Here is a 120,828-nt window from a genome sequence, read left to right as displayed (position 1 = left end):
TGGTAACTGGACTCGGTTTTTTTTTAATTGGTAAAGTCACATGGTAGTCACATCAAATTTGGAAAAACTTTAATCTGATTTTAAGCGGTGTGGTGCCTATATCAGTTGAGGGAGCTGATAGTATTGCTGCATTTGAGGCGCTGTTGTGTGCCTGCCCACCCTGCCTTCACACTGTCCACTCACCCCTGCTGCCATGGTGAGAGAGCGCGCAAGAAGGAGGGTCTGCTGGCAAAGTCACTCATCCCCTTAGAAAGCTTGGCTGCTTCTGTCCCCTTAAGAATGCTCCAGCTGTTTGGGGATGACCCTGCATTAAAATTATGTGCTTTCATGAAGAGTTAAGTCCATATATTTTTTCCCCATTGCAAAGACAGCTCTTCACTCCTCACTTAGGCTATGCATTTCACTTGCCTCTGACTCTGCACCACAGGCTTTCCCATTTGCCCCCCCCCCCAAAAAAGCAATTTCACAAACGTGTTAAATTAGAACACCCTCTTACTGTTCAGTAAAATATCTCAATTTCCAATGAAAAAAGCAGTTACTGTCCAAGCGTCCATGTGCATCATGTAGTCACCTTTTTAAAAAAATCAATTTAATATATGCTAGACCTGGTTCAAATACATGTTGTTGTTAAAAAACACAAGGCAGTCAAAATTATAAAAACATTGACTGGTATTATATAGCAGATACAAGTTTTAACCAAATGTAACCAAGTATCTGTTAAATATTGGCACAGTATTACACTGTTTTTTCCAGTTTCTAGTAGCTCTGATGATGTGCTTTCTGAGATTTGCAACTGCTTACAGTGCTGTGTGAAATTTCTTGATATTGTTCCCAAGACCCCAATGTCTATGGGAACCACTGAGGTGTGTTTCTTTCAAAGACGAGATGTTTCGATTGCCAGGTCTCTGTACTTTGTTAGTTTTCCCATTTCTTTATTTTCAGCTCTGGCATCCCCTGGAATAGCTCTCAACCTCACTGAAGTATGCAAGCTCCTCTGCCTCAACAAAGGCCTGTGCCCATGGAGGGGATGATGATGATGATGATTAATGGGGGTGAAGAGGGAAAATCAACACCTGGACTCTACTTAGAACAGCAAAATGCCTTGGCTCTGCATTCACTGAGAAAAGCCTCATGGTCAAGTTTATGTCACATTCTTGTTCTTGCCTTTATCAGCCATGTTTGGTCAACCCTTAACCTGCCTCGTATATGAGGACAGAATTTCAAACATCTATATCATAACAAGTCTGTTGTAAGTGAATTGGGTGTTTCAGTTTGCCAGACCTGTCATGATAAATTAATTACAGGATGTTGCAGAAATGGCTGAGTTCCAGAAGCATCTTGCACAGTTTAATATAGCCCTGTTTCCCCATTTCATTGTATTTGTGGTTAGATAAATCCTCTGAAAATTTACAGCAGCTGCAGCTAGTTTTCTTTACTCACAGCCTGTGCAACAAGAGAAATATAGCAATACACTGATGTATTTTTTTGCATGCATTCATGTATGTCTTTACTGGTAAGAGTCATTGTTCCATCACAGACACATGCAAGCTTAAAACACAATGATTCACATCAAGGCTATTAAAAGAGAATAAGTCAACCAACTAGACCAGGTGTATGCAGATGTTATTAATTGTATCTCCCAGAATTCCTCACCACTGGCTATGCTGGCTGGGGATTACTGGAATTGTAATCCAGTAGCATCTGGAGGATGCCTTAGATATATAGGCCATTAAACTAAAATGCTATTTACTATCTGTTATTTTAAACATATTTGTAGTCCAAGAGGGGTCCCAGAAACAGTTACCTCCCTTTTACAACAGATCATGAAAAAGAATATTCACAGCCTTCTGGGCCAGAAAAATCTGTTAGTAAATTTGCCGGTTTCTTCAGTCCTTCATGGCTGAATCTGTAAGTCAGAAAATTAGAGATTAAGAGGCTGCTGACTTGATACTACACAGGACACACTCATCCTTTAGACCTGGGGTTAATATATGTAATATATATAGTAAAAGCAGAGCCCTACATTGCTGGGGAGGGAAAACATGTTAAATATTTTAAACTTTAAATATTTTAGTCCAGACGGAGTGTGTGTTGGTATATGTATGTGATGTCATGTGAAAGAACCAGTGGCTGTGGATTGAGAAAGATTTAAAAGAGATGTGTAGACTCAGCCCTTGATGAGACAGATCCTAGCTCAATAATCTATTCACTATACACAAAAACTCAAAAGACTTGGGAGATCAAGGTCTTCTGAGGCTCAAAATGGCAACCAGTGATGGGCAATGAGTATCCTACTTTACAACTCAGAATGCTGACAGGGAATCCAGGTAATAATAATAATAATTAAAAAGGGTAACTTTTCCAAACTCTGGTCAAATATGACCAGTGGAGGGCTTACTTGACAGTGCTAGTATCCAGCACCATTAGCCAACAACAACAGTACTCTGAGCAATACTAGGAGGAACAGTTTTTCAGTTTCCCACACTTCCCCAGAAGGCATTGTGGAAAAATAATATGGCAGTTAAACTTACCAGGTTCTGCTTCATAGTCTGGGTGACAATCTTTTTAAAGGGGGTCCAGTCAGTTAGCAGCCATGCCAGGGCACGGGGACCCTAGCAACTCTCTAAGGATGCCAGGTCTGGTCTTGGACCTGTTTAAAAGAATCCATGAAGGCACCAAATGTAGTGTTGTGTTGCTCACCATCTAGGATTAACCAAACACAAGGTTGAATAACCTCTTTCAATATGAAAATATAATTTCAGAATTCTCTGGGGCTGGAGTTAGGGAAGGCTGAAGGTTGAAAAAAAAGTCATATGCATTTGGCTTAAAGCTCTTACTGCTGGGGTGATTTAAACCTTAAAGAGGCATTTTAACCTTTTAGAATGGAAAAAGGAAGGAAAGGGTGGGAGATCAACAAAGGATGGGGTCATGAGAAAGAGGGTGTGGTCCTCTGGGGAACTTCAGAAAGTTACCGTATGTGGCTATTCACTAACATCCTCGGTATTTTGGCTCATTTCACTGATTCTTCACAATGAACAACCATTGGTGTGCCAAACAACTTTGCCTTTGTTGTTATCATTTTAGCGGTTATTAAGATCAATAAAAACAGAAAAAGGCATATGGAGTTTACAATTTAATCCTGAAATAATCAAGAGCTGTTTGGCCTTTCAAAGCATGGTGCCATGAATTTTGCTCTTCCTCTTCAGAAATGGATCTGCTTTTAACTTATACCTGAAAATGTTATCTACAGTGGTGGTGAGAAATTGTTGCCCCCCCCCCGCTGCTTGAGACTCCCAAGGCTATTTTTGCAGTCCTATACCTCCCAGCTGCCCCCACTTCAAAAAAAATACATAGAGAAAGTCTCTATGTATTTTTGAAATACAAAGTCTCTAAGAGCACCAATCTTCCTCAAATACAAAGCACTGCCTCTCCCCATAACCTGTCCACCTCCAGTCTACATGTTCATGGACATAATTCAGAAGTCTATGTTGCCTAAAATTTGATAGGATGTCAGCTGTCATTATATGATTTTGTTTACTTAGTTTATAAACCACCTTTCTTGTGTGGAACATAAGCACTGTATACACAGTAGAGTATTCCATTCCTGTCTCCTTTTCTAGTGCTGACCAGCTTCATGGAATATTCTCAGAAAACCAAACTTATGGCTGAAGAACACCTCCCAAAATAAGGCAATTTGGATTACAGATCAGCCACTTCTACCCAGTCAAAATATGGGCTCATTGATGCACTCTTCCTGTTTCTTAACCTTCATTTGAAGTAAATGTAAGAGATGACCTTCATCTTTCCCTTCACACAAGCATTCCCTTTTAGTGTTGTTTTTCTAATGATGTAAGCCACCTTTGGTGCTTTTAAGGAGAAAGACATGGTAAAATATTTTAAATAAAATAAATAAAATAAAATATTAGATTCTCCAAACTCTATCCACTTAGGACTAAGTGCATTAAACACAATTATGCATCCTGTTCCCAAGTATGGATCAACTTGACTGGACAAATAAAAGTGAAGTACTTATGAACATGATTATACTGCGGATCTGCTAGTGCAGATGGTAGTCCTATCAAAACCTGTTTTCCATTAGAGCTCTTTCAATCACTACTCATGTGCTACATAGGGAATGGAAATGCTAGTGAGATTATGCTATAGTGTTTCCTTTGGGTAAGTAAGGCCAGAATAAGGTGAGGTAAGGGTGTATCAACAACATGCCCATACTTCCTTTTTCTTGGGGGGTATGGCTATAATGTTAACTGTTTGCTTTAAACTGAAGGGGTTTGTCTTGCATATCAGGCAAAAACAAAACAAAAATAAAAGGAGACAAAAACATTGCAGCACCTTAAAAACTAACTTCTATATTTTAATGTGAGCTTTTCGTGGACAAGTCCACTTCTTCAGACCTTGTGGTATATTTTGGTACAAGGCAAAAGTCAGGACTTCAAGTTTTTAGAATGTGTCAGAATTGAAAGGCAGATCTGTAGGATCAGGGAGTAAAACTTTATAATAACTCCATTATTCTATAATTCTCTGAAGGCTGGTAGAAAGAAAAGGAGAAGGAGGAGCAGCAAGATTTGCACTATTAGTTTCCATGAAGCAGTTAACAGTCCCATGAATTGATGAAACTTACATTAGTGCTGGTTCATTCAATGAGTCTACTAACTAATCATGACAAACAACTGTATTTAGCTTTGAATTTTATAGAGATGTACCAAACAAGGTGAGTGGCAATAAATGCAGTCTATTGACCTCAGAATTGAAAGAGTTTTACCTCAGAAGACAAAAATAAAACTTCCCAGCCATGCAAAAGAGACTTGTCCCACTAAGTACTCTCTTATTACTTGCTGTGGTATTCCATCACCCCCCCCAAACCTGCAGGTTTCATTTTTATTTTATTTTACTGCAGACGTTTTCTTTGCTCTCTTCAGTTCATTTGTAAATACTTTAATATGTGGAACTTGGAGAACTAGAACTTATGTGCCACATTCTTGAGTTCTTTTCTTTATTTCTTGCAAATTAAATAATTGAACTTGAAAATTAATGTTTCTTTATCTTTTAATAACCCATTAGAGCTTTCCTTCAGATATACTTTTACATCAATTTATGTTGTGTAGCTGTGGTCAATGTACTTTCAGACAGTTTAAATATTTAGAAACCAATTCTTCACCTTGGCTTCACTGGCAAGCCAGTTTTTAAACAGGTCACCTACGATTCATGTTAGGATTTAAGAATTGTATCTGATTATTTAAGAGCTACGGCATGCTAAACAGTTGCCAACTCTGCAATTTGTCTACTGAACATTACAACAAAACTGCATTTGCTTGTTGCCTTGCAAATGTTTCATAAATTGCACCTGATAATGCAGTGTCGGTTACAACAATTCCATATATATCAGAAAAGGTTTCTCTAAAGAATATTCCCCTATTTGTGTTTACAAAACAAGCTTTGGGTCTTGTTTTTTGGGGTGTTTTTTTTTTTTTTTTGCTTTATCCTCTTCCCGCCTTAGATTAAGTATTTCCTATTCACCTTAGTAATTAGAGCAGAAGGATATGGTGAATGCAGTGCCTCATTATCAAGTTTGTATCCCTGCTCTCTACAGAATGGCTACCATGCCGGCTATTTTTCATAGCTGTCTGCTTTTGCTTGTATTGGACCATTGTTAACCCTAAATGATCCTGACATTCAATTCTTCTGCAGACAATTGGGTCCAGCCGGCGGACTTAGTTCGCTACTCAACGGAGACTCTCAATTGTCATGTCCCTCTGTGTTCTCATTAGCCCTTGTTTGATTGTGATCCATCCCCTTTTGCCTTTTGAATTAAGTGATGCTACAAGTACCCTGCTTCTGATTCGTGATGTCTGCTCCTTAAAAGGCATTCAAACAAGACTCAAATGCAACATGATGGTTGTGGAAGATGGCAAGGGCAAAGGTGTCATCTCCTCCTCTACACTGTAATGGTTTGTCTGTACCCTGTTCACTGTCCCTTTGCTTAAAATATTCATACATTAGGAGGGAGAGCAACACTTAAGGATGGAAACAAGAAAAAATTATGAAAAATTTAGGGTGGGGGTGGGGGATATAACCAACATTGAAATAAACCCAGAAAAGAGCAAAGCAGCTATGTCTGCTACGGCGTTAACATACAGCTTCTAAACCTATACATTTATATACAGCTTATTATGATTACTTCCTTTTATAATTTCGTTTCAAGAGCTTTAGAACTTCCCTGTCCATCGTGCCAATGCAATTTAGCCTACTTTGTTCTGGACATAGTCCCTATAATTAACTCTGATGTTTTCAGAAAACATCCACAGACATTAGTACTTCAAGGCAGAAGAGGATTATTCAATAACAACAAAATATTACACATGTTATTTAAATTTAAGCCCAGCTGCAAATGGCTTTATATCCAGGTAACTATGCTCAGGACTGCAACCTCAAACATGCAGTCTGATCTAGCATACCTCTTCTTATGCATAGGTAACTTAATATCTGTCAAATGATTTTTGCAGTGTCTTTGAAAGGACACACAAAGTTTTGCTTTTAAATAATCCAACAACTTTCTCAGATTAGATTTATGAAAAGATCAATTTTACTTATGTTAACATGCAATAAATAGAGCAATTTTATTTTATATGTGTCATCTAGAACATACAGCAGAAACAAGCAAAGTGTCAGATAACTGGGATAATACCCACACTGTAACAGGTATTCATACACTGTAATGAGTCTCATTCTGTGAGCGGAAAGACTGTAAATGCCAGCCATGAAATAATATATGCTTGTGGAATTGCAAGTTGTGTTGAGAAGGCTAAAGACAGTTTTGATTAAACATAAACTTCACAAACGGAACAACCACATCAAGACCACATGTACTTCAAGACAGCAGTCAGAATAATTTACAACAAAGGAATATTTAATCAGATTCATTTCTACATATTACATATATCTCCTCCTCCCCAACCTTAAATACAATCTGCTGACATACTGACATGTCGGAAAATTTACTTCTGTGCTGAAAAAGAATGTAGATATAAAAGGAACAAGTATTAATTCACACTTTCCCTCCCCCCTAACTCGGTTAACTCTGAATATATGTTTTCTCTCTGAAAAGGTAAAGGAATCTTTTATTTAGTCTGTTCAAATTTCTGAGAAGACCAGGAAAAAATGATATAGGATTTTTTTAGGGATGTACTAACTTTTACTCATTTTTGCATTAAAAAACTATATTAATGGGATATTAATGCCCATGTTTGGCATTGAATATTATTTACATGCTGTTTTGTTCAAAACATCTCGGTGCACTTGATGTAACAAAGAAAGGCAGATAGCTATTAATTTTGTACCTAACGAATGCAAAGCAGTAAAAAAAAGAGTCTAACTCCCATGAGCTGGGAGGAAAGATGAATGCAAATAAAATCTACTTTTGTCATAATGACAATAGCAACAACACCATTTTTGACAGTATGTTTTCAACTCCATAAATCTTCATGTTGGGTCTTTTATCTGATTTCTCCCCTTAATTATTATTTGGAACAGTGCCTTAGAAGAGACTGCCGCTGCCTCTCCTCTCTCAATTTGGAAAGTGTGGCAAGGCAACTCTATTCAGCTTCAGAGCAGTGGACATAATTGGAGCCCCAGTTTGCAAGCATAAAAAGGAGGCACTGTGCCTTTGATTACAGCTACCACATCTCTATGGTGTTTATATGAAGTGTTATTTCTATCTTCCGTGTCCACAATGTCAAATTAACAGTTAACAATGCCTTCCAAACGAGCATCAAAACTCTGGCTACTTCTCAGCTCTCCCCAATAACGTAGTATGATGTCATGTTTGACTTGTTACTTTCAAAGGATAAAGATTTAGCTTAAAGATGCAGTACGAACAGTATAAATGCAGTACAGACACAAATAGTAAAATCCAGATAGCATACCAGAAAGCCACGAGGCTAGTACATTAACAGAAGAACTGGAAATGTTAATCTGTTATTATATAGTGAGAGAATTTAAATCCTCTAAATTTTATGTTTACCCAGTGTGGGGTAGTGGACAGAATGAGAGACTAGGACTCAGGAGGCCTTGGTTCAAATCCCCATTTAGCCATGGACATTCATGGCCGGGTATGTGTGTGTGTGTGGAAGTGGTAAAATCACTCCTTAAATACCTCACTCACCTTGAAAACCCTACTCTGGTCACAGTTCCGACTTGATGGTACATAGCAACAAAGTTTTATGTGAACAAATATTAGCTCCCATTGTTTCAGATTCATCTGGTAATCTAAAGAACATAAGTAAAATGTGAAAAGTGTAATTATTTATTTATATCACTGGTTCTCAGACCTGAGTCTTCAGATGTTGCCAAACTTCAAACAGCGGAATCCGTAGCTAACATGGCCAGTAGTGAAGAAGCCAAGGTGTCAAATAGCACCTGGAGACCTGTTAGTCATCCTTCAGTCTCGAAAGACTATGGTAACGTGCTCTGTATGGAGGACTTGGAACAACGTCTAGTGTGGCTGAGAAGGCCAATTCGAGAGTGAGAATCCCTTCCACACTGAGGACAAATCCAATCTGTCCCCTGTCCAGCTCCCTGATTTTGCTGCTTTTGTGATTTCCTCTTTGCCTCGGCCTGCTGGACAAGGGTCTCTTCAAAAGCACCTGGAGACCTAAAGCTGGGAATCAGGGCTCTTGTCTTGGAACTGAAATGGCTTTGGTAGATGCCCGACATTGCAAGATGGATGAGAGAAGTACGACACTGCTGAGTCCCCTGAACTTTTCAGTCCTTTTTGACAGCATCAACAGTGATAACCAAAAGTGACAGGAAGTAAAACAACGTAAATGGGATTAGGAAAACTGTTCTATCATGGCTCTGAAAATGCCATATAGCAGAATTTTGCTCAAAGCAGGTGTTGCTATGGGACTATTGCTCCACCCCATGCCTTTTAATTTACAGAATCCCCCCCCCCGCAAAAAAAACCCCTCCAGCTTGCCCCGTATGTTCTTCAACATCTCCACCATGTAGCTGGGAGAGGTAATGCAGAGTTTAGCTTCTGTTGAAATATCATTGGTATTGTTGACCACATGCACCTCTGCTTCTGAATGCAGGTCGATTGTGGAAACTCTGAAATTAATGTCTGAAGACAGTTGTGGCCTTGATGAGGACAAATAAACAGAAGCTTATAGCAGCCAAGATGCAATTCCTGTTAGCTGGAGGTTTGGATAGAGATGTTCCAACTCTTTTACCAGCTTTGGCTGTTTCACCAACTATAGGATAATAGTTTTAGAATAATAACCTTAGAACTGCATGGCTGGAAGGAATCCTATGGATCACTGAGTTCAGCCCCCATCAAGGAGGCATAGCAGGGAATTGAACTCTCAGACTCTGGCTCTGCAGTACACTGGCCTGAGGAAGCAGATTTGGCTTCAAAAACTCATGGAATAGTTACATCCATCTTGGACCATCAGAAATTCATTTGCATAAGATTTTTGTAAAAGGAAAAATATTTTATTCAGAGAAATGTTTTTATATATTTGTTGAGCATGTGTGATGATTCTTTAAAGTTTGAAATATAATGGTTGTTGTGGGTTTTTCGGGCTCTTTGGCCGTGTTCTGAAGGTTGTTCTTCCTAACGTTTCGCCAGTCTCTGTGGCTGGCATCTTCAGAGGACAGCACTCTGTGCTCTGGTCAGTGCTGTCCTCTGAAGATGCCAGCCCACAGAGACTGGCGAAATGTTAGGAAGAACAACCTTCAGAACATGGCCAAAGAGCCCGAAAAATCCACAACAACCATTAGATCCCGGCCGTGAAAGCCTTCGCGAATACTTTGAAATATAGTCTTTGCATCTTGGTGCTATTTTGTACATCAGTGGTTGACATGGTTATTCTCACTTCTTTTTTTCAAATGGAATCAAATGCCAAGACTACTAAAAAAGGACTTTCTAATTTTATATTATTTATTGCTCCGGAAAGGAAGGGGGCAGAATTTCTTAACACAGCATAAATAACTTGGAGTTCCATAGTCAACATAGGTACACAAGGGGACTGTAGATAAAGCTACCGGAAATTATTCACAGCTTCATGCTTTGTAGTTTAAAAACAGTTACACCTGACCATAAACACACATCACACAAAAATATACTCCACCCACACATTGATGTTAAATAATTCTTCAAAACAAAGTGGAACATATTTGGCAATGCTACTCTGAGCACAGCAAAACCAGATTTTGCAAAACCTTTTGGAATATAAAAAGACTGCTAGAAAAATATTTGTATAATATATATATTAATATATATTTTTTTCATTTAATAAATAAATATGAAAAAGTTATTGCTTGCGTCCTTTGTGAAGGTGGTTGAAATTTATTCATATGAACTTTCATTTTTAATATAAACTTTTTTCATTTTCAAATGCAAAAAAGTGGGACTCATTTCTTAAGTATATGTGTAGCAGAACAAATAAGGAAATATTGAGCTTCTTTTTCCGGTTCTGAAATTCCTTCATTATTGTCACACAAAATACTGCGTTCCTTTATTTGTACCAAAATCAGGTTTTGTAGGACGCACATTACATCCATCTAGGCAATATTGTTTTCCTTTAATTCATAGGTTATAATTCAGCTGAAGTTCAATGCTATTGCCTTTACCCACAATTGTAGTTCAACATTGAATGAGCTATCCTCTATTGTATCTCACGGATGGAAACAGGTCTAAGAAAAAACTGGATATGCCATTAGGCTTTAGATATTTTCAGGTGCTTTCAAAAAACAAAAAACAAAAACAAAGCATAACACTGAGGTCATAATTGGTGCTTTAAATTGTCTTAAGTTTCTGTGAAATATTCAGTACATCTTCCTTGTTTCAGGTCCTTGACCTAACATTGTGATAATCTACTTACCAAGGTTAATTTATGTTTCTATGTTTCCTGTCCTCAACAATGTGAGAATATCATTCCACGACAAATAGTACTTCCATATTTTTCCATTAATCCAAGAAAAAACAGAGGCTATGCATTAGAAGAGTCTAACTGGAAAGCCTCATTTGACATTCCACTTGCATTTGTGGTCTTGACAGACCTTTTCTTTTTCTTCATCACCAAGTTTTTCTTGGGATTGTCCTCAGCAACATCAGATGGGAAGTTGTCAAGTGTAATTAAATTTGCCTTGTATTCCTTTTCCTCTGTTTGTATGCCTTTCTTCTTTGTCTTCCTCTTTGCGCCTCTATGATGAAAGTAAAGAAAAAGATGGATTAAAGATTTTAAAACTGGGCTTTCCCTCCACAGCCGGCTTTTAACTTCAATTAAGTAGGAGACTAAGGATTGATTTTATGATTCTGGAGCACATCAATACATCAGCAGGAAAACTGTGTCTGAAGTAAACATGATCCTCAAAAGCAATACTCTGGAAGTAGAGACACACTTTTGGCTAGGAACCTCTGACACTTTGCCAGCTGCTCTCAGCAGAAGCCCAGATAGGAACAGAAACAGCATCCTGATTTTCAAGGGAAGATATAAAGACTCTAAAGATGCAACACAGATTGCACGACAGAGTTCACAATGTATTGGCCAATTACAGATAGTGCAGCTGAATTTTGGCTGTGCAGTCATGGAAATCCACAGGCTCTTGGTCTCACACCATCACTAAAGTAGTAGCAAATCGGTGCTCAGGAAATAAACTCATAATTGAGTAGGATGCTGAACTCTGAGGGTTCGCGGATTACATGCCTTAATCCCCTCTCACAAAATGTTCTCCATAATCTAATGAACTAGTGGCCACATTCTCTTGCCTAAATGTACAGTTTGGACTTTTTCTTGTTGTAATGAATATCCTGCAATTGTATCTCATGTTCTATATACCTAACAGAGCAGCAGAATACTGAAATCGCATAGGAGTTCACAAAGAGCATTTCAAAGGTGAAAACCAATACCTTCATCTGAACCCAAAACAAGAACAACTGGCAACCAGTTGCAGATCTGTTAGTACTGCAGCAGTATGATCACAGTATCACATATCAGTTAGTAGCACTGCTGCTGCATTTTGCATCAATCTTCCACATGCTTTTCAAGGGCAGGCATAAGAAAGCACGTCACAGTAGTCTGCTGTGAAATACCAAAGTCATGGCTCAATTGCCACAAATACCTGGCCTAACTTTTGGACTTTTTGTTTCTTCTCACATCCCAACTGTTTGTATTATCTAGGCTGATGAAAAATTCTGGGAAACTCGAAAGTTTGCACACATCTATGCTGCCCTAATACCAAATACACTTAGCAAAGGTATTACGCAACTCTGGATTATATTGGTAGTTTGCTATTACGGAAATGTTGCACTAAGATAATAAAAAGTTTTTGCTCCTTCGAAGTAATTAAACTGAGGGAACTGGCTGTTCTGTGGTCGCTTACTGTGTGTTCAGGTAGCCTGTGTCATTCTCAGAAACAAATCTTTGGTCTTCTGACTTGCTGATGACTGCTGGCATCTGCAAAAAGGGGGGAAACTTCAATCAATAAAGGAGAAAGAAGAGGGGAAAGGGAAAGAAAATGAGGTCAACACGTGTACGATGAAAAACCCACGGGCTTCCTGAATGAGGAGAGAATATACCTCGCTTCACATAGAAGATCTGTCACCCATGAAATTCTCAACCTATGTGGTTAAAAAGGAGGAAACAGTTCCACAGCTTAAAAAAAAACCTCTTGAAATGTTCAGGTGTGTTTGGAAACACGCATGCGCATACACACAAATACACACAAAAATACACAGCACTGAATCTGTGACTGAGTCATAAACAAGATTACATTTGTTTTCAGATATTATCAACGATGAAGTAACAACACTTAAGATTTGCCAGTATAATATTTAAAAATATTAATTATACGTGATGTCAACATTTTTTAAAGAAATAAGCAAATCTGCATATAAAAATTACAGAAAATACAAACTGGTATTAATCAAACACAGTGTAATTGTTAATGAGATGAGTTATGGGGCATTATGGCCTAGTCCTACAACTCAATGTATACCCAGAACCTCCTTCATGGCCACTTTCAGTCTTTGGCATGCCTTGCCAAAAGAGGCTAGGATTGCCCATGCTCTTCTGTCCTTCTGGGAGCAGTCCAAGACTTTTTTATTCAGGTAGGCTTTTGGAAATTAATAGTTTCAGGTCATAAAATTTTAACCAATGTGCTAGGTTTTTTTTCTTCAAGTCAAACTAAGGGAGTGGCTACACGGTTGAAAAGAATCATTAGGTCAATCTACCATCAGAAGAAAGTATGACTGAGTGAATTTAGTGCTATAGTTAGAAGATCTGGGTTCAAATCACAGCAGGAAATCTTCAAACTAGGATATGTATGGAGTATACACTTTTCACATAAATTTACATTTTCTGAGCTGGGAGTGGTACAACTCTAAAATAATCTTGACTGTTGATTTTAAAGCAAAGATTCCACAACACACATACACACACATCCATATATGTGGGTTACATTGTGAGGCACATGCCTGACCATACAACAGACATATGCCTACTAACACAACAACCATTTTCTTAGTTAGCGTCACTTTGCTGCAGTGGGTTATGTAATTTGTAAGATTCTGACTAGATATCAAAATTTATCTTACTTTCTGAACAAATCATATGTATAGTTCAAAAACCAGAGAGAGAGAGAGAGAGAGAGAGAGAGAGAGAGAGAGAGAGAGAGAGAGAGAGAGAGAGCGGTTATAGGAATAACTTAAGGGGCTTTTGAATTTGTAAGTTTTCTTCAAAAAGCAGGTGCTCATGTGACCTTGCATAAGGTTCACAAACTCCTTCAGGTTTCATAAACTCCCCCAGCTTTCAAAATGCTCCTTACTTGCCATGTGATGAGGAGGTGGCGTAAACGGTTAAAGTTCCAAAAATGCTGTGGGACATGGAGAGTTCACCATGAATTTCTACACAATATACCCAAAAAGTAACATATTAATGTTTAGCGATACATAAAATACATGTAGCAAATACATGTATTTCTAAGCATACTTTTCCTTTTTCTATTTTTTGTTTTGTTTTTGATGCAGGAAACTAGTTTTGTGGAAAACCTTTAAACACATACACACCTGAATACTTTTTTTTTAAGTTGAATTAGTCTCTCTTCTTCTAACTCAAAGAAAATAAGTGAATGACTAAATGGTGGGGACAGTTCTGTGCTCCATCTCAGAAACTGGCTGGTAATGATCATGTAAAACTAATTCAGTTTGGTCCAGCATAAAATTCCCCTTCAATGTCTACTATTGTTAGGTACACTAATATAGTATGTCTGCAGTTATACAGAGGTGATTTTATTGTGATATAATTTTAACTAATATAAGCAGCTTTGAATGATACACTGGCATAATTCTCCTAATCCAGAGATCAATGTTCTGGGAAGAATACTGTATAATTCAAGTCAGAACTGCCCTTCTCAATATCACACAGCATCGGTTTCCTTCTTTACATGCTGTATTGGGCATTTGGCCTCAGGCTGTTTCAAAAGAGCCAGGCCCTCTCTGTTATATACTTCTAGGGTAACCTGGTGGTTTAAATGCAAGAGTAGGCAATACCTTTACAACCCCTTTAATGATCATCATATAATCTGTTAGCTTTTGTGGATCAGGACCATACCATCAGGCAACTAATTTAAGTCTTCTTTCTGATGAACACTGTGAACTTGTATTTTTCATGCCACTCCATGGCATGGTGCCCGCCAGAGAAGGAGGAGGGAGGACTACCTTCCTTCACTCTGAGCTCACAGTTGGCTCAGAAGCTCCAGATAGACCATGCCATCCTTCCAGACTTTGCTCTCCCCTGAGCCACTGAAAACAACCCAGCTCCCCTTTTTATGGAGGAAACATTAACTCTAATGAGTTCACAGATCCCTTGTTCATCTATGTATTCTTCCGTTTATTTGGAACAAAAGTATGTGAGGGGATAAATCTGAGGGTTCAAAGGAAAGTGCATTGGAAGCCAATCTATACTTGATATCTATTTGCAATAAATGTGCAGATGTTTTTGTTATATAAAAAGTAGTTCAAAGGAGGCCTGAGCAACTTCACAGACTAAAAGGACAGAAGCATTTAAAATTTCCCTCTAGATAGAAATTGCAACTGCTGAGGATCATGGGAGAGAAAACAGCTGGATTTCTCCTCCCCATCCCCTTGGTTCAAAGACTGGTTCAGGTTGCCTATAGCTGTTATTTACATTCTTAAAATGTACATATTAATTGCATTTAGCCTTCAGAGTAGCTTTTTTCTTGATATGGATGGAGATAATACTTTGGACAAAGGAGTTTAATCTCTAAATTGTTGATCCTCACTCAGTAGACTTCATGGGATAGGACACAAGCCTTCAAGAAGAATGCTTCATGGTTTTTATGTTACGCTTTTATTCTTATTTAGCCCCCACTTGATTGATTGGAACATAAAGACAACTGTAGGTAGACTATGATGTTCAAACTGTCAAAGTAAAACTATTGCTACATAGTGTCACAATGCTCTTTGCAGCAATTTAGCCACTTGGCTTTTTCTGTTAAGATTTTGGTTACCCACTATTATGAAGGGTATCACGAATACCTTAGTCACCTTTCTAGTACCCTTTGGAAAGTGTTTGGAAACTTCAGGCGGTCCAGAATGTTGCTGCCAGATTGCCAACCACAGCTGGTTATAGGGAACGGAGACTCCCATATTGCAACAGCTCCACTGGCTGCTGGTCTCTTCTGGTCACAATTCAAAGTACTAATTTTGACCTATAAAGCCCTAAACAACTTGGTTACAAGCAGGTTGTCCCATTATGAACCTGCCTGGGTTTTTAATTAGTCAGAGAAAGCCTTTCTCTCAGCTCTGCCATCCTCACAAGTGGTATTTGATGAGGACACGAGAGAAGGCCTTCTCTGTTACTGCTCTTAAACTCTGGAACTCCCTCACACTGGAGATCAGGTTGGCTTCCTCCTTGCTATCCTTTTGCAAACAGGGAAAGATCTTTCTCTTCAGAAATTTTTTTTCTCAATAACTGGCTGCTAGAAAGTTTCTAAAAATGAGACTGCTGGGTTTTTAAAAAAGTTTTTAATATTGTTTAATATTGTAAGCTGCCTTGCGTCATATCTTGAGGAGAAAGATGGGGTATAAATATTTTAAATACATACACACAACAGGATTCTTCTAGACAGGTTAAAGCATCCCTTAGATTGTAACCAACAGACCTAAATTAATAAAATTCATTAATTTTATTTTATTCTGTATATGCATGTATGTATATTTCTCTTCATTAGGCTAATATTCCTTTCTAGCCCAATAGCTGAGCTGGGTTAGAACAGCTTTTGAAAACACAAACATTTCTGTGCATAAACAGGTAGTGTGAACATGGTATTTCTCAGGTCCCACAATATTCACAGTATTCATGGGAGTGTCTGAATAGCGAACAAATATTACTGACAGATATAACAAATGACCTGTGATCAGACGGAACAATAACCCATTTGAGTCTTCATATTATTACCATTTCTGGACATGTTTACTGAATTCTCAAATGACATAATTTGTAATAATACTGCTACAGTTAATTTTCTCCTCTTTTTCTCTAACTTATGAAATGTTTTCCCATATATTTGAAGAGCATTTCGCTGCTATAATAACTTCCAAGCTTGCATTGCTTGAGAATTGTCAAATCTAAACAAGTCCACACATTTTTGGAAGCACTTGGCAATCAACTTGTTACCACAATGGAAAATGCAATCTAATCTTGCATAAGTAAGGAGCAGTCCCTTTGTTCCAGATTGTTACCTCCGGCATTGCTGGTGATGCTACTTCTCCCAGTTCACTGGATAGAAAAGGAGCTGAATCTTCTGCTACTCCTGGGGACAACTGTTTTTCATATAGTGCTGAAAATGAATAGTAAATTATTAAACAAGGGGGCTTAAAATGGCATTCAGGACTCTTACTTAATTTGATCCAAAAATTGGGGGGGGGGGTGGACTTCTTCAACATTTATTTCATTAATCTTTAAGAAATGTTGTTCCATATATCCATTCCAGTAACTGAAGTGTATTCATTTTTGAACCAATCCAAGGTCATTTATGTAGATGAGTTTGGTGATATGTAAAGGAACAATAGGCAATTTATTCTAATATTTGAAATGGGATCTTCAAAAATTTGAGTAGATACACAACCAATTGTTTTGGCTTTCAGCCATGTGCTCACCTCATGTCTTAACATGCTACAAATGTTAAGTGAGTCCTGACATATAAGATATTTAGAGGTATATCAACAGGACTTACTGGAAATAATTCATAAATAGGCACTTCATAGATGGACATTTGTATATGGTGCCCTCTGGTGTGGAGACTAATTCTAACATCAGTGGATACTGCTCCCAGTGACTGTTAATACAAATGTTTTGGAAGAGAACAGACATTGGTAGACTGTATAGGGATTGTGCTCAAATCGTTGAGTCAATGTCAACACTGAGGCATCAGATTACAGCAGACTAATACCTTGGACAAAGACCAGAGATTATAAAATATGTGATATTAAGAAGCTTTATGTGAAGTCCACATTTCTAACTAAGGATTTAAAAATAACAACAAAGTCTCATACCATCCTTGAGATTAACATATTTATTTCACCACGTGATTTCACAGATTATAATCCACTCCTTCAGATACATAGAGTACAATATTGTATATTGTATTTCATGTGAAACATCTGTTAGGCTTAAGAGTGCTTTTCTTGTTTTACTCCCTACATAGCCTACATAAAAGCAGTCTTCTTTTGATGATCTGTTGTTTCATCCAGTAATAGTTCCACCCTCCTGTAACAATGTTTTAAACATGTTTTAAACCAGTTGTATATCTAGCAGATATAATGCCTGCATCTCTGCAGAAAAGATCAGAGAGTGCAAGTCTGAGAAATGCTCCACCTTGAAAACCTGCTGTCACCTAGAAGAGACAGGGGTAGGCTGAGGTGAAAAACATAATGCAAATATATCTGGCTCAGTGTGTGGCGTCTTTGTTCATTGGTCGATATGGTGCATTTTCATGCTATTTACACAGTTCATCCCACTTCAGTTATTTTGATATGTAACATGTGTACTGCACATATAAATACATTTAAGCACCAAATGGTAAATCTTTGGCAATCAGTTAAGCTTTCATAACATACCAGGCAGAAGCTTTATACGTACTTTCACCAACCACACAACTGGCTGGAAAATAGCCTTGCTGTCCATTCGCCAAGCTGCCAAACCACCATTTATCATTATCTTTGTATAACACTTGGATAATGTCACTAGAATGGAAGGTTAGCTCATCTGATCGATGCGCTGTGTAGTCATAAAGAGCCACTACCTAAAAGAGAGATAAGACCACCACAGCTTTATCACTACTGTACCACAGAGACAAAAGATCAACATTCACTTCCTCTAATAGGAAAGTTGCTGTAACCAAAGCTACCCTCGAGCCTCTCTCAGGTTTGAGGGCTGGTGGGAACGCAGCAGGAGAAACAAGATAAAGAGGCTGTGGCATTCTAGAAGGGGTTAAGAGCATTCAAGGGGACCAAGATTAACTTTAAAAACAACATGAGCAGCTGTTAGTTTTATACGCGAATAAAATGGGATACATTTGCATACTCAGAATTATTAGGCCACTTTCAGAGCTCACTTTATTTGTCAGCTTGTTTTTACGGAGGCACAAAGTGGATAAACATATTGAAGGAATGTGTTACAGGATGTTTGGGCTTCTCAGTCTGGTTAATTCATCTGCATTCATTTTTTATATATATCTAAAGAAAAATAATTTTAGTCTACACCAGTGGTTTTCAAAATTTATATTTTTAAGGACATGTTTTCACACTGCTTGCTCACCCAGCTTTCCTGAATATCTGCTGTAGAATGTATGTCTAAATGCATGAGGGTGGAGAGGCCAACAAAGAACTCCTCTTTCCAATTTCTACACCCCTGAGGTGACCCAAAGGAAATAGGTATTTTTTTAAAAATACAGATTATACCTAAACAACTGAAAGGCTGTGATAAGAAGCATGGTCATGTGAAAGTGCAACAAGGGCTGAAAGGATGATATTGAATCCTGATAAGATGGAGGTTCTGTTGCTGGGAGGGACCTTGATAGACCCTGGGGAAGTCTGCCTGGTCTTGATAGGGTCACACTCCCCCTGAAGGAACAGGTGTGAAAGTTTGGTATGTTATTGGACCTGGACTTCTCAATGGAGAACCAGATCTCAGTCATGGCCAAATCTGCCTTTTACCAGCTAAGGTGGATTGCACACCTTCACTCCATCCTGACAGGCAGTCCTTTATAACGCTGGTCCATGTGCTTGTAATCTTGAAAATAGACTCTTGCAACACCTGTGAAGGCAGTTCGAAAGCTGCAACTGGTGCAGAACTCTGCTACCAGGCTGGTCTCTGGAACATCTCTTTAAGACCATATAACCCCAATCCTGGCCCATCTACACTGGCTGCTGGTTTGCTTCTGGGACAAGTTCAAGGTGCTTCTGTTAATGTTTAAAGCCCTAAACGATTTAGGATCTTGTTAACTGGCTGAGCCCCTCACCCTCAAAATATCTACCCTTCCCACCTGTACCTCTCTTATTGGGGGGCTCCAAGTGGCTACACTGAGGGAGACCTGGAAATTGGTCACTTGAAATCAGGCCTTCTCTGTGGTAGCCGTTCCACTTTTGAACTGCCTCCCACTAGAGGTGGGACTGGCACCATCCCTCCTGGGTTTTAAGAGGCAAGTGAAGACCTGGTTGTTTGCCCAAGACTTTTTACAGTTTGTCCCCAATTAAGTAATCTTATGTATCCCTCTTGACCATCTACCTGCCATTAATTTCTGTGCACTTTCCGTGGATCTTTTGGTTATGTTTTTGAACCTTTTTTCTCTTGTTGTTCTTTTTGTCCTTGCTATTATTCTCCTTATTTGTATTATAACAAACAAACAAACAAACAAACAAACAAATAAACATAGTAATCACTTTTCAGATCAACAGGATTTGCAACAAAGAATATGGGTGGATGCAGATTCAGATGTGAGCAACTAGGCTTCTAAAAGGTGATTTCCCCATCACCTACTCCTCAAAGGAGCCCACATTCCCTAAATGCTACCCAGAGTATTAAGACATCCAACTGAATGAGGTGAGCTGTGGTGTTAGGGGAAATTGGATAGTGGCACCTTCTTGTGAGCAGAGCCTGGATACAATCAAACATGTTTATGATGGGCGCATTAATGAACAATAGTGTTATTTTAGTCTCCAAAATCTAACACATCAGACAAAGTTCCCTCAAGCACACTTCCCCCCTTCACCCCAAATCCCCCATATATATCTTTGGTACTGCCAGTGCCCTATGTGTTGCAGAGTGTTTGGAACAGGATCACAAAGAAAGCTGCCCAGACTTGTTACATTTTTACACATCTAGTGATAAAAAGATCATGGGTCCTTAGGGCCAGTGAATTACTTTGCTGCCCATTTCATGAGAGACTGGCTCATGGTGAGGAAGTGGTCTTTTAGGCAAACTAGTTCACTCCACGTTAACTCATGTTTTTTTATTGGGGAGTTCCCATAACATAGAAACTCATGCAGTCATACTCTTTGTCCCTCTAACTCCATGACAGAGACAAAAACTGTAGCTTCTTCTTCATGGTCTCTGTGAATGCACACTAATGGGTTTTAATGCGCTTGCCTCAGAGCTTTCGCCCTTCACTTCAAGAACTCCAGGGTTCCCCAACAGCTTAAGCATAAGTGCCCCCATATATACTGCACTATTGTGCTGGGTAGCCTGCACTTTTAACAGAATTCCTTGTTTTCTTTTTCTGGGCAGAATGCTGCTGCCATGGTGAAAAGAGAAGAGCACCTTTGGCTAAGTGACAACACTCCATTTTTAAATCAACAAACAGAAAGAATACTGTTCCGTACAACACTACATGTTATCTACTTACACAGCACGATCACCTTAGTGTAAAAATGGCTATACTGTACTGTAGTTATATCATATGATCAGAGAACATTTGGTAGCACACATGGCACAATTGCCTTTAGCGGCTTCATCCATTCAAAGTACCAATCTGCAAACAACATTAAAATTTAGCTACATGTGATTAGCTGGTGCAGGGGAGAGGAATAAATTAGCCAAATGTGACACCCTCCCCTTTCTATCCCTTGTTCCCTTTCACAGTTGAAACTGTTGCTGCATGCACAGGATTTCTCTCTTTTTTTTTGGGGGGGGAACCATCTTTTGTTGCTGCTGACTTGCCTAAAACTGGCAGCAAAACCAATTTTAAGTAGTTCTCCCCCCCTCCCCCCAATTTCACAAGAATGCAGAAGATGTGTCTTTTAACATTGCTCAGAATTATTACATTATGATGTTTAAGGTCACCTACTTAAAGAAAAGGGGGGAATCCAGAATTCTGGTGACAAGAAATATTGGCTTGCTCACTTTATGAATGACTGGACAGTATCAAATTAGCTGTACTATTTCCAGTGAAATAGAAATAGAAATCTATTTCTCTTTCAGATATCAGACAATGTAACTGATCTATAAGAAATGATTCAGAATTACATCATACTTTCATAATTTGATTAGATTACATTAATGATAATCTAATATATTTTATTTTAAATACTGCTACTTAATTCAATGTTAAAAATGTTAAGCTTTTTATTTTTACTTTTTAGGCTTCACCCCCTAGCAATTTGGCTAGGTTTCAAAAGCTTCATAATATACAAAATATACATTTTTTCCCAAAACAGTTTAGAAATCTGGTTTTTCTTTGATTTTGAGAGAAAAAAATAGTAACTAGGATGACCATCCAAAAGGTGATCAGTCATAGAAAGCACTCCAAAATGCCATAACACCTTAGTTCTTAATAATTGTGGGCCATCAAATCAATTCCAACTTATGGCAACCTTTTCCAGGTTTTCTAGGTTGAGAATACTCAAAAGCAGGGTGCTATTCTCCCTCTTCTGGGGGCACCTTTGTAATAGGCAAATTATGCAGCTATTGTTCTATCCATTTAGCCTCTGGGCTGCAAGGTCGCAAGATCAGCAGTTCGAATCCACATGACGGAGTGAGTTCCCGTCGCTTGTCCCACTCCTGCCAACCTAGCCGTTCGAAAGCATGTAAAAATGTGAGTAGATAAACAGGTACCACCTCGATGGGAAGGTAACGGAGTTCCGTGTCTAGTCACGCTGGCCACGTGACCACGGAAACTGTCTGCAGACAAGCACTGGCTCTATGGCTTGGAAACGTGGATGAGCACAGAGTCGGACACAACTGGACAATTTGTCAAAGGGAACCTTTATCTAACCTCCTTGTATTTTTCAATGCTTCCTATTCAACGAATAAGGTCACACAGAAACAAATGACACTCTTGTTGTTTGAAGAACTAGCTTCTCAGTGCAATTTATGACCTTGTTTTGTCTGCTCTAGTGGGAAGTTATTATTGCCCAATAAAAATATTTCAGAAATACAGGAATATAGTGTAGCTGTGCTTGAGCAGTTCTGTCTCTAAATACAAGATGAGCAGTTTGCAACATTTCTAACTCAAGTATTATTTCAATATTTTATTTCCCCACTTTCACATTTGGAGATGAAAACCTACCATTATTACACCTAAATTGTAGGAGATAGGGTAGTGGCTGGAAGACTGGTGGGTCACATCAACAGTGCAAAGCAGCCTGGGGTTTATTATACTCAATTTGGAGAGTTGGTATGAGCTATAGAATGGTCCAGTGTTGATTTCTAGTTTTCTGGCATGTTGGGCTTTTGTAGGGAAGTGTGGTAGAAAGGGAGCTATGAACCTAATAGTTGCAGCAATGCAATTTATTAAGGATAAGAGGAGGTTGAGACGAATGTATACATGTATTTTGAAGAGAGGCTGCAAATTTTAATTTTTCTTTCTTTCCTCCTGCAAATCTGGGCCGGATTTCTTCCTTTTTTCTCAGTAGACACCATAGAGCTCAGACAGTGTGCTACGTGGCTTCTCAGAAGTCAGTGTATTCTCCAATACTGCAGTAATACAGAAACTTCAACCCGGTTTGGCTTCTATCAGTTTTTCAAAAAACTACTACGAGATCTAAAATTATATCTAGCTTTTACTCACATAAGAACTATCTAGATTCTTTGTTGTTCTGTTTTCCATCTAGCAAGGAGCCTGAGTGCTATACCATGTGAATTTCATATTTTCAAAGTGGGATCAACTTTTGTTTTATTTCATTGTAAGAGCAGTCCTGATGCAGTATGAAATCATCACATTGTCTGGTAAAGCAGATGTGGGAGGTATGCAGCCTGGAGGCTACGTCACCTGGTAGTACCTTCTATGCTGCACCTGGAGCTCTTCAGCTCTGCAGCAAAATAAATAAATAAATAAATAAATAAATAAATAAATAAATAAATAAATCAATCAATCAATCAATCAATCAATCAATCAATCAATCAATCAATCAATCAATCAATCAATCAATCAATCAAATAAAAAAATCTAATAAAAGAATCTAATAAAAAAAATGAAGGAATGACGGTGTATGATTCTCCATTTAACAGGCATGGGGAGCCCACATTAAAAACTTCCAAAGTGTTTTCCCCTAAAACAAACAATCAAACATATCCATACGTGCATCTGATGGTGGTGGAAAACACAGTGGGTGCAGTCCATTGATCCTCTGCAGCCATCACCCCGTGGTCCAACCTATTTTGAATGTCTACAACTTTTACCTATCCCGTTTCATCTTACCATGAAGACTTCTTGACTTTATCATCAATTAAATCTTTCTCTGCTTTTTTCCTGTCATAACCTGTCTATTTTGTAGCATATTCTCTCATGAAGTGAACTGGTGATTTAAACCTGTTGTGCATTTTTTTAAAAATGATTGAGTTGATCTAATAAGAGTATTGCTCCAATATGGCTTATGGAATTTTAAAAAATGTCAGTAATGACATGGCATGAAATCACATGATGTAACATTTTTTCTTCTTCTAGCTACCTTCATATAAATCATCTGTGTAATGCTTGGATAGCAAGCATATCATGGGAACTTGGGCTGCAAAAAGAGCAGAGGAGCAGGAAAAAAAACCCTTCCCTGTTACTTTATTAACCATACCAAGAAGGAACCAGATGCTGGTCTGTAATGTCCAGTAGGTCTTGGCATATCAAGAAAGGCAATGCAAATTTGTGTGGGTTTTCAAAACTCTAAATGTAATAAGCAAGGAACTATGATTGTAGAGTTCATGGTGTTATGGCCTTATTGCAGTGGTTGTAGCTATAAGACTGAGTAATTTTTGCAGTTTAGTACTGCCAAAAAAGGAGACGTGGTGGCACTGTGGGTTAAACTGCAGAAGCCTCTGTGCTGCAAGGTCAGAAGACCAGCAACCGTAAGATCGAATTCACGCGACTGAGTGAGCTCCTGTCGCTTGGCCCAGCTCCTACCAACTTAGCAGTTTGAAAGCATGTAAATGCGAGTAGCTAAATAGGTACCATCTCAGTGGGAAGGTAACGGTGTTCCGTGTCTAGTCACACTGGCCACGTGACCACAGAAACTGTCTATGGACAAATGCTGGCTCTATGGCTTAGAGACGTGGATGAGCACTGCGCCCTAGAGTTGGACACGACTGGACTAAATGTCAAGGGGAACTTTTACCTTTTACTGCCAAAACAATAACTACTTAAGCCTAAACCATATGCAAGAAGAAGCATCCTACTGCTGAACAAAGCAGTACGTACAATGTTGAGTCAAACGTATTTTATCCTCTGTCATATCTGAAGGTGTGACTTTTCGACATACACTTGATGAGCACTAGAGGTGCCACTGTCAAACCAAATGGAAGCACGTTAAACTGAAAATTACTTTGTTCAAGTGCAATATGTAGGATGATGATGATGACATGGCCATATTAAAATATGAAATGAATCTCTGAATGAACCAGTATTCAATTTCAGCAGTAGAGGATAAATGCTACTTTACAATTCAGACTTTTCCACCTTGATATACTTGTTTATTTCCCTAAGATCTGCCACTTTTGCAAGGAGTGGGTGGGATTGTGAAGTAATGGAATAATAACTGAGAAGTACAGTCATGGCCAAAAAATATTGGCACCCTTGCAATTCTGTCAGAAAATGCAACCCTTCTCTCAGAAAATTGTCCAATGAAAGAAATGAACACGTGAGTACCAAAACATTTGCAACTGCAACAATTTTCTGAGAGAAGGGTTGCATTTTCTGACAGAATTGCAAAGGTGCCAATATTTTTGGCCATGGCTGTATCTGTAGAAGGCTGTATTTCTAGTGTGTCTTTCTGCAATAATGTAGATCTTTCATCACAGACAACCTGAATTAGTAGCATTGAACAAAATCCTCTGGGCACTAGGAGAATGTCAAACTCTATGGCACACACATGGGCAATGATGGTTAGTACCCGCTGTGTTCCTGACAACAACAACACTAATTATACTAATAATACTAATACTAATACAGTGGTGCCCCACTTTACGATTACCCTGCATCACGACGAATCCGCTTCACGACGACGTTTTTACGATCGCAAAAGCGATTGCAAAATGATGGTATAGATAGGCTTTTTTCGCTTTGCGATGATCAGTTCCCTGCTTCGGGAACCGATTCTTTGCAAAACGATGTTTTTTAACAGCTGATTGGCGGTTTCAAAAATGGCCACTGGGTAATTAAAATGGCTCCCCGCTGTGTTTAGGGATGAATTCCTCGATATACAGGCACCGAAAATGGCTGCCGTATGGAGGATCTTTGCTGGACGGTGAGTTTTTAGCCCATTGGAACGCATTGAACGGTTTTCAATGCGTTTCAATGGGCTTTTTATTTTCGCTTTACGATCTTTTCGCTTAACAGCGATTTTCCTGGAACGGATTATTGCCGTTAAGTGAGGCACCACCACCACCACCACCACCACCACCACCACCACCACTACTACTACTACTACTACTACTACTACTACTACTACTACTACTACTAATAATAATAATAATAATAATAATAATAATAATAATAATAATAATAATAATAATAATAATAATAATAATAATAATAATAATAATAATAATAATAATAATAATAGAGAAAGGCTGTTGAAGGACTTGCTAAATGCAGAAGTGTTTGGTATATCATGTCCTGCCATAAAGACCTTCACCTCTAATACAGTCAACTCTTTAGAGGTATGGAATGCTCTTTTGGAACTGAAGAATAGTGAGTGACATTTAGCTTGGTCTTAATCCTTTTTCTTGGTCTGAATCCTTTTTCACCAATGCCAATTTTTGAGATACTGTGTGAGTCAAATAATTGATCCATAACCTCATCTGTACAGTGGTGCCTCACTTTATGATTGCCCTGCATTATGACGAAACCACATTACGATCGCAAAATGATGGTCTGAATTGGGTTTTTTCGCTTTGCAATGATCGGTTCCCTCCTTTGGGAACCGATTCTTCACAAAATGACGATTTTCCTCCAGCTGATCGGCAGTTTCAAAATGGCCACCAGGTAAATAAAATGGCTCCCCGCTGTTTTCTGTGACAGATTCCTCGCTGCACAGGCACCGAAAATGGCCGCGCTATGGAGGATCTTCGCTGGACGGTGAGTTTCCAGCCCACTGGAACGCATTGAAGGGGTTTCAATGCATTTCAATGGGCTTTTTATTTTCGCATTACGATGTTTTCGTTCTACAGCGATTTAGTTGGAACGAATTAACATCGTAATGCGAAGCACCACTGTACATAATTTGAAAAAGGAACGAGCCAACAAACCACAAATATAAGATCTAAGTAAGTGTGTTTCCTGGATGCACAGTAAGTCATATTCCTTGAGGGACTCTATGCTGGTTCTCATTAGAGAGTAACAAACCCGTACTTTTGCCCTTAGAACAACATCCTTCACAGGCAATATTTGGATATTGGACTGCGAAGGTCTACAAGTGAAATTGAACTGAATCTTTGAATCATTTGTAATCTGGTCCTGCAACATATGCTGTCCCAACACCTGCGGCATGGATTTCTTTGAAATCAAAGGACATGACAAAAGTGATGACAAAGCAGACAATTATTCAGCAGTGATCTTAATATTCTCTTTTTCCATTCTATTTTCATTTTTAAGATTCTTGTGTAGCGGCAGACCTTTTATAGTACATTTTTAGTAGTGGTACTGTAACCTTTGATAAGGAAAGTAGGTGAGAATGCATGGACAATATCAACTCCACTCCTGGTACTGCACACAATATCCTTACTATTACTACTGATGTCAAAGCCCCTGTGACAGAGGTGGAGCTGAAATGGTTGTAGTTAGCAATGCTATTAATGACTTTAACTGTGCCTTTCAAACCAAAACCGAGGCAGTGTATAACAAGAATATTCACAGCCACTAACTCAGTCACTTGCATTGATTTTCCACACACACGTCATTTTAATTTCAGTTTCCAGTTACATTGTAGCCTCTTGGTGAACCCTCAACAAACTGAACACTATTGTGTTAAACATGACTAAATAAACATTTAGAGTGTCTGTCTCAATGTGTAATTTTTGCCCCATAGATAACACACTGCTTGAAAAAGGCTACTCGGGGCATAAACAAACAAACAAACAAACAAACAAAATAAAGATGTGTAGACACAAATCTTTTTTAAAAACCTAAGTAAGTCTAATACTATGAACTATTTATTTGAAAAATTAACACTACAAGAGTCAGCTACTCAAAAAGGTAAATCAGAGAAGGCTCCTCTTATTCTTGCAGTGGATAAAAAGAAACAGAGGAGAGACCACTGGTGTATGCCTAACTAAGTTATCAGTGTTGTCACACTCTCAGGATTTTTCTGCTACACCATTTAAGCTATTAATTGCTATGGAATGTAATGCTGAACAAGAAAACATGTGCGCACACAACAAAGGAAAACATTCTATTCGTATGACTTATAATCATATGATAATGTGCAGCAGTTCCTCCACTCTTGTCCTGTGGACAAGTATGAAAATCTGGATCTTGCCTCTGAATTACCTGAGAAATGTTCGAAGCTAATCATTTCCAACAATCACTAAAGAAGAACTTAAGCCCATTTCAGAATGAATGATAATCTTTAAACTAAACAAATAAAATCAGCACACATGAAAACAAAGAGATAAAAATGTGCATAGCACTTACTGTTTCCTGGACAGGAATGGAACTTGTATCTCCTTTGACACAGGCTGCAGCTGTCAATTCAGCATTCTAAAAGAAATTGTTTAACATTAATAGATATACTAATTAGCCATCATAAGACAATCTATGCTCACATACAGTGGCACCTCGCTTAGCGATGTTAATCCGTTCCGGAAAAATGTTGCCAAGCGATTTCATCGCTAAGCGATATTAAAAAGCCCATAGAAACGCATTAAAACACGATTAATGCGTTCCTATGGGCTAAAAACTAACCTTTAAGCAAAGATCCTCCATAGGGGCGGCCATTTTCAGTGCCTCTAAAGCGAGGAAACACAGCGGGCGGCCATTTTGTTTTCCCGGTGGCCATTTTGAAACCACCGATCAGCTGTTAAAAAAGGGTCGCTTTGCCATGATCGCTTCGCAAAGCGAAAAAAACCCATAGGGACCATCGCAAAGCGATCGCTTTTGCGATCGCAAAAACTCTGTCGCTAAGCGATTTTGTCGCTCAACGGAGCGATCGCTAAGCGAGGCACCACTGTAATCATATTTTACTGTGACATATGCTTGTTGTATACAATAAAATCTGCCATTAAAAATATCAGGATTATAAACACAATTTCTACTGAATGACACTACAAGCCAAAGCATGTCCCGCATATAGGAAGCGTGTCAGGCAAAACAAAAGAGAAAAAAAATTAAAGAAGACAAAAACGTTGTGGCACCTTAAAGACTAACTGCTATGCTTTAATGTGAGCTTTTATAGATAAGTACTTTTCCACAAGACTTAGTTAAGGCAAGTAACAGGTAAGTGGGAGAACTATACGTGCATCATGCATGGACCCCTTCTGCTGTTAAAATCTTCCTTTCCCATTTTTTAAATAGCTGAAGCTCTTCCATGCTCAAATACAGAAGTTTACCCTCCTATACTTAGTTTGCCCCTAAAGCAAGAAATAGTGGATTTAGCTTGCAGTGACTTTTCAATACATGCAAGAGAGGCATGTTTGAGCCTATTTTCTCAGCTCTTTTTTCCCTGATGTGAGGGAAAGAGTAGAGCAGCAACACTGTGTAAGCAGTGAGTTTTACCCAAAGGGAAGGAGTGGCTGTTGTTACTCAGTGATGAGTCATCATGATGATTACTATTGCTATTCTCATTATGATTCTTTTAAAAAGGATGATATTTATGAGCTCTCCAAAAAGCCCCATCAAACTTCCTTAAACTGAGGTAAGCTCTAGGAAATAATAGATTAAAAACTTCAAGATGCCCTGGGATATTTTGAATGCTCACAGATGTTGCATTAAAGTTTTATTAAAATGTGGATCCAACGTGCTTCCTCCCAAAGGGAAATGCACATTATTTTTCAAGTGTCATATTATATGTACTCCATTTAAAGGTTTAAAGAAAGTTACTGCATTTTTTATATATATATATATATATATATATATATATATATATATATATATATATATATATATATATATATAATGGAACCAGATTGCTAAAATGTTACTTAACAATAATTTGGTGGAGCTATGCACAGAAAGACACAATTAGATTCAGGTCGCACTTTAGATAATGAACCTCTTTGCCTTTGTGGCGTTTGGACCTCGTGGCCCCTGCCTGACTCCCCAAACACAGAGCACACGAATGCAAACCAATACTTTTCACATGCTGCCACCAGTTGATAACTAAATCAACATACTTTACTTATGGAAGGATGAGGATGAAGGTCCAAACCTCACTGTCTTTTAAATAAAACAAGTTTATTGATTACAGGTGTTTTGATTATCATTCATAAGTATCTTCTTCAGGTTTCTCAATCATCAAAAACAATCTTCTATTTGATCTTACTATTCACTCTTCTAACTAATCACACCTCAGATCTCCCAAATACCACACTCTATCTCCCTCTCCAATCTCATCTCCCTCTTGACTCTCACTCTGACTCACTCTCTGACTCCACCTCTTTTTACATATCTCTCCGCTCCGCCTCTCAGCAACATTAGCCTGCAACATGAATATGCATGACTACTTAACATAATAAGGGTGAATACTATAGCCTTATATTGTTTTTGATAGGATCCCCTTCACTTTGAATCCAATGTAGAACCTCACAGTAGAAACCAATGCCAAAAACTCTTGAATCTTGATGTCACTGAAATTCTCTAAATCTTAACTGCAAACCTGCCTGCAAATATCTACGTATGGAGATTTTTCCACATGGAAATTTGCATGCATTTTCCCACATATATTTCCTATCACATATATGTTTATTTATATGCTTTCCTAACATATGCAGTTTTTGCACATTTTCCCAACTGAACAGATAATTGTGCATGTTTTTCGCATGTTTCAACAGTATACATTTTAGCCATTCATTTTAAAAAGTGTATGTGTGATACTAAATTTTCAACAATCCTCAAATATTTAAATTTCCAAGGTTTTGAGTTTCAACAAGTTTTGCAGAAGGTGAAATGGGCAATTTTGGCAAGAATCTCAAAATCACTAAAATTATTTTCCACCCATAAATCTGAAGGTTCATATATTGAGCCACTGACTATAATGGAAAATGGATGAATGACATTATTGTCATTATTTACTATCACACTTTCTCAGTGTTGCTGTTTTAGAAGGCACCCCAAAGGGCCAAGCCTAAAAACCAGGAATCCTAAAAATCTGAAAGTGAGGAGATATGTTTGCAAAATCACTGATTTTTGGATTTCAGGAAGCAAATTAGCAAATTAGACAACTGTTTTGTAATGGTAGCCAAAAGCTTTGGAACGATTCCAGTTGCTGAAATTAGTATGGGGAGAATAACATGACCTTGCTTCCACACCCCATTAACTTCTTGTCTTAATGTTGGGTATGTTGTTTATACTTTCTGTAGTTTTGAGATTGGTTGTTGATGGAATTCCAACTTGTTTTTTTCTTTGTTCCTTACTTAGTGTAATGTTTATTACGTTTTATCCACGATAAAGGGCTTGTTCCAGTATAGTACTGCAGTTTCATTTTCCAAACATGGAGCTGCCTGGAATTTATAATATGGAGGAAAATATGTGAATAAATCGTAAGATTTAGCCAACTGGTCTTTGTAACTTGGTTATGCCTGCAGATACAGTCTGTTGAGCTTGAGGCCTTCAAATATGATATTAATTTTTTTTCTTTGGATTCAGGACAGGTCCTACATTTATCACTTAAACTTTGCTTCATAACTATTTTCTGATAGTACCTAATGGAGTTAATTTGGTCTCAGATTGTACAGATGAATCCCTCAGTTTCAGCCTGAAGAGGAACCAATTTAAACCACATATTCTATTGTTGTTTATCAATGTTATCACTGAGGTGGTAACCTGAGTGCTGTCCATGTAGCAGTTTCTAAGCCATGCATCCCAGCACTGTGAAACTTTCATCAGTGCAGCCTGGTTCTCCCTTGCAAGTTGCAATACCATTAATCTTTTACATACCTCTTCTATCATCTAATGCAGTGGTTCTTAACCTTTGTTACTCGGATGCTTTTGAACTGCAACTCCCAGAAACCCCAGTCAGGACAGCTGGTGGTGAAGGCTTCTGGGAGTTGCAGTCCAAAACTCCTGAGTAACCCAAGGTTAAGAACCAGTGATCTAATGAATGAACTGAAACTGTGTTCCCAAGGAAGCAGTTTCGAAATTTGACTATTTGACCCATATAGAGATGCCTGAAGTTGACAAGCCTGTGCCCACCCATTGTCCATGGCAAATAAAGGAGCTATGTACATGCCTTTTGATGATGGCACTGGTGCTTTGAGAGGAGGGATTAAGTTATCCTACTTAAATAATTTAGATCACTGTACTTCCAATTCATGATTCCAAAAATACAGATTAATATTGTGTTACCTAGCTATTAAAATCAGTACTTTTTCCTTTTGCATTGAGTTCTGTTCTGACTACCAATTTCACTCTATCAAAGTAACAGTCCCTGAACAATGATTTAGGTTCCTTGTGGTTTATAGAGATGTTTTTGTAGGTGACTAGATATTTATAGGTTTTCTGCTTCTGGAAGCATTGAAAAAACTATAAGATGGTGAGCTCACAAATGCAGCCCTCTGAGAATCTGCTTCTTTTTGTGTGGATAACACATTATAATAAGAACTGTGTGTCATCAAGTCAATGCTGACTTATGGTGACCCTTTCCAGTGTTTTCTTGGTAGATAGCACTCAGAAGTAGTTTAGCATTCCTTTCTTCTAGGGGTGTATTGTAGACCAAGGCTATACTGGCTAGCTATTCTCCAAGGAGACACAATTGGGAATCAAATTCCCAGTGCCTTACTCTGCAACCAGATACTTAACTTACTGAGCTACTATCCACCAATGGCACATTTATCAACTCCAAAATTCCTTGCTATTATGACTCAACAATGCACTCTACATGAAATTGCCTTGGAAGAGTGTTCAGAAACTTCAGCAGGTTCAAAATGCTGCATTCAGACTGCTGACTGGCACTGGTTATAGGGAGCACATAACTCCTTCATTACAAAACTTCACTGGCTGCCAGTCTGTTTCCAGGCCCAATTCGAAGTGCTGGTTATTACCTATAAATCCCTATATGACTTGGGTTCAAGCTATCTGGAGGATCATACCATTCTATATGAGCCTTCTCAGCTTTTAAGATCTTCTGAGGAGCCCTTGTCTTGGTTCCAACACCTTCCCAAGCTTGTTTGGCAAGGACACAAGAGGGCCCTCCCAGTGGTTGCTCCCAGGCTTTGGAATGAACTGCCCTGAGAATCCAGGTTGTCCCCCTCCCTCTTGTCCTTTCATTGTGAGGAAAAGACCTCCCTCTTCAGGCAGGCTTTTAAGCAGTAAGTTGTATCAGGAATGCTGATTTTTAATTTATAGATTTTTAAATGCTTTCAATTTGTTTTTACTATTGGCTTTTATTCTCAATATAGGTTAATTGTTTTTAATGTTGTATTTATGAAGTATTTTTAAATGGTGTTTGTTTTGTTGGTATACAAATAATACAAATAAAGCTTAAGAGAATATTCACTTTATCAGGAAAGCTTGCAGATAATATCATCCATGTATATTAACTATGAGACATTAAGACAGTTTCTCTTGTAATTAGGCTTTTAGCACTATCACTCAATTGTCTTCAAAGGGACTTACAGCCATTCATAAACACAGAAATCACCCTGAACACCTCTTCTAATAAGGATATCATTAGAGAGGAGGTCCCTGAACTTTAGTTTTGTCCTCCATTTTGTTATGAGTTCAGATAGTCAATTCTACAAGCAATTTTGCAGATCCTCAAAATTTCAAGAAGCCATGAGTGGGGCACAGAATCAAAAGCCTTTCAGTAATCAATAGAAGCAGCTGATGAAATTCCAGGGTTCCTTGAAATCTGACTCACTATGAAGAAATCAACAGTGAGAAATTCCTTACAAATTGTAAGACTTCTTAACACAACCTCTTTGTTGACCTGTTGGAATGTGGCTGCATTTGAAAAAACTAGAAATATTTTGGTAAATAACTGATGTAAACAATCTGTAAACTGTGGGTAAACAGGTCAGGAATTTTTAGCATCAGAACAACAGCCAACCTTATAAATATGATAGGTATTCTTTGTATAAATAAAGCATTCTGGAATAAAATCAGAGTTGCCAAGGCCTTTGTTAAAAAATTTAGACAGGTAAAAGTGAGAAGTTACATTTTTAAAACCAAAAGTTATTGATCCCATCTACTCTAAGCACTTTCCAATCTTCTTCTTCACAGAATTAGATGAAATCTATATGACAATATTCCCTTCTGAGTGATTTATTTGGCCAATCTGAGACAAATGGATCCAGAGGTTTCTGTGCTATGCAGGTTTACTGTTGACCTGTAACACTTTATTTTACGTCCTGAGAGATGAAACCTGCCAAATTAGAAACAAGCTGTGAATTCAAATTTGAAAATATTCAAAATTCACAGGGTAGTGCCATTTTGATAGTTTCAAATATATCTGAATCTGAATTCAATGGTTCTGAAAATCTGTAATAATAATTTCTAATATTTGGAATTCCATTTACTTCAGGGAACAATAGGCTAGGTTTCCTCTTGCTAGAGGATGAAGAGAAAGTGATTTCTCTACTAGTTATCAGGTATCCTGGAATTATTTGAAAATCCAAACTTAAAGATCCTCTGGCACCAAGGGTAGTGGTACAGCAGCAGCTGGCCAGGGCACAAGTTATACACCTTACAGGTGATAACCAGAGAGGAGACAGGGTGCAAAATATATCTTTCTCTCCCTGACAGGACACTGGTGGTAGCTGGAGGCATCAGGCATAGGGCAACACACAATGGCAGGATACAGGTGGGCCCTGTTGAATATGGCTGTGATGGAGGGCAGTCACACAACTCACAAAATTCAAGAGGCTTTGAGGGACATGCTGTGGCAGTGGAGTCTAGCTACAGAAAGGTAAGATCTGTTTGTCACAGAAAATGGGGCAAATGTGGTGCCAGAATAGTAGCATGGGAAAATGAAAGGAGTGTGGTGTATGGCCCACACTCTCTATCTAACAGTTTGAGGTGCTTTGCAGGTATGGAAGACACAGGTATACCTCATACGGTGGAGTAGACTAGAAAGGTGGCAGGGCAGAGCACTTTCACCATATTATTGAGGGCCAAAAGCTGTTGCACCAAACATTATCCTCATACCAAAGGTGAGATGCCAGTTTGCTAATCTAAACCAACTAGGCTCATGCTGACAGGACATCCAGCTTTCATACTCCATTTTTTCAGTGGAAAAAATCCAAATGGTAAGCAACAGATTGAATCCAGCTTCTTTTCTGCTACTGGGACTATTTTTTAATGAAGAATTGTGCTCAAAATGTTATCATTGGATGAAGGAGACAGGGAGGAGCTTGGATTGATTCCCACCCACCCCAGTTCTCTTCCTGTGCATCCTCCAGTGTCACCACTGTTCTGGAAAGTTTCAGGCCCTTTCATAGTAGCAGACGATCTATATGGAATGGGCTGCAATATAGGATGGCAAGGCAAGTTAAAAAAAATCAACAGTTTGATCCCTATCCACAAGTTCACCAGTGGGACCCTAGTTCAGAAGCCTAATAGGCAGAACACTGATGCTCAATTCAAACCAACTGGGAAGGGAAAAGAACTAAAGTGGCAGTAGTTAAAATCCTATCAATGGAAGAAGTTTTTTTTAAAAAAAGAAGTACTGTCATACATTGGTCTTTAAGCAGCCTGAATCATTTAATTACTGCTGGTGGTACCACAGTTGCTTTCTTGAGCTTTCAGATGGCTATGATCCTTATTTGATTATAGTCCTTCAAGCATTTAATGAGCATGGGAATTGATAATGTGCCTGGAGGAAAAGCTGTGCCAGGCTCCACTTTACTGAGTCCTGCAATGTACAAACACACACACACAAAGAAACACAAACACAGCTGCTGCAACGAAGCTCACAGGGATTTTTTTTAAAAGGATGAAATGAAAAGTAGGTGAAATAATTCAACTTGTAAGATTTATTCAGACACTATTTTGATCCATTCTCCTTTAATCAGAAACAGTTCACTTTTAACTGTAAAGGATGCCAATTTACATACTTTTAGGAGAACTCTTCTGCCACTACAATATCACAAAAGAGAGGGAAAGAATGCTTAATGAATACCATAATGTATTTCCCACCCCACTTTTCCTCTTTGGTGTACATTATATTGGCAGGAATAATTCTGAGCCACTATATTCCCTTTCCTCATTTCCAGGACATGTTGCAATACTAGCTGATAAAAATGTAAGCATAAAACAGTTTGTAACATAACATTTTTTGAACAATACCAATACCTCCAACCCAGATCTTCTGCTCAGACTAATGGGAATTGTATTGCACACTAAAAGCTCTTAGGTGAGATTCCTAACTGCACCACACAAAATTATATACATTTAATAACCAGGAGCAAATGGAGTTCTGAAGCCGCTTGAGTGTCTTTAATATAGAAGAATGCAAGTACTGAATTTCACCAAATAAGACCACAAAAAAGTATCTTTTTATTTTTTGAAGGAAAAAATAATTTGGGGAAAAAAGAGGAAAATATGATGAAGAAAGAGAAGGAGAGAACAAATAACAATGTATGCTGAGGAGAAATAAAGATGTATGATAGATTTCCTTTGGGACCCCCAAATGGTAAAGTAGTTTCTTAAGGCAATGTTTATAATCTTCAGACATTGAAAACAAGGTAGATAATACCACAGAAACACCACCTACTTCTGCTTGCAAAATTTGCAACATTCGTACAACAATCCAAAGTGTAAATCTTTTAATTTGAATAGATGAAAGGAAATATACAGGAAATACTTGAGAGATGTATCCATTTCAGGTGAAATTTTTAATGCTGAAAACTACAATCACTTTATTATTTTGTAAAGTAAATAAAATCTGAAAGCTATTAAAATGATTACAGTGCACTTATTATGAAATCAATAACTCTGCTTAACGTCAGGTAAACTAACAACTGTTAAATGGATTTCAGTCTCTCTCAATTGAAAGTAAATTGAAAGTAGAATCAGTCAACGTCTGAGCTGAGCTCCAGATATGTCATATTTGTTTTAGAACCATAAAAATGAATCTAAAAATACTAAAAGTAAAGTGTTACAATCTAATTCTAATGAATAACAAGCATGCTGTGCTAAGATAATATTGATTCTTTTTATTCTTTGGTTTTCAGATAGCAGCTATGGGAGACACAAATCCTACACAGAGGATTTTTTCTTTTTGCAAGACAGTCCTTTTATGACTAAAGGGAAATATAAGAAAGCTCGTATACAATGGTCACTTTTGAAGAAAGGTTTTTTTAAACTTTAAATTCTTTTTTATATGCAAAAAGGGGAAAAAATAGAACTCCTTACCATGCGCAGTCCAGCTGATGGTGTTCGGCTAAAAGGATTTCCCACTGGGACAAAGCTTCCTGTGAAAAGACAAAGCTGTGAAATTTTTGATTGTTATCTCTTTTCAGTTTAATAAATCGTTTTATTTTTAAAAACATGACGATGGTAGGATGCTTCACGAAACCTTGAATGAAAAGACAGCAGCTGCTTTTAGTCCTAGCTATGCACCCTTCCGTCAGTAACAGTTGGAGGGTTTATAACTAACAGACCTGACACAGGGTTAGCTAATCCAATATTTCCATTCAAGTGATCTGGAAAAATAACACCAGCAACGCCGCATACCACCTAGCACTCGGAATTGACACCATTATTGAAAAGCAGCACTGCCTGTCCTTGTAATAGAATCTTTGACTCATGCATACAAGGTCCCCCCCCATCAGAAGTGGTCACAACACTTTTGCATTGAATTACTCATTTTATTTGAAAGAATAGGTATAGGCTATTCAGTGCATTTTCTTTGATCATATGACTTCCTAACATTACACATCTTGCTGTTTATTTTATTCCAACTAAGTACAATGTATATTTTAAAAGGATGTATTTGTCATTTTTGGTCCTTTTGCATTTATTATTATTCTGACTACTAAGCTCCCAGAAATCTTTTCAATATGTATAGATTCTTTTTCCCCTTTTCCGTTTATAATTGACAAGCCTTCCTCTAAGGAAGAAAAGATGCACTGCCTTTAATGGATAATCCTTTGACTCTAGGTAAATTACAAATGCCATTCAGAGAGTAACTGAGAAAACCATGGTGATGTAGCAGTTGGAGTGGTAGGTGAGGACAACTGAGATAGTGCAACAGCCTACATGGGGGGGGGGCTTGTCATTTAGGAGACACCAAGTGACATTTTTTTCCCACACGCAAATGCTGCTCAGTAGCATATGCCAAGGGATACGGTGGTCTGTGGTTGGATCTACACCTGTGGAAAAAATTTGCCACTTCTACTTCACTGCATTCACTCTGCATGACACAGATGCAAATCTGTTGCAGCCCTGGAGCAAACCACGCCTTAATCCATAGTTTTTCTCCGCATAGCCACCACACAGTCACCTCTGACACTGCAGGTTCACTTTTATGACCATGGCAATGTGGTGGTTTTGGGTGTCTACATTATTGAAGATGCTACCTTTCCCTTCTGCCATTATGTTGTGGACAATTGCTATACAATTGCTCCCATAACTTCAGCTGGAAATTCACTCCCTTTACCCCATTTTCCTCCTACTGTCATGCTGCCACAAAACAGCATTCTGTCACTGTATTGACAGAAATCAGCTGTGTGCTGCTCATTCTGTCCTTTTCAATGTCTTCCATTGAAACACTGCCAATCTGCTTGCCTCACATCCCCCTTCCGAGTCCTGCACAGCCAAACTGGGATGCCACATCTCTAAAATCCCATTTCCACTCTAAACTCCTCTCTCTTGCTGAAAAACTATTCCCACCACTCGCTGCTACGTACACTTATTCTAGTATCGTCTTCAGCCCGACTACCTCATTCCTATACTCTGCTGTGCTAGTTCAAAAGGAGTCAAAAATCCTCAACTTCTCTCTAGTATGGTTCCATCAACAATTCAAGCCGAAATGGGTCAAATAAATTGCTAAAGCAACAGCTCCAGTTCTATTTACATCCCTAATTGGGAGACAGCTCCACACACAACCCATTTGGATAATAAACGTCCACAGGATCAAGCTGCCCTTCACTTTACCAAAGCACCTGCTGCTCCCAATGAAACTCTTTCCTCAATATTTTGGCATCCAGCCAGCTGAGAGGAAAATCACCTCAGCACCTTCTAGTGCTGCCCACTGCGGTATCTCGCCCCAAGTGAATGGAGCTTGTCATGTGAAAAAACACTGTAATTTTGTTCCTGCAACAGCACCTATTAACACTATAGTGACAATCACACTGACTTGATGTAGGGTCGACAAATGTTGGGCTGGAAACAAGGTATATCTCAGTGTAGATTCAAACTACATGCCTTGTTTACAACACCAGCGCTGTGTGGCAATGTGTTAAGTTGTGCAATAGCCAAGACTCTGAAAAATGTTGACATTCCCACATGCATGGCTATCTTACTTTGCAAAGAAAGACTGTATCACAAGTAACATTAGAATGTCTAATTTGGTAAATGGGAAGGCATGAGGGGCAATTTTTAAAAAATGCCTGCTTAACTGTGTTGTAGCTGATATTTTTCTTTAGAAATGCTGCAAGATAAAGGTAGTACAATTATGTCGGACTGTGCTGTTGTTTATGATGATCAATATGAAGTTAGGCAGAATCTCCATCAACTGTGAAGATAGCTAAAAAGCAAGCTGACAAGATTCTACCAAACAAAACTTCTCGATTAGTGTAGCTTACAGCAAAAATTATTTAGTAATACAGTGGTGCCCCGCATAGCGACGATAATCCGTGCAGCAAAAATCGTCACTATACGGATTCGTCGCTATGCAGATTTAAAAAGCCCATAGGAATGCATTGAAACCCCTTCAATGCGTTCCTATGGGCTTAAAACTTACCTTTTAAGCGAAAATCCTCCATACGGCGGCCATTTTGGGCACCCGAGGAATCCGTCCCTGTTTTACCCAGTGACCATTTTGGAACCGCCGATCAGCTGGGGAAAAACATTGTTATGCGAAAATTGGTAAGCGAAACAGCTTACCGATCATCGCAAAGTGATTTCCCCCATAGAAATCATCATTTTGCGATCGCAAAAACATCGTCGCTATGCGGATTCATTGTTAAATGGGGCGCCCGTTATGCGAGGCACCACTGTATTGAGATAGTTTTCCCCCTCTGTACATGTGGCTAGTTTTTTAAATCATGTGAGAATATTCTATACAGATGTGCAGCAACTATGGCTTTAAAGTAGAATTAAAAACCAGAATTAATTAAACCAAAATTATTCTTATTAAATATGTTACCAGAGAGTTTAGATAAGAGAGAAAGAACCATTTGGTGATACATATACAGTGGTCCCTCAACTTATGAATACCCCTACCTACGAACATTTCGACTTACGAACAGCTCCGCTCGCAAAATTTTGCTTCAACTTAACAGTGGAGCTTCGACCAAAGAACAGAAAAAGGCAGGGAGAAAAGGCAGGACATTCAAACCGTTGATGGCGAAGAGGCTGCTTCTTTGTAGCTCTTTCGCCCCAACAGTGAGAGTAGGGGGTCAGGGAACTTTTTTACTCCTGTGGTGCAGGAGGAGGAAGGAGAGGCAGGGGCAGCTCTGGATCGCCGCCGGTCATGGGAAGCCGGTGTGCTCCCTGCCCATCCCTGGTGCAGGCCTACTCATGAGTAAGGCCCACCAAAGGCACATGTCTACTCATACGTAAGGGCTGCCGAAGGGCCTGGGCTGGGCTGGGGTGTGCCGGTCAGAGAGGCTCCTCCATGGACGGGGCGTGTGGCAGCGGCACAGGAGGAGGAAGAAGTGGGGCAGCTCTGGTTTGCCACTGGGCGGGGAAGCCGGTGTGTTCCCTGCCCATCCCTGGTGTGGGTCTACTCATGAGTAAGACCCACCAAAGGTATGGGTCTACGCATGAGTAAGACCCCCTGCCGCCTTGGCTGCCCTATATCGCCATCCACCATCCACCAGGGAGTGAGTGCCATTGGAGGAGGCTTCTGTCTGCCTGGTAAGGTGCTGCTTTTTGCTTTTTAGAAACTTCTGGGTGGGTTTTGCAGGATGGGTTTTGGCTGAGGGGGGTTATATTTCTGTGCTGTGTTGTTAGTTTTTGGTGAAATTTTTTTTTGCAGTCCCAGCGTGGGGATTGCTGGATGTTTATTTTTGGGGTTTTTTTCGGGGTTTTTTGGAGCCTTCGGGACTTGCTCTGTTTATTTTTGGTTGTTTTTTTAAAGCCCCAGTGCCTTCTGATGGGGCTTTCTCTGTGCTTCATTCATTCATTCATTCATTCATTCATTCATTCATTCAGGTTTTTTTTTTTGAAATGCTGGGATGGATTAATCCCGTTCCCATGCATTTCAATGGGAAATGGTGCTTCTACTTACGAGCATTTTGCCCTACGAACACCATTCTGGAACGGATTAAGTTCGTAAGTCGAGGCACCACTGTAATAACTGCAGCCAGAATACTATATGCAGGAAAATGGAAGAAAACTGAAATACCAAATTGTGAAGAACTAGAGGAAAAGATTATGGAAGTGGCGGAGATGGACATATTAACAGAAGCTTTGAAAGACAATTCAATCCAAGAAGCATCTGAAAAATGGGACCCTATACAGTGGTACCTCGCTAAATGACGACCCCGCCAAATGACAAATCCACATAATGATGACTTTTTGCGATTGCTATACCGATTTGCAAAAGTCATTCCTATGGGGGATTTTCACTGGACGTCGATTAGCTCTGTGCTTCACGAACCTTTTGTTCATAATACGACGATTTTCCGCAAAATGGCTGCCCTGTGTTTTCCAGACCCATGCTTCGCAGGGCAGCTATTTTTACAGCTGATCGGCGATCGCAAAATGGCTTCCCTATGGGTGATCTTTGCTTGGCGACGGGGTATTTTCCCCATTGGAAAGCATTAAACTGGGTTTCAGTGCATTCCAATGGGGAAAGGGTTTTCGCATGATGACAATTTCGCTAAACAGCAATTTTCACGGGGCGGATTATTGTCATCATGTGGGGCACCACTGTATATATAACTGGATCTGTTCTATAACTTGAAAGCCAAATGTGATAATTTTAATACAAAATAGTTAAATAACTCTAATTGGAATTATATAGGCAACTAGCAGACACAAAAGTCTTTTACGTAATGATACATTTAAGTACAGATAATATGTGATAATGTATAGTATGATATATTCCCTATTTTCCCAAGTTATTTCCTTTTACCCTTGAAATAAAAAAAAATAATTTAAAATGTAGAATTAAAAACTATGGTTATTGTACATTTATGTAGTTATTTATAATTTTATTTATGGAGGATGATTTGACCAACTACTCCTATCAAGTGTGAGGAAACAGAACAAACAAATATTCCTACAACTCTCCCTTCATTCACTTTCCTGTCAGCTCACCAATCAGTGATGGAGAGCACCAATCATTCTCAGCTGGCTCATTTCTTTTCAGTATTTTCATCAGTAGCATGTCTACCCATGATCTTATTAATTAGGTGGATACTATCAAAATAGTGCTCTTGTCATTCTCCATCCCCACCTGCAACTTGTAACAACGCTGTTTGAATCTAGGGCACTCAGGGTGCAATCAGACTAGGATTTGTCCCATAGGTTGGTCCCTACTGGGGCCAGGCAGGTTCTCTCCTTTTTCCGGCAATCGCATGCTGTATGGGCAATCACAACTAGCCCATCCCTTACTGTTGCTGACTCACATCTTTTTTGGGTCCCTATCAGGGATTTGGTGTTGTTTTTTGTGTGCGGGTAGGACTGCTCTGTTTGGTTCCGTTCCAGCATATGGAATCATCAGGAACAAATCAAAGTGGACAGCCTAAGCTGTCACTTTGCTTAACTCACTTCAGGATCCAAGAATCATTAGGAAATAGAAAGCTTCTTCATGCTCCACAGTTGTTTGATAATAGTACTGAAAACACAATTGTTTTTCTTTTAAATTGTTCAATGTGTTATACCTAACAATGTCTGCTTTATAAAATGTGGTGGTGATTTAAAGATTTATTGGTATCTACTCTCTCTTTTTGCAAGAAATTCTGCAGATTTTTATTTTATTTTTACAAATGTTTTGCCTCACCTTGAAATTCTCTGGATGTTTTATTCAAGCTGTTTCCTCCAGACTTGCTTTTCACTTTTGTTTTGGGTCAAAATTCTGTGCAAATCTACTTGTACCTGTTGGTCAGAGAAATCTGTGGGCTACTTTTCTCTTGAATTCCTCCAGTGCCGGAGTGCTCATCACCTCCCAAAGTAATTGGTTCCACTGCCATACTCTTTGAACAGTTAACAACCTTTTTGCAATATTCAACTTGAATCTGGCTTCCCATAACATGAGCTCATTATTATGTGTCCTGCATTCTGAGATGATTGTCATGCAGAGATGGGACAGTGTATGTTCTCAATTTTCGAAGTATTTGAACAGTAGTATCAAATCTCCCCTCACTCTTTTTTTCTCAAGGTTAAATGTGCCTAATTATTTCAAAAGTATTTCCTCATAGGGATTGGTTTCCAGTCCCCTGATCATCCTTGATTCCCTCTCCTTAACTTGTTCTAGTTTGTATGTATCCTTTTTAAAGTGTGGTTTCCAGAACTGAACACAGTACTCAAGATGAGGCCTAATCAGCGCTGAACAGACAGAAACTAGTATTTCACAGGATTTGGAGACTATACTTCTGTTAATGCAGCCTAAAATAGCAGTTGCCTTTTCTGCAGCTGCATTGCACTGTTGGCTCATATTCATTTTGTGATCTACAACAATTTCAGGACCTTCTCACGTGTAATATTACTGAACCAAATATCCCTCGTATTATAACTGTGTATTTGGTATCTTTTTCCTAGGTGTAGCAAGCACTTTGCACTTACTCTTGTTAAATTTCTGGAATCTTATAGAAAAGCTTTGGCCACCTCTCAGCCAAAGTCTTCCAGCCTGGGCACTACAAATGTATTCAATTTGAATTCCCATTGTTCACACTTCAGAAAGCAGGACCATCTCTCAAGATGCAGTAAAGTGGAAAGATCATGCAAGAGGAGGTGGTCCTTTAAATACAGTAATTGGTCTCAAACTATTTAGGGCTTTCCCATCTATGTACTCTCTTTACAACAATCCTTTCCCCCACGCAATAGACAGACAGATAAAAATCATACTATCACTCCATATCCTTCTTCCAACATACGAAGGTATTTTTCATAATCCCTCCCCCCCAAAATTAGGCATGTTTAGCAGTTGCAACAGCAAAAGAAAAAATGTTTGGATTCTCATCAATTACTTTCATGGTTTGTGAATATTATGAAACATTATGAATATTTTAGGGTTCAGAAAAAAGTCACACTGGATTCAAGAACAAGAGAAGAGAGGAAGCTAAAACCAACTTTTCTATAAGCAATAGATCCCAGGGTCCTATCAGGATTATAGCTAACACAATGCCCTATCTGTTCTCAGTCACTAAAGAGTTCATACTGGGAATAACATTCACAAGCACACCATTCAGTTAACTATTCTAGATAATACTTATTCATTAGTTGCCTAGATTCACAATTAATGAGAGTTTTCAAGTTGAAATTACTCAGGTGCATTGGCAGCTATCCATGGGAAAACTTGCACAATCTCCACCTGTACTCTGCTTACCTTAAGCCAGTGGTATTAGTCATACTCATAAGAAATTTCCTCACAAATATTTGAACACTGGAAGATATTTATATATGTAATTAGATGGCACCACCTCAAAGAGCTAGCTTACCCATAATGTTGCAAACACTTGAGTTTGAATATTGTCTTGCCCATGGGTAGTTTCAATGATAACAGGTTTATCAGTACTCTAATAAGCACATTTTCTACCTTGCTGCATCTTTGTCAGGTATAAGGCTAAAAAAATGAAGCATACAGTGGTGCCCCGCATAGCGACGATAATCCGTGCAGCCAAAATCGTCGCTATACGGATTTGTCGCTATGCGAAATAAAAAAGCCCATAGGAATGCATTAAAACCTGTTTAACGCATTCCTATGGGCAAAAAACTCACCTTTATGCGAAAATCCTCCATACGGCCACCATTTTCGCTGCCCGGTAAGCGAGGAATCCATGCGAAAACACAGTGGGCGGCCATTTTTTTAACCCGGCGGCCATTTTGGAACTGCCGATCAGCTGTTGGGAAATCATCGTTATGTGAAAATCAGTAAGGGAAACAGCTTACCGATCGTCGCAAAGCAATTTTTCCCATTAGAAACATTGCAATGCGATCGAAAAAACTATCACAAAATTTTGTCGCTATGCAGATTTGTTGTTAAATGGGGCGCCCGTTAAGCAAGGCACCACTGTATATCATTCAGGAAGAACAGAGTATAATTTATCAAAAAATGCTGCTAAATGTTCATCTTACTGGGGCATAACATCTTGTGGCATGCAATGTTAATTTTTAGATGGCTACCAGTGAGTTACATAAACCAGTCATAGTTTCACAGCTATTGATATAATTTGTGCAGAACCCAGTAAAAGTGAACAATGATCTTTGTCGAATTCTGCACTCATCTATATTGCCACACTATATCCTAAAGTATTTCATTGGCTATTTTAGTAACTCATTATTTTATTCATTGACATAGTCACTACCACTTCACTCACAAGTGATTGTGAGTCAAGTTTCATTTCTGAGAATGCCTAGTAACGAGAAAAGATTATTGGGAATCTGGGAGCATTATTCCATCCAAAATAAACTGGATTAATAGATAATTCACAAAGAATGGGCTACAATGTTATTAAATCTTGCTTCAGTATTGGGGGACGACTGGGCAACAAGCAAAAATTGCAATTAAACTTAGTGACAATAAATGGATCTCATTAATGCTGCTATATGGGGGTAGGGGTGGGGAATGGCCCCTCTCCCTCAACTAGTGAAGCTGTCAGTTTCCGTCTTCAAGATTCAGTGATTAAAACTTTTTCCTTCAGCTTATAACCTATGCTAAGTGAAAAAAATGACACAGCTATTCCAGATGTAACAACAAAGTGTGTCCTTAGTCCAGCCAGCATTGTGCAAGCCAGTACACTGATCTGCCAGCAGTCAGCTGGCAAAAGTTGAACAATTCAATATATTGTCCATTATCTAATATACTGCCGACAGGTGGACAGAAAACAAACCAGGATGTACTAGTTGATTTGAGTGATCTGTAGTAGTCACTTTCCAGTTGTTCAACAACAGCAATAACAAATTGATTTTTAAAGTACTTAAATTAGGCTCCCGAAGTCAAGGAAGTTTGTAAAACTAGAAGCGAAGTTTCTATGAAAAAGTAGTTCAATTCTGGTACTATAAACTAATTCCTAGATTTAGACTGTGCTCACAGGCATCCTGTGCATTCCATTAAAAACGCATTTATGTAATGGACCACATAAGCCTAGAATCTTTCCACCAGAAACTACAACAAATGATTTTTAAAAAAATCTCTATAATAATCATTTTCCTTCTTCTTGCCTTAGTGAAACCCAATTACTGTATTTGGGTTTGTCCTGCAATCCAACCACCAAGGAACAGTTCAAAATAAAAGGGTAGAAGTAACTGTGTGGCAGTGGGTTTAAATAACATGGAATAACATAACATGTCTATGCCCAATTCCACTCAATACCCACATCAATTGCAGTGGTAGCACAAAAATTATAGGGGCAGAGTTTTGCCAAATTTCCCCTAGAACATAAGGTCTTTTAATCCTTGTCAGGAGACAAGGATTAATCCTTGTCAGGAAACAAGGATCCTGGCCCAGAAAACCATTTGGAACATGGTGAAGACAGAAGCATCTGGTCTTGCTAAGCCCTCCTAGTGTACATGAGGGTCTCTCTGTCTAGCTCACTTCCCCACTGATTTTGGGCAGTGGTAAGCAAGTTTGGAAGCTTCTAGGACCTGTTCTATTCCATTAGGAGGGTGTCAGGGCCCTGAGGCCTCCCTGTACCTTACATCCTTCCTCGTGTCATACTGGTTGTACATTTTTAAACTGCATTTTGTATATTTTAGCCACATAATATGTTTTGTGAATTGGTTGTATATTTTAAAACTGCATTTTGTATATTTTAGCCATAAATATGAGCTGGTCACCCAACCATAATGAATAAATTCTAATTCTTCTTAGTGTCATGGCATTCCCTCTGGCAAAATTTTGCATTACTTACTGAAGATCTTGTAATCAAAAACACGATATAACTCAATCCTCATTGATCTGTAACAGGTCCAAAAACTGATTCACTTTGGATGTTCAACACTGTTCCTCTTAATCAGTTTTTAATGGATCAGTGATGAGTTAGTCATGAGGTGTGGTCTGTCCAAAACTAATCCCTGCCTAGTTCAGTAATACCAAGTTTCACAAAGGAAATAAACACACACACTAACTTCCTGTTGGCTGCTCTTATACATCCATCTTTAAGATGGTGTTACAGACTTAGAAGGGTATAAACAACAGATACCTGAATGATTGATCCAAAGAAAGCTTTGGCATGGACTATGCAAGATTTTGACATCAATTTTAAGATATATCAGGAAGAACATCTGCAAAAAGCAACTAAATGTAGCTGCTTGGGAAAGACTGCTATTTTGGTAGCTGTCCTCATCTCCTAAGTATTTACCACACTGCTGTGCTGGGTATTACAAAAGCACAGGGGATGTATGTACATCCTTGGTCATGAAATCAATGCAAATTGATGAATGAACCTACAAATCCCCTTGTCTAGTACACTGGTATCGGTACAACAAAGGGTATGTGAGTGATCAGTACTGCTGCCCTCCTTCCTCACATATAATATGTCCACAGGGGTGGGGATTGGAAGTGAAAATAGCATACACTGAACATTTGGAATTTGGAAGCATGGAACATGTACTTCCCTTCTGAAGGTTAGGATCAGTGCATAATCAGTTTGTGTGAGACTGTGTGTATATATACATATATACACACATTGCAATCATATATAGCAATCATAGGGACACTGGGAAAAGCTGCAGTCTTAATTAGGTTCTGGATCAGAGCTAAAGTGCTCAAATCATTTGGCAATATTACTAGGAACCAAGAAAACTACAATTCCCAGGGTTCCTGGCATTTAGAAGTACAACAATTATATGCTGCCAAGTCAATTCTAACTTATGATGATTCATTTCAGGGCCTTCTATGTATGAAGTACTGAGAAGTAGTTTACTGTTTCCTTTGTTCTGGAGGTATTCTGCAATTGTGAAGCTTGTACAGGCCGGCTCTCTTCCCAGGAGGGACACTGGAGAATTGAACTCCACACTCCTAGTTTGGCAGCCAGGTACCCAACACACGGAGCTGTCCAGCCAGTATTTGGAAGTATGCTCAGTGTTATTTCAATTGAGCCCATTCCACACTGAGTTCAAGGGAACTTGCCAATCACTAGAGGAACCTAAAGGTAATGCTTTGTGGGTGGGGATTTCTTAGAACTAAAAAATAAATTTGTCCCAAATATGTTCTGAGAACCAGCCATCATTCCCAAGTCCCACCCCACCCCAAAAAATTAGTGGGGATATGTGTGGTGGGGGGATTGTATTCCCCTGGCCTGCCAAATAAGTACAATAAGTTTTAGAATAAACATATATGTGTCAGACATAGAAGCTATATCTTTGGGTTGCTGAATTACAGATTTTTTTTTTTAAAAAAACAGAATGTAGAGCTCCTAGCTATAATGAAGTAAGGCCTATTACATCAAACAGAAGAGCAATAAAAGCCAACATTTTAATTAGAGATTAGAATCAAATATATTTAGCATCTGGCACACCTATCTACAGATTTTTTAGTAATCTCATGGAAGGGAAGTTGTTAGTTTTTGCACAAATATTAAAATCCCTATGGGACCATGAAGAGTGCAAGAATAGTCTGAGAGAGATATTTCAGCCCCTATCCTCAGACAAGTCTCATTGTCCCACGTACCTCTCTCCAGGGCTTAATAAGATTCTTTGAGCATACACCCATGCTAGAGTTCTTTGCTCAGTCCTTAAATTAGAAACTGAAATGAAACCCTGAAAATTAGCGAGGAAATATAAAAATTAGACTCCAGGTACTTGCAGACAGAGTCTATCCAGAATCACAGTGTGGATTTTGAGCTAATAGATCCACCACTGACATGGTATTCTCCCTCAGACAGTTGCAGGAGAAATGTAGGGAACGACAGCCACTCTTTGTGGCCTTCATAGATCTTACAAAGGCCTTTGATTTGGTTAGCAGGGATGGCTTTTTAAAATACCTCCCAAGATTGGATGTACACTTCGACTCCTTAACATCATCGGGTCCTTTCATGAGGAAATGAAGGACACTGTAGTTTTTGATGGCTCAACATCAGATCCCTTTGACATCTGAAGCAGAGTGAAACAGGGCTGTCCCCTCACGCCGACCCTGTTTGGGATCTTTTTTGCTGTCATGCTGAAGCACGCTTTTGGAACCGCAACAGAAGGTGTCTATCTCAGGACTAGATCAGATGGAAAGCTCTTTAATCTCTCTAGATTGAGAGCAAAGACCAAAGTCCAGCTGAAATGCATGCAGGACTTCCTCTTCGCTGATGATGCAGCCATTGTTGCCCACTCTGCTGAAGACCTCCAACAACTCATGAATCATTTTAGCAAGGCCTGCCAAGACTTTGGACTAACTATCAGCCTGAAGAAAAAAGTCATGGGCCAGGGCATGGACTCACCACCCTCTATTACCATCTCCATGCAAGAATTGGAGATTGTCCATGAATTTGTGTACCTTGGCTCAATGATCTCTGGCACTCTTTCCCTAGATGTCAAGCTGGATAAACACATTGGCAAAGCAGCTACCATGTTCTCTAGACTCACAAAGAGAGTATGGCTCACTAAGAAGCTGACGGCATATACCAAGATCCAGGTCTATAGAGCCTGTGTCCTGAGCATACTCTTATACTGCACTGAGTCCAGGACCCTTTGTGCATGGCAGGAGAGGAAGATGAACACATTCCATATGCGTTGTCTCCGATGGATTTTTGGTATCACCTGGCAGGACAAAGTTCCAAATAGAGTAGTTCTAGAACGAGCTGGAATTTTTAGCATGCATATATTACTGAAACAGTGACGTCTACGTTGGCTTGGGCATGTCGTGAGAATGGCTGATGGTCGGATTCCAAAAGATCTCCTGTATGCAGGATTAGTGCAGGGAAAGTGCTCCAGAGGGAGACCACTGCTGCGATACAAGGACATCTGCAAGTGGGATCTGAAGGCCATAGGAATGGACCTCAACAGATGGGAAACCTTGACATCTGAGCGTTCAGCCTGGAGGCAGGCAGTGCATCACGGCCTCTTCCAATTTGAAGAGATCCTTGTCCAGCAGGCCGAGGCAAAGAGGCAGTCCTGAAACCAGCAAAATCAGGGAGCTGGACAGGGAACAGACTGTATTTGTCTTGAGCGTGGACGGGACTGTCACTCTCGAATTGGCCTCCTCAGCCACACTAGACGCTGTTCCAAGACCTCCATTCAGAGCTCGTTACCATAGTCTCTCGAGACTGAAGGATGCCTAATCTGATAAAAATTAGTCTGCTATGTTTTCTTATATAATAAAACAAACAAACAACCCCTCAAACTTTATAATAATTAAACTTTCAACTCCCCCCAAACCTTTTTCCAGTGTTGCATAAGATTGATCCTGCACTGATGTTAACATAACAGTATATTAGAATGAATGGTGAACCCCTGCTTTGTTTCTTATTCAGATGCTCAATAGTCACCATTCTTTTCGACGTTATGACTTTAATGAAAAGGTTTATAGGAAATATATTGGTTAATTTCACAGTCAGTTAAATTTTTATTTCAGCATGATGTTTAATATAATGTTTTCACTGTAATGACTTTTAGAGGTTTTTAAATTGTTTAATTTTTGTGCAAAACTCCAAGATAGCTATAAGAAACGGAAATAAATGTATATGTAATTATAGGTAATATAATACAGTACTGTATATTATGCATGATTGTCAATTGACAATTTAGAAGAATTTGACCATGTTGCTTAATCTGTAATTGCATGAGGCCAGTCAAGCCTTTTAACCCACTTATCAATACTATCTCTTTCCCTTCCACTGGATCCACAAATACTGCCCCTGTTAGTTACTGCTGGGCTGGTGAAAGAAGATTTGCTAGGTGTCAGAGTGCTACCGTGTTTTGCTGAAAATAAGACAGGGTCTTATATTAATTTCTGCTCCAAAAACGCGTTAGGGCTTATTTTCAGGGGATTTTTTTTTCATGTACAACAATCTGCATTCATTCAAATACAGTTATGTCATCTTCTTCTGGTTGCTGCACAATGGTGGAAGGTGGGGTTTCACAACCGGGGCTTATTTTGGGGCTTATTTTTAGGGTAGGATTTATATTAAGAACATCCTGAAAAATCATATTAGGGCTTATTTTCAGGTTAGGTCTTATTTTCAGGGAAACAGGGTATCTGAAATCTCAAAGAACTGCTGTGCTTCCTTCGGTCTCCAGGTGGAGAGACAAATCTGAGGTTAAGCTGCACTGAAGGAAGAAAGTATCTCAGTTTATTGTGGGAATTTATTGCTTGGAGCAGCCTTCCAAAAGGAGGGTGGCCAAAATGGTTTTTTAGCTTTTTAATTTTACAATTAAAAAAAATAAATTACAGTATTTAGGCACTTTTAATTGAATGTAAGTATTGCTACAATGTAAGTATAAATTTGTAAAAACATGCCTTTTTATTTCACTGAATATTATGCCTGCAATAAAATTACTGAAACAGCAGCAGCAGCGTGTCAGTGGTACTCTAATGCCTAAACAACACTCAACCACTGACTCATGGAATACAAAATATGACAACTTCTAATAAATAAGGGAGGAACTCAGATTCTAGGAGGAACAGTTACATCAACTGAAGACTTAATACAACCAAGACATTAAGGTATATGTCTCTAATTTTAACAAAGGAGTAAAGAGTGTTTATTCATGAAATGAGTTGCAAATGATGGCCATAAAGCCATGAAAATGCCAGGAATCTGCCAGCAAGTTTTAAAAAAACCAATATTGGGGAGGAGGCATGTGGCCCATGCTTTGCAAAACCCCTACTTCAAAGCCTAGGCACTTCCAAATGGCGCCATGTATCTGTCAAACACATCTTTGGGCATGCTAAAACTAGTATGTATGTATGTATGTATGTATGTATGTATGTATGTATGTATGTATGTATGTATGTATGTATGTATGTATGTATGTATGTATCTATCTATCTATCTATCTATCTATCTATCTATCTATCTATCTATCTATCTATCTATCTATCTATCTATCTATCTATCTATGAATGAATATGGTGTATGCATGTACTTTAGTTCCAATAATATTAGTCTCTATACAACTAGCCATTTATGTTTTAGAAGGTAGTGTAGGAAAGCACACTCTCTCCCACATGCATATTATTTTGCAACTGTTACATAAGGGTCCTCTTCATGACATCACAAGTCACATCATCTATGAGTCACAAGGACCCACATCCTGATCTCAAATTTTAGCCTTGAAATCGCTGGGTACAAGAAACTGATGACCTGGCAAACCTGTCTCTCAAGCTTTGCTCATGATAAAGTATCTTCTTAAAACATAAAGCTCAGGCTGGGATGCCGGTATACAGTGAACATGCAGTGCAATAGGAGACACGAGAACCCCTCAGGCAGAAGGTCAATGGGTCGACTTGCCTTTCCACAGTTTAACTGGGTAAAACTATCTTGATAGTTTTCCTTTATTCTCCTGGTTTTCTCCTACTTTGTATGTTTCATTAAAGGGGTGAAGTTATAACTCAATTTTTGCATCCTGGCTAACCTCTAGCCCTTCCTGAATAACCTAAAATGCAAAATCTTTCTAAATTAAATGTCAATATATATAATATATAGTAAATTTTCTATTCCTGCACACTACTAACTACTTTATTAAATTGACCTAAAATCAAGTCTAACAACTTCTACAACCAAAAGTGCTGCTTTCATATCACATTACCCAGAAAAGGAGGGGGGAGATATTTCCAAGCAAATATGTAATTGTGGTCACTGTAAAGATAGCAGAAGCTAAAGTGATTTATATTTTCGAGACCATACATATTTGTATGGTCTCAAAAATATAAATCATGTTGGCTTCTGCTATCTTTACAGTGACCACAGTTAGCCACCACCAGCATATTAACCCCATTTTCCTCTTGATGCAATACTTTCAAAAAGAAAAGGATATCCAGTTTTAGAGAACCATGGTAACATCCTTAATGGCATTAGAGATTGCCCTGAACTTCTGAGACTACCCATGAATTAATTATGCTTAATTATTATTTTCACATATTTTTAATCATAACATGGAATGAATGGAATTACAAATAATTTGGAACAAAGATATGGTCACAGTTTATACAAAATATTCCAAAAATTTAAACATTTAAAATGCTTCATAACCTACCAATTATATAATTTAAGGAGACAGTGAGCCTAGTTCTCTGGCACTACAAATGTGAAATCTGTATGAAAGGGCTTCACCAAACGGAATTCTACAGTGTGTGCAGATTCATGAAGTTGCCTTCTTAGGTCAAACCACAGATTTAACTGATGGTTCTAAACTGCATATGCTCTTTAAAGGATTTAGGCAAAGGCCTTTGCCACATAGATATTAGGTCTGTTTAGCTGGATAGTCTAAGGGTGGGGCTCAGAACCCTTCTGGACTCAACTCATATGCTCTATTATGGGCTCCCTCTGGAGACACTGAAGGTGCATCTCAATATTAATGCAACAATGTCTGTACCAGAGCATTCATGGAGGATGGGAATGGGAAAACATCTTCTAGCTAAGAGCTGCTTCTTTCACCCTCCAATATTTCCTGTGGAAAGTATGTGATATCTAAAGAGAAGATTATGTAAGCAGCTTTCAGGAAAATGTATTAGATACTGTGGTTTATTCTGCTTTGCTGGAGTGTGCCCATTGTATTTTGGTCACACTTTATTTATAGATTAATTTGAAAGTCTACGTTGGCTTGGGCATGTCGATTAATTTGAAAGGAGCCTCGACTAAAAAAGCCCTGCTTATGACTGAAAATAACCAAGTGTCTATAATGGACACAGCTCAAAATAGGGTTTTAGGCTGCTTCACCGGATGGCTCCGTCCTGATCTTCGGCCTTTGCCTCCCTGCATGGAGGAATCGGGTCCAGTCCCCTTGTCGCCCTAAGTTGCAGTGGCATCCCAGCGCCAGGAGGCTGAGCCTGGCCGGGGCGCTCTGGCCGAAGGAAGAAAGGAAAGAAAGAAAGAAAGAAGGGAAGAAAGAAAGACAGACAGAAAGGAAGGAAGAACGAAGGAAGGAAGGAAGGAAAGAACGAAAGAAAGAAAGAAAGGAATAAAGAAAGATAGAAAGAAAGAAAGGGCAACTGTCCCAGATGCCCCCAGCCTGCAGGGGTCTGGACTGGCAAGGGGACTCCTGCTCTAACCGTTGGGGCAAAAGAGCTACGGTACAAAGAAACAGCCTCTTTGCCACCAACGATTAGCAATTTGAATTTACCGCCCTTTTCTGATCGTAAGTGGAAGCTCCGGCCGCAAGTCAAAGCAAAATGTTGTGGACAGAGCTGGTCGTACGTCAAAATGGTCATAAGTAGGGATGTATGTAAGTCGAGGCACCACTGTATTGTTTACTTTTTTAAAATATGTTTTTCTACAATTGTTATTTTCTTTAGTTGTCTGCTTATGTTATTTAACCTATTCTTTTAAAATTCAGATAATTCAACCTCTCATTCTAAGAACAGAGATAGGAAAATAAATTTCACAAACATCCTCAAGCATGATTTGACCATGTTTATTTTCTTCCTTTATGGTCATATATTGTTGCTTAATATTGTTGCTTAGGCTAAACTCCTCTAGATGTTCAGGCTCTGGTAAAGTACTGTATTCTTTTCTTTTCCATATCTGGGCCTTGGTGACTAAGCTGTGCACTTCCCTTTTCAGAAGGAAAGCAACCCCACTAGAAACAACCACTGAACACCAATTTCTCAGAATTGGGAATTACCCAGACAAAAAGCCTTCACCTGATCAGGATTTAATTACAATTCAATATCCTTAAACTAGACAATCACTGACACTAGGCCATGGCTGAAGACATATACATATCTGGTTCGGATAGCAGAGCAAGTATCGTCAACATAGTGGCAACATTTCATTTCAACCCTCTGAAGATCTCATTCTAAAGTCTGGTATTATAACAAGCGATATCTGATGAAAATGTATGGAATTCCAGAGAAGTTTCATGGGGTAGAACAGAACTTCCCCTTCTACTTTTTCAGAAACTGATCTTGCAGATAAAAACAGAGCCATTGTAGCCACCAAGCTGAACCCACAGAGCCATGCTATGTAAGATAACGTAGCCAATGATACCAAATATCACCAAGAGGGCTTTAAATAACCCTTAAATTGGATGACTTCTGTTTCTTAACAGAGGTCATCCAATACACTGAGCAAGGCTGTTCTGGTGCCAAGCCGAGGACTACATTGAGACAGAAATGCTCCAAAATAATCCATTTTATCCAAAAACACCAGGAGTTGAACTGTCACTATCTTTTCTAATACACCACACAAGAAGTCCTACTTGCATTCACAAATAGTTATTAGAGTCCTACAGTCTACATAGCTTTAGGACTGATCAATTACTACCTTTTCAAAGACAGCTGGAAGCCCTCCCTGTCACAAGGAAGCATCTGTTATTTCCCAGAATCATTCAGCCAGTCTCCTCTGGCTCAGTGTAATTGCCTAGCAGGACAAGCAACAAGAATGTGAGGTGATTCATTGAACCCTTCCAAGCATCTTGTCCAAATATTCAAGTCATATCAACTGCAATTCATGCCATATATCTAAAATAAGTGGTATCCAGGTTGTCTCCTCCAGTATTGTACTGGCACTGGCACCATACTCACAGTACATGTGATTTTATCTTCACAATCTCTTGCAAACCTCTAAAGCTTCCTGTAGTTCACGTTCTACAATTTTATCAGAACTTTTTATTTTTTGCTTCTCAAGTTACAAACAGTTATGACCAGTAATGAAATACAGTGGTACCTCGCAAGGCGATTACCTCTCTCAAAATGACAAATCCGCAGGACGACAAGGTTTTGTGACCGCCATTTTGCTTTGCAAAACAGTGATTCCTATGGGGGAATTTCGCTGGACGACGATTTGGTCCGTGCTTCGCGGCCCGTTTTTTCTCAAGATGATGATTTTTACAGCTGATCGTCGGCTTAGCAAAATGGCTTCCCTAGGGGCAATCTTCGCAAAAATGGGTGTTTTCGGGCCCGTTTTTCACAAGACAGCAATTTAAAACAGCTGATCAGCACTTCGCAAAGCGGCTTCCCTATGGGCGATTTTCGCTGGACGACGACGATTTTTCCCCATTGGAACGCATTAAACGGGTTTCAATGCATTCCAATGGGGAAACGCTTTTCGCAAGACGATGTTTTCACAAGACAGCGATTACAATGGCATGAATTAACATCGTCTTGCAGGGCACCACTGTACAGACTTTCACTGAGACATTTTTATTATGGAACAGTATTTTGGCCAGGAACTGCAGCAACCAGAAGAAGATGACATGACTGTAAAATAAAACATCCCCTGAAAATAAGCCCTAATAGGTTTTTTGGAGCAAAAATTAATATAAGATCCTGACTTATTTTTGAGGAAACACTGTATATAAATGCATCTTTAGCATTCAATTAAGCATTTTTTTCTTAGCATCCCTGCATGTTTTACAAACACCTAACTCAGTATTGCTTCTTATCTTGTTCTAGCCTTGTGAATAAAGTGATCTTTTCCTATGTTAACTTCTGCCTGTGTCTATTTGGATTGAGGATCTATATATAGACTCCTGTCATTCTACTATAAAACTTGTCAAACATTCACAGTCATTTGTTTGGTGGTATTCTCTTCTTTCATTGGCAACCTTGTAATTCTGAAGTAGGGAAATAAGCTGGGACAGAGAAGCCTATGACTGTGAGAATTTGACACATGACAATTCTATACATGTAAATTTCTGACTGTTAAATGTGATTTAAAATCAATAATTTAATTTGATCCCTTTTAGTGATTTAAATCATCATGGAAATCCACCCTGGTTATAATTCTATTTTAAAAGACTACTCCTGTTAATACTTTACTAAAGTCTTTACTAAATTGAATTCGCTTCAGTCCTTTTCATATAGCTGAATTAAGATGGTTCTCCCCTTTTAACTTATAATTAAAAAGAAGTAGGAACATATTCTGGCAAGTTATTTTCACTGTAATACGTCATACTCAGTTTTGCAACCTACAGCAATCATTGCCAAGTAGAAAGTAATGCTTGACTTAATCCACACCCTTGTATAATTTGGCTAACAGTACTTCCTTTATCCCAAAGGCACAGCAGTAATTATCCCAACATATACCTATTTCACATAAATGTGGGTTATATTCTGTTGATAAAGCTTTTGAATCTTCAAAGTTTTGCAGCTATTATGCACAGTATTTCTATACTTTTCCAGCTATTTTAATTAATGTGCCTAGAAGTAACAGGGAGAAAAGGAAAATAGTTAATGGAGGAAACTGTGCAATCTTGATTTCAATGCAAACACACCGAGGAAGCCAACATTTAAAAAAGGCTGAATATTTTGATATTTGTATCATTACTCTTAGAATTTATCAGTCAACCAGAGTGAAACTAGAGTTGTAAATTTTTTTTTAAAAAAAAATCTTGAGTCATCTTTACTGGAGTAGCAACACTTTAAAAATTATCCAGATACTAGCATTTTTTGTGTGCGTAGTAGAGAATTCTATTTAAGAACTGTATTTTATTATTCTCGTCATGATATACACATCTCTCTGCAACATTTCAATTGCTGGGTTAATGCTATTGATCAGATTTAATGTGGGGGGGGGAGTAACTTCTCTTGTGCCTTTATAGTAAAGTAAGAAAGAATAATTTTCCTGGCATTAGCTCATACGCCCTTAGGCAGATTTAAATTATATTTAGGTGAACTGAGGCATACCAGTCTTAAGAAAGAGGAAACATTTCCAGGGGTTGGTTCTGACTGAGGAAATGATCCATATGGTTCATTTACAGAGATTATGTCTAGAACTGACTTAGGAAACTGGTCAAAAGACACATTAGCTTACAAGGGTCTCAGTCTAATTGGTAATTCCAACTAAAATGGATCAATTTAATCAGTTCAATTTAATCAATTCAGCAATTGATATGAGCGATCTTCCTCATATTTCCATTTGTCTTCCTTACAGTCTTTTACAAATGACAGGAACAACAACGAAATAGCTGCTATTTTATTGACATTTACCTGGGAAATTACTGGTCACTGAATTCAGTAGAACTTATTGCCCAGTAAACATAAAAAAGAATGAAGGCCTGTATTATTTATTGTCAATATTATGACAAATTGATTGAAATGCCTATTTCAATAGAAACTTGTTACACAGCTAGACATCAATATTTTCTTCCTTCTACTATCCTCTTATGCAGGTTACCTTATCTGCAGTGAACACACTCAGCTGAACTCAGATTATGTTTTCAATTTATGCAATAAGCTGATGACTAATTTATTTTGATGATTATCTTCCATGAGAAACAGGGCACTGGTTCAAGATACATGGTGCAAATCTTGAAGTATTTTATTTCAGAAAGAAGTGCTGGTATATCTAAAGTAGATACCCTTACTAACTACACAAAATCGCCCAAGCTGTGAGATATAAATACACAAAGTTTTATTGTATGAGCCCAATTTGTTGTTTTAACTAATAACACTTATGAACAGTTGCTATTACTGTATTTGCTGGCATACAAGATGACTTTTTTGGCCCAAAAAACATGCCTCCAAGTGGGGGGGGTCATCTTGTACTCCGGGTGCACTTCATTTGGGCCAGGAAGGAGCCGCCGCCGCCGTTGAGTGAGTGATGCGAGGCCACGCTGGCCGGGGAGGAAGGCAGGTGGGCAGGCAGGCAGTTGGTCCAGATGGAGGAAGGGAAGCAGAGATGGCCATGACTGAGCAGCCAGAGCCCGCCGTCAGGCTGCCCGCCACCCCGCGCCGCTGAGCCAGCTGCGTGCTTGCTCGCCCGCCACCTGCCTGCTTCCCCTCTTCCTCCTCCTCCTCCTCCTGCCGCTGCCCGTGCAGCCTCTTCCCCTCTTCCTCGCCCTCCTCCCTGCTGGCCATGAACTTCCAGGGCGGGCCTGGGCAGAGCCCCAGGCAGCCGGCGCCGCAGCAGAGCCGTCCACTCTATATTTTGAGTGGAAATGTTGGGGGGGGTCGTCTTATACGGCCAGTTGCCTTGTACGCCGGCAAATACGGTACATAAAACATCGAGTACATTAAAGATAACTGTATTAAAGGGAAAAAATGGCAGTCAAAATAAATATAATCTTTTCACTTGAGAACCAACCTGAGGCAGTCTCGTGTTGAATATAACGATCCTCAGACAGTCTCTTAATTATAACCAACCTTGGGTAGTCTCTTAATTTTGTTTAGAAGATAACTATGATTTTCTAACTCTAATCTGCTAGATTTAGATATAATGGCAAATAGTGACAACTTTCTCCCAACACAATAAGCAAATCTTGTTTTCTTCTGGAAGATCTGCATGCTAGCACATAAGTTCTCTTCCATTGCACTTTGCTCCTCTCCGCTAGCACGTTAAACACACAAAAAAGGCGTTGCTTAGCATGTTGCCCTAACCAGGAGTCCTGTTTTCTTATCACTTTATTTATTTATTTATTTATTTATTTATTTATTTATTCATTCATTCATTCATTCATTCATTCAATCATTCATTCATTCATTCATTCCATTTATACCCTGCCTATCTGGTCATATTGATTGAGAACAAGGATGTGTCCTTAGTTTAGAGATTAACAAATCAGGAGTTTGTTTGGAAGAGGTCAAATCCATTTTGTTTTACCGGCTGAGGGGGCATCAAAGTATGAGTAAATAGGTTTGTATATTCTAGCATATAGCTTCTTCACAGTTAAGTCAGGTTTTTCTGGAATCTTCCCTTTCTTATGTGTAACCATGTCTCAATAGTCTAAGCCATGGTTTGGGTACTATTATGAAGAACTAAACTGGATGTTTGTTTACCCAGTTTGAAAAATACTGAATGAAAATAACTTCTGGTTTCCCTTTCTCTTTTTAACGTGGTAAACAAACTGAAAGATATAGTCTAATGAACTTAATATTTTAATTTGTCTTTTATTTTACCTGTATTTCATATATAATTTTAAATTGTGCAATACTCTGATATAAATAAAGATCCCCACTGATTCAGTAGGCCTACGTACTGCAGCTTACTACACTAAGCAACAGGTTTTCAGCCACTATTTCATTTCTATTCTGTGCAAACTATTAAACACCATTAAAAAAGAAACACACATTCCCAGAAATTTTTAACCCTCACCTTTTGAGTTTTGCTGTGTCTTCTGCATATATGTAGTTCAAATAAAATTACTGCATAACACAAAATGCAATCTAAAATGCATTCAAAATTACAAATGCTTTTCTTTCACATTTTATCGTACGTTAAAATAAATGCAGGTTTACATAAATATTAGAGACAGTGAATTCTTGTATGTGCAAATATGAGTCTACATTTAGTTCTGCCTTTTCTTTCTCTTTTTAATGTTGCAACAAGCAACTGTTTCTCCATTTTCTCTTACAAATAATCCCACAAGTACAGACCTTACTTCCTTGTAAAATATTTTGGTTCAATAATTAGCTCAATTGGTGAGACAGGAAGTTCCTAAACATTAGCTGGAGAGGCTACAACAGTATTTCTCAGGCAAGACTAGGTATCAAATATATTATTTCAATTTAACTTTTCATCCTGAATTCTCTACAAACCAAGACACATCTTCTTGCTCATATGAGGATACAACTGAGAAACAATAGACAAAAATATATAAGAACATTTATTTACTTTTCTCACCAGAAGGATATCAACATTTTTAAAACACAAGAGTGATGAGAATGATTTCAGTTGCACTACAGTTATATTCAAATCCATGCACAAGTTTCAAATTTAGTTCACTTACTCAGTTCATTTGACTAACTCTCTCTCCCCTTATTTCATAGACCATAAATCAATTAGTGAAACCACCACAATGTTATTATCTTCTAAATTTGAAAGAGACAAAGATATAAAGTCAAAATAAGATGATATAGACAAATCAATTTAGTGTTTCTGGCCTTGACAAAATACCAGAGGACTCTAGTCTTCTCAAGACACATCATAGGCCTCAACATTTATATCACTGGATGAATAAGAGAAGAATGTGGAATAGGACACATGTTTTCTCTCTACCTGTACATGTATAAATAATTCCCCCTACGTAGTTGTTTTTATCAAGTATTCCTTCCTTCCAATTTCAGAATATTGCTCAGCATAGTTTAGCAGTGAGGGAAGCATCCGTTTTGACAGTTCATTAGTAAAGACACTTTTTCCTTTCATCTTTATCATTAGGAGAAAAAGAAATTAACAATAATAATCATCATCTTTTGATCTATTTAATTAGTGTAATGTAAAAATGTACAGCTTCTGCCTACATGCCTCCTTTTGCATGGTACAAATAAGTGTATATGCCCAAGGCAGGTTACTGTGTTAAGTTTACTGAAGCTTGGCCACAATACAACATACCATGCATTGATGACTCATGGCCCAATGGATAGTCAGTTCATAATGATGCACTCCGTGCAATACCAGTCAGACCACAGGCTGTCCCTAACAAATGCCATAATACCATGTACTACTCTGATAGCACATAATACTAAAGGAGCACAGCTACGTGCTTCAATTTCAGTTAAGGACAACTGACAGAAAACAGTACAACAGCAAACTGCTACAAAGCCTTACAACAAAGCAAGACCGTGGGGCCACATATTGCTCCCAAGTCGACATGGGGATGAATATAAAAATGAATCAGGATATTCGTTAAATATCCCTGATTTCTCAGATATTTGTTGCTTCATATGCTTGGGGTCCAGAGACCCCAGCGAATATGAAGCAATGAATATAACCCTTTTATATTCGTCCCTTCGTTCCCTATCTGCTTATGCCCCCACAGATCAGTTGCTCCTCAGGGGCATAAGCAGAGAGGCGAAAGCCTGCCCAAAGGGAATCCCACCCCTGGGGCTGGGAGATGGCTTGGTTCCCCTTTCCTTCTCTTCCTATGCCCATGCGGCATAAGATGAGGAGGGAAGGGATCAAAGGAATTCCCCAGCTGCTGTGGGATCGCTTTGATCCCTGCTTCCCCTCTTCTTGCTAAGCCCCATGGGAAATAGATAGAGGAGGAAATGCAGGGATAAACAATAAAGCTTTAAGAGTAATTATGAAGTTTTAATCTTAGCTTAATTATCAGTCTTATACCTCTAACTGTTTATTATGCAAGCTTACCTCAAACTATTACTACTATTTAGCTATTCCTCCGTAGCTAACTTGAAATATTTCCAGCCTTATATTAATACTTCCCTAGTCTAATTTCTTTCCCTTCCCCCTCCTTACTTAAAAGGACCTCTTTTTATGTGGTAGACCAGTGGCTCCTAACCTTGGGTTTCCTAACTGTTCTTGAACTTCAACTCCCAGAAATTCTGGGCAGCGCAGCTAGTGGTAAAGACTTCTGGGAGGTTTAGTCCCAAAACACCTGGGGACGAATGCTTGGGACCCACTGTGACAGACTATACATTGTGAAGAACTTTAGTTTACCAGTTCTTATCCTTTTCTCCTTCCTACCTTTCTCTTTAAAAACAAACAAATCCTGCTATTCTCCTCTCTGTAAAGAATTACTAACAATCAGTTCTTCACTCTAATAGTCCCACCACACTTATCTATTAAAATATGTTAACCAAACTCGATTATGTTCACATTAAATCTTCTTAGATCTTCCTCATAATGATATTCAAATCACCTCTTCTCAAAGTCTCAGATCTTTCTCTTTTTTCTCAGGTAGTCCCAAACTACTCAAGCATCTTTAAAGTTCAGCTGTTTCTCTCTCTGTGTTCAAAGACCCAGGAGATGTTCCTTCTTGTTTATATCTCTGTTGTGCTCCTTGTATTTTTTCATTCAACTCAGTAGATTGATTGAGCAGTTGATTCTCTAGTTAGGCTCACTCTTGTTCCTGGTGTTAATCATGCACCAAGCCTCATTTATGGAGAACATTTAAACCTCCCTCAACTGATGTTATCTTATCATTTCCCCAGCATAGAAAACTTTCAGAAAAACTGGGTACCCCAAGAAATATTTTATATTGTATTTCACAAGAATAATGGTTATGAGCTTCATACTTCTTCTCCAGACCACTATTTGAAAGCAGAGATCAGCATACACCTGGACAGGTGCTCTATTATAAAACAGCTGGCAGATTTCTGACACATTTCATGAATATCTCTTTCTTGCAAAAATTAGCAAACCAACAAGGGTAGACGTTCGTATAGCTGAACAGCTGTTTCTAAATGCTCAAAAGCAGGATGGGAAAAATATAGCCCTGATTGCAACTGGCTATATTTGAATGATTTTGCAAACTGCAATAAATATTGCCTTCTACTTAAGAAGATGAAGGTGTTTACTTTGTAGAAGAACAGAGAAGGGAACCATCAGCCCTCCAAATGTTAAACTATTACTTCCATCATGCCTCGCCACTAGACTAGTCAGAGCTGAAGGAAACTTGAATTCAACAACATATAGACAGCCATAGGTTCCCAAGCCTTGACAGAGTAGAAGTCAGAGGGAGCGAGAGCAGTGAATGTACTTAGCCCCACAGGGTGCCTTCTCCTGTCAGAGATGGGAGTAGGGTTACTACTCAATTCACATGAACAATTAAAATTTATGCAGCAGTATAACACGGGAAGTTTTCTCATGCTTTACTTTTCTTAATGCTTTCATAATAACTGCTACTAAATTTTGGACTCCATATCTGTTTTATATCTCTATTATGTACATTCATATGTGATGCAGTAGATGTAGATGCAATGTAGACATCGAGACAGAAAAGCAATGGGTGAGAAAAAAAAACTCATTTGAACACAACACCAACAAACAAATAATGCTATAGAAACAGAGTAAATTACATTACCACTTTGAGTAGGAAGAGGATACAGAGGACTCCATTGTTCACCTAGAGCACCTGCTAATCTTAACTTGGATTGTGGAGAAAGTTGAGATGGACTAGGAACCAAGGAAGTGGAGCTGGCCTATAAAACAAAACGTGAGCTTTTACTTTCTTAGCTGAAATAGAGGAAATGAAATACAAAACATTGACCAACAGCAAAATGATAGTTACATTTGTGCAGCAGTAGATACCACTTGAAAACATGAACATAAACTTTAAACAGCTTCATTTTTAACAGACATATAGGAGACACTAAAAACTACAGTACTTGAAAAGTCAATAAATTGTAAGAAATTCCCGACTTCATCTTATTTTCTAGAGGAACATAGAAAGACTTCCTTTTGGCATCCTTTTTGTTTTAATTGTTACAACAACATTGTGGAATCCAAGCTGCAAAGCAATAAATGTCTCTCTCCATTTACTGTGTTCAAAAAGGCCTTTGTGTTACTATGCACATAACATTTTTTTTTCTGACATAGTTTCACTTAGATTTAAGATGTCCCCTTAAAACTTTGGTTGTTTTCCTCTCCAAAAGGTAACATCCAATCAACAGAACTAGGAAATGGAACCACCACCACCCGGACTCTCTAGAGCACATTTTTGGAGTCAGAGGAGAAAAAAAATGTAGAGGTGCAAATAGTTTTCCTTGTGCAAAATTAAATTCGACACAGAGCCATTAATTCATTTTCTAGTAAATAGTTTTCACATGAAAATAATTTCAGTTGCATTAAAGGGATAAATAACTGACCATTGGAGATGGGCATGAATAGATGAACAGGGTCAGATGAACAGGTGTTCAGTGATTCCCAGCCCCGTGTCCTCCAACGGGCACCCTCTCAGATGCAGTGCCTCAGCTTCCCTGCCCTGCCTCCTCCAGGCGCTGCCTCTGAGTGGGCAACCACGGAGGAGATGGGGATGGAACTGCCATACACCTGTCTGCCTGAAAGATGAACTGTCATGAACCACCAAACCAGTGGTTTGTGCCCATCTCTACTGACCATAAAAACAGCAACAGAATGCTCATATGCACCTAACTAATAATAATAATAATAATAATAATAATAATAATAATAATAATAATAATAATAATAATAATAATAATAATAATAATAACAACAATAACAATAACAACAACAACAACAACAACAACAATAATAATAATAATAATATCATCATTATCATCATCATCATCATCATCATCATCATCATCATCATCATTATTATTATTATTATTATTATTATTATTATTATTATTATTATTATTATTGTTGTCATTGTAAGTATATACACATACAATGAAATTCACAGACACCCAGCGACCAGACACATGCACACACATAAAATTCCCAAACACTCCCCACCCACTAAAAGTCCCCCACTAAAAATACAAACATCTACACCGCAGGCCAAGTAACACAGTCCAACTAATTATTCACTACTGGTGGTCTTTAAGCTCATTATTAATTGCAATTATAGCTCTGGGATAAAAACTATTCAGAAAACGTGTGGTCCGAGACTTAATTGTTCTATATCTTCTGCCAGATGGTAACAGTTCAAAAAAGTTATAAGCAGGATGGGAAGAGTCTCTCAGGATGCTATGTGATTTCCTTAGACAGCGGGATGTGAAGATGTCATCCAGGGTTGGTAGCTGGAGCCCGATGATATTCTGGGCAATTTTAATGGTTCTCTGTAGAGCTTTTTTGTCCGCTACAGAGCTACTCCCAAACCATGACAGAATGCCATAGGTTAGGACACTCTCAACGGTGCTACGATAGTATGACAGAAGTAAATGCTGAGATAAATTTAACTTGCCAAGCATTCTCAGGAAATACAGCCTCTTCTGTGCCTTCTTCATTAGCATGTTGGCATTTATAGTCCATGAGAGGTCCTCTGAGATGTAAGTACCCAGAAATTTAAAACTACCAACTCTCTCCACTTCCTCACCGTTTATGTACAGTGGTAAATGTACATTTCTCTTCCTCCTAAAATCAATTATGAGTTCTTTAGTTTTTTTGATGTTAAGTGTGAGATGATTTTCTTTACAGCAAAGTATCAACCTTTGTACTTCCTTTCTATAAGCAGACTCATTGTTCTTATTTATGAGCCCCACCACTGTCGTATCATCTGCAAATGATACTTCTTCTGTGTTTGACCACCACTCCACTTTCTGGGGGGACGTGGTAGCGCTGCGGGTTAAATTGGAGAAGCCTTTGTGTGCTGCAGGGTCAGAAGACCAGCAGTCGTAAGATCGAATCCACGTGACGGAGTGAGCTCCCATCACTTGTCTCAGCTCCTGTCAACGTAGCAGTCTGAAAGCATGTAAATGTGAGTAGATAAATAGGTACCACCTCAGTGGGAAGGTAATGGCGTTCCCTGTCTAGTCGCGCTGGCCACATGACCACGGAAACTGACTTCAGACAAATGCTGGCTCTATGGCTTGGAAACGGGGATGAGCATCGTGTCCTCGAGTCAGAGACGATTGGACTAAATGTCAAGGGGAACCACTTTCTTAGTGGACAAAAGGTCAATCTAATTTTTATTCTTCCCAACATAGAAACATTCAAGGGCAAAAAGCGCAAATGATGAACTGTTGCACAAATTCACTGAGTTAAAGTCCCATTTCTTAGGATTGCAGAATGTCATGCAGTTTCTTTAGTTTGCAGTCTTATCAATAATTATTTAACAATTGTCAAGTACAGAAGATGAGTTTTAAATTATTCCTGTTAGATTTAACTTTAGGCTGCCAAACGTCCACAAAACAACATTCAGATGTATAGCAAACTATGATCCAACCAATACACATGGAAAGTTGTTAAGCATCTTTGTGATTGCTACATCCAGAAGAAGGGCAGTCATGGAGACTATTACTAGGCATTGTTACTGTCCCACACTAGCCTTTTCCCATTGCATTCTTTTGTTTATGCAAATTGCAGTGTGGAAGAATTCACTAGGAATCAAAACTCTGAATCTAATGTGCCATCTGTAGTTAAGATTAGATGCTGTCTGACTTGGCAAATTAAATGCTGTGATCATAACAAGTCACAGCACAGCCCACATAAATGATCTTCACTTTGGAAGATTATTTATGAGTTTATTTTTTCTAAGTAGGGCCTTTCTTATTTCCAAACCAAGCCACCAGTTTATAAGACATTAATAGACAAGGTTCTTAAGAGGATAATGATGCACAAGATCTCCCAAATTATTTTATCTGATCATAAAGAAAATAAAAGTGTATTTAAAAATGCTTTTTAAAAAAATCATCAGGGGAGGCTTTTTCTCAGTCCCTCCACCCTCGCAGGTATGCTTGGTGCAGACACAAGACAGAGCCTTCTTTGCTACTGTTCCCAGACTCTGGAACTCCCTCCCACAGGAGACCAAACTGGCTCTATCTTTGTTGCCCTTCTGCAAGTAGATGAAGACCTTTATCTTCCGGGAGGCTTTCCTTCGTTGCTGACTATCTATGAGAAAAATAAACAGGATGGATTGTGTAAGCTGCCTTGGGTCTCTTTTTTAGAGAAAGGTGGGGTAAAAAAAATTTTAAAATAAAATAATAAACAAATATCAAGGGACTTTTGTCTAAGTGCTAAGGATGTATCTGTGAAGATTCTCAATCATCCAGGTGAGTTTATTTGAAAGCTGCGTCATAGTAACTGGACTTCTTTCTTATTAGGTTGAAACATTTTGCTACTTATCCAAGTAGCTTCTTCAGTCTGAGGAGAGTTGGTAGGCGATCCCTCCACTTTGGTTTCACTTCCTCCTGGTCTGTATAGGTTTGTTAGATGGACAAAGGACGGAGGAGGGTCAGTGAATATCCCACTTCTGCAGTCCTTCTCCACCCATTGTCATGGGTCGTTAACAGAGGTCTTTTTGGTGGGTGTGGTCCTGCTCTTTCTGGGGATGGATGAAATGACAACATGATAAATAGGAGACATGGAAGAAGTGGAAAAGAAGGCACTGAACACCTTCCAGGGAATGACTCCAACCCATTGGTTCAGGTATGTGGAAGGCACCTGGGTGAAGATCAAGATTCAGGAAATACAGGCCCTCCCAGACCACATTAACTCAGTGGACCCAAATATCGAATTCACCAGGGAACACCAAAGACAACCAGCTGGCTTTCCTGGACTGGCCAGTAATCACAGGATCCAATGGCAGTTTAGGAACAGAAATCTACAGAAAACCTGCACACTGATCAATACCTGCGGTTTGACTCTCCTCACCCATTGCAACACACACTAGAGGTCATCAGGATGCTAAACCACAGAGCAAGAAACATTCCCACCTCTAGAGAAGCCAAGAAGAAGGAAGATGGGACAGCTGAAGACAGCCCTTAAGGCCTGTGGATGTCCAAAATGGGCCTTTAACAAAGCAATGTCCCAACCCAGCAGAACAATAGAACTTGAGAACCAGAGCTGACAGAAGAACCTGGTCACTCCTTACACGGTGGGTGTGTCTGAAATGCTGAAAAGGGGTTTTGTAAACACCACATACCAGTGCACTTCAAACCCACAAACACACTAAGGTAGAGACTTGTCCACCCAAAAGACCGTACACCAAAACACAAGAGGAGCAATATAGTATATGTGGTCCAATGCAAAGAAGAGTGTTTGGAACTCTCTCTACATTGGAGAAACCAAACAGCCACCAGCACAGGAGGGGCAAATGGCTCAGGACCACAATCAGCAATGGCAATGTTCCTTCATTTGAAGGACAAAGGACACTCGTCTGATGATCAAGATGTATTCATTTTGGACCAAGAAGATAAGTGGTTTGAAAGAGGGGTCAGGGAGGCCATACATGTACATATAGAAAATCCCTCACTCATCAGGGTGTAGGTCTCAGACAAATCTATCTTCTATTTCTCATTTTGCCCTTTCATCCCTCCCCCCAAAATTAGGATCACACCCACCAGAAAGACGACTGTTAATGACTATTAATGACCCATGACAATGGGTGGAAAAGGACTGCAGAAGTGGGATTTTCACTCAACACCCCCCCCGGTCCTATTCAGACTAGGGGGAAGTGAAACCAACGTGTACAATATATGGTCCACCTACCAACTCTCCTCAGACTGAAGAAGCTCCTTGGGTGAGTAGCGAAATGTTTCAACCTAATAAGAAGTCCAGTTGCCATGACTCAACTTCTGAATGTTAAGGATGTAGAATCTTTCCTCTGACCCCAGAATTTCCGGAACGTTTACCAATTTTCCCCATTTTAAAAAAATGCACACATGGGATTCAGAAAAGGCTTTAATGATCCTGGGACACAGGGGAAAAATGGAGCTCTCCTTCCAAGGTCATCTGCCAATTTTTTTATGGTAATTCTTCCCCAACCCCACAGGTTGGAACCCTGATCTCACGATCTAAGTGTATCAAGAATATGGTACAGGCAGAGGACATAGCCTCTTTCAACCCCTCACCACTCTCCAATTACACTAGAATGGCTCTGATTGGATTCCATTGTATGGTATTCAATGGAGAGCCTTAAGGACAAGGATAGGGACAATGAACAGCCCCTTACGCACTTTCACCTTTGCAAAAAGAGCTACAGAGGACAAGGATTAGAGCAGCCTCTGATTTGGATTGCTTCCCACAGAGAAGCATTGAAGGTTTGGAAGAAGAAGGCCTAGAACTGGATTTGTTTCCTAATGCTAGTCATTGATGGTATAATATTGGGTAAATTTTCTACCAGTATTCCTATTAGGCAAAAAATAAGCAAAATTAACAAAATACTTGAACACACTTTGAAGTTCAGAGGTGCAAAGCTAATTTTCAAATAACACTGAAGCGAAAAAAATGTGACAAATACAACTCTAAGATTTCTTTCACCAGCTTTCACCAATTATTATCCAACACACCTAAATAGGCTTAGACTGAAGGTTTTGCCCTTAGGTGTATTTCACTGGGACCTACTGAATAAAATTAATTAGAACTGCCCCCAAATTCTTTAATCTGCTTCTTTGCTGCCCTGCCCATGATCCTTTCCATTATTTAGTTTTACTAACCCTTGAATTATAACTCACTTTCCTACTCAAGTAAAGCATGAAACACATCAGTCTTCTTAAAAAATAAACTGTTTCAGGCTAGCTATATATCAACTTGGTTATATAGGAGGTTTCCTATTCACCTTATGTTAATACATTGGCATATTATTTTCGGTTATTAAGAGCTAGTTGCTTTGACACAGATTAGAATATACCTATATTTACTTCAGCAAATAGGTTTCCCGAAATCCATCTTCACAAATGCTGGGGAATGGCCTTTGAAAAGAACTGGTTGAAATCTTTGCATATCCCCTCCATCCATACAAATACCCCTCTCTCTGAATTATTTTCAGTCCTGGGAAATTTAAGCTGGCGTTTGACAAGAGAAAATCTGTAGGCCATGGAAGAAGTAAGCAGTGTCTGCCCTTCACTGACACTCCCCTGCAATTAGGGGACTCTAAGGCAGCTCTAAGTTCCATCCTTACATAATGAGCTGTGTTCCAGTGATTTATGCGCCCAAATCCTACCTTATCCTGCCTAGCTTCAGAGAAGGTGCAAAACTCCAATGTCATCCTGCAGTCTTCTCACTACTAAACTGGAATATAGTATCACATACCTTGTAGGGTTACTATAAAATGGGATGGGCAAAGGGTAACCAATGGGCTGCTCACTGGGGGTCCAGATGTTGCCCCAGTGCTTCACCACCCAAATACAATACAATACGATGCAATATGATTGTATTAGGCCCTCTAGGATACAGGATAGGCAATTCTGCCATGTGTTTGGTGCCTTTTGTATTCCTGGGCTTCCTCTACTTCCCTAGTTTTTCTGGATTTTTTAAGTTAAAAACCAAGTTTTTAAAGAAAAATGAGGGAAGGAAGGAAGACATGGCTGTGAATTCCCAAGGTTCATAGTAGGGTCTGTGCAACCTCCACCCCTATTCTAAGGACTACAAAAATTAAAATGTCCATGTGAACACTAGAAAACATTATTAGGAATAATGTTGTTATTCAGTAAAACAGGGATCATAGCTCTCAAGATGGTAGTCGACTGTAGTCCTCATAATTCTTCACTGCTAGCCATGGCAGGCAGAGATGACTGAGAGCTGCATGACTGAGAATCTGCCAGCAACATCTGGAGGGCCAGAGTCATTCATTCCTGCACTAAAGATTTTAGAAAAAACACATGTAGCTCTTTCCGGCCTCATAAGTGTCTATGTTTGCTTGACATTTTTTAAAAGTTTAATTTCCACTTTTTATTTGATAAAATATGCCTGAAACATGCCTAATGGTGTTATTTGACAGCAGTGGTATAACTGCTTCTACCAAGAATAGCAGATCTTAGATGTAAATCTGTGAACATGCATATGAAATGTATTACAGGTGTCTAATATTCCTTAGAACCATTCTTTTTACCAATACTGTATCAGTTTACAAGACAAATTACAGGCACTGGCTTTTATCCAAATAATCCACTGCACAAAAGGAAATCTTTCTTCATCCTTAAATGTGGGGTAACATCTAAGGTCCCCTAGATCTCGACCTCCTTTCCTCTGAAAACCATCTGAGAAGTAGTGGTGGTGGAAGGCACTGCTAGGTAGAAGAAAGGAGAGTCTCATCTCCCCACCCTCATCCCTATGAACAGCAGACATGCTTACACTCATGCAACCCAATCTCTGAAGCCAAGGTATTAACATGAGAATGTGTTACAAGAAAAGAAAAAAACACCAAAAAGTTACCAAGTGTAGATATGGACTGCAATTATTTTTAGTGGTGAGCAGATAAAAGTAAAGCATTGTGTTTTAATGCCATCTTTTTAAAAAGTAAACTTTTCCCTCTCTTTTCCTTTAACAGGCTGGCATGTAATAGCACCTATGGAACAATTATTGTGAAGCAATCATTGTTTCTGAAATGCAGGCTGTGGGAAAGGATTGCTAAACACCTTTTCAACAACAAGAAAAGGTTGGCTAAGATAGCAAACACTAATCAACTCATTTTTCACAACATACTTTGCTTGCTTAACACAAAAGCCACAGCTCTATCACAGAAGGTTTACTATAAAGCCAAAGTTGAGTAAAGTTACAAGCACAAAAATTATTGTGTGAGCATATTTTTAAAGAGATAAAGAGATGGCCACAAAGAGAAAAGCAGACCACACACTTTTTGCCAAGTTTAAATAAAGCTGTTTTGCATTCTCCTTTTTATATTATAGCAGCTCTATGTAAATTATGCAAATATTCGTTCTCAACAAACCTAGTTTTCATGTAAAAAAGTGAACTACATACAGAAATAAAGAGAATCCAAACAAGTTCAAGACCCAATAAGCTAACAACAATTTTCTCTGGGTTTTCCCTGACAATTCAGTATTGTGACCTTTACAACTAAAAGAATCAAAATTTTCATATATGCTTGCAAGTCAAATTAGGCTGGCAAAGTCAACAATGTACCATGTCATTTTGTTTTCAAGATTCCTTCTTTTTGAAGTTCTGTAACTCTTAGCCATACTATCTTAAAGGAAACTTACTTCATAAGTTATGATTTCATCAGACTATGAAGCTGAAAATAACCAACTCCCAAAATCAAATCAAATAAAAATAAAATAAACTGTAATTTCTTTTATTCTATGCTGGAGTGAAACACATATGCAAAACCATTCCAATATTAAAACAATGAAATAAACCTAACACCAGTTATTTGCACAGCAGCCCCACTGAAATCAACTGCAGCTGTGTTGGCTGTAAATAAGGCCCATTCATTTTATTGGACCTCTTATAGCTAAGCCTAATATTTGATGTCTACCGTAGTTTCACGAAAGAATCTGTGTGAACGTGAACACTGTTCGTGGGTAAAAATATTTTGCTATTTTACAGCTCACAGGACAACAAAGAGGAGAGCCAACTGGCGCAAAATATTTTATTGAAAAAGTGATTTGAAATTCTCCTAAATTCCAATGCATTTTGAACATTTTATAAATCCCCAACAAGAATCTGCATACCAATTTTTACAAAAGGTAGACATCATGGGAAAAGCTGCATGCTCCAAATTTGCCAAGCCAAATTTTACAGCTACTTTTTCTATGACATGTGCATTGTATACCTGGGGCATAAACCAGTCCCAGTATGGATGGATTGGATTTATACCCCGCACCATCTGGCAACCAGGCCACTCTGGGCGGCTAACGACAGTATAAACAGCAATATTAAAACATGATAAAAAATTAAAATAATATATGTGTGTGTGTTTAGTCGTTTAGTCGTGTCCGACTCTTCATGACCCCATGGACCAGAGCACGCCAGGCCCTCCTGTCTTCTACTGCCTCCCGGAGTTGTGTCAGGTTCATGTTGGTTGCTTCGCAGACACTGTCCAGCCATCTCATCCTCGGTCGTCCCCTTCTCCTCTTGCCATCACACTTTCCCAACATCAGGGTCTTTTCCAGGGAGTCTTTTCTTCTCATTAGATGGCCAAAGTACTGGAGCCTCAGCTTCAGGATCTGTCCTTCCAGTGAGCACTCAGGGTTGATTTCCTTTAGAACTGATAGGTTTGTTCTCCTTGCAGTCCAGGGGATTCTCAAGAGCCTCCTCCAGCACCACAATTCAAAGGCATCAATTCTTCGGCGGTCTGCTTTCTTTATGGTCCAGCTCTCACTTCCATACATCACGACAGGAAAAACCATAGCTTTGACTATTCGGACTTTTGTTGGCAAGGTGATGTCTCTGCTTTTCAAGATGCTGTCCAGATTTGTCATCGCTTTCCTCCCAAGAAGAAGGCGCCTTTTAATTTCAGGGCTGCTGTCTCCATCTCCAGTGATCATGGAGCCCAGGAAGATAAAATTTGACACTGCCTCCATATCTTCCCCTTCTATTTCCCAGGAGGTGATGGGACCAGTGGCCATGATCTTAGTTTTTTTGATGTTGAGTTTCAGACCGTTTTTTGCACTCTCCTCTTTCACTCTCATTACAAGGTTCTTTAATTCCTCCTCACTTTCTGCCATCAGAGTGGTATCATCTGCATATCGGAGGTTGTTGATATTTCTTCCGGCAATCTTAATTCCGGCTTGGGTTTCTTCCAGTCCAGCCTTCCGCATGATGTATTCTGCATATAAGTTAAATAAGCTGGGGGACAATATACAGCCTTGCCGTACTCCTTTCCCAATTTTGAACCACTCAGTTGTTCCATGACCAGTTCTAACTGTTGCTTCCTGTCCCACATATAGGTTTCTCAGGAGACAGATAAAGTGGTCAGGCACTCCCATTTCTTTAAGAACTTACCATAGTTTGCTGTGGTCCACACAGTCAAAGGCTTTCGCATAGTCAATGAAGCAGAAGTAGATATTTTTCTGGAACTCTCTGGCTTTCTCCATAATCCAGCGCAAGTTAGCAATTTGGTCTCGAGTTCCTCTGCCTCTTCGGAATCCAGCTTGTACTTCTGGGAGTTCTCGGTCCACATACTGCTGAAGCCTACCTTGTAGGATTTTGAGCATAACCTTGCTAGCGTGCGAAATGAGTGCAATTGTACGGTAGTTGGAGCATTCTTTGGCACTGCCTTTCTTTGGGATTGGGATGTAGACTGATCTTTTCCAATCCTCTGGCCACTGTTGAGTTTTCCAAACTTGCTGGCATATTGAATGTAGCACCTTAACAGCATCATCTTTCAAGATTTTAAATAGTTCAACTGGAATGCCATCACCTCCACTGGCCTTGTTGTTAGCCAGGCTTTCTAAGGCCCACTTGACTTCGCTCTCCAGGATGTCTGGCTCAAGGTCAGCAACTACATTGTCTGGGTTGTCCGGGATATCCACATCTTTCTGATATAGTTCCTCCGTGTATTCTTGCCACCTCTTCTTGACGTCTTCTGCTTCTGTTAGGTCCCTTCCATTTTTGTCTTTTATCATGTTCATCTTTGCGCAAAATGTTCCTCTAATATGTCCAATTTTCCTGAACAGATCTCTGGTCTTTCCTTTTCTGTTATCTTCCTCTATTTCTTTGCATTGTTCATTTACGAAGGCCCTCTTGTCTCTCCTTGCTATTCTTTGGAAGTCTGCATTCAAGTTTCTGTAACTTTCCCTATCTCCCTTGCATTTTGCTTCCCTTCTCCTCTCTGCTATTTCTAAGGCCTCGTTGGACAGCCACTTTGCTTTCTTGCATTTCCTTTTCTTTGGGATGGTTTTCGTTGCTGCCTCCTGGACAATGTTACGAGCCTCTATCCAAAGTTCTTCAGGCACTCTGTCCACCAAATCTAGTTCCTTAAATCTGTTCTTTACTTCCACTGTGTATTCATAAGGGATTTGGTTTAGATTATACCTGAGTGGCCCAGTGGTTTTTCCTAATCTCTTCAGTCTAAGCTTGAATTTTGCTATGAGAAGCTGATGATCAGAACCGCAGTCAGCTCCAGGTCTTGTTTTTGCTGACTGTATAGAGCTTCTCCATCTTTGGCTGCAGAGAATATAATCAATCTGATTTCGATATTGCCTATCTGGTGATTTCCATGTATAGAGTCGCCTCTTGTGTTGTTGGAAAAGAGTGTTTGTGATGACCAGCTTATTCTCTTGACGAAACTCTATTAGCCTTTGTCCTGCTTCGTTCTGAACTCCAAGGCCAAACTTCCCTGTTGTTCCTTTTATCTCTTGGCTCCCTACTTTAGCATTCCAGTCCCCTAGAATGAGAAGAACATCTTTCTTTGGTGTCAGTTCTAGAAGGTGTTGTAAATCTTCATAGAATTGTTCAATTTCAGTCTCCTCAGCAATGCTGGTTGGTGCATAAACTTGGATTATTGTGATGTTGAATGGTCTGCCTTGGATTCGTATTGACATCATTCTATCATTTTTGAGATTGTATCCCATTACAGCTTTTCCCACTCTTTTGTTGACTATGACGGCTACTCCATTCCTTCTACGGGATTCTTGTCCACAATAGTAGATATGATAATCATCTGAGCTGAATTCGCCCATTCCTGTCCATTTTAGTTCACTGATGCCCAGGATGTCGATGTTTATTCTTGCCATCTCCTGTTTGACCACCTCCAGCTTCCCAATGTTCATAGATCTTACATTCCAGGTTCCTATGCAGTATTTTTCTTTGCAGCATTGGATTTTCCTTTCACTTCCAGGCACGTCCACAGCTGAGCGTCCTTTCGGCTTTGGCCCAACCACTTCATTAGCTCTGGAGCTACTTGTACTTGTCCTCCGCTCTTCCTCAGTAGCATGTTGGACGCCTTCCGACCTGAGGGGCCCATCTTCCAGCGTCATATCTTTTAGCCTTTTGTTTCTGATCATGGGGCGTTCTTGGCAAAGATACTGGAGTGGCTTGCCATTTCCTACTCCAGGTGGATTGCGTTTAGTCGGAACTCTCCACTATGTCCTGTCCGTCTTGGGTGTCCCTGCACGGCATAGCCCATAGTTTCTCTGAGTTACTCAAGCCCCTTCGCCACGACAAGGCAGCAATCCATGAAGAAGAAAAATAATATATAGCCAACAGGATAAATTAAACAGATGGCAATGAAGGTGGTGAAAAGAGTGATGAAAAGGATGGCAAAAAGGATGGCAAAAGGGAGGTCGAGGTCTTCATGCTCAGGGAAAGCCTGGCGGAAAAGCCAAGTTTTCAATGCTCGTTTGAACCCATCCAGCAAAGGTGCCAGGCGGATCTCAATAGGCAGATTGTTCCATAGGCAGGGGGCAACCACTGAGAAGGCCCGGTTTCTTGTTCTTTCCCTCCGGGCCTTCTTCAGGGTCAAGGCCCTCAACCGCCCTGCCTGTGAAGAACGGGTATTACGGACAAAGCTGGCTGGGAGCAGGCATTCTGATAGGTACCCAGGTCCTAAACCATTTAGGGCTTTGAATGTTATCATCATAACCTTGAAGTCGATGCAGAAATGAGCCAGTGAAGGGCAGCAAGAATGGGGGAGATGTGATGGAATTTCTTCACCACAGTTATTAATCTGGCTGCCGAATTCTGGACCAATACAGACAGATGTCCTATTTAGTTGCTCTGAAAGCTGACATAGTCAATACAGATAGATAAGGGCAGCTAGTCCTGCCCTCTTCTCATCTTTTTGCTCATGCAAGCAATGACAAATCTGAAGAAGAGGAGTTCTTGCTCAAGCAAGGACCACAGAAAATCTAGACTCTTCTCTTCAGGCATACTGGTGCTCTCATAAGCTAAGAAATAAAGGAGGGGCAGGGCTAGCCTCTCCCTTGTGACCATGTTGATGATTCATACAACAATGATCAAACAACTGGGAAGGGGCACCACTAAAGTGTTTCCCTACAGATGTCCTCATTGGAGACACCCCTACTGGGCCCACCAAGAGCTTTGCCTCCTCCTTTCAGCATATAGGCATGCAACACATCATGAGCACCATGACACAGAGATTAAACTGCAGTACAGTACTGCAGTTCAGTTGCTTATTCTCTGGGATACGTCTTCCTGAACTGGCTGGCTTTAAGCACATTTCTTCTAAAGCTGTGTAAGGAAATAAACTAGACAGTGTCCCCAGACAGAGGTGCACATGCTGCCAACAAGTAAGTAATAAAGAAGACTATGTATCTACCTTGCACATTACATACTATTATTTTTCCATTGCTTTTGCCCATCATATTTCATGCATGCCCTGATTCTGTTGTTAAGCGAATAGTTTGGAAATGACAACTTGAAAACTGACAGAGGGCTTTTTGTAAGATCAGTAGGTTAAATATCTTAATCTCTGCAGCCTTACAGCCCTCTGTAAGAGGAAGAAAACAGAGGCACTAGTCAGCATTGGCACAACTGCTATTGTTATGTCCTGATTTATGGCAACTGAGTGAATAAATAACCACTAAAAATCCAATTATTAATGCAACTGGTACTACCTAAGGAGCAAAAAGCAAAGCGTGCTGCTTATATACTGCCCCATAGTGCTTCAAGCACTCTCTGGGCGGTTTACAGGATAATTATGCAGGCTACATATTCCCACCCAGCGAGCTGGGTACTCATTTTACCGACCACGGAAGGATAGAAGGCTGAGTCAACCTTGAGCTGCTACCTGGGATTGAACCCCAGGTCGTGAGCACAGTTTTGGCTGCAAATGCCACCAAACTAAGAACATAAGAAATTCTTGCAGATTTTTCTCAAAACACCAAATTAAGAATAAAAGAAATGCTTCTATAGGCATGTCTTGAGATAACACCCAACGTTTGCAAGAAAATATTGCTAAATCAATGCTGCAAAGATCCAAAAAAGATAGCCTCTTGTCCCACTATCCCATTGTAGAATGCATTTATTGTTCATTTTTAAAAACAATCTAGTAAAACAGTAACCCTGAAAAAATATGATTTTTTGTCCTGATGTATGTCTGAGAAAATGGACACAAAAGCTTATATTAAAATATAGCAATTAATCTTCAGAGTGCTACAATTTGTTTGTCTCTTGTTTTTCTATTTCTGTTTTGTTTTTTGTCTGATATGTTTGCCCTGAGATACGGCACTTTCACGCTAGTTTTTACTTTTTAAAAAAGTAGTCCCAAATCTCTGCGCAATACTTGGAGCATTCATATTTTCCCACTATAATATAATCCCACAGTTAGGTACGTGTCTATATAAAACATATTTAACAAATAAATATTAAGTAGCCACTTCAATTTTGTCACATGGCATTGATCACCCTGCACAATGGTCTTCCGAGGGAGCAAAATGTCGCTGCTGGTCCTCCTCAACTCTCAGCGGCTTTTGATACTGTCGATCACGGTATTCTCCCGGGGAGGCTCTCAGGACTGGGGATCGCCAGCCTGCCATTGTCCTGGCTCCGATCCTTCCTCAAGGATTTGCCTCAGAGAGTGTAGCTTGGGGAGATGCTCTTTGAACCACTCCTAACAGTGGAGTCCTGCAGGGGTCAATAATCTCCCCTTTGCTTTTTAACATCTACATGAGACAGCTGGGAGAGGTCATCTGGAGATCTGGAGTATTGTGTCATCAGTATGCTGATGTCTCTCTCGTTCTAACCTTTTGCAGTGGATGCTGCCCCATCCCTTGAGCACTGTCTGTAGTACTGGAGTGGATCAGGGCAAACAGGGTAAGATTGAACCCAGACAAGACGGAGGTCCTCCAGGTGGGGGCTCCTGTGGTCTGTGGATTGGGTGACTTCCTTTCTTTTGCAGGAGGCTTTCTCTCCACCAAGGATGAGCTTCGCAGTCTTCTGGCCCCAGTGCTATTGATGGAATCTCAAGAGAGCCTCTGTGGTCTGTTCAGCCTATTTCCATCTCAAGCAGATCGCTCAGCTGTGTCTCTACCTTGACTGCAGGTTTCTCATCATTTTGGTCCTTGTTTTGGTAATCTCAAGGTTTGATTACTCCAATGCGCTCTATGTAGGACTGGCTTTAAGACTGATACAGAAACTTTAGCAGGTCCAGAATGTGGCGGCCAAGTAGTTATGGATTTGTTTAAACATCAACATATCACCCCAGTACTGGTTGCCCTGCACTGGCTACCAGTTCATTTTCGTATCAGGTTCAATGCGGTGGCTTTGCCCTAGTAAGCCCTTAATGGTTTTGGATCTCAGGACATGACTGACCACCTCCTTCCAAGTGGAACTGCCTGTCCTACCCATGCTTCCCAGGCTGGACATTTGAAGTTGCCAACCCCGGAAGAAGTTGGGCCTTTTCAGTGGTTGCTCCCCAATTGTGGAATGAACTTCTGTCCAAAATTTACCTGGCCCCTTCCTTGGTAACATTTAAGCAATCTTTGAAAATGTATCTATTCAGGCAGGCGTCTCAGTCCATTCCATCTGATAGCCGCTGATTATGCATATTCAACACCTGTCTTCACTGCCAGTTTTTAATGTTTATTAATATTGAATTTTTATTCATTGATTGGTTTAATTTACTGTAGTTGTTTTTTCGATCCTTTGCTCTGTTCATTATTTTATTTTATAATGTTGTGTCAATTTGTTATGTTGGCGTTTTATGATTATTAACTGTGTTTTGTTCTCTGTTGTACACCAACCACTGTGGCCCCAGGCCACATGTCGTGGTATAAAAGTGTAGTCAGTCAGTCAGTAAATGGTTAACACTGAGGAATCTAATCAGAGAATTTTACATCCTATTCTACATGGATAAGTGAGGAGGCATAAATATTAAGTAGCTACTTCAGTTTCATCACATGGTTAACACTGAGGGATCTAATCAGAGTCTTACATCCTGTTCTACAATAATAAGTGGGGCGGCAGAGGAATCAAGAAGCATTTAACAGTAACATTAAAAATTAATTTATTTACCTGCATTTGTTTTCACCTTTCCACTAAAAATATTGCTGAAGGTGACTAGCACCAGTAAAAGCAAACAAAATAATAACACCACAGAAATCACCACTAAAAATAAATTAAAAAATAAAACTATTACAATTAATAACCCATACCCATTAAACAGTTTAAAAGGTCTTATTTTTGGATTGCAGCACGCAGAACTGAAGCTGCAGGAGTGGCTTCATCTATTTGAAAAGGATTCTGTAGCATCCAGGCACATGACAAGGTACCTTTCCAAACACTTATGCACTTCTATTCCATGCCTGGCAATCTAAACATGATGTCATAGTAGCCTTAATCTCAAGCACTTCTCCACCCATTCAACTTCTTGTTCCATCCATGTCAAACAGGAAAAACAGAGGAGCTTATAAACTAGAGAATGGGGCAAAATATGTCCTGATCAGCGTGGAAACAACATTCTATTCTACTTTCTTAAAGACTAACACATTTTGTCTGGCATAAGCTTTCATGGACATCAGAGGCAAGCTTTGTTACTTCTGTTACAACAGATTAATGATGACAGCTGCTAGAAAGTAGATCAACGTGAATTCAAAAATTGACTTGAGCCCTGTAATTTCTTTTTCTAGAAACACAGTGGGAATACATGTCTGACAAAGTTGGAGAATAGCAAGAATATTAAAGAAATTAGATAAAAACTTGTCAAGCTTGTTCTCAACCCTGCTGGTGCTAACATTGGGGGGGGGGGAGAGGCTTTTAAAAGATAGTTTGCATAAAGTAAACACAGCATATAAAACTCTTATTAAAGAATACACTAAAATATTAAAGACAAGTAGTAAGGAAAAAAGAAGCACAAAAAGTGAAGGTTATTTATTGAACATTAAGATGAATATGAAAACTGTAACAGTATTGAGAGACTCTACATGGAGAAATCCTTGACTGTTTTATAAATGCAGGGATACATCTGCATTTGAATTAGCCATGCCTAGCCACATATTCAAAAGATACTACATAAATGTAGTTCATTTCAAGATGTATAAGATAAACTGTCATTCACGAGAAAAGCCTAAAATTGTAATTGGATTTTTTTCATTGAAGATTTACACAGTTCCTCATTTAGTTCTGAAACATTTATGCAGTTCTCTTTTGGCAGATATGAAAGAATGTGTACCATGTGCATGTTTTGCACCCCAAAAATCTCAGTATACATATAGTTTTTCATATTTCACTGATCTCAGATTATAACTCCTTGTATTCTTGTATCATGTGCACACTTTTTTTTTACTGCGGTGGCTAGAATCCTATTTGCTGTGCACCATTTGCAGAACAGTCTCCTCTCTACATGGATCTACTTTTCCCATCACCTGCACAAGGGGAAATTCACTAACCCCTGGTGTAAGTGGAAACCCTGTTGTTTTCAAAGGGGCTCTCTCTGGTTTATGTAACAGCAAGTCTGAGATTACTGGAGCAAAAGCAGAGTGCTCTACCTGTGGAGCCATTATGTTCTATGTTTGCAAACAGCATTCTACCTTTTGTGTTTTACTGTGTAAGAACATTTCTTTCATATGAACCACAATGTCTTGAGATACGTCTTGACAAGTGTCATGAAAGACATAAACCCCCAGCTTCACTTTTTTAATTAGGTAAGTTTCTTGATCATTGTATTCTCACACAGCTGAATACAGATTAATTTTGCCTGTATTCTATACTCATCAAATCAAGATGGATGTGTATTCCACTCAAAGAAACATGAAGGAAAAACAGTGACTGGAGATATCAGGGTTTCTCTCATTATGATTATCTCATTTATTTGAGATACAGATACCGGTGAATCAGAAGTGAAAGATTGTCCTACTAATAGTCACTATTCAAGCTATTGCTTTTCACTCAGAAAAAAGCAACAGAACTAGGAAGAGATGGGACAGATCCAGCGTGCATGTGTGCATACACACACACACACACACACACACACACACACACACACACACACACACACACACACACACAGAGAGAGAGAGAGAGAGAGAGAGAGAGAGAGAGAGAGATTGAAAATTTGATGCAACATGTTATAAAACTAGCAAATAGTTATTTACTGGGGTCAGAAAAAAGGTACATAAATGTCCCTAAATACTTAAGTATGCTAGCTGCTTACACGTTCCTGATAAACATTATTTTACTAATGATACATCAAGACAAATAAAATGCCAAGACAGATCTCTATAAGGCATTGTCAGGAACAGGGAATAGACAAAAAATTAATCATACCGTAACGGACTCCAGCTTTTGTTTGACTTTCTGCATCCTCATAGATACTCTTGCAAAACTTGCAAACCGGTCGGCTGGAGACATCATGGAATCTTTTGGTACAGAAAGACCAGCAGAATGGTTAAGAATTTGTGGGGCTCTGGATGATCTGGATAAATGTAATCCATTAAAATCTTTTACCAGCTCAGGATCCTGCTGGGCAACTGTAGAAGAAAAACATTTGAACAACATGGAGTTAGTTCATGTATAAAAAATGAACAAATCCCACAGAACATGGGCGCAGAGAAGGCACAAAAATAGGCCAGAGACATAGCAGATGAAAAGTTTTAAAATCCTTATTTCTCATTAACTTTCTGTACACAGAGGTTAGATATAAGTAAACGACACCATGATGACACAGACTGGTCTCCAGAAACCCCTTATCCAGCCTCCACTGCCAGAACTTCAACTACGGTAGTTTCTCTCAATCAAGCAAAGAGAGGAAGGGCAGGCAACTGTGGTCCATCAAGCATTCGTGGCCTGCGGATTCCATAATTTGTCACCACTTGCTATACTGGCCAGTGTTGATTCAAGTTGTAGGAATAAAAAAAGATCTAGAGGGTATAGCCTTCCACCTTTGCGAGACAGACACAAGCTCTCGTCGGAGATAACACAGCTCAGCTTTTTGTGCACCAGTCTTGGGCTCATGCAGTCCTCCCTCCTCTCTTTTTAATCACCACAGCTGTAGGAAAACTAGTTTCTGCTTTGGGTCTTAAACTAACTACAATGCATGTAGTTAGCATGTGCAGTTAGAACCCACTTCTTGCGTTTTCATTCCATTAGGTTGTTTCTTCCACTAGGATACAACAGTCTGTTATCCCTTCTCTGTTCTTACCAGATTCTCTTCTAAATGCTCCGGTATTTTACTGGTGGTAAATTTATCAGGGTTGTCCCTATGATATTTTTAAAGCAACTGACAAAGCAACACACTACAAAAAAGAATATGCAGCTTGCAATAACTGCAGGCCTCATCTTGCAGGGAAGGTTTAAAAGCACACCAAATGAGAAGAAGCCTCAGGCAAGACCTACGTTCAGGGTCTCCTAAGTTCTCCTTCGCAAACTGCATTCATAAAGCTGATTGCCAGGTTCTACTAACTTATGGTCTACCTCACTTTAACCACAGGACTGTTCCAAGGCTGCTCATGTTCTTGAGCAGAGAACAACTGACAGTTGCCAATCAGCTAGCCCTTCTACCTTTTCTTTGCCCCAAAGCAGGAAGGAGTGGAGTTGGTCATGCCAACCTGCCTTCGTTTCAACTGCAGAGTTGGGGAGGGGGTGGGCATCGCCAAATAGCTGCGGAGATTATTTCCACTCATCTCCGAAAAACTGTAATGAAGGCTTGTAGTTATTCACCCTTCACAGTGCCAGCACCTGCCACGGCAAGCATAACTGCTGATGTCTGGATATAAATATGAACACAAAGACAAATTACCTTTATAATCATAAATGTATACAAGTATTGGCTGGTTTTGACCAAAGGCACAGAATGACACCATATGTTCATGTGGGTGGAAAGCAACACCACGAAGAGGAGATGTGAAGGAAAGATCTGAATATACAGCTACTTGATCACCTACAAAGAAAAAAGTGGTAGACAGCTTTTAATTTATCAAACACAATTTGTGGGGAAACCCACTCAAATGGATCCCGGGGCAAGGAATGGTCTTCAACTTGTCATCTGAAAATTCAAGAGAAACATCCTGAATTTAAGAGATTTACTTACACCTCTCTTTCTCTTTTTGTAGGATTATAAAAATATGTACACTATATCACAGAAGTGAGTACACCCCCTCACAGTTCATAAATATTTTACTATATCTTTTTATGTGACATCACTGAAAAAATGACACTTGGCCACAATGTAAAGCAGTGAGTCTATAGCTTGTACAACAGTGTAAATGCGCTGTCACCTCAAAATAATGTAACACACAGCCATTAATGTCTAAACCGCTGGCAACGAAAGTGAGTACACCCCTAAGTGACAATGTCCAAATTTGGCCACGAAGTGTCAATATTTTGTGTGGCCACCATTATTCTCCAGCACTGCCTTAAACCTCTTGGGCATAGAGTTCACCAGAGCTTCACAGGTTGCCACTGGAGTCCTCTTCCACTCCTCCATGATGACATCACAGAGTTAGTGGTTGTTAGAGACCTTGAGCACCTTCACCTTCTGTTCAGGATGCTCCACAGATGCTCAATAGGGTTTAGGCCTGGAGACATGCTTGACCAATCCATTACCTTTACCCTCAGCTTCTTTAGCAAGGCAGTGGCCGTTTTGGAGGTCTGTTTGGGGTAGTTCTCATGTTGGAATACTGCCCTGCAGCCCAGTTTCCGAAGGGAGGGGATCGTGCTCTGCTTCAGTATGTCACAGTACATGTTGGCATTCATGGTTCCCTCAATGAACTGTAGCTCGCCAGTGCTGGCAGCCCCAGACCACGGCACTCCCACCACCATGCTTGACAGTAGGCATGCCAGACTTGTCTTTGTACTCCTCACCTGGTTGCTACCACACACACTTGACACAGTCTGAACAAATACAGTCAGCCCTCAACTTACGAACATCCCTAGATACGAACTTTGTGATTTACAAACGGCTCCATTGGTAAAATTTGGAATCGACTTGCGAACGGAGCTTGACCTACGAACGAGGTCGAGGCTCTGTTCGCAAGTCAATGCCATTTTTTGCAAATACAGCCATTCATAAATAGTGGCGGGCAAGCCCTGGGAGACCTCCCTGGGGGTCCCCGCCGCTGCAATCGGCACCTTTGGAGCTCTCAAAGGGCTTTTTCCCCCCCAACATCGGAGGAAGCCATTTGAGGCCTCCAAAGCCAAAAAGGCAGGGAGAAAGGGTGGGAAATTGAAATTTCCAGCCCTTCCTCCCTTCCTTTTTGCCTTTTGAAATGCTGGAACGGATTAATTCCATTCCCATGCATTTCAATGGGAAATGGTACTTCGACTTGCAAACTTTTCAACGTACGAATGTTGTTCCAAAACGGATTAAGTTCGTAAGTCAAGGTACCACTGTAAGTTTATCTTGGTTTCACCAAACCACAGGACATGGTTCCGGAAATCCATGTCCTTAGTCTGCTAATCTGCAGCAAACCATATGCGGACTTTCTTGTGCATCATCTTTAGAAGAGGCTTCCTTCAGGGATGACAGCCCTGGAGACCAATTTGATGCAGTGTGTGGCGTATGGTCTGAGCACTGACAGGCTGACTCCCCCACCCCCACCCCTTCAACCTCTGCAGCAATGCTGGCAGTACTCATATGTCTATTTCCCAAAGCCAACCTCTGGATATGATGCTGAGCACGGGCACTCAACTTCTTTGGCCAACCATGACAAGGCCTGTTCTGAGTGGAACCTGTCCTGTTAAACCACTGTCTGGTCTTGGACACTGTGCTGCAGCTCAGTTTCAGGGTTTTGGCAATCTTCTTATAGTCAAAATTTTTTTTTCAGATCCTCAGATAGTTCATTACCATGAGGTGCCATGTGGAACTTCCAGTGACCAGTCTGAGAGAGTAAGAGCAATAACACCTGCTCCCCCTTCACACCTGAGACTTGTGACACTAATGGGTCTCATGATACCAGGGAGAGAAAATGGCAACTTGAGCCCAATTTGGACATTGTCACTTAGGGGTGTACTCACGTTTGTTGCCAGTGGTTTAGACATTAATGGCTGTTTGTTGCACTATTTTAAGGGGACAACACATTTACACTGTTATACAAACTATATACTCACTGCTGTACATTGTAACCAAGTGTCATTTCTTCAGTGTTGTCACATTTAGTATGAGATATACTAAAATATTTATGAAATGTGAGGGGGTGTACTCACTTCTGTGATACATTGGTAGGTACCAATGCAATGCTATATGCAAGAGCCAACACTGTTTTTACACTGGAACAAGCATAGCATGCTGTATGTGGTTTTTTGTTAACTGTTTTCAAGATGTTCTTATATGAACATAGGATTATTTTTAGCACATTTCTGATTTACTTCAATAAGCGGGGCTAGTGTATCTTGAAACAAACAGTCTCCACCTCTCCTATAATTAATTTTGGGATATTCCTTGCAAGGAACACAACCACAGGGGCCATCCCCTTAACCTCAACAAAGGGGGCAAAACTGAATTCACAGACAGAGACAAGCAGAGTTATCCTTTACCTGTTGAAGCCGGGTACAGTGGTGCCTCGCTTAACGACGTTAATTCGTTCCACCAAAATCGCTGTAGAGCAAAAACCTCATAAAGCGAAATTTAAAAACCCATTGAAATGCATTAAAACCTGGTTCATGCGTTCCAGTAGGCTAAAAACTCACCGTCCAGTGAAGATCCTCCATACGGCGGCCATTTTCGGTGCCTGTATAGCGAGGAAGCTGTCCCTAAGCACAGCGGGGAGCCATTTTGAGCACCTGGTGGCCATTTTGAAACCCCGACGATCAGCTGTTTTGATTGTCGTAATGCGAAGAATTGGTTCCCAAAGCAGGGAACCGATCTTCGCAAAGCAAAAAAAAACCCATTTAGACCATCATTTTGCGATCGCAATTGCGATAGCAAAAACATCGTCGTGAAGCGGATTCGTCGTAATGCGTGGCACGACTGTACTTGGATTTGAGACACTGCTAAACTCATAGTTCATCTTTGATTTATTGGCCTTCCCAGATCTGGACAAAATCATAGTTTTATCTTTCTCAATCTTTTCCATTCCTGTCCATTTCAAACTTTTTACAGCTGCCTTCCTGTACTCCAATTTCATGTTAATCTAAGGGACAGTTCATCTTTGTCTCTTTGGTTTCAGAATTCTATGAAGTTGGTATAAAGTTTGTGTGTATAGGAGCATGTATCTGCTCTACATTGAAGCACTGTAGATGTGGATATACGCAAATGCCAGCACATACTTTTTTCCATCTTACCACTATTTCCTCTTATCACCAAAACAATTTGGTAATACCACTCATTCTCCTGTTAAAATCCTAAGGAACACTGAACAAACTATTCAGTGTTCCTCAGAATATGCTTGTCTTTGAATTAAGTATAAGACTGATCATTTTCTTAAAAGAGAAAATGACATCAATCCAAAATCTTTGGGGAAGCAGAAATAAAGAGGAAAAATGACTGGGATCCATGTATTAAAGCGCTTTAAACCAGCAGTCCCCAACCTTTTTAACCCTGTAGACTGGTTGGAGAAGGCGGGGCACCCTCCCGTTCTCGTGCACATGTACAGAGCACATGCTCTCTCACATGGGTGCATGCGTGAAGGGCAGCGCAGCACTCGTGCACATGCGCGAAGGGTGACGCAGCGCTTGGGGGCACTCGTGTGCATGTGCGAAGGGGCAGGGGAGCGCTCACGCAGGCGCAGTCACAAAAGGGCTGGGCGGGGGAGAGCATGCGGGGGTGGAGGGTGGTCTGTCTCCACGGCCCTGTCCGGCTCAGGACACGGACCGGCACGGGGCCGCAGACCAGGGGTTGGGGACCTCTGCTTTAAACTATACAACCCCCCATGAGTTAAAGATAGATATTTTCAGGGCTTGAACATTTTTAGAATCAGTCAGTCAAAAATTTCACCAGTCAGCATGACCAGACTATAGCCTTGCAATTTATGTTTAAACTTAAATTTAAATTAGGCACTTTCTACAAAACAACGCGTACAAACCCAAAATAAATATACCCTCAGCCTTGGGTTGCTGTATTACCTGCGTGCCTGTGGGGTCACGAAGCTTGTATTTTTGAAAGCCTTTCTTTTGAATGTCTCCAGCAAAAATAAAACTGAAAGCAAAAACACACGGCCTCTTAAGGAGCCATGGTTCCCTCCCACCCCAGGATGTGTCCTCGTTCAGTTGAAATTGGGAGCAGGGAATCTCCATATTCTTCAGCATGGGACCATTCTACATTCTCCTGCAGAACTATATATCTATGTGCTACTCTTATCGCGAGAAGAGGGATGTTTTTCCTTTTGCAATGGGAAGGGGGAGGGGAGGACTGCAGGATCAGAGGGGGGACTAAGGGTAAGGAGGCAAGGAGGGAGGGAAGGAGCTGTGGCTCGTCAAACAGCATTTTTTTTTCACTCGTCACAGATGAGTGGACAAGTGGATTTTTCAAGCCCTGGATATTTTGTATCTATTTGGCATGAGGAGATCTGAAAAGTTTTAGCTAAATAGACTATAAATGCAAAACTTTACTAAATTTCCCAAAAGTTTAAAATAATGAGCGTATGTACCTGTCTCTGCATTCCAGACATATGCTTTGCCATCTTCACTTCCAGAAAAAAGGAATGTCCCACATGGTGTTAAGGTACTGCAAATTTTTTCTCGATAATTTGTTGCACCAATGTATTTCTTTGTGGCCATGCTGAAAAGTATTTTCAAAATGTTTAATGAATATAGCTATTGCTTCTATTATATTATTACATTACCATTTTTGAGAGCTGGATAACTGGAGCTATCACCTGAATGTTCACTTTGACATGAGCTTTAACTCTAGGATCTGGTAAGACAACATTCTTACACTGCTGGAACACCCCTCTCTCCCAGCTGAGACAAAGCAAATACAAAAGTATCAGTTAAGGGAGTAGGATGCTCTGACCGCTGAAATTATTTTGATCAACACAGCTTCAAGGAATCCCTAGAAGCTAGAATTAGGCTACCAAAGTAGAAAACAGAAGAATAGGCATAGCAGTAGGGCCACTCTGAGGCTCCCCTTCTCTTGAAAAAAACTTATAGATCAGAACGGGTTTGTACCAGTTCATCCTTTGGCTAAACAGGTGTTTGACACTTTCCAGCCACTCAGAGGCAGCACCCAGGCTTCCTTGCCCTGTCTCCTCCAGGTGCTGCCTCTCAGTGGACACCTGCAGGGAAGGCACGGTTAGGAACCGCCAAACACCTGTTCAGCTGAAGGATGAACTGGCACAAACCACTAGTTCCGTGGTTCTAACCCTTGTATGAAGTAATTCTACTTCATTGGCTTCTGAAGGATAAACTCCTACTACTTCTGAAAATAACATGGCAATTCAGGCAAAACATAGAAAGAAGAGGGGATATTATAGATTTGTACTTTGGAACAAGATACATGGTAAGTCACTTTGAGATACAGTACTTACATTCGAAGATCCATAATTCTCACAGTACTGTCCCTGGCATGGATCAATAAACGTCTTCCATTTGGATGAACTTCCAAGTGATTGACTGGTGTCATCACTTTAATGTCATCACTTTTTACTTCCTGTAAAACAGCACAGCAGGAAAAGCTACTGAAAACCTGGATTAAATTTAGTACACTCATGAATAGGAAGATCCCTTTCAGATCAGATCAACTGGCTGTTTGGTCAAGCATCCTACCAGATATTTATGGAAAGCCCACAAAACACACTGAGTGTGAAAAACCTGTCACAATATTATTTTCCAGAGACTGGTATTTAATAGTACTCTGCTCTGCTTATGGAGGCTAATTACCGTATTTTTCGCTCCATAAGACGCACCTTTCCATAAGACGCACCAATTTTTTAGGAGAAGAAAACAGGAAAATATAATCTGTTTTCTTAGCTCCATAAGACGCACAGACTTTTCACACCCCTGTTTTGTGGGAAAAAAGTGAGTCTTATGGTGCAAAAAATACAGTATATAGCTCTGCGGGCTAGTAGCCAGTGATAGCCTTATTTAATTATTTGAAGGGTTTAAAAATCATAAAAGCTTTTAAACTTTCTTTCATGGTACACTGGCATCACAAGGAAGTTTACAAAACTACAGAACATGTGAAAATAACTGCACATCCATATCAGGTAAAACCTAAATGTGTCTTCATAGTCATATAGCCTTATCATCCATATATTTCACTAATCTTCCAATCTGCTTATATCCCCTAATTTGTCATTAATTCATTGGCCATTATGACTTTTAGCACCAGTGAATTCCACAGGTAGCACTCAAACATCACAAAAGGTGAAATTCAAGAAAATTCCAGCTTGCATCTGTCCATGTCTGCTCTTTGGCTTGTTCCTCCTCCGACAAGACAAAGGATTCATCTGGGGTTTCTACTTTGCTTAATTATGTTGCTTGTGAGGAGGGAAACACTTGCTTAAGCCATCTGTTTAACCATGACCTGTGTGACTACGTGCATGGAAAACTTTCACCAGATGACCCGGTATTCTAAAATTATGACAGAAGAAATAACTAAAGCTGGAGGAGGAGCTTCGTCTTGGTGAAGCTAGCAGCTCTCGGGAATAGTTCCCGGGGAAAGCTAGAACCACTTCGGTCTGGGACCCTTCCAGAAATGGGGGGGGCAAGGAAGAGTCAGGAGAGACCCTTCTGCAGCAGCTGGTGAGCCACAGAAGTTAGAAGATTGGGCAGCAACTCGATTTGTCTTTCTTCTGGAAATTCACATCAGCACAGACGAAGATGGGCGCCATTTTTGGCAACTAGCCAAAGACAGCTCCGTTCGCCGAGAATAAGAAAACAGAAGCACGGCGAAAGTATACATCAAAGTAAGTGGAAGCCCTTGTTCTATGAAAAACCTCATTAAATGAAGAACAAGTGATTGTGTGCAAATTTATGACCAAATGAGATAAGGAGCGGCATTCCTAGCATTCCAGCTTTACCCAAGCTGAAGGTCGGGTTATTTCGAAAGGAACAGCCAGGCAGAAATAGCTCGTGTCTCCATTAAAGGAGGAAAAATAACTCTTGAAGAATCAACTGACGGGCCTTGAAAAAATAAATTCTGTTGCAAACTGTTCACTTTGGACCCCTTTTCCTCCGTGGTTATATATTTTTAGACTGTGTGGGACTCTGCTTTCCGTGAATAATATATTGCCGGGACTCTGCTGGATCTCCCTGTTCGGGGGAGGAGAAGGAAGTCTTTGGAAGTAAAAGGAAGAAACGGACTGTGAGCTGTGAACTGGGGGCTATGTGGTTTGAACTGAACTGGGATCTTGACAAATGACGTTCTAATAATAGAGTCTTGCCGGGTGAAGGTTAAAACAAACTTGGAGAAGAGAAAAGAAGGAAAAAAAAAAAAGAAGCAACCGGTCTGAAGATATTAGCGACTATAAAGACACTTGAGAGATTTATGTTTTAGATTCCATCTCTTACTTGAATGTACCTGCTATCTTATTGCTAATATGGTATAGTTGTAAGGTGAAATATTAGAAATATTGGATGTGTACTGGGGTAAAGGGGAGAGGGAATTTTAAGTGAAAATAGTGGAACAGAAAATGGAACCTCCCCCTGAGAAAAATACAGATCGGTGGCTAGACTGGAAAACTTCTTTTCAGATGTCACTGTTGCAAAAATTTATGCAGGTAAATTACTATATTAACCAGATGGAAGACGTGATTGGAGGCTCTAGGGGAGGGAAGGTAGCAGAGGTTAAATTACACCAAAAAGAGATCTCAGAACCGGCTGTATTGATGAAGATATCAGATAATATACAAGGGATGGAGGACTACCCAGTAAGAGATGTAGCGATTGAGGTTGAAAAGCAAACTTTGAATGATATTGTTTCCCCTTTTAAAATATGGAAGAAAAAAGAGTCGCAGAAACAAAACAAGCACAGGGAGGAAAGGGGAGGGGAGAGCAGGATTTATATTATTTTGGGTCTACTGAGTGCATTCTCAAGAAAAAAGGAGGGTGAAAGAGGGGATATATTTCACAATTGGCCTTGGTGTTCTGATGCTGTGGGAATAACATAGATTTAAGCTGTATTACACGTATAAGTTGAAAGCTAAAGAGGTTAATACATAGACAAAATAGTCAAAAGAAGAAGAAGAAAAAGAAGAAGAAAGATGAACCTTTATTGGAACATGAATAGATTAGATGTTTATATATTTGATATGTAAGATTGAATGATTATGCATTTGATGTTTTCTTATTCTCAAAACCCTTTTTCCATCCCCCCCCACTGCCCTTTGCCTTTTGTATTCCTTCCCCATTACCCAATAGTTTTGAAAATAAAATTAAAAAATTAAAAAAAGAAGAAGAAATAACTAAAGCTTTCCATATTTATTTCTTTGCTATCATTGCTGCTTATTGCCATTACCACCAATCAGGCCTTCCAGAGTCAGCAGGATCCAGAAGAATATTCAGACTCTATGCCTAATCTTCCAAGAACAGTTTGCTAAAACAATTTAATATACACAAATCCTTTAACCATATTCTGCTCATAGCAATGACTTACTGTGACATGATCTCTTCTGTCTGCTTTGACAAAATAAATTCTGAAGCCAAGAGCTCAACTGAATATAAATGCATTTATTTTTATTACTTATTTGCTGCATTTACAATCTTCCACTACAAGACAGTACTCAAGCAACTTGTTGTTACAACAGCTTACAGACTTTTTAAAAGAATAAAAACAGATAAATACATCAATAACAATATAACTCACAAATTTGTTTTCCCTAAGTTGCATTCAGTGTGATTAGCTGATTAAGGCAATAATCAATTTATTACTATCTAGAATAGATGTTTTGTTGATTTCATTTCCAATATTCTGCAAGTAATAACATCTGAAAGCAAGCATACATTCGATTCCTTATTGCTGCACCCCAGATATTCTGGCTTTAAGTCTAAACCAAATTTTCATAGCCACATAGTAAGATAAGTAAGCAAAAGATTAATCAGGAAGAGGCTGATGCACCAACATGGACTACAAATAAAACATTAAGTATCAGATATAAGTCTAACTTTGTATCAGAGCCAAGTTATATCAATAAGTATATGGAACTTGCTGGATTTATTTAGCAATAATGATTGAACTCAATGCTACTAATCACATAACTACTATTATTAAGGAATTAACTCAAAGCAGGCGTCTATATTCCTACAAACCTACTTAGTCTGAACATCTTGTTATAAAAAAGGCATGTCTTAAAACCTCTATTTCTGATATTAAAATTAAAAACATTAAGAACATATCCATATACCTTATCAATGCCCCAATGTTGGATCAGTGATTGAGAATTTTCTTTGATGTAAGTATTCCAAACAATTATTAGTCCTGTGCTATCACCAGAAAACATGTGATATCCTGGAAAATAATAATTTGTTCACATAACAGGATGAAAAAAGTCCTGACATTCAAATCACACAAACATCTCTTGAACACACAGACTTCTGGAAAAAACAGCTGATTTAAACTTCTTCCTTTTAAATCTTCTATTTCATCAAATACCTCCCCCCCCCCCACAATTTATTTGACAACTCATAATATCCCAAATTCTTTCCAACTCAATCTTGTTTCTTCTCACACTATACAGTATTCTCTCAGCCCTGACAACTACCACATTTGTGTTTGTTCTGGCTATGCTAAGTGTTTCTGTACTCTATTAACTCTCAGATACAAGTATTCCTATAGCTTTTTACAGAAGTCCTAACAAAGTTACTCACAAACTACAACCAGCAGAGCTCCTGAGAGGTGTTATTAAAAAACATCATGTTCCCAAGATATGGGAGCTCTAATTAAAAAAAATATATTTTGCAAAATATCACTATCATTGGTAAAATAGAAAAACACCATGGCGCAATGTCCATGTACAGTGTAAACATAAACCTCATGGTTTTAAGGCTAAATTACTAAAGATGTAGAACCATAAAGCTAAAAAAAGGACTTGGTCCTCTACTCCAACTCTGCACAAAGGGGAGTCTACCACATCCTATTCCATTGTTGAGTAGCTTTATCACAAAGTTTTTCCTAATGTCTAACTAAAGTTCTAATTCTACACCTGCCCTCCAGAACATCAGCAAACAAGTTTAATTCAAATTCTGAATAACAAATCTGAAATATTCGAATATTGTTTTTTCTTCCAGAATCTTTCCTTCTCCAGACATAACATACTCATATCTTCTAGCCATTCTTCATTGGATCTGGGTTCCAGACGCCTCACCATTCTGGTCACTCATCTCTAGACATGCTCTAGTTTGTCAACTTTTTTAAAACGTGGCATTCAAAGCTGCATGCATTATTCCAAATACAAGCTGACAACTACAGAATAAAGTAGAATCTTTATTTCTCATGATTCATACACCCTAAGTTTACATTACCTCTTTTAATTGTTGAATAAAGAGAGGTTAGTTACCTGTAACTCTGATTCTTCAAGTGGTCATCTGTGAATTCACAGTAATGGGTTAATCTGCGCCTGCGCAGAGCTCTCCGGAATATTCTAGAGCTCAAACATGCATTCGCCAGGGACTGACCCCTCCAGTACACGTGGTCTACCTGTCCTGGCGATTGCCTCAGTTCCTAAACAGCCCACCGCTATATAAAATAAACAGATGGGACAGACAGAGGGGAGGACGGGCGGGAGGTGTGAATTCACAGATGACCACTCAAAGAACCAGAGTTACAGGTAAGTAACCTCTCTTTCTTCTTTGTGGTCTCTGTGAATGCACACTAATGGGTGACTAACAAGCTTACCACTCAGGAGGGGGGACATCATGGAAGAACAGAAGACAAAACCACTCGACCGAAGGCAGTATCCAATTTGGTCCGCACATCCAATTGATAGTGGGATGCAAGGTTGATGGAGTGGACCAAGTAGCAGCCTTACAAGTATCAGAGACAGGTATGCCTTTAAGAAAGACCGTAGAAGTAGCCACTGCTCTAGTGGAGTGTGCCTTAATCTCAGTAGGCAACAGTTTCTTTGCAAGTTCATAAACAAGTCGTATGGTGTGGACAATCCAACACGAGATAGTTTGGGGGGGGAGATATGAGTTCCCCTATGTGGGGGATGAGTGGAAAGAAAGAGTCTCTTAGACTTGCATACTCAAGAGGCGTTGGTGGCTGCGAGAAGAAAGTAGGTAAGATGATGGGCTGGCGGATGTGGAAACCAGAAACAACCTTAGGCAGAAAGGAAATATAGAGTGTGACTTTGTCTGGATAAAATTGAAGAAATGGTGGATCCATTCAAAGAGCTGCAAGTTCGGATGCTCTATGGGCCAATGTGATAGCTACTAGAAACAAAACTTTAAACGAGAGCAGCCGCTCAGATGAGGTTGCGAGAGGTTCGAAAGGTGGCAGCATAAGGCGTTGTAGAACAGTATGCAAAGACCACCATGGTGGGGGAACAGTTCTAGTTGGTCATAAATCAGCGACACCTCGTAGAAATTGTTTCAAAGTAGGGTGTTTGAATAACAAGGCAGCATCAGAGTCCCTGGTTTGGTGTGCTATAATTGCTGATAGGTAAACCTTAAGCGTAGATAATGAAAGGTGACAGTGAAAAAGATGAGAAAGGAAAGTCAGTACTGTAGAAAGAGTAGTTGGGTTCGTAGGAAGGTTCTTCTGATGTGCAAATTTAACAAATACAGACCATTTATACTCATAAAGCTGTTGAGTAGAGCAGTGGTTCTTAACCTTTGTTACTCAGGTGTTTTTGAACTGCAACTCCCAGAAACCTCAGCCAGCAGAGCTGATGGTGAAGGCTTCTGGGAGTTGCAGTCCAAAAACATCTGAGTAACAAAGGTTAAGAACCAGTGGAGTAGAGGATTCCTCGCATGAGCCAGAATAGTATTTAGGGAGCGTAGATGCTTCAGGCTGTAAGGTGGTCGTCGGGATGGTAAGTCTGTCCCTGGTGCTGAGTGAGAAGGACGGGTATGAGCGGGAGACGAATGGTGTCGGACGCCATCGACTGAAGCATGGTGAACCATGGCTATCTTGGCCACCATGAGGTTATGAGCATGGCATTGGCGCGATTCTGCCGCAGCTTGATGATGGTTCGTAAGAGAAGAGGAACTGGAGGGAAGAGGTAAAGGAGGTGTGAGGTCCACCTTCCCATGAGAGCATCGCCAAGGGAGTCCAGTCCTATGCCTGCCCTGGACAAATATCAAGCACATTTGGTGTTGTGTGCAGTGGCAAAGACATCTATTTCAGGAAGAGCCCATCCGTCACCGAGCCGGAGGAATATGGAATTGTCGATAGACCATTCGTGCATCTGTGAGTGACGTCTGCTGACAGTTGGGAGGGAATGTGGATCACTGTGGGGAAAACATGGCGGTCTAGGCACCATTCCCAAAACTGAACAGCAAGGTACAGGAACTGTAGTGAGTTTGTTCCACCCTGCTTGTTGATATAGTAAAGCGCTGTGGTATTGTCTAACGTCACCTGTACGGTGTTGCCAGTAATGAGAGGCTCGAAGGCGTGGAATGCTTTGTAGATCGCCAATAATTCCAGATTGTTGATATGAAGAGTCTTCTCGTAAGGAGACCAAGTGGTATGGCCTCTGCAATGTGCACCCCAGGTGATAGGACTGGCATTGGTGGTAATTTGAGTTGTCAGTTGGAGGGGTGCAAAGGATCTGCCGAGAAAGAGGTTGGTTGGAGTAATCCACCATATCAATTAAGCTGCAAGTTCGAGAGTGACCTGTAGGATCTTGGTAGGCAGGTCGGAGAGAGGGTTGAAAAGGGAGAGATACCGTGCCTGTAAGGAGCACATCTTTAATTGGGTGTGCTGTATGACTGTGATGGAGGCAATGAGGTCTAGAAGGTGTTGAGCCTGAAGAGCAGTTACGAATGCATAAGGCTGAAAATATTGGATGAGACAGTGTATCTTGAGTGCTCTTTCTTGAGGGAGGAACACCCATGGGACCCGAGACTCTAGGATGGCACCTATATAGGTGACACTCTGTGAGGGAGTTAGGACGGATTTGTGCATGTTGACCCTGAGGCCCAGATCCACTAGGAGACAAAGAGTGAAAGTGATGTCGCGCTGAGCTTGAGAGCCTGACAAGGATACTAACAGCCAATTGTCGATGTATGGGAACACCAAGATCCCTAGAGTGCGGAGATGGGCTGCCACAGGGGACATGCACTTTGCAAATACCCGCGGTGCAGTGGAGAGGCCGAATGGTAGGCTTTGAATTCGTAAGTGGTGTGGCTGAGAGAATCGTAGGAATTTGCGATGGTCCTGTCTGATTGAGATGTGGAAATAAGCGTTGCTCAAGTCTATGACAGTGAACCAGTCTCCTCCTTGAAGAAGAGGAAGAATATGTTCTAACGTCACCATGTGAAAACGTCTCTGGAGAATAAAGTAGTTCAGGTCCTGAAGGTCGAGGATGGACCGGACACTTCCATCTCTTTTGGGGACAAGGAAATAACAGGAGAAGAAGCCTGGGCCGTTGTCCTATGGGATGACTACCGAAATACCATCCTTTGAGAGGAGTGATTGAATCTCTTGTTCTAGGGTGTTTGATGATGTAGTCAGGACTATCCTGGGAGGTGAGAGGGACAGAAAGTCTATTGCATAACCAATGGATATTATAGTCAGGACCCACGAATCGGTGGTGATGGACACCCAAGATGGAAAATGGACTGCTAGACAGATAGTGGTGAATAGTGAGATATGAAGAGAGCAGATCTGGGTGATAGGGGAGTCAAAGATTGTGGAACAGAAGGCTGAGACTCGATGGAAGATTTCTTTGATTTTTTTGGTTTGGAAGCGACTGGTTTTGGAACGGCTTTTGGTGTCGGGGTGGATTGGGATGTCAATCTCAAGGACTTCGACTGCGGTAATTTTGATTTTGTTTTGGTGGTTGTCAGTAACAGAGAGTTAACAGTAGAAGGTGCCGGGGTGGTTGTGAGGCTTGTACCTCATCCATAGTCGCTGGTGGACGTAGGGATCGCTCCCATAAAAAAGACTTAAATCGCTGCTGACAAAGTTTGATGGCTTGTTTAGTGAATTTTTTACAAAAAGAGCAAGTAATTGGTTGGTGAGATTCCCCGAAGCAAAACAAACAAAAATCGTGGCCATCCATGAGAACCAGTTTGTTAGGGCAAGAAATGCACCTCTTAAACGGTCCTGCATGGGCCATAGAGCGCAGGAAAGGGGGAAAGGGTGGTAGGAAAAAATGGGATCAAGTCTCTTTCAAATCTGACGGATTAAAAGTCTATTCTTCTATAGAATCAATTTGTTTTAATGTTTATTTCACTAGAGAAAAGAACCAAGAAGCGTGAACAGAGAGCTCGTCAACAGATGAGACCTCAGCAGCGGCAAAAAGGAACTGAGGCAATCACCAGGACCACATGTGTTGGGGGGCGGTCCTGGAGAACGGGTGTTTGAGCTCTAGGATATTCCGGAGATTTCTGCACAGGCACAGATTAACCCATTAGTGTGCATTCACAGAGACCATGAAGAAGAACACATGGCTCACATTCAGTACGGGATTAATTATGACATAGGCACTTTTTCATAAGTACTTTTACTTGAAATATGGGGAACCAGATCTCAGAACTGAAATGTAATTTGGACCTGACAAATGCTAAAAATGCTTTTCTGCCCATAACATTATCTGTTCTGACCAATCCCACAGAATTCCATTCATTCAAATTGGAATAAGTTCAGAGGAGGCCAACAAGGATGATCAGAGGGCTGGAAACCAAGCCTTATGAGGAAAGGCTGAAAGAACTGGGCATATTTAGCCTTGAGAAAAGAAGATTAAGGGGTGATATGATAACTCTTTTCAAATATTTGAAAGGCTGTCATACAGAGGAGGAGGCAAGATCTGTTTTCAGTCATCCCAGAGTGCAAGACAGTTAAAGGAAGCCAAATTTTGGTTGAATATCATAAAAAAAAACATCCTAACTGTTAGAGCAGTATGACAGTGCAACCAGTTACCTTGGGAGTTGGTAAGTGCTCCAGCACTGGAGGCATTCAAGAAAAACTTAGACAACCACCCGACAGATATCCTGTGATTTATATTCCTGCATTGAGCAGGGGACTGGACTGATGGCCTTGTAGGCCCCTTCCAACTTCACTTTTCTATGATTCTGATTCATTTTCCCAGGGCATTCAATGTGGGTTTTTCTCCCGATGCTTTTGATGTATATACAAACTCTGTCCCTCTTGAAATTCCAGGGAGCTACAGACAATTCCTTTCTCCATGCTCAATCAATCACATATCACATAGTTAGTGGAAGAATAAGGGGGGAAATGGTTACATACAGGGCTTTCACAGTGAAATGATTTGCAGCAACTTACCTTCTGCATCAAAACATAATGTATTGATAAAACCTCTGTGGCCGTCAAACTCTTGCAGAAGCTGCCCATGTATTTCCTTCACTTTTGCATTCCATACCCTCATCACAGAGTCATAACACCCTGTTACTACAATATATTCAACCACTGGATGGTACTTAGCAGTATAGACGAACGAAGGATGTGGAAAAACTTTCATGGCTGATGTCATTTGAGCCTCAATCTTCCACATTCTAGAAAGAAGCAAGATAGGAATATGTTACCATATTCCAGAATATATGCAATTTCAATAACTATTCATTTATGAGTACACAGAGAAAGGGAGAGAGAGAGGGAGGGAGCGAGAACCGTACCACTCTGAATATACCAGATTTTGACTTCTGTTTGGAACAACAGTTGCCCACACCTGTCTGTATTTGAGGGTATCAGATGTAATCTAGCTTAGCCTGTTAACCATATCTGAAGGATCGCATCATCCCACATGAGCCTTCTTGGCTCTTAAGATCTCCTTGGAAGGCCATTCTCTCAGTTCCACCACCCTCCCCATCTCATTTGATAAGGACATGAGAGTGGGCCTTCTAAGTGGCTGCCCCTGGGCTTTGAAATGTAATGCCCCAAGAAGCCAGATTGCCACCCTCCCTCCTGTCCTTCCATTATCAGTTAAAGACTTTTATTTTCAGGCAAGCTTTTAAGCAGTAAGTGGGGTTCTAGGGGATTCTCTATTTATAAAATTCAGTTTAAAAAAAAACACTCCAGTTTATGAATGTGAGATGTTGTGCTTTTGTACCCATGATTCAAAAAGCCACAAAATGGCCCTATATTGCTGCAAAATATCATGCCCACGTTGCCCGCAGGAAAAAGGATGCAAAGCTTTACATAGCAAAGGGCAGCCTGAACGCTGAAAACACCAATGGCAGTAGTCAAGAGAGTCTATAGCAGTGATTCCCAATCTTGCGTCCCCAGGTGTTCTTGGACTAAATCTCCCAGAAGCTTTCACCACCAGCTGTGCTGGCCAGGATTTCTGGGACCTGTAGTCAAAGAACTTCTAGAGACTCAAGGTTAGGAACCACTGTACCCACTTGTACTCACTACCATTCACAAAGTGATGCTAAAGCAGGAGAAAACCCCAGATGTTGACTACTTGTTTCATCAATTAGCCCCATGTCACCCAACCGCAATCCAAATTTCCTCATTTCTGGAGGACTGTCGCTCCATTACTTTCTTTAAGGCAGGCCTGTTTTGTTGTTTCTTTTTTACTCTTCAGAGAAAATCTGTTATTTTACTATTTCTGTGACCTTTCATTGCCTTCCAAACATGTTCAAAAACATGACTGTATTTGAATAAATGTAGATTGTTGTACATGAAAAAAATAAAACATCCCCTGAAAATAAATCCTACTGCGTTTTTGGAGCAAAAATTAATATAAGTCCATGTCTTATTTTTTGGGAAAGATGGTAATTTGGAATGTCTTGGGGGTAAGCCTGTTCCACACATTCCTCAGTTTATAAGGCCTTTTTAAAGGATCAATGTTTCAGCTCTGTCACCTGTAGTCCTTCCCAATTTAAAAATAAGGTATGGGGCCAATCATTCTCTTTCAAAATAAGCAAGATTGGCATTTTTAATTATTTGATATGTTTTAAATCTGGGGATGTCTAAGGTTGCTTGTTTCTACATGGGAGGCAGTTTTACTTAAAAAAATCATAACAGGAAAACCATTCACTCAAATGTCTCCAAATCTCGTACAGAGCAAAAGCAAACTGTCTGTTATATTTGTGCCAAATTTTGTGTAGATCTGATGTCTAGATAAATTATAAAATAAATATAAATCAAAAGAAAACATATTCAGCACACTCAACCATAGACCTTTAAGAGAGGTGCTGCCCCAAAACTCCCACAAATCCTTTCTACTTTCAGTGGAATTATGGGGATTAGGGCTGCGGATTTTGGTGGAAGCAAAAATTCTTCCATTTGTTCGTGTGAAGAACTAGATGCAAGTACATGATATCTGAATCGATAAGCTCAGCTATACTGACCTTGCAGTGCCATCTGAGGATGCAGTAAGAAGATGCTGATTATCCTTTGACCAGCAAAGATCATACACAATGTTAAGATGTCCATAAAATTCTCGTAAGAATTCCCCAGAAGGAATCTCATATACTGACAAAAACATAAAAGGATATTTTAGATGTTTAGCGACACATAAAGTTAAACAGTCATTAAAGTTAAACTTGGATGCCCAGATTTCAGCTGTCAACAGGAGTGCCTTTGTACAGTTGAAACTAATGTGCCAGCTGCATCCATTCCTAGAGCAGTCTAATTTGGCCACAGCGACACATGCCTTTGTTACATTCAGGATGGATTAATGCAATACATTCTATGTGGGGCTGCCTATGGGAAGGGTCAGGAAACTTCAGCGGGTCCAAAACTCATCAGCCAGATTGTTAACTGGGGCACAACACAGGGATCACACAACCCGTTACAGCAGCTCCACTGGCTGTCAATCCATTTCCAGGCTGAATTCAAAGTATTGGTTCTAACCTATAAAGCCCTGAATGGCTTGGGTCCAAGCTACCTCAAGGACCTCAACTCGAGCCTGCTCGAGTGTTAAGATCATCAGGAGAGGCCTTCCTCTCGGTCCCACCACCTTCACAGGTGCACTTGGTGGGGACACGGGAGAGGGCCTTCTCTGTTGCTACTCCCAGACTCTGGAACTCCCTGCCACAGGAGACTAGGCTGGCCCCATCTTAACTACCTTTCCGCAAGAAGGAAAAGACCTTTCTCTTCAGGCAAGCTTTCCCTGAAAAAATGAATGCCAACTGGGGTTCTTAAAATGGATGGTGCTGCTGCATTGGATGTGTTTTGGTGTTGCCTGTGTTTTTTGGTATTGTATTCATTGATCATTTTAGTATTGTATACTCATTTCTGATCTAAAATATTGTCTTTTTATTGCTGTAGGCTGCCTTGGGTTCTTTTTTAAGGAGAAAGACAGGTTAAAAATATATTAAATAAATAAACTAATATTCCACAAGCATCAAAATAAAATCTAAAGGTAAAGGTAAAGGTTCCCCTTGACAATTTTTTGTCCAGTCGTGTCCGACTCTGGGGGGCGGCGCTCATCCCGCTCTTCAAGCCATAGAGCCAGCATTTTGTCCGAAGACAATCTTTCCGTGGTCACATGGCCAGTGTGATTTAGACACGGAACGCTGTTACCTTCCCACCGAGGTGGTCTCTATTTATCTACTCGCATTTGCATGCTTTCGAACCGCTAGGTTGGCGGGAAAATCATTTAAAATCATTTTACTTTGACAACACACATCATATAACTGGTATTAATAATAATGAGTAGTGGCAAGGCCACTAGATATTGGGGTCTGTATAAATAAATAAATAAATAAATAAATAAATAAATAAATAAATAAATAAATAAATAAATAAGTAAGTAAGTAAGTAAGTAAGTAAGTAAGTAAATAAATAAATAAATAAATAAATAAATAAATAAATAAATAAATAAATAACCACCACACAGTCAGACATTTTCCAAGGGAAATTCATTATCTTTGAACATTAACTATTCAATTCTATCAACACAAAGCTTAGTCTATATATGCGAATGTATCTTCTGCCATCTAGTGGCAGGATGATTATGATATACAACATGCCTAAGTAATTTAAAAAGATATAATCATGTGCTGTCAAGTTAATGCTGACTTATGACTCTTTTCAGGGCTTTCCAGGTAGAGAGTACTCATAAGTGGTGCACCACTCCGTTCTTCTGGGGGCGCCCTGGGACTCTGCAGCTTGCCCAAGGCCACCCAGGCTGGCTCTTCTCCCAGAAAGCTCCAGGGGGAATTGAACTCCCAACCTTTGGCTCCGCAGCCAGATACCTAAACCACTGAGCCATCCATCCAGCTCAAAAGGACTTAAATCAGGCCTAAATCAAGGACAGAATTATGTTTCAAGTACTGTATAGCTCTATTATTTGATAACTGTTCACCAACAAGCAATGCCGAGGTGCCACAAATACTGCAACAGCCACTAATGCTCATAGTACAGTACCATTTTCTATACAGCTCCATTCATTTCCTTTTCACATTACAACACCCAGGGTTCTTTCCATGCCATTCCCTTGTCCATTACACTTCATGAATCATCCTAGCCTGTATACATCTGGTTACATCTGCTCTGTCTTCCTTTATGCATTCATATCCCTTCATCCAACCTTTTTGTCTTTCTGTCCATCTTGCAGGATGAAAACAAAGCCATTTTTAAAAAGATTGGTAAGATCTGACTAGTCTCCTGAGCATCTGGTACCCAGGGAGATCATGGCTTTGTTTCCAATCTTCCAGTTTGCTGGCTTCTGCTCTGTTGAAACAGTTTTAATCCTTTTTAAAGTGTTTTAGATTATTTTAAAAGTTTGGATGTTTTACTTTACCATAAGGTAATTTTACCCAGATCTATTGACATCGTATGGTCAGAAATACTTCACTATAATAGATAAATAAGTTTGAAGCAGACCACATTGCTTTTTTATTGGAGAAAGTACCACACATACATTTATTTTAAAACCAACACATCACTTTATTTTGTTTAAAAATAAGCACAGAGGGGATGAGTTGACTTGGAGATGTCACAGACACCAGTTATATCTAACACCTCTCATCTAAACATGTTAGAGGAAAGGCACAATACGTTTGTTTTAACATTACATCTGATCAAAACCTATGTTATAGTTGCCTAGACCCTAAATACTCTGACTTGTGAATAAATGATGTTAGGGCTATGCAACATCTATATCACAAACAGTGATAAAGAAACATTAACAGGAGATAGTAGTGGTGGGAAGGTAAAATGAATCTACTGACTGAATGCTGTTTTTATTTAACTTAAAGAAAAAGGGCTGGTCAGATTTTTACCAGATCTGTGTTCTTCAAAAGACAAAGAAACATTTTTCCATTCTAATCCCCTATGAACAAACTTGCAACAAGTATATTATTCACCTGCCTTTCTTCTACTCTTACAACATTATTATTATGTTTTCCAATTTTAAGTGGGTCCCAATCACTAATTATTACAAACAGCATACAGACGTATACTATTGATAACGAAATTTTCCAGACATTGCTTGGCTCCCACACAAGGAATGCACTTCTGCATGCAGGTTTGGCGGGAAAACTTCTAGCATATATATAATATTCTGTTCATCGATATTTTGATCCTGGTCTTTATTTTTAAAAATTCCTCTCCACACAACAAAAGTAGCATGCATGTCCTTTTCAGGGGGGAAAAAAAGCAGACAAAACATTTTCTGAATTAAAATCAAAATATGCCTTGAGAGTATAACTTACAAAGAACAGGATAACCATATCTTCCAGCACAACCTGCTGCTAATGTCCTGCCATCTTCAGAGAAACTAATACAGAAACATCCCATATCTCCTGTTCGCAGGGAAAACAGATACTTGTTTGGTATGCGACAAACCTGCATTTTCAAAGTAAAGCATTATTTGCATACATGTATATTAACAGTAACTGTAACTATTTCCAGAGGATTAACTGTATTCATTCATTCATTACAGTGAAAAACAGGGTTAATTTAAAAACAAAAAATGCATTATTACATGAATGATTACAGTTTAGAATCAACCTAAGACGCATGAAGCGTTGTCCTGAAGTGACAAATTGTGTGTGTGTGTGTGTGTGTGTGTGTGTGTGTGTGTGTGTGTGTGTGTGTGTGTGTGTGTGTGTGTGTGTGTGTGTGTGTGTGTGTGTGTGTGTGTGTGTGTGTGTGTGTGTGTGTGTGTGTGTGTGTGTGTGTGTGTGTAAAAAAACTATGATACAGAAGGATCTGTTTGCCTCTTTATACATCTTTTTCATTTTTCTGTACTGGAGAAGGACATCCTAAAATCAGAGAAAAAAGCAAACTACCTCAGGATGTCTTACATCCCCTAAATAAACATACCATAATAAATATCAGTACCCCTTTCCTGAGATTTTACATGGAATTGGAAGCAAACCTCAGACTTGCATGCTTTATTCATAATCTGCCCCTTTCTCACTTGCCACATCACAAACACATGATAACACGCGCCAAGGGTCAATATACATATTATAGCCGCCTTTCCCAACTTGGTGCTTTCTGAATTCTTTGCAACAGAACTCCTATTATCATATCTCTAGCTAAGCTTTGCACACAAAAGTTCTCAGGTTTAATTCTGACAAAGGCCTGAGCAAGTCCCTTATTTGAAACGCTGGAGCCACTGACTATCAGTTTGTTCTGAGAGCTGTTGTGGAACCCGGAAACCGGGTCATGAAGCCATGGTTGGAGTGTCGTCTCTCCCCAAACCATCCAAGGGGACTCAGACATCTCCACCTCCTATTCCTCCTAGGCCCGTGCATCGACGAGTTGATAACCAAGACTTAACCCAGACGATGAAGGGGTTAACAGTATCCACCCAGACCTATCCTGAAATGGCGGGAAGAGAGGAGAATGGGTGGTCTGTGGTGGAGGCGGGCATGGGTGATATAAAAGGGAACCGGGACGAGATCCCGAGGGGCTGGGAGTTGATTTGGATGCAGGACCCGTGGACTGGGTGATGGGAACAGGTCCGGGTTCCAAAGCATGAGGCTGAGAGTTGTAGGAGAAAAGGACTCCCACAGCACCCATCTTACTGGGGTGATTCTGAAACCCGGGAGTGGCGACGTAAGCTGAGGGAGGAGAAAGAAGCAGCTGAATGAGAGCGAGAGGCATGGCATCTCGAGGAGTTGAAGAGACTGGGGTGTTACCTGGACCTTGGAGTGCCAGCCCAGGAGAAGGATCGCCGCTTTGGAGCTGGTCGGGGGATGAAGAAACCACCCCCTTACTGATACCGGACGCAGGAGATGATGTGCCCCAAGAACCCGAAAGGGTTCTGGCTGGTCCCTGAGAGCACCACCCTACAAACCCTTTTGAAGTGGACATGTGGTTGCCCCCTGTTTGAGCCGTTCCTCACTCAGGAGAAGTTTGTTCCCCGTTTACATGATGTTTCTGTGCCGTTGCCAGAATTAATAAATAAAAACACTACTTTGGATTTAAAAGCGTCTCAGACTTTATTTGGGGAAAGGGAGGTCCCGCAAACTGAACCCTCACAGCTGTGTTCCAGGATACCTAGGTGGTATCAGATTGTAGAAGGTCTTCTCTTCATGCTGTATACCTGCCATTTTTTTTTTGAAGACCAAGTAGCTGTAGGACTCCAGTATGGAATGTGTTCCTGATCTGGGCCACATACTAGTTGCTCACTCAACCCACTGCTACACCTGCTGTTTGCCATAAACCTCACCTTTGGGGGCAAAGAGAACTTTTGGGGCAAATAGCGCCTGTTGCAGGGTTTATAAGAATAGAGTGAGCAACATCTATCCAGATTTGGAACATATTTCGAAGTACAACTCTACAGCTTCTTTTTCTTCAGGATAAAAATAGTAGTTTAATCACACTCATAGCCAAATGATATATTACTGTGGTTTTCTAGAAGTATATTTGGAGCCTATATCCAAAAGTGTGGGGTCTCCCTGACCCATTGGAGTACCTCTTGCAAGAAAGACTATGTCCTCATGCAGTAAGGGAAGAAATGTGTGAGTTCAAATGTTTCATTGTCCCCCACATCACCAATAATTTGGTAGATGAACAAGACAAGGAAGACTGAGGAACATAGGCAATTAAAAAAACCCTAATATAATACTGAACACTATACTTTGCCCTTGTTAAAACATGTTCATAATTTAACAATCTAAACATCAGTGTTCATTTATATTTTACTACAATAAATCCCAATTGTCACAATTGCAAAACTTCCACAATTCACACAAATATTAACTATAGCAGACATTTTCCATAACTGAAGCAAATAGAAGGCCACCCATTCATTTTCTGTTTACATAAAAAATATATATTCTGCTACACCATTAAATAGAATCAATGGATGACAGCCGATTTCCAATTTGACCTTTTTAAAAGCTAGTTTCACAATGGTTACATATAAACAGTACTTTTGACACTTGCCTGTCCTGGAAGTTTTGACCACTTAAATGTTTCTTGCTTTTCCACTTTTGGTCCAGAATTATTAACCTTTCTGGATACTTCACTTTGCAGGTCCAAAAATGATGGGGAATGGTATTCTTGCTGAACAGCCATCATAGAACGTAAAGAAGGGTCTACCTGCAAATAGATAAATGCAAATTTAATTTGGCAGATGAAACATAATGAACAATATAATGACTAACAAAACAATACAGAAGTTGAAGTATGCATATGAAACACATTTTAAACAGATCAAAAGTCCATTGCAGCAAGAATTGGTTAACATGTCCAACACACAATCTGATTTATCTGTAGCTGGTGACTCACAGATCAATATGTGAAGTCACAAATGCATTAGGTTTCAGGAGATGAATAAATTACATGAGACTACTCTGGATTACTGGATTTGTGGTTGCTTGTTGACAACTGAAACCACTACTTGCTTCTAGAATCACAGGTATGTGTGAACCACCCAATAATACCAAATGGCAAAGATTACTTCTGTAAGCTACTTCTGTGTGAGAACACAAGCATTCGTTGAATTGGCTTGTGCTACAATACTAAAGCATATCCATAAAAGAATGCAGCATCTTAGTACATTTAAAGAATAGTGCTAAAGAATGGGAACATGCCTGAGTGACAGATCCACTAAGACTGAAATTCTAAATGCCTTTACTAGAGAGTAATCCCCACTGAAAAATTTACAACTTACTTCCAAGTGAACAAGCACAGATTCTGTTTGTATTACAGTATGCAGTTTGTATTATCATAAATAGGACCAGGCAATGAGTAAGAGTCCAACTCTTGATGAGGTAGGATGAGACACCCATCCTCTGTCCTATCTACAGTAAGTTAACATGGACGATTCAAGGAACCTGGCTGACATCCAGTTAAACCAGCACTGTTACTGCTGACACCAATTGACAGTGGCTGTCCAAGATTTCAGAAAGGAATGTTTTCAGCCCTAACAAGTACCAAGGATGGAATATGATCCCCTTTTCCAAAAATACAAATGACTCCCAGTTGCTTCAAAGAAAGCACAGACTGTTGCCTACTTGGGGTGGTGGGTTTGCAGGCTAGAATAGGTAACTGCTTCCTATAGTTCTTTGGGACATAATTGGCCATTCTGTGGGCAACGTTCTGTTTTTAAAGATGCACTGTGGACTGGAGGGGCCTCAGAGGACACACTAGAGCCTTGACGTTGCTGCTCCAGATTGTTGCATGGAGGCAACACTACTGGGAGTTTCATTGCTTCTCGTTACTGCTGAGAACCAGAGTGGGTGGACGTCAGCACATGGAGGTTATACTTTTCAGCCAAAGATAGATTTTCTTCTCGGAAAAGAATTCCGTCTGGCCTTCATCACTATCTTCAGCACCAAGGTATCAATGTGATCTTATCAAGACAATGCTAGCAATAATGAATGGAAACAGTTATGTACAGTGGTGCCTCGCTTAGCGATAATCCATGCAGCAAAAATCGCTGCTAAGCGATAACATCGCTAAGCGATTTTTAAAAGCCCATAGAAACGCATTAAAATGCATTTAATGCGTTCCTATGGGCTTCCAAACTAACCTTAAGTGAAAATCCTCCATTGCGGCGGCCATTTTCGGTGCCTCTAAAGCGAGGCAAAACAGCGGGCGGCCATTTTTTCCCGGTGGCCATTTTGGAGATCAGCTGGCCGAAAATGGGGGCTTTGCGAGGATCGCTTCCCTGCGATCATCGCAAAGCGAATTTTCCCCATAGGAAACATCGCAAAGCGATCGCTTTTGCAATTGCAAAAACAGCATCACTACGCGATTTTGTCGCTCAACGGAGCAATCGCTAAGCGAGGCACCACTGTATTTCTGTTCACTTATGAGAGCTCGCTAGAGCAAAGCATAGCCAAATACTCCGAAACTTCAGAATAAACCAGCTCAAAAAATATGGAAAACAAAACTGTGTGTATTCTAGAATTTTGCAGGTAGCTTCAGTATATTGACACCAAACGAAGTAAAAGAAGCAACTGAAAATACTTGATGAACACTTTATTTACAAAAGTCGGCAGCCAAATGACAGAAAAATACTGAAAAGGACAAAATGGATGGGAGTACCCAAATAAAATGCTGATTATTTCCTTTTCACTGCTAGTTTACGAAGGACCATACAATAAGAACAAATTAAAAATACTTCTCAACATCAAATCAACAGAAGCATCAGTGAATTTTTATGGCCCCTGTACAACTTCTCTTACATGATCTGGAAGTTTAATGCCTTTCACAGTTACATAGAGTGTCGAAGGATAATGGATTCTGGGATATTTTGCCCACCAGTCATAAACTTCCACAGTACTGATTTGTGACCTGTTCCTTGGAGGAGAATACAGCTGAAGACGGAGTTTTCCACCAACATTCAGAACTCCATTTGCACCTACAAGCTAAAAATGTCAAAATATACACGTTACTCCTTTCACTAACAGACCAAGTAACATAATTGTTTGTAATATGGCAATTTAAGTCAATAATTTTACTACTATTCCAGCTATCTGTGCAAAATCATATTGAAAAGCAACACAGTATAGAAACTATGGCTTGTCTGTGAAGCAGGGAAAATGTATACTGTAGGTCTATCCGTCAAGCTATAATCATTTAAAGCAGGGATCCCCAACCATTTTCGGATTGCAGACCGGTTGGGGGTGTGTGCGGACTCTATGCATGGGGGGTGGGGGCACCCGTGCTCGTGGGTGGGCGTGTAATGCTCACGGATGGGCGTGTCTCGCTTGCGGAGGGGTGTGTCATGCTCGCAAGTTGTTTCCATTCACAAATTGATTCTGCTTAGGGATTATATGAATACTCCAGTAAAATGTTTCCATTAAAACCAAACAAACTCTTAAATACCTTTAGAAATGCCCAACAGATTTTCCGAAAGCCACTTTCATGAGCTTGACCTTTGTACTTGGACTTTGCATCATTCATGCTTAAAAAATCAAGGATCTGGAAGCATACCAAAGTTACATTTAGCTCACATTCTGATAAGCACATGCCCATACGTATCAACTCTTTTGCAGATAAGCACATATTTTCCAAATCATTCTACATGCTCTTTTCCTTGGGCAAGCAACTCTTCTAGTAAATGCCTCATATGGTAAGTTTCTGTAACTCTCTATGTCCAGAATGACAGAAACTCAAGTCCCTCCTGTAAGCTGGTCAGAATAAGGCTGGAAGCCATGAAAGACAGTGGACGGGGATCTTCTTATAAGAAAGACTTGGGACAGAATGGATTCATTAAGGATCAAGGAAGCATCCTAGCTGATACTGTGTTAGACAGCCTTCTAGAGACACGATCTGCTTTTTTCCCCACCACCCAGGAATTCCTATGAGAGTTACATGGGAAGAGAAGCTTAAAAGAAACTATAGCCCACTATTGTCTCACAGCCTAGACATTACCTTAAAATTCACTAAGACTAAATGGTACTATTAAAAAAGCTCTGCAGGGGCAGCCAGGAAAACCTTAATGGTCATTGACAAGAGGCTGGACTCAATGGGTTCTTTTCTTTATAAAGATGATTTAGGAAAGTAACGGATCTAATAACATCATTTCAGTACAGTACTACCTTTCTTTGAAATACTTTATTTCATTAGCATCAAACCACACATAAAAGATACTAGCAAAAATTAAACAGGACATGATAAAACTTAAGAGGTCAAAGATTAAGTCCATACCTCAAAAAACAGTATCACTTTTGGGCTTTCTTCAGCATCTTGAATAAAATAGTTAAACCGTTCATTGAATATGATTTGCTCCTCCCATTCTGGAAGTGTTGATTTAAATTGTTTGAAATCATAAGGCTGGGTCATAATGGGGAGAATATGTCCAACTGTCTCTTGTTCATAGAACGATGACACTGGCCGGCTGCTGTATTAAAACGAGTAAGTGTTGTTCAGTCTAGCTGTACTTCTTTGCCAAAAGGAGTAATTAAGAGATCATTCATGCTGCAGAGAAATTAAGTGTTTGATCTTTGAGTGTCAACTAGCTGTAGTATGTTTGAATCTGCTGTCCCGTCTCAAGGACTATTCTAGGCAAAATCCACAGCTTCACAAAGTACAATCTAAATGATTCTGCCTCAGATCAAGTTGAACATAACATTACTTCCTTACTAGAAGAAAACCTGACAGCAGTGGTGAGCTAACTGCAGTCTCAAGACTATATACAATTTCCCCAAGCTGTTTTTGCTTTCCCCAGTAGTCTCCTATGTCCTATTTTCTGAGATTGAAAAGGTAAGCTGCCACTCCTGGAAGTCTTCAGAAGTGTTGATTTTTAAATAACTTCAGCTCTCTCCATTACAGTATTTAACACAAGCAAATACTCATTTTTAAAAACCAGAAAAGGACTTGCAGCCACTTCTTGTTTTGCCTTTTCTGCATTTTTTGCTGATCTGTGCAACTCCCAGAGAGTTTTAGGATGGAAAACACCAAAGTTGCCTATTACAATTTAAAGCAAACAATCTAAAACATAGTAATTTAATTTCTACATGCAACGTCCTTTTAAAACTAGACAACCTCTAGGTTGTGCAGCCTAGCACAATGGTTGTACTGCAAAAGACATGTGTATGTAGATAGATGCTCTTTCTAGTTACACAAACACTTCTAGCTCTACCACACATTTGTTCAAATCCATTTGGAGAACTAGATTATCTACTGCTGTGAAAATTCATCTGTTCTTATTTTAAAACACACATAAAGACATGGTTCCAGGTTGTCAACACTAATGTGAACATTTGGAAGACCAGGGACAAATTAAGGTATAATAAGAACAGAAATAAAACTTCGAAGTTAGTAAAATTACCTATTCTCTTTCTTGACATATAAGCCACTTTTCTGATCAACCACATGAATCTTGACCATGGGATGTGACACCATAAGGTCAGTTTTAAGCCTATCAGTTCGATGAATGTAAACACCTAAAACAAGGCTATCATCGAAAGCAGGCTTTAGTTCTGCTGAAACAGTTCCAGAAGCCACCTGTGATAATTTTTCATCAGCGTTTTCTTGATCATCTTCAAGTGCTAGGAAGAGAACAAAGCATCCAATAAGAGCTAATTACTATTTAAATTAAAGCTGTGCAGTGTTCTTAAGTAACTTTCCTTTACGCACAATACCCTATGAATATCAATTCACTATCAACTGCATATTGATTTAGGTACATGTATATAATGTATTAGACAAATATTGTTCAGCATTCCACAAGTGGAAGCAGAAAAAAATGTTTTCCATATAAAGTATATTTACAATCCCAGGTTCCATTCTGAACAGATTTGTCAGCAAGCCTAATGGTGTAGAGCCAAAGCACAAAGTGACAACATACAGACAAAATTTAATTTTTTTTGTACAAAATTGGCCACAACTTTACTGGTTACAGCTGCCAATAGCCCTGATGCTAGCATGGAAGACAGATCCTCACCTGCCATCTAATGCTGCCAAAGGAGACATATTTAGGGTTAAGCCCGTGGACATAAGCTATTTGTGGCCCCGTTTGTCCCTCAACAGGGTGGAAAGCAGACAACAGTCCCTCAGCTAGGCATGTACATGACTTCTCCACTTCTAACCCACCAAGAGGGTCCACCTAGGGGAGCGCCCTGCACTACCGCCTAGATCCATCCTCCTGCTCCACAAATTGCTTCCAACCAAGTTGTTACAAGTAGTTAACAATTCTCAACTACAAGCTCATAACAATAAAGCTCATAACCAATCATGCTCTACAGTCTTTAGCGAGTACCCAAAAATGTAAATTTAGAGGGAATGTGGGCAAGAGATGCTTCAAAGCCAAAGTGAGATCCGCAGCGACTGGCAACACAATTTATGTTTCCCAGGCAGACCAGACTGGAAACCCTGTCCTTCCAGATCACCTGGAGAACTGCTATTTCCTGCTGCCAATCCCACTGGCCAATTTGAATTCTGCATGCGGGAAAGCCCTCAGGTCAGTGGGCTTTAGAAAGGAGAAGCCACACCAAATATGGTGCCCACCAAATCCTCCAGCTATGGAGCCACCACTGTTGACAAAACATGGCTCTAGGTGAGTTCAGGACTGGTCCTTGCCAACAATTAATATAAAATAAAATACTCCCTTACCAGGTATATGTAACAGTTTCACAAATAATTATTAACAAAACAGTTTTTAAAAAGGGGGGGCAATACTTTGAGAAGTTTTATGGGAAATTATTCTTTAGCTGGAATTTCTGTATTGGGAGTGCAGTCTTCTCACTACTACTGTAAGTTCAAACTGGTCACAATCCACATCTGGATGTGGATGTTCATTATAAGCATGGTTTCCATGCAATATGTGAACCAGCCAATCTTCAGAAATCCATAAATCAAATTATGTTTGCTATCACATTTCTTTTCCTTTACTGTATACTGTATTGCACAAGACTTCTGCAAAGAGTTTATCTGAAACAGCTGTCATGAATACAAATGACTGGTCAAAATCCTCTTCCATAAACTTATGCCAGCATAGAACAAGTGGTGACTTCGGCAGATCCCACTAATTAAAAGAGTCACAGGATAGTCACATGCAATGAGACAAAGCTGAAACAATGGAGAACTGAAGTAGGGTCTCTTTAATAAGCAGCCATCTGGTGCTGCCAGAGATGTCATTCCTACTACACCAGTGTAAGTTATGCAAGACAAATTCAGCCACTATTTCGCATATGCTGCCAGTCAACACAGGATTGGAAGGTCTGCTCCTGCTCTCAATAGAAAATATATGGAAAGGTTCTGATAAGACTTTTGCCACAAGAGATGATGAAATCTGGACAACCATCACATAAGCATATCATGTAGATTAGACCTCACTCTCATGAAAACATGCTAAGGAGATTTGGATTCCAGACACACAAACCTTTTTTGGATTTCCTTTTTGACTTCTTTCCTTTAGATTTTCGTTGTTCAGTCTGCTCCACCAACTCCTGTTCCTCTGTTACCACATCTTCTTTAAACTTTGATATGAGTGGTCTTTCCAGTGACCTATTTTTGCCATTACTTTCTTCCTCCGGGCCACTATGTAGATCAGAGAAGGGCATGGCACCATAATAAAATATGTTCTGCAGTTAATAAGGGTATGTTTAAATGCAACACTTCCACCAGAACTTTCCAAAACTAGACCTTCAACCTGTCTGAGATGCAAGCAAGAAGTGCTTGTTGTCTCCCACCAGCTGAGGAGCTGGGTTTGGGCAGAAGAAAAAAGAACCAATGTAAACATTAAAAATAAATTACTCTAATTTCTGAAGTGTCTTTGCTGAGAGAAGCCTAGTGTTGGAGGAAGGAAGTGTAAGCAATGCATCTTCTCTCTTCACCAAATTAAGCCTTTGCATTTCTGGTTTCAATATAGTTAGAAGACATGACATGGTGGGAAAGCCAATTATCATGAAAATGGAAGTATAATTCACTAAGTAGGGTGGCAGAAGACATTATGCTACACTATGCAAGGCAGCAACTGGGACTCCTTCTCACGTTCTCAAGTCAAAGTACACAGTATCCAACCCAGTCAGGCTATTCAAGCGCAATCCCACAACACAGGAAATCCCGCAACCATCTTTCTCAGTGATGGCAGTAAAAACATAACAAGTGCAATCATCTTTAATTTGCTTTCCTTTCAAGACACTCAAAATCTGCTGCTTGAGACAGCTAACTTATTCTGCCCAATGCAAGTATGGTCCTAGGACGAAACACATGTCTGCAGCTATGTGGGGGGTGGGCCTCGGGGCTGTTTTTGCAGCCTGGACTTCCTGCTGCCAACTAAAATGTTTTTCCTGGGAGGGGTGGGGAAGTGCATTGCTGCTTCTGGAGGTTTCCAGAAACAGCAACTTACCCTTTAAGCAGGTTGCAGGGCCCATGCCTCCATTGTTCAACACACATCTACAAATACCAATTTCTAAAACCCAGAACAAGACATTATATCATTTCTCCCCCCTCCAACTCCATTTTTGATATTGTGTCCAGCGCCAGAGGGTCCTGGGAGCTACCAAAGTTGTCCATCTTTGGTCACTCCTGGCAGATGATAATCTGTTTCCAGGCAACTCATTTTCACAACAAATGGCAGTCATGAGCAAGCTGGGGAGGAATCAGGAAGTGTATGTCTGAGAATCATTTATTAAGAGCCAGAATTAACCATGTCAATAAGAATTTTCTCAGGAATTGGCAGGCTGCCAGGAAACAGAGCTTGGAAGGAGGAGAAATCAGGTAAAACTTTTGCTTGAACTCCCAGGAAAAGCACTAAGTTAAAAACCCTGCACTCCCTACTAAATCACAACACAGTCCTAAAGTATCAGCTATTCGCTGTGTCAATTATATCCTCTCTACAGCCTAAGGCATAACTTTCTCAGAGGGAGAAATGATACACTGAACATCTGTTTTCAGATAATGGAACACCATTATATTTTCCCCAAAACATCAGAGTGAAGAAAAACCACACAACTCATTCCCATCTCAACAACAACAAAAAGTCAAAGAGCTGTTAAAAGACTAAAATCTACATTGATTTTCTGTTTGCCACCATACCTTGTTTGAGCTTCAGATATAACTGGTACCTCTTTTTTCTTTTTCTTCTTTTTGCTCACTTCATTGTTCAATACCACTTCATGGCTTTGAACACCGGAGGTGAATTCAGACATCTGTTCCTTAAGTTTCTTTTTAATTTTCTTCTTAATTGCATTTGCTTCTTCCTCAGCCACTTGCTGTTCATAGGCTTGGATTAGCTGTTCCTCCTCATCTAATTCAGATATAACCCTCACTCCGTTCAAGGCACCTTTTATGTTGCTGTCCTCTTTTTGATGAAGTGAATCTGCCTGTAATATACTTTTTGCTTTTTTCTTTGAAAAAACATGAATCTGTTTTTCAAAACTGTTCAACTCAGTCTCACATAGCTGTTCTTCCTCATTAAGTTGTTCTGGCAATTCCGTCTTTTTCTTCTTGTTCTTAGACTTCTTTTGCTTGCTCTCCTCTGCACTAACAACATTATTATTTATTTTTTCTGGAATCAAGGCTTTGTTTCCAAGCTTGTTTTTTGTAAACTGTGGATTGGTTTCCTCTGGATTATATGCGCTGTTTATATTTACTTCATCATTTTCACCTTCTTTGGAAGGATCAAGTTGATTTGTTAATGTCTCAAGCTAAAACAAAAACAAAATACTACTTATAAATTGCAAGCAATTATTTTAACATTAACATTTAGGTACATGCCTAATTTTATTATGTACACTGGGAACAATAAAGACTCACTTAGAAGTTAAGTGGCAACTAACAGATGGAATTTATACAAACATAAAAAGATTCCAGATTTCAGCAAACTTTTAATGTATCCATCCATTAACGAAGATGGAAATGGTTGGCCCTGGGAAATCATAAAACCCCATCAACTTCCCTCCTTCAAAAGGAGCTGATGCTACAAACAACACTCCAGATGATTACACACAGTTTAAAGGACAGAGTTCTAAAACATATGTTTTGCTCTAGCAAAACCTATGTAACTAAAACAGTCAACTGTACATTCAGAGCTTATCCAACTCACCACAATATTCTCTGGAACACTTAATTGTTTCTTCTTAGATTTATTTTTATTGGTTAAGGCAGCATGACTTCTGAATATTTCTTCAAAACGAACCTTGGTTTTTGCTTTGGCCTCACTCTCTTGTGGAAACAATAAGTAATGATTGATAAGGTTAATTAATTTATTAGAAAAAAACAGACTACTGGACATTTCTACTTTACAGCACAATCCAATGATTCTCTTTATCCAATGTAGGAAAGTAATGTAGGCTAACCAATTTCATGGCACAATTACTGCTGAACACAGAGAGTGTGAGCAAATACCCTATCTTTCCTATGTCATTCCTCCATGTGAAAATAGAAATGGCAGAATACAGACTTACAGTGGGGACCCGTAGTTCCATTTCTGCACATGGAACGTAATATTGAAGCAGACACTGCACTGATATGATGTGAATTCCATTCTTACAGTGTTGCTATTCCTGCCTCCCCCAACAACTTCCAACATCTCTAACCATGGGTCATAATGGCTTGTTTGGCCCAATTATAAAACAACATTTATTTATTTATTTTTATTTATTTATTTCATTTATACCCCGCCTATCTGGTCAAATGTGACCACTCTAGGCAGCTTATGGGCAATGTAGCCTGGGCCATTTTACCTCTGAAAGAAGAGAAAATATTTTCACCAGACATTCAATATCAACATACACTTCTAGTTACCCTCAGTGTACAAACACCATCATGGCCAGGTTTGCATTCAAAAATATTATTCAGCATTAAGAATACTGTAGTTATTTGCTAAAACATAACAGTCAATATTTTTACTATTGAACATAACATGGCATAAACCAATAATTGCACCTGCTGGCATTTTCATGTATCTCAAAAGTAGATCATCATATTACACTCTTCTTTCTCCAGTAGTTCATTCTGCATATAAAAAAACAGAATGTTACATAATGGTACTGCTAGTTAAGGCAATTCCTAACCTATAACAAAAGGCAAACTATTAGGTACAATACAGAAAGTCTTTGTAGGTTTGAACTGGTTCTAGTGGGCTGGAATGCCTGGCTGAGCCAAGGGTGGGGAGTTCAAACCCCCACCGTGCCTGAGTACAGAGAGGTCAGCAAAGATCATCTAAAGTGGTGTGTGTGTGATGAAATAATGTACTCTGCCAGTTTTCTGAACCTGGGAAGCTGCACAGCCCCAAAGCATCACCAGAAAGCACTGTAAACCACTTCTCAGTATTTTATAACTGAAAAATCCTGCAAGGGTTGCCACAAGATGGAGTTGAACTGACAACACATAATTATTATTTCTAGACTGGTTACTGTTTGTCATACCATTGATTGAACTCTGAAGCACCACTCAAGAGTTCCGAGTCCTATTTTACCACTTTACATTAAGGATGACACTCAAGAGTGTTATTTCCCCAGCAGCATAGAACACAAAGGACTGTTCAACTAGTGACTGAAGGGTTTTATTTAGCACTAAGAAATGCACTCTGCTTCACTCATGTTAAAAACCCATGAGTCCCATTCTTACCCCACACCTCCTCTTTTCTCTGCTGCCCTGAAAATTCTCCCTCACACCACACTCTCTCTTTCTCTCCACCCTACTACTCAATCAAGACTCTTATGTTCACAGATCTTTTATAATGGTGTTCCCTTGTCGATTCTGACTTGTGGTGACCCATTTCATGGGTTTCTAGAGAGTGAGTAGTCAGACGTCGTTTAACCATTCCCTTCTTCTGGGGGCATCCTGAGACTGTACAGCTTGCCCAAAGCCACACAGATTGTCTCTACCTACAGGAGGCACAAACTCCCAACCACTGACTCTACAGCCAGATACCTAAGCCACTGAGCTGTCCAGCCACAGATCTTTGAGGACCACGAAACAAAAGTACCTCTGGAGGAACCAACTGTATGTTGCTACCTATTGGGTTATTTTAAGTTCAAAGATCAACAGTATCCATGCAAGATGTTGTGTTTCTTATCTCTTACCATCATACAACCCCATTGATATCTGGTCAAGATGAAATCCACCTACAGTAGCTACTTATATTAATTAGTACTGTCCATGCAAAATATAAGCGCTTACCATTTTGCGCTTACCATTTTGGATAGCTCTGGAGAACAAATGAACAAAATGTTTTAATCCTTGAGGCGTCACAAGATTCTTTTTTGGGTATGTCTGTCACAACAGACTAAAGAAGTTATCTTTCTCCTGGAAACAGTGCACTATGTGTACAAGTGTTCTATGTTCATAAGTTTGCTAAGCAACAGACTCATAAAGTTACATGGTTTATAAATTGAAAGTTTGTTTCATAGTATAAGTAGTAAGCAAAAAAATGGGGGGGGGGGGAGGTCGAAAGCACCAGAAGATGAAGATCAAATATGACTCACTAAAGGATGCCACAGCCTTAAGGTTGCAACACCTGAGCAGGGCTGTTAACCAAAGGACCTGTTGGAAGTTACTAATTAATAGGGTCCCCATAAGTTGGAACAAGTGACCTTGCACCACATAACAATGAGCAGAAGCTTTTGGTCTAAGGTCAAAAATCCCTTTCAATGGGCAAGTATCATTAGGCTCAGCTAAAGTATATCTTTTTTTTTATCTTAAACTACATTAAACCCCCATTTTTAATTAAATTTATCATGCCATCCAATAAATAAGTAGCAATGTAAAAAAGTCATTAATTATTTAAGGTTTCTCAGGGGCTTAGTGGCTCATAAAGGCTGACACACACCTTTTGTTGAAGTGAAGCTGAAATCTGTATAACCAAACAAAAAGGAACAAGGGCTCGTATAGATCAAAACCAGAGGCTGTGTAAGCGACATTCTCATGCCCAAGACAGCAAGAATTAGTAAAATATACATAAGCAGGTCTCTCTCTCTCTCCCCTCCCCGCTCCGCCCCATGTCTCTTAAATCAGGAAAGTCAGATCTGTACTGTCTTCAACAAACAGCGTCCTGGCAACGCTGAGAATTCAGCCAGATCCCAACCGCGCAGCACAGCTGGGCAGTTTCACCATGAAATAAACAAATCCATGTCGGTGCCCGTGCCCCGAAGTCACTACCATGTCAGCCCCAGTTAAGGCGCGCCACCAGTTTACGACTGGGGAGCCCCACCACCACCACCACCGGTCAATCTCCTTCCCTGCCCCCCCATTCGAGAATAATTAGTTGCCAAGAAATTGGCACGGATTCTGCACCCGCACCCGCACCCTCCCAAAATCTAAGTTTTCGGGGTGGTGGATGATGGAGAGACTTCGTTATTCCCCGTAAGCGCTCCAGCCATCATCCCACGGCCGGTTTCCAAGGCAGTTCTGGCACGGAAGGCGGGGGCGCGACCCTAATGGAAATATTTAGCTTTAGGGCAGCACAAACTGGGACGCTGCCCAGCAAAGGGACAAAGGCCCGTAACGCCCTTCCCACGCACCTATGTTATTAACAATAAGAGGGTCGCGGCAACCGGCAGCTTTACCCACGCGGGACGCGGAATAAGTCCCCTCCGTCGGCGCTGAATGGCAGAGCTCCGAGGCCTTCACTTCCAGAAGCCCCCCTCCTCCCTTTAGGACCTTCTGGGTCCTAAAATCCGTCGGGTTTCCTGGTGATATCTTGTCGGCGCATGCGTGCCTGAGGTATACTTTCTGTCGCTCTCGCTCTCTTGAACATTCATCCGTTTTTGAAACCAGGCTTGGAAGGTAGAAGAGGAGCGAGTGTGGCTGAGCCGCTTTTCGCATCCTTCCCACATTTTAGCTGTATTATTTCGTCCTCATTGGTTCCACAACAGGCCAGAAGTAAAAGAAGGAGACGGTGTGGTTTAGGAGATGCCTTGTTTTCCTGTGCCTTGTTTCTGATTCCTTTCTTCTTTCTTTCTTTTTTAGACCACGAGTGGGAGAAAAGAGGCAGCAGGCGGTTGGGGAACGTGAAAGGGAAGAGGGACAAATTTT

At 39.8% G+C, this 120,828-nt stretch overlaps 1 protein-coding gene across 9 annotated transcripts; it reads right to left on the bottom strand.

The window, feature by feature from the left end:
- Window positions 1-9,934: 9,934 nt before the first annotated feature.
- Window positions 9,935-120,471, bottom strand: AHI1 (Abelson helper integration site 1). 9 transcript variants are annotated; one of them, XM_072996452.2, is made up of 25 exons: window positions 120,364-120,471; window positions 117,736-117,804; window positions 116,894-117,012; window positions 115,885-116,495; window positions 114,227-114,384; window positions 112,175-112,394; window positions 111,052-111,244; window positions 110,227-110,322; window positions 109,584-109,766; window positions 107,335-107,490; window positions 104,646-104,778; window positions 101,334-101,457; window positions 99,304-99,533; window positions 93,260-93,363; window positions 89,444-89,565; window positions 88,565-88,695; window positions 83,779-83,919; window positions 82,308-82,510; window positions 63,799-63,916; window positions 37,030-37,088; window positions 28,156-28,221; window positions 18,180-18,342; window positions 16,781-16,878; window positions 12,400-12,491; window positions 9,935-11,220 (listed from the first exon to the last, which is right to left on the bottom strand). In XM_072996452.2, the coding sequence occupies exons 2-25, from the start codon at window positions 117,749-117,751 to the stop codon at window positions 11,007-11,009; spliced, it is 3,750 nt and encodes a 1,249-aa protein (XP_072852553.2). In that variant the 5' UTR covers window positions 117,752-117,804; window positions 120,364-120,471; the 3' UTR covers window positions 9,935-11,006. The 9 variants fall into 9 exon arrangements, 8 of the variants coding, with proteins under 8 accessions (XP_072852553.2, XP_078239460.1, XP_072852551.2 ...); XM_078383334.1 differs by having other exon boundaries at window positions 12,400-12,473; XM_072996450.2 differs by having other exon boundaries at window positions 120,315-120,458.
- Between the last annotated feature and the right edge of the window lie 357 nt (window positions 120,472-120,828).

Source organism: Pogona vitticeps, chromosome 1 (genome assembly GCF_051106095.1).
Source record: "Pogona vitticeps strain Pit_001003342236 chromosome 1, PviZW2.1, whole genome shotgun sequence".
In the NCBI taxonomy this organism is placed as follows: Eukaryota; Metazoa; Chordata; class Lepidosauria; order Squamata; family Agamidae; genus Pogona; species Pogona vitticeps.
This window is presented reverse-complemented; position numbering and strand designations above follow the sequence as displayed.

What these genes read in the sequence shown, in the direction of transcription:
- AHI1 (XM_072996452.2), bottom strand. An exon ending in ATATGGTTATCCTGTTCTTT is followed by an intron (nt 101,458 to 104,645) that starts GTAAGTTATACT and finishes TGTTTTTGTCAG; the next exon opens with TATATGAGATTCCTTCTGGG. An exon ending in CCATTCCTGTCCAGGAAACA is followed by an intron (nt 18,343 to 28,155) that starts GTAAGTGCTATG and finishes TCTCTCTTTTAG; the next exon opens with GTAGTGGCTCTTTATGACTA.